The sequence below is a fragment of the Erinaceus europaeus genome, chromosome 11 (genome assembly GCF_950295315.1).
Source record: "Erinaceus europaeus chromosome 11, mEriEur2.1, whole genome shotgun sequence".
NCBI lineage: Eukaryota > Metazoa > Chordata > Mammalia > Eulipotyphla > Erinaceidae > Erinaceus > Erinaceus europaeus.
In genome coordinates, this window is record NC_080172.1 from 56,220,975 (window position 1) to 56,342,870 (window position 121,896).

Sequence of the window (121,896 nt, forward strand, 5' to 3'; positions counted from 1 at the left end):
AGAATAAAGCAGATGATATTTGGGGTCTACATTTTGGAAAAAGCTACTAGGACTATTTTAGGTACATTCCAAGGAGACCACGACTTTACCAATTTTTGCCTGAGCCTGACAGCTAACATGCAGGTGGGCTAACGGTATTGTCAGGGGAAGTGGTGCCAGAGTTGGAAATAGGACTAGGAAGCAGGATCATGGAAGAGAGCAGCTCCCAAATATGGGGAAAGTATATAAATACTGTTAACTGTAAATCCCATTGATCTGATCTGGGGCCTATATTCAACACAGGAGCCTGTGTAACCTTTGCATCCCTGTAGGTCTGAGCTTGCATTCCATTGTCATAGCTAGGAACATTCTAGGCTGCACTCATTTCAGGACCAGTCTTCCTCGTGTGGCAGAGTATGTTGACCTAGCCTCCCTTTGGAGATTGGTGCAGTCCCTATCAAAGTTGACCCAGATTGAGGGCAAGGTCCTCTAGAGGCCCATAGGAGGGTCCATGGTGCTGTTCCTGATGGAGATGAGCAGTGATGGTGGAGAGAGGGATCTGTTAGAGGTCTAGGTCCATCATATCTATGTGGGAATCCCAGGATTCCCTGACATCATTCCCTGGATGATGGGGGACCGTAAAAGCCATCATTAAAGTATGCCAGTCTCTTGCTCTTATCCAGCTTTTGTAGTCCTTACTTTCTCTGACAAGGTTAGCCTTAGAGTAATTGAGGGAAGTGAAGTAGGGGGTAGGAGAGGAGAGTATCTAGGTCTAAATAGAAATGATTTCATTAAATCTTTATGCTGTCTGTTTTTAGGCCTTTCTATTTGCTTGGTCCACTAATTGACTCAGTACAAACTATTGTGCACTTTTGCTTTAAGGCTTATATTTTCCTCCTACCTTATGGATATATGTGCACATGTGCTCTGTCTCATGGGCCCTGGTATAGGTTCTGTGGCTTTGTTAGGAAATGCACCACCCAAGATGGAATTAAGGAGTCCTATGAGCTAGGCAAGTTCTCACCAGAGTAATGGAGCTGAAGGGTTGATATCCCACACCTGGAATCTCTGGACACCATCCAACATGAAACATGTTGAGATGGTACTGGTTGCATTGATTTGGTTGAAACAAGTAGATGCAGTATCAAATGGTATGGGTCAAGGGAGGCATGCAGGAAAATGAGCCATGCCCCCAGAGGATCCAGGATTGGGAGAAATGTGGTCTTTATAGAGAATGGTTGTCTTAGAGTTTAAGAAGGCAGTAGATAGTTATAGTTATAACCAAGTTATTTAGGAATTTGGTTTACTTTGAAAATATCATTATTAGGATTTACTGTACCATACAAGACCTTACCATGATTTATGTCATTTAATACTATTTACAAGTAACAGCATCATTTTTTTTCCTCCAGGGTTATCACTGGGGCTCAGTGCCTGCACTATGAATCCACTGCTCCTAGAGGCCACTTTTTCTCTTTTGTTTCCTCTTTTGTTTATCATTGTTGTTGTTATTGCTGTCCTTGTTGGATAGGACAGAGAGAAACTAAGAGAGGAAGGGAAGAAAGAGAGAGAGAGAGAGAGAAAGACACCTGCAGACCTGCTTCACCGCTTATGAAGTGAAACCCCTGCAGGTGGGGAGGTTGGAGGGGGGCTCAAACCAGTATCCTTCCACAGGTGCACTTAAGCCCCCTGTGCTACCACCTAACCCCCAAAAATAACTGTATCTTATATACTGACAAGACCAGTTGCTTCTGGTCTCCCTGGTCTGAGATTATAGGTGATTCAGTATTTCAAAGAAAAATATTAGAAATGTATTAACAAATAAAATTTGTTATTTTATAGCAAAAGAAGAGAGAATGGATATTTGGTGGGATTTTTTTTTGTAACAGCTGGACAGAATTAGAGCGATAGCCAACTAATAATTATATTATTAGCTTATATTATTATATTATATTATTTTATTATATATTATATATTATATATATTATATATTATTATATTATATTATTATATTATATTATATTAGCTTATATTATCAGCTTAAAAAATTAATTTAGTGGGCCTGGCAGTGGCGCACCTGGCTAAGCGCACATGTTACAGCATGCAAGGACCCGGGTTCTAGCCCGTCCCCACCTGCAGAGGGAAAACTTCGTGAGTGGTGAAGCAGGGCTGCAGGTGTCTCTCTGTCTCTCTCCTTCTTCCTATCACTCCTTTCCTTCTCGATTTCTGGCTGTCTCTATCTAATAAGTAAATAAAGACAATTTTTGAAAAATCAATTTAGTGTCTATTTCCTTTTGGTTATACCCCAAAAGTGATACTAATTTGTTACAATTGGTTCCTGGCTATGCCATGGGGTATTAAAGAAAGGATCTACATTCACTCTTGGGCAAAGGAGAGAGAAGCACCCTAAGGCAGGGTGGGACACACTGCAGCGGTCTCAGACCTGCAAGGAACCATGGAGAACTTTCTGTAGCTGCAGCAGTCACTTCAGCCTCACAAAAAAATGCATCAGTCATGGGGGGGGGGGGGAAGAAGAAACAATGGAAGATAGAAGGAAACCGCCTACTGGAGAACCTCTGAGAAGCCTAAGAGGGTGAGAATGCCTAAGAAGTGGGCTGAGGCTATGCCGTCCCATATCTGAGAGCTTTGCACAGAGTTACATAGGTGATCTTATTTTAATCATAAGTGGAATTGGACTCTAAGGTATCTGAAGGAAATAAAGGATACATTTCAAATTCTATGACTTGACAGAAAGAATTGCTTAAGAAAATACAGGTGCATGCATCTTAGAGTAAGTTCCAGCAGTTGAAAGGGAGCACTAGGCAGGACTCATCTTGGTTAAGACCAGTGATTCTCAAAGTGTGTTTCATAGAACTCTCTGGTTTCATGGAGCTGCTCAGAGAATAGAAGGAGGTCAAAAAAAAAAAAAAAAAAAGACTAGGCTTTGGAATCCAGCTCCCATTGCTTACACAATATTCATATCTTCCACTACATATAACATTCATCTGAGAAGTTATTTCTATCATAGAAAAACTTGGCGATTACTAGCTTAGGTATTGAGTTTACTACTGGTGATTGAATGAAGCTGATCTCATTCTCTCAAACTCAGAAGTGTTTCAGAAAACCTGAAGAAAAGGACATAAATATGTTCTATCTACTCTTCTAAACAATCTCAGCCTCTGTCAACATAAACTGAGATATGAATTAGTAGTTATCATGATTTAAGTTCCAAAGAATTATCAAATATCAGCACCTACAACATTTAGGGAAGGAATAGATTCTGTATGAAAACAAGTTGAAAATTACTATTTATTTACTTATCTGGAAAGTTGAGGGCAGGGGTAGATAGCATAAGGGTTATGCAAAAGAGATTCTCATGCCTGAGGCTCCAAAGTCCCAATTTCTTTTTTTTTTTTCCTCCAGGGTTATTGCTGGGCTCAGTGCCTGCACCATGAATCCACCGCTCCTGGAGGCCATTTTTTCCCCTTTTTGTTGCCCTAGTTGTTGCAGCCTCGTTGTGGTCATTATTGCCATTGTTGACGTTGCTTTGTTGTTGGATAGGACAGAGAGAAATGGAGAGAGGAGGGGAAGACAGAGAGGAGGAGAGAAAGATAGACACCTGCAGAACCTGCTTCACCGCCCGTGAAGCGACTCCCCTGCAGGTGGGGAGCCGGGGGCTCGAACCGGGATCCTTACGCCTGTCCCTGTGCTTTGCGCCACATGCGCTTAACCCACTGCGCCACCGCCCGACTCCCTAAAGTCCCAATTTCTATCCCATACACCACCATAAACCAGAGCTGATAAGTGCTCTGAAGGGGGCCGGGAGGTGGCCCACCAGGTTAAGCACACACAGTAGCAGCACATGTGTGCTTACCTAGGTGAGCCACTGCCTGGCCCATATGCTCCACTATTTCTATATTTCTATATACTATTTCTATATCCTCAATAGCTTGGAAAATATTAATTAGATTTTTATTGCATATTTATCCATCTACTCATTTCTTTGAATTATCACTTTGAAGTCATTTTTTTTTACCAGACCATTTATCTCCCCACCCCACACCTTTTATTTTTCTCCAGGTTCTCTGAGTTGGGGCTTGGTGCCAGCACTATGAATCTACTACTCCTGATGGCCATTTTTTCTATTTTATTGGATAGGACAGAGAAAAATTGAGAGGGGAGGGGAAGATGGAGATGAGCAGGTCCTTGTGCTGCTACTATGTGTAAATAAATGGAGTTACATAAAACTAAAAAGCTTCTACACATAGAAAAAAAAAAACGACATAAGGATAACTACGCAACCAAGTAAATGGGAGAAGATATTTGCGTATCACACATCAGACAAATGGCTGATATCAAACATCTATATAGAATTGGTACAGATCTATAAAAGAAGCAAAAACAGCCCAATAAATAGGTGGGCCAAAAAACTAAACAGATTTCTAAAGAGATACATATGGCCCACAGACACATGAAGAAATACTCCATTTCACTTGTCATTAGGTAAATGCATATTAAAACCACACTGAAATATCATCTCATATCTGAGAGAATGGCTTACATCAACAAAGCAGGAAATGACAGGTGTTGGAGAGATTGTGGAGAAAAAGGAACTCTGCTACATTGCTGGTGAGAATGCAAGCAGGTAAAGCCCCTTTGCAATACTGTATGGAGAGATTTTTTTTAATTTAAAATTACCATTATTTATTTTATTTATTTCTTATTAATAGTATGTTATAAAACTGTAAGATTACAATGCCAGAGTTTCATATCCCCAACCTTACGTCGATAGTTCTTTAAACAAATAAAAATGGAATTGGTTTATGATCCAGCAATACCACTCTTGAGCATTTATTTATCCAGTGAACACTCAAACTAATTTGAAGGGACATATGGTGAGAGGGGAGGGGGAGATAGAGAGGGAAAGAGACAGACAGACATCTGCAGCTCTGCCTCACCACTTGTGAAGCTTTTCCGCTGTTTGTGAGGACCGGGGGCTTGAACCTAGGACCTTGAACACTGTTATGTGTGCACTTAACCAGGTGCACCACTGCCTGTCCCCGGTATCTTTTTTCTTTACTCTTTTCTTTTCTTTCCTTTTCTTCTCCTTCATTCCTCCCTCCCTTCCTTCTTCCCTCCCTTCCTTCCTTCCTTCCTTCCTTCCTTTCTTCTTTCTTTTCTTTTTTCTTTTTATTTGCAGAAAAAGGGTGAAATAGAGACCACAGCACCAAAGCTTCCTTCAGTGAGGTACAGGCCTGACCAGAACCTGAGTCACATGCAATGGCAAGGCAGCCCACTATACAAGTGAGCTATTTTGTGACCCCATGACTACTGGATTTTTATTAAAACTACCTCTGTTGCTGAAATTCTAATTGGAAAAAAAAATCAATTTGGTTACTTAAATCCAAAGCCTCTACCTCTGAAACATTACAGGGATGGGGGGGTGATGCATGGGGTGCTTAAGAATGTAATTATTTCACTACAACTACTTGCCTGCAATCAGGAGCTCTGAGTAAGTAGCATATCCTAATGGGAAACAGGAGATATGAGTCATTAAAGAAAGATGGGGGCGGGTAATTCAGGTTACTCAGGAGAGACACGTGTAATCGAGTAATCATCTTAGTCAGATCTGCTCCCACCCTAAGAAATGTGGCCTTCCACAGACAAGAAAGGAATTGCTACTAAAGTGAAGATTGACATTGCTGCAGTGACCTTCCCAGGTCATCCAGTTCATCCCCTCTAGGCAGGACACCATAGAAGTCACAGTAATTGGATGATAAGGAAGCCTGAGAGGGCCAGCACACATTCCAGAATTGCTCTCCAGTATTAAGAACTCCACTGCCAAGAAGTCTCCATCAGTCTGTATATGGTTCCTCACATGTGGCAATTGTGCATTTGTGTTTTTGTTTTCTATTTTCTTCTCCCAGGAGGCAAATAAACAAATTAGATTGACCAAGGAACCAGAGCAGAACAACCTGCCTAGAATTGGTGAATTCTAAGCTAGAAAACTCATTTTGTATCAATCCTTTCCCCAAGGCCTTAAGAATAGCAAGTGCTTTTCTTGGCAGCCAAAGGCAGCTGGTCTACCTGTTTTCAGATAACTAAAATTCTTTAAGGCTCAGGGTACAGCTCACCAGGAGAACATTTGCTAGTGCCAAAAAATAATGAATAAAGAGGCAGGGAAAAGGGGAAGGAGAGCTGCAATTTAAAAGTCTATAAAAATACTGAGCAATGTGGGTCTGAGGCTAGGGCTTGGGCATGAGGGTGAGCAGAGGGTCTCTTTTTCACCCAGGTAATGGTTGTATGAGCCTCATAAGGAGATGGTTAAAGCAAACACTGAGATGACTGCTCTTAGGAGGGGGAAATGTGTCAATCACACTTTGCCTTTGACACAAGGAAATTCCTTGAAACTGAGAATGGAGGGGAGAAGGGAGGGAGAATGTCTCCTGATGTGGGTGGCCAGGAAACCAGGGGGCAGAAAAGCATCAGAGGAGAGAGGGAGAAAGAGACAGAGAGAGAAAAAAAACACAAGATTGAATTCTAATCAAAATGCTATGAGGCGTTCACACCAGGCCTTGAGAGAATATTAACAAGGTTACCCAAGAGGGGGGGTCTTTAGCCCCAGGAATTATTAGTGAATATGGAATTATATTTGCACAGACATTACCAGATGCAAGGAGCTAAATGTCCTGCAGATGTGGAAAGAGCCAGCGTATGTTCCAAATAGGCAGCAGCTTTATTTGTTTTACCCTTCTTATAACAGCCTGGGCAGCACATTTCTGAGAGGTTACATTTTTGGAATGACCAACACACCTCGAGGTCCCTGTTTCCCTACTGCTATTTGCACCAACCTCAAAACTATCTCTGCCCAGGCCCATGTGAAGTAACCCTGGGTCAGGCTTGACAAACCTACCAGCTCACTTCTGCCACCTCCAGTATCAATGCACCAAAGGGATCGTGGTACTCCAAAAAGAGAATTTCAGAAAGATGAATCAGTTCAGAGTTAAGTCAACTGCAGCGATTTCAAAGAGAAGTTTTGAACTCAGATGTAGCCAGCTGGTATTGGAAAGAAAACAACAAAATACAAAAGGAGTAGAGAGTCCTTCTCAAGACTTAAACTCAGACTGCTGAAAAAAACACATCTCATCTTTGCAGCTAGAAAAAAATGGTTTCTTCAGAAAACCTCCTGAATGCATAACCACAATTTCTATACTAACATCTTGCACACTTCAAATAAGTCTTCCAGTATGGTGGGATAGAACTGTTCACCGTATTCATATATAAAATTCACCAGGTTGATAGGTAAGTAGAGGCAGTTGTGAAGTTCATGGCATGAGCCCCTTCAATTTCCTGGTAGGGACTCTGTCATTGTGTAGGCATAATTATATATAAAAATAAGGTATTTAAAAATTGACTTCCCCTCTGCCACATTTCTGTTTGTGTAGTTTGGCACTGAAGTTGAGTTAAAGACACATTTAACTTGAATTTGGGCTGGGGGCTGGGGTGTATTATGTGGTTCACATCACTCCTTGTGTAGATGATTGTTAGCCACCTGGTTGCAGGAATGGATTCCAGAAACACTCCCACCCACAAAGTAGGTCCTTTTCCACCATTATACACTGGGACCTCAATGCCCACTTCATCACCCCACCCTCCCATTCTCCCCTAGAGTCTTTTGCTTTGATATAATACACTGCATCCAATCCAAGCTTTCTTTTGTGTATTTTTTTTATTTTCGTGTTTCTTAAATCCCACCTATAAGTGAGGTCATCTGGTATTCATGGTTCTCCTTTTGGCTTATCTCACTTAACGTGACTCTTTCAGAGATCCATCCAGGATGAGGCAAAGGAGATGAATTCTTTTTTTTTTTTCCATAGAACATTGCTGATTTTCTCACATATGCTTCTTCTACTTTTCTCTTCTGAGGAATTTTCTTATTGGGGGAATTAATAGTTTACAATAGAGTTTTTGGTTCATGTGCACAATCACTCAGTTTTCTGTAAAACACTCTCACCCTCAGCTTAGCTGTTCCTCTATCATCATGCACCAAGACCTGAAAGCCCCTTCACCCTCTAGAGTCCTTACTTTGCAATACACCAAACCCAGTCCAAGTTCTATTACGTATTTCCCCTTTCTGTTCTTGTTTCACAACATCTTTCCATGACTGAGATCATCCCATACTCATCCTCCTTTTTTCTGGATTATCTCACTTAACATGACTTCCTTCAAGCTCCATCTATGATAAGGTGAATTCATCATTCTTAATAGCTCAATAGTATTCTGTGTATATATAACTTTCTCAGCCACTTACCTGTTGTATATCTTGGTTGCTTCCAGATTTTGGCTATTACAAATTGTGCTGTTATGAACACAGATATGCACAAATCTTTTTGGATGGTTGTATTTGATTCCTTAGGATGTATCCCCAGGAGAGGAATTGCAGGGTCATAGGGTAGGTTCACTTCTAGTCTTCTGAGAGTTTTCTAGACTGCTTTCCATAGGGGTTGGACCAATTTACATTCCCACCAGCAGTGCAGGAGGGTTCCTTTGCCCCCACAATCTCTCCAGCATTTGTTGTTGCTATCCTTTCTGATGTATGACATTCTCACAGAAGTGCAGTGGTATCTCACTGTTGTCTTTATTTGCATATCTCTGACAATCAATGACTTGAAGCATTTTTTTCATATGTTTGTTGGCCTTTTGGATACCTTCTTTGGTGAATAGTCTGTTCAGATCCTCTCCCTATTTTTAGATGGGGCCATTTTTTTTGTTTTGTTTTGTCTTTTGTTGCTGTTTGGTGAGCTCTTTATATATTTTCTTTATTATCCTTTTGTCTGTTGTATGGCATGTAAAGTTCTCCTATTCTCTTTGTTTGGGTGGTAGTCTCTTTGTTTGGGTGGTAGTTTCTTTTGCTGTGCAGAACCTTTTCAATTTAATATAGTCCCATTGGTTTATTTTTGTTTTAGTCTTCCTTGCAATTGGACTTATTTCTGGTGAAATATAGTGGTTCAGTTTCATTCTTCTGCACACTTCAATCTAATTTTTCCAACCCCACTTGTTTTTTTTTAAATTTTTTTTATTTAAGAAAGATTAATTAACAAAACCATAGGGTAGGAGGGGTACAACTCCACACAATTCCCACCACCCAATCTCCATATCCCACCCCCTCCCCCGATAGCTTTCCCATTCTCTATCCCTCTGGGAGCATGGACCCAGGGTCATTGTGGGTTGCAGAAGGTAGAAGGTCTGGCTTCTGTAATTGCTTCCCCGCTGAACATGGGCGTTGACTGGTTGGTCCATGCTCCCAGTCTGCCTCTCTCTTTCCCTAGTAGGGTGTGTCTCTGGGGAAGCTGAGCTCCAGGACACATTGGTGGGTCAACCCCACTTGTTTAAGAGACTCTCCTTTCAACATTTAACAGTTTGGGGCCCCATGTCAAAATTAGATTTTCATTGGTGTGGGGGGAGTTCATCATCTTTTTTAAAGTGAATTTCCTCAAAGTAGGATTCTTTATTTATAAATGGAATATTTTTGTAGAGCATAGAAAACCCACTTGTGACCTTCTAAATATGGTTCTTAACATTATTAGAACCCTCTAGACATGAAATAACATCCCTTTAGCTTTGCTTCCTTGTTGAAAGAGACAGTAGCTGTTGCATGGATGTTCTTTTCTTCAAGGATGGAGTCTGCTTCTTCTAAGCCTTCTGATGATAAAACTAAGCACCAGAGGAAGATGCCTACCATCCAGGAAAAGGTGAAACTCTTGTATATGATCAAAGATGGCAAGAAAATTGTGGAGGGTGCCTCCATAATGACTTGAATGAGTTCATCATTTTTAACAGCTTACTTTCTAGCCACTCATCTGTCATTGGGTATCTGGGTGGCTTCCAAATTTGTGCTATTGCAAATAGAACTGCATGAACACAGTTGAACACAACTCTCTTTGGAGATATGTTTTTGCTTTCTTTGGATAGACCCAGAGTCAAAAATCTTACTCATAGAGTAGGTATATTTCTAGTGTTCTAAGAACTCCCCAGAGTGTTTTTCTAGAGGGATTGTACCACTTTGGATTCCCACCTGCAATGTAAAATGGTTCCTTTTCCTATACATCTTCACCAACACTTTTGTTTCTCTCCTTTCTTATGTATGACGTTATCACAGGTGTAAAGTGATATCTCATTGTCTTTATGGTAATCAGTGATTTTGAGCACTTTTTCATATTTCCATTGGCCATCTGGGTCTCTTCTTTGGTGAATATTCTGTATATGTGTCCCCTATTTTCTATGTTTTTTTTATTGCTAAGTTTAGTGAATAAAAAAATAATAATACATAGGATTTATATACCTATATATAGATCTGTATATACACTGTACACACATATATATGTGTGTATGTTATGTATATGTGTGTATTAATAAAGGAATTTCAAATAGTCAATAAATAAAAGCACCATGGTATTTTTCTAATTTTTTAATGTTAGTGGTATTTCTCTTTTTTGATTTTGCTTTAACAGTGATTTATTGTTTCTTTTTTATCAGTCTAAATATTTACTATCCAATTTTGTAACTATCATTGCATATTCTTCTTCTTAAAAATATTTTTATCTTATTTATTTATTGGTGGACAAAGACAGAAAGAAATAAAGAAAGGAGGGGGAGCTAGAGAGGAAAAGAGACAAAGAGATACTTGCATCCCTTCCTTACTGCTTATGAAGCTTTCCCTCTATAAGTGGGTACCAGTGGCTTGAACCTGGGTCCTTGTGCACTGTAATGTGTGTGCTTAAACAGGTGTGCCACCACCTGGCCCCCAAATATTTATTTATTTATTTATTTATTTATTTATTTATATATGACAAACCATCACTCTGGCACATGCAATGCTGGGGATTCAACTAGGGACCTCATGTTTGCCAGTGCCATGCTTAGCCACTGTGTCAGTGACCGAGGTGTGTGTGTGTGTTTCTTTCTTTCTTTTTTTTTTTTTCCTCCTCCAGGGTTATTGCTGGGCTCGGTGCCTGCACCATGAATCCACCACTCCTGGAGGCCATTTTCCCCCCTTTTGTTGCCCTTGTTGTAGCTTCGTTGTGGTTATTATTATTGCCCTTGTTGACGCAATTCGTTGTTAGATAGGACAGAGAGAAATGGAGAGAGGAGGGGAAGACAGAGAAGGGGAGAGAAAGATAGACACCTGCAGACCTGTGAAGCAACTCCCCTGCAGGTGGGGAGCCGGGGGCTCGAACCGGGATCCTCACACCGGTCCCTGCGCTTTGTGCCACATGCGCTTAACCCACTGCGCCACCGCCCGACCCCCGTGTGTGTGTTTCTTAAACAATGAAACAATGAGTCTTGTGCTGCAAAAGCTTCAGAGGCCCAATACCACTGAAATTTTCTTCCAGTGCCATACATCAAATAAATACTTTTCACTATCAAAGACTTATCAATTTATAATGCAATCTTTTTAAATTTATTTTATTTATTTATTCCCTTTTGTTGCCCTTGTTTTATTGTTGTAGTTATTATTGTTGTTGTCGTTGTTGGATAGGACAGAGAGAAATGGAGAGAGGAGGGGAAGACAGAGAGGAGGAGAGAAAGATAGACACCTGCAGACCTGCTTCACCGCCTGTGAAGCGAGTCCTGCAGGTGGGGATCCTTATGCTGGTCCTTGTGCTTTGCGCCACCCGCGCTTAACCCACTGCGCTACAGCCCGACTCCCTATAATGCAATCTTTAATTGCACCATTTTTAAGGGGAGTCAAAAGCTTTTGGTCACATCATTTCCAGTGGGTTTTGAATTCAAAATGTCTTACACCAAAGGAAGTGATTAATATTAGCCCTAATTGTAGTGCCTGTTCCCCTCAGAGGAAGCACTGATTCCTGCAGTGATCTATCAGTGCTTTATCTAGTCGAATTTAACTGACTTTACTGACATCTCTCTCCCCAACCACTTTGCCACATCTGCCACCACAATTGCCTCATCATTAATAGTCTGAGGGAGCTCAGTGTCAGAAAACTTTTCATTCTCTCTCCATTATTCTAATATGTGACCTTGTGGATAGCTCAGGTAATTCTTCCTTCTTCTGATATTTGAAGATTTTTTGTTTGATGCTTACACTTCATAGGAGGAAAAAAAAGAGGAATGACATTATCAAAGCATCTGAGTTGCAGGATATACTGTCTTTGAAATATATTTTTTAGAAAATTGAAATTCAAATACCTCCTCCAGGAAACCTGCCAGATTAATTCCAGCAGTATGATCCCAGTAACCCTTTATAACAGCCTCTTGGCTATAGTATTCATAACCATGCTGGATTTGTTTGCTTATTTTTGTTCTTATTAAAAAAAAAAAAAAAAAACCTCTGACTTAGTAAAGTCTTAACACTATGTAAATTTTGCTATATAATTTTAAATGCTTACTGTATTCCAAAAACTTTGTGTGAACTCAGCAAAATTTTCACACTATGTAAGTATAAGTCTATTTTTTTTTATTCAATACACCTCAGTATGAATCATGTTTCTTTCAAAATGAAAAATAACCAAGTCAATTTTGTGTGGGAACAAACATTCATTTCTGTGGTACAGCAAAATATTATCAAAACACCCAATTCTTCTCAAACGCTAGTGTGTGGCTTCAGTGTTCTATATGTGTAACAGTGGCAAACAAACAAACAAAAAAATGCTTCAGTTTCCTCTACCTGTAAAATAGGAATTATGTTCTTTCTTTTCTCCCATTTATTTCATAGAAGTCTCAGAGGGAACAAGAGTTTAATGATTAATGACTGAAAGTCCCTGGACAAACACAAAGTTCTCAACAAAAATAACCTTTCTTTGCTATAGCTATGGGTGCCAAGGACCTGGTGCTAACCCTTGACTGAGATGGGAGGCAATTCAGATAAACAGTGGGCCTTGTCTGTGAATCTGGACTTCCTTTTCCCTTGTAAGCACAACCTGGGCACATGCTCCTTGACTTCCTCCAGAGACAGGAAGCTTCATGGTCCTTCCAGCCTCAGCTCAAATCCCTAATAAAAGGAAATCATTTTTCCTGTTTACAAAGGAGCAATGAGTGGGAAACAGTAAAACACACCATTGTAGGGTCAATATGATTTTACTCTCCCCTTCCCACAGATCACGTCTGCTCAGACTGTACCACAATGTTATTAAGAAAGCTATTTGAGATCAAAACTCAATTTTTCATCTAGCTTGAGTCTTTCCTAAGAGAAATCCCTGTACAGCTCTGGAGTCTCTGAGTGCTATATATTTTATTTCCTGTCATGACTGAAAGAACAGGGTGTGCTTGAAGAGTAAATACATCTCCCCTGGTAGAAACTGTAAAGGTTATTTTAAAAGGAAATGACGAATCCCGGCATACTTTTAGTTTACTAAGTTTATTTTAAGCAAATTTTACTGATGTGTTTATAGCATTATATAGGTTCCAGATACCTATTGCAATTCACTATCTTTTCTATATTTCATGATCACTATCAAAAGCTTACGTTTCTTCTCCCTTCATAAATATAATCTACCTCAGTCTTTACATTTAAGAGCATCATGTGAAACTGTCTTGCACTCAGATTGGACCCCTGAGTAAATTTATGAAACTCAAGTTGTAAATGTACTCAGCCAACTTTACACACATCAGATTGCCTTGTCCAAAACAATTTTCTACTTATACCTTTCTTCCCAGAAGGAATGAAAATAAGGGCATTCGTGTTATAAAGATGAGAATAAGGAGAAGGAAAAGATCATTAATTTCATCATGTCCCATGAAAAAAAATATACTGTGGATGGAGCAGTTTAGAGGTGCTTGGATTTGGAGTCACAGACCAAAGATGACAATGCCAGTCATCCTGGTTATTAGCTGTGGAATCGTGAATCCTTCAGTATAGTACAGGCCAGGCTTGACTCTGACAACACAAACATACTAGCCAGGTGAACTCTCTTGCCGATCAAAGAATAGTTTGTAATATTTATTTTTATTTTTATTCATTTGGTAGGACAAAAAGAAAATGAGAGAGAGGTGGGGGAGATAATGAAAGAGAAAGAGACAGACAGACAGACCTATAGCACTGTCTCACTGTTTGTGAACCATTCCCCCTGTAGGTGGGGACTAAGTGCTTAAACCTAGGTCCTTGTACATAGTCATAGAATATTTTTAATAATCACCAAAATATATAAAGAGCTCAGCAAACTTAGCACCAAAACAGCAAATGACCCCATCGAAAAATGGGCAGAGGATATGAACAAAATATTCACCTCAGAGGAGATCCAAAAGGCTAACAAACATATGAAAAATTGCGCTAGGTCACTGATTGTCAGAGAAATGCAAATTAAGACAACACTAAGATACCACCTCACTCCTGTAAGAATGGCATACATCAAAAAGGACAGCAGCAACAAATGCTGGAGAGGTTGTGGGGACAGAGGAACCCTTTTATATCGCATGTGGGAATGTAAATTGGTCCAGTCTCTGTGGAGAGCAGTCTGGAAAACTCTCAGAAGGCTAGACATGGACCTTCCATATGATCCAGTAATTCCTCTCCTGGGGTTATACCCCAAGGACTCCATAACACACAACCAAAAAGAGGTGTGTACTCCTATGTTCATAGCAGCACAATTCATAATAGCTAAAACCTGTAAGCAACCCAGGTGCCCAACAACAGATGAGTGGCTGAGAAAGCTGTGGTATATATACACAATGGAATACTATGCAGCTATCAAGAACAATGAACCCACCTTCGCTGACCCATCTTGGACAGAGCTATAAGGAATTATGTTAAGTGAGCTAAGTCAGAAAGACAAAGATGAGTATGGGATGATCCCACTCATCAACAGAAGTTGAGTAAGAAGATCTGAAAGGGAAACTAAAAGCAGGACCTGACCAAATTGTAAGTAGGGCACCAAAATAAAAACCCTGTGGTGAGGAGTAGACATGCAGCTTCCTGGGACAGTGGGGGGTGGGAGTGGGTGGGAGGGATGGGTCACAGTCTTTTGGTGGTGGGAATGGTGTTTATGTACACTCCTAGTAAAATGTAGTCATATAAATCACTAGTTAATTAATACGAGAGGGGGAAAATTAATTGTATGTCTCGAAGTTTTTCAAAACACAAACTGAATCTTTTAAATATATAGGCTGTGTAATTGATATGCAGACTCTCTCAAAAGCCTAGACCAAGTAGATCAGAAGCAACCGATAGCACAGCTATATACAAGATACTGGGTACTGTACAGCAAACCCTAACAAAAGGACTTTTCAAAGCTAACCCAATTACCAAATAATGTGATGATAACATTAACTATCGATTGTCTTTTTGAACCCTAAGACAGCAGGAACCTCACATCTCCACTATAGAGCCTCTACTTTCCCCAGTCCTGGAACCCTTGGATAGGGTCCACTTTCCCTTATACCTCTCCCAATCCATATCAAATAATATTGCATCTGCCGATCACAACTTAACCAATGCAACAATTGCCACCTCAACATGCTTCACTTCAGACTGTGTCCAGAGACTTCACGTGTGGAATGACAACCCTTCAGCTTCATTACTCAGGTGAGACTTTTCCTTTCATAGTATACTCTAATTTCATCTCAGGTGGTTCACTTTCTAACAAAGTCCCAAAACCTAGATATACACCAGTTTCTGTGAGAGAGAGCATATGTTCACAAGTATCCATAAACTAGTGCAAAATATGTGCCTGAAAGCAGAAATGCACTAGAGTTTGCAGTGAGTACCCCCCTAACATTTCCTCTCCACTATTCCAAGCTTTGGGTCCATGATTGCTCAACAATTTGTTTGGCTTCGTATGTTAACTCTCTTTTCAGTCACCAGGTTCCAGATGTCATCAGGATGCCAGCCAGGCTTCCCTAGACTGAAGACCCCACCAAGGTGTCCTGGAGCTCTGCTTCCCCAGAGACCCACCCTACTAGGGAAAGAGAGAGGCAGACTGGGAGTATGGACCGACCAGTCAACGCCCATGTTCAGCGGGGAAGCAATTACAGAAGCCAGATCTTCCACCTTCTGCAACCCACAATGACCCTGGGTCCATGCTCCCAGAGGGATAGAGAATGGGAAAGCTTTCAGGGGAGGGGGTGGGAAATGGAGATTGGATGGTGGGAATTGTGTGCAATTGTACCCCTCCTACCCTATGGTTTTGTTAATTAATCCTTTCTTAAATAAAAAATAAAAAAAGAATATTTTAATAGCATAAAAATGCCTAACCTGACACAAGATAAAACTCATCACGCTAGATGTCACTAAGGAATGATAAGACATGCAAAGAATCAGAAAAAGAAAAGCACAATGAGAATGGAAATGTTAATAAAATTCACTTTAAATACTTTACTAAATAACCTTACTAAAAGGGGAGAGTGTTAAAAAATTAGATGAACATTAAGTAAAGACAAGGATGATCTTTTTTTGCTTTGCTAAGGAATGAAACAAGGTCCCTTGTGCATGTGGATACAGTTGACATGACTCCCCATCCAATCTTCTACTCTACACTTTTAGACAAAGAGGAGTGGGTACACCTAGCATAGCTCCTCCATTCATGGAGTTCTACCCCATTTTGTCCTTGGTGCTAAGGTGGTCATATTTGATGGTAAACATCAAACCCAGAGTCTCATACCAGCAAGACACCAAGTCACCTCCTGGTTCACACTAGAACATCAACAGATGAAAATTAAAGTTTCTAAAATGAAAACTACATTGACTGGGATCAACAATAAATATCACAGAATACCAGATAGATCACAGAAGAAAAGATAAATGAATCTGGAGACATAGCAATTGCAACTGTGCAAAATGAAATGGATTTTTCTCAAGACCATTTTATGAAGGAAATGCTGATTTACAGGATTATTGTTGTCCACATTTCCCCAAGATAGATATCAGTATATATATCTTATCCTCCACAAACTGCCTTCCTCCCCCACCATAGACAGAGGGTCCCCAAATACCCCCTCTCAACTACCCCTCCATGTTCCCCCTTTCTGAGCCCCTGGATCAGCTGTATAAAACCACCATGCATTGAGGTTTCACCCTATATTATGCCTTGTTTTGTTTCTTAGGTCTCCCATGAGTGAGATCATCTAGTACTCATCTTTCTCTTTCTGGTTTATGATTCCCTCCCCAGCCCCACCAATGTTGTAACAAAAGAGGATTCATCACTGCATTCATCATTACAACTAAGTAGTATTTATTGTGTATATATGCACATCATAATTTCATTAACGACTCATCTGTTGTTGAATATTTGGATATAAATGAGGCTAATGTGTATGGCACTGCCATGAACACAAGCATGCATAGACCTCTTCAGATATGTGCGTTCCTGTTCTTTGTATAGTCACATTGGAAAGGAATTGTTGGCTCACATGGTAGGTCCATTTTTAATGTTTTCAAGGCACTTCAGACAGTTTTCCACAAGGGTTGGACCACTTGGCATTCCCACTCATGGAAGATTTTTTAAGACAATAAAATGAAATGTTGTTGAATTATGGAATAACTTCAAGCAGTTAACTATGTGTGAAATTGGAATGAACAAAGGGGACAAGACAAAAGGAAAAAATAAATACTTGAGAAAGTAGTGTCTGAACTATTTCCAAGATTGATGAAATACTTTAACACATAGATCCAATAAATAAATAAATAAATAAACTCCAAAGAAACACAGAGAAAACCAAGGCAGATTATAATTAAATTGCTTAAAACTGACAATAATATAAAAATATGTTATAAAAGATCTGAGGGAAATGACACTTTATACAGAAACTGTAACAAGGCTGACGTAAGATATATAATCATTCTAAGGAAGCAAGAGCTAGTACAATTTTTTAAAGTACTCAAAGTAAAAAAGTATGACACTAGTTCTGTCATCACAAAAATGCCTTTCAATGAATAAGCAAAATACTTTTGCAGGTATGTTTAAATATATCGTAATAGAAATCATTTAATAAAACTCAATATCCTTGATTTTAAAAAAGTCTCAGAAAACTAGAAATAAAGAAATTTTTCACAGTTTCATAAACAACTTAAAAGCCTACAGCTAAACAAACTCAATGGGGATGATAAGAGTTTTTTTTTTTTAACTAATTCTAACAGTAAGTCAGAGATTTACTTCCCCACTTTTATTTACAGTTTGAGTTGGGCAATAGAAAAGAAAAAGACGGGGAGTCGGGTGGTGGCACAGCGGGTTAAGCGCACGTGGTGCAAAGCACAAGGACCGGCGTGAGGATCCCGGTTCGAGCCCCGGCTCCCCACCTGCAGGGGAGTCGCTTCACAAGTGGTGAAGCAGGTCTGCAGGTGTCTGTCTTTCTCTCCCCCTCTCTGTCTTCCCCTTCTTCCTCCATTTCTCTCTGTCCTATCCAACAACAGCAACATCAATAACTACAACAACAAAACAATAAGGGCAACAAAAGGTAATAAATAAATTTTTTTTAAAAAAAGAAAAGAAAAAGACATAAATGGCATTTGATTGAAAAAGCAGAGTAGTCTACGGCCATACCATCCTGAACACACCTGATCTTGTAAAAAAGCAGAGTAAAACTGTAGAGAGGCGCCCATGTCCAGGGGTCCAAGTCATAAATTCCAGAGGTCAGGAGGGACCTGCCATATCTCAACCTGCAGAGGGGAGGGATATGCAGGTCGACCTGCTCAGACTCTCATGGAAACAATGGCCTGGACTTCCGGGGCAGTGGGCCTAGTCCCCAACATAAAACTATTCACAGATAACATGACAATTTACGTTAAATTTAGTTTAAATCTATGGGGCCCACATGAATGCTGCTAGATCCATGAATGAACTTAAGAAAGTTCAAAGATATTGGACCAATATATATAAATTGTACTCCTATGTACAAAGACTAATTGTCTAATTAAAATTTGCAAATATAATTTATAATAACAACAAAACATTAACTTTTTAGGGATAAACATGATAAGTAATTAATACTTGTATTCTAAAAGCTATAAAATAATTATAAGAGAAGAATTAAATTGATGAAGCAATACACTACATTTATAGATCAGAAGATTCTGTGTTGTCAAGATGTTAATGATTCCCAAATTTATCTAAAGTTGCTTAGTTCAATAATTCTCCAAACAAAATAACAAAGACATTTTTTTAAGAAGCTGGTATTGATTCTAAAATTTATGTAAAAATGACAAGGACTTAAACTACTTAAAAACATTCTGAGAAAACAGGACAAAGCTGAAGAATTTACACTGACTTTAATACAAATAGTTGTAGGGAAGACAGCTTTCTAGGTAAGGCATGTCCGTTGCCATGTGCCCAATCCAGATTCAAGCCATTACACCTTACTGGTGCGTGCCATGGCACCAGGGGAAGTTCTGGTGCTGTAATGTCTCTCCCTCTATCTCTTTCTTTTTTTTGAAATTTTTTATTTAAGAAAGGATTAATGCACAAAAACATAAGGTAGGAGGGGTACAACTCCACACAATTCCCACCACCCAATCTCCATAACCCACCCCCTCCCATGATAGCTTTCCCATTCTCTAGCCCTCTGGGAGCATGGACCCAGGGTCGTTGAGGGTTGCAGTAGGTAGAAGGTCTGGCTTCTGTAATTGCTTCCCTGCTGAACATGGGCATTGACTGGTCGGTCCATACTCCCAGTCTGCCTCTCTCTTTCCCTAGTAAGGTGTGTCTCTGGGGAAGCTGAGCTCCAGGACACATTGGTGGGGTCTTCAATCCAGGGAAGCCTGGCCGGCATCCTGGTGGCATCTGGAACCGTTTCCAGGAGATATGGCCGGAGCTCAGCCACTAGCAGCTTCTCAGTCTGCCATCTTCTCATTTTCCCTCTATCTCTTTCTACCTGAATACAAATAATAAATAAGTCAGCCCAGGATAAGTACAATTATACACATTAAGATGCCTCAGCTTGAAAAAACCACACATATACACACACACACACACATATATATATATATTCATATTACTAAAACTGACATTATGGAAGATAAATAACACTATGTGACAAAATCAAGAGGCCTACAACATATAGTCAACTGATTTCTGATTAAGAAGCAAAGATAACTAAATAGAACAATGACAGTCTATCATGAAATGATGTTGACACAAGTCATATAAACCAGTGAACTTTATTCCATATATCACCCCATATATAAAAAAAGTGAACATGGATTGGACAACTGTGAAAGTATGAATTAGAAGGGAGGCTTCCAGGTCTTAATACATCATTATGGAAAAGGACCTCTGTTGGGGGCGAGAGAGTTTTCTAGACACCAGTAATAGCAACATGAGAAACTGAACCCATGTGCTAACATCTATAATATAAACCATTAATCTCCCAGTGAAAATAAATATCAAGGATAAGAAAATCTTCGAATTATAAAACTTTAAGTAGTGCATGTTTATTTGCCAAACCAGTCAGTATAAGTCAACCTTATGATGTCAACCCTAAGAATATGGTCAAATAACTGAAAAGTTCTATTTCCTTGTTACTACTGTCACATCAGTATAGTTAACAGATACAAATATACAGTTCATATTCAAATCTCCTTAATTCACCCAGTAGTGTTCTTTTTCTTTTCAAACATAAATCATATTAAAGGTATCTTAACACTGTATCTAGTGTTCATGTCTTTTTATCTGTTATAATAAAAAATAACCCACTTCCCAGTCTTTAAACATTTATGATATTAACCTTTCTCGAAAAGTCTTAAGTCAGATGAATAACAATCTGGATTTGTTTTTGTCATGTAAACTATTTAGGTGATGCTGTATACTTCCATTACACACAAGACACATACATAAATGAAGTTTGCCCTGTTGGTGACTTTTAAAAATATTTACTTATTAGATAGAGACTAACAGAAATCAAGAGGGTAGAGGGTGATACAGAGAGAGAAGGAGAGACACCCACAGCACTGCTTCATCACTTACAAAGTTTTCTCCCTGCAATAGGGTGTGTCTCGGGAGGGGGACTTGAACCTGGCTCTTTGAGTGTCCATGTGCTCAAACAGGTGCACCCCTAAGTGCCCCCAGTGACAACTTAACTGTCATCTGCTGACTTTTCTCCATTACAAAGATGTGGGTCTAATGCGTGTTTGAGCACAGATGGTTGACCACCGGAAGCTCGTCTATCAGACTCCCCTTGGCATGCCAGCCTTGTGGTGGAACGAGATGTGGCCACAGAGTACACTGGGGAATTCCAACCTTCCTATCAGCCTCGCGGCATCACGCCACCCCTCCTCCCTTTGGTGGCCTTCGCCCTCCTTAATTTTCTATTTCCCCATTCCTGCATCACCATCCATACCTTCTCATTGCCTTGCTCTCTTTTCCCTTATAAGGAGATACTGGTTTCATTGGCTAGCTTTTCTACTTCCCCTGTACAGCTACCCCTTTATAAACTTGTAACTGCAACAATAAAAGGTCCCGTCCTCCACCACCATCCGAGGAGGTTTGTTGTATTGTCCGCTGCCATGGTATGCTGGAAGACACTCAGCGAACTCGCTCCTGTTTCTGCTAGCCCCAGGTTACCTGCTCTCACTCTGTCTCCTGGTGGCCAACAGACCAGACGGAGAAGTGGGATCCGGGCTGGCTGGCCCCTCCCCAACCCGACACAAAGACATATTTTCTATTTTAAATAAACAATCTGTGATTTAGTACTTTAAGGATTTTTGGGTTTGTTTTGTTGCCTCCAGGGTTATTGCTGGGGCTGGGTGCCTGCACTCTGAATCCCCACTTCTTTCATTTTTCATTTTTCCCCATTTTTGTTGCCCTTGTTATTATTGTTATTGCTGTTGTTCTTGGATAGAACAGAGAGAAATGGAGAGAGGAGGGGGAGACAGAGAGGAGGAGAGAAAGACACCTACAGACCCGTTTCATCATTTGTAAAGTGACACCCCTGCAGGTGGGGAACTGGGGGCTCCAACCTGGATCCTTATGAGGGTCCTTGCTTCACACCATGTGCACTTAACCCACTGCGCTACCACCCGGCTACAGGTTTTTGTTTGTTTTGTTTTTTGGTATATTTATATAAATGCTTTGCTCGCTGCTATTAAGTTTACTTCCATTTATCTTTACTTGATTCATTTTTGTGTCAATGGTTGCAAAATAGAAAATTTATAAAGTCTGTATTCCTTCTTCACATACAGTCCCAAGTTAAAGGACAACTAAAACACAATTTTTGACATGTGCTAAACCTGTCCCCCCTACCTCAAATGCAAATATTTGACAGAAATGTGGGAACAATTGGATGCTTTATTGGAAATAATCCACTAAGTGGCTGAGAAAATAGTTTAATAAACGGAAAACTGAATTTATATGCCTGAGAGTCCCAGTTTGAAACCTGGTTATGCATATGCCAGTGTAGGGCTCTGGTTTGTGTCTGTCTCATGTAAAACCCTGTCTCTTTGTAATAAATCTTTTTTAAAAATAAATAACCAATTAAAACAGAAAACAACTTTTCCAGCCTTCCAAAATGAAAGCTTTATCTTAGATGCTTCAAAATTGAGCAAGTTAGCACATACATTGTTTTTCCCTATTCACTTCAATCAAGTGGTTATTTATTACGCATGTTCTGCATGCACATGATGTCCCCTACTACCTTAAGCAGAACTGGTTGCTGCTCTAGAATCATCTTAATGATCCAGGAAGAACACAGTCAAGAGATGGGAGAAAGAATAAGAGACCCTATTGAAACAGGGGAGTACCCAATGGAAGTACTATGTTAGAAGAACACATCTCATGTAGCTATACAAAAGTCTTTACATGTTAATGAAAGACATACTTTTTGAGTTATAGAAAATGGTTTGAGTGCATTCTACGTGGGGAAAACAAATGATAGAATGCATATCTCCCCCACTCCCCAGTTGGCTTTGTCCATATTCATCCATGTTTTCTTCCAAGTTCTTCCCTTAACTCATCATGGCCTGGGCCTCCTCATGAGTGACACAGGATGCCAGCTCTAAATAGACTCCTGGGAAAGGCCCTGTGTTATGCCAGGGGGTGGGAGGCAGTAGGTAAATGGGGCATGACCAGGACACACCAAAACAGGAGGCATAGGCACCTGCAAGACCTTTGGCTCTGCTAACAAAACACCAGGCCAAGCAGAGGTAAGGTCAAAGTTCCCAAAGCTTGATGGCTATGAGAGCACTCAACCCACATGTTACACTGGGACTCCCCATCCACTACTACTTCACCTTGAAGACTGTCCTCCCAGTTAGATGCTGCCCCTGAGCTTCTGCTGGCTGAATCTCTGTTGCCTTCTCTAGTGACACCTGCTTTAGGTTCAAGTGTTCACTCTGTTCACTCAACACACTTATCAAGCTGACACTGTGTGCGGCTGAAGAAATTTCTTTCTCCTCTAGTGTCTATCATAATGCCTGGCTCATAATATTTCCCAGAAGATATGCGGTTATGTTTTTAAAGTTAAAACACTGGAAATGCCCAAACCAAATTAAAACATGCATCAGTACTTAATTCTACTACTTTCTAAAAATTTACATAAAGCTGTCCATGTCCTTCATTTCCTTCCTTTTACTTTTGCAAAAACATATATATTAATATATACCATAAACAGCAGTTGGGTGAACTAATAAATGGAAGAATAAAATCTAATAGAGTTGAAGAAGAGAAAGAATGCCAGCAGTTGATTCAACAATCAAAGGGATCATCACCTCACTCAAGATCTTTCAAATACATCATATCTGTATGATGCAAGGGCCAGGAAATGGTGTATCCACACCCAGGTGAGCACACACATTACCATGCACAAGAGCCTGTGTTCAAGCCCTCTGTCCCCAGTGTAAGGGGGGTGGGGGTGGGGGTGGGGACAAAGCTTCACAAGCAATAAAGCAATGCTGCAGGTATTTCTCTCACTGTCTCCCTCACTAACTCCCCATCCCCTCTACATTTCTCTCCATACTAAAAAAAAAAAAAAAAATCTCTCCATCCTATCAAAGAAGGGAAGAGGAGGAGGAGAAGGAAGTGGGGGGGAGCGGAGGGGAAGATGGTGGCAGCGACAACAAAATGAGCTTCAGGAATAGAGGGTTCATCATGGAGGCACTGAGTCTCAGTGATAACCCTTCTTGGAGGGAAAAAGCCTTATACTATGTTTCTGGATATCAGACTGTATGTATTTCTGAAGTCCACTATTCTGCCCATCATAGAGCCCTTAAGAGATAAAGCGGCCCAGGAGGTGATGCAGCAGATCAAGTGTTGAACTCTCAAGCATGATATCCTGAGTTTAGATCTGACAGCACATGTGCCAGAATGATGCTCTGGTTTTCTATCTGCCCCTTAAACAAATCGAGAGTGGGGCGGGGGGGAGAGGGAGAAGAGAGAGAGAGAGAGACTAAGTACATATTAGGCCCTATTCTCCTATTCTTTTTTTTTTAATTGCCACCAGGGTTATCACTAGGGCTCTGTGCCTGCATGACAAATTCACCACTCCTTGCAATCTTTTTCCTTTACTTCCTTTTTTGATAGAAAAAAAATGAATTGAGGAGAGAGAGAGATATATATATATATACCCGCAGCACTACTTCATTGCTCATGAAGCTTCCAGATCCTTATGCATGGTAATGTCTGTGCACTCAACCAGATATGCCACTGCCTGGCATTCAGACTCCTTTTTTCATGCTTTTTTATTTTATTTTATTTATTTATAAAAAGGAAACACTGGTAAAACCATAGGATAAGAGGGGTACAACTCCACACAATTCCTACCACCAGAACTCTGTATCCCATCTCCTCCCTTGAACTCAGGCTTTTTTTTTGTCTCTAGGGTTATTACTGGGGTTCTGTGCTAGCACTAGGAATTCACTGCTCCTAGAGGCTATTTTTTTCCCCATTTTGTTGCTCTTGTTGTGGTTGTTATTACTATTGTTGTTATAGCTGTTGTTGGATAAGACACAGAGAAATCAAGGAGGGAAGACAGAGAGGAGGAGAGAAAGACACCTGTAGACCTGCATCACTGCTTCGGAAGTGACTGCCCAGCAGGTGGACAAGGGGGTGGTGATGGCTCAAACTAGGATCCTTAAGCCTGTCCATGTGCTTTGTGCCACTTGCTCTTAACCCGCTGTGCTACTGCCCAACTCCCACTCAGACTCTTTTTTTTTTTTCTATCCAGGGTTATTGCTGGGCTCAGTGCCTGCACCATGAATCCACCGCTCCTGGAGGCCATTTTTCCCCCTTTTTGTTGCCCTAGTTGTTGTAGCCTCGTTGTGGTTATTATTATTGCCATTGTTGATGTTGTTCGTTGTTGGATAGGACAGAGAGAAATGGAGAGAGGAGGGGAAGACAGAGAGAGAGAGAGAGAGAGAGAGAGAAAGATAGACATCTGCAGACCTGCTTCACCGCCTGTGAAGCGACTCCTCTGCAGGAGGGAGCTGGGGGCTCGAACCGGGATCCTTACGCCGGTCCCTGCGCTTTGCGCCACATGCGCTTAACCCACTGAGCCACCGCCTGACCCCCACTCAGACTCTTTTTAAGGAGCACTTTTCACCATTCACTCTTCTTTCCCTGCATCTTAGTTTCTTTTTCTGTTAGCTAAGGAAATTTCATTCAACAAATATATTATTAGGCCACATACATTCTACTTAAGGAATACAGAATAAGATAGTCATTGCTCTCAACTTAGTCTGTAGGTCTATTTCCAAAGCAGCAAGAAATCCTTGGTTTAAAAGTGTAACATCTTAAGTTCAAGCCTAGTCCTTACTGCACTAAAGAAACCTTCGATGCTGTAATGTCTTTCTATCTGGTCTATTTGGAGCAGTGTAACCCCATTGATTAAAAAAAAAAAAAGTAAAAAAAAAAAATCATTAAATTTTTAAAAACAGTAACACCTGTATGAGCATAAATGTATATAGTTAAGAGCTGGAAGGAATTTCAAATCTTGAAAATCAGCTGTTTGAGTACTACGCTCCTCCCCAACCCCTAAAAAAGCAAGCAAGCTACAAGGCTAAAGGTTTTCCAGTTTCATTTTGCTACTTATAGTCCAATCAGGATTGGAAATAGAGTCCCTTTTCAGTGCAAACACTGCCTCCTGGAACACAGTCTCTTCACTCTTGCTTCCCATTGCTTCAATCCTCTTCCTAGATGTTAACCTCTTAGATGTAAAACTGACAGGGACTGATCCTTAAAAGGCGATGCTGGCAGAGAGGACTTCAAGTTAACTGGGAGGTGATGCAAGCACAAGGACTGGATCCAGAAATCAATCATATCTTCACACAGTGTTTACAGAAACTGGGCTTTGAATAATTTCCATAGAAATTATTTTACCCACCACAGGAATGTTACATCCTTCCACAGGGATTTGACCAAACAGAAAGAGGAGTGGAATACAGGAAAAGCAGCACTTTAAATATATATATATATATATAACATTAGTTGGAAGCTAAGTAATAACCCTAAACTAATCAGGATATTTTATGCATTCTTCTTTTCAGTGCAAAGAGCAAACCACAAGAAAGCAAGCATGTATCAGAGACTTTTCAAAAAATGCTTCCAGGGCCTATCCTATGCCTTAGAATTTTTGCTCCCAATTCCCTGAACTATCTTTAAAATATCTTACTGCACACCTCCCTCCTTCCCCTCACATGTGTTCATCTGTTCATTGAACCAATCTGCCAATGTTTACTGAGCTCTCCCATGATTTCCCAAGTGTTCTGCTATGCCAAAGATGAAAACATGGACTTGTCTTCAAGTTTAATGCCTGATTAGAAAGCTAATACTTAAGATTCTTGTCACTTCTTTTTAAAGCTGTATCTCTTGTTCTGTAAGTGGATAGTATAGTAGTTCCATAGTGAATATTTTCATTCGAACTCCAGCCCCACTGTCTACCATTTTACATGCTGATCTGTGTTTCTGGTGGGGGAGGGAGGATGAGGAGGGCTGACCTCTATGAACCACATAAATCACATTCCTTTGCCCCGCAGTTCAGTGAATAGGAGGAAACAAAAGATCAGAAGAGAGGTAGGGTTACCCATCCCCCACCTCCCCAACCCGCCACCCTGCCCCCACTCTTATTTCCCTCCCCACACTCCCCTTCATCACACCAGCCACTCTGAGTGGACAGAAGGTATCTGTTAGATGACCTCCTAGAACTCTCTTCAGTTAACAGTTACAATAAAAGTTATTGTAATCACCAATTACAAAATGGGGGGCATATTCATTATGCAAAAAGACTGTCATGCTTAAGGTCTCAGGTTCAATCCCCAGGACCATGAACCAGAGTTGACAAGTGTTCTGGTTAAATAAAATAAAATAAAATGCCTATTTCTAAGCCCCACCCCCAAAAAAAAGTAAAAAGAGAAAATAAGAACATTTGGAAATTAAAGGAACTACCACCTAAAGTAGCAAAAAAAACAAAACTGAAAGCAAATCAAGACCCTCTTCCAAAATACCCTTTGGGGGAGGCAGAACCAGCCCAGGGGCAGCACACCCTCCTACCAAAACACCCTTTGAATTGAAATGGAAGATTACTTCTGCCCAGTGTTGGGTTAAAAAAAAATTCATATTTTTGTCATGCTAGGATGGCAAAGTGGACTTATATTTGGCTCTCTGAGAACAGCATCATGGGGCACAGACTTGAGAAAAAATATTGATGCTCCCTCTTGATATCTACATCTCAGTACCTGCCACGAACATGGAGCCAGAGAAAAGCTCTGAAATGGGGGTTGTGGCATCCACGTCTTGTTATAACAACCTCCACACCTCTAAATGATCTACCTTGGGGTAACAAAGTGTCCATCCTGATCCCAGAGCCACAAGTTGTTAGACCTACTCTCATTTTCAGAAAAGTGAGTCACTTTTGAAGGCTGACTGGTTCAGTGAGACCACTAGAGAGGCTAGCATATAGATCTCTGAATTCATGTTTAGTTCTACCTTAGGAAGACAAAAAGGTGAAGAAAAACATTGCTAGTTAAGCATGGAATTTGGCTAGGACATTGGCATTGACAGCCTTTTGGTTTTTAGAATGATCAAAAGTCTTTTGATGTTGTGCTTGGAAAGATCTAACCAGTGGTCACAGTTTAGATTTTAGCACTCTATTAGATAGGTGAGGGGAAATAATTAATATAGTTTGATTATACAGACAATTTGTAAAAGGCACTCCAGAAACCTTTATGGAGACCTTGCTATCTTTTAGGTAAAATATAAACTCAGAAGTGGGAAGGACCACTCCAGTGACGAAGTAGCTGGAACCAAAGGATGATGATTTTAAAAGAATCTGCACATAACATATAGATCTCGTCTTTAGGATCATAAACCTGGAAAAGATGGGGCGTGAAGAAAGACAAGGCATTACTTTTGTGGGGTCACGTGGTAGGTAGCTTATCCAGTATGGTACATGCACAAAGCCCCAAGTTTGATGCTGGGACCACATGCATCAGGGGTAGCTCCACAAATGGTGGTGTAGTTCTGTGGTATGTGATGTCTGTTTCTCTCTTTCCCTGTCTCTTTTATATATTTCATATATTTCAGTTTAAAAGTGGGAAATAGGAAGTCTGGAGGAGTCACACCACTCTAGGCCTGGCATCAAAAGGAAAACATAACCCTTTAACCTGCTGTTAACTTTCATTTCCTGCATATCAGCATATAATTTGTTTCTTGAACAAAACTGAGGATGAACAATGAACATGGGAATAATGAGAATGTCTTTCACATTTCTCTACAATTGTTCTCTCCATTCTAGAAATACCATACTTAACATAGTAATTCTGTCTTCTCTGAAGAGTTGAACTCTCATGCTTGAACAGCAATTTCAAAGAGTAATGAAGGAAAATATGAAATTTGAACAGAATTTAAAGAGTCTATAATATGCCCCATATAATCCATTCTCCTAGTACTACATATTAAGGCCTTTAAATGTAGTCAGTTCTCTGAAAATCAACAAATGCAAAATAATAAGTCTTTTCCTCTCCAACCCCAATCAAACTGTCTTCACAATTTGAAAGAATCATTAAGGTAAGTTGAATTTACAAAACACACACACACACACACACACACACACACACACACACACACATGCAGGAAACTATAATCTTGACCTTAAAATTAAGGATAAGGTGCTCTAAGAAAAATTCCATTTAATTATCTTCAGCATTCAGTCTCTTCCCTGATTTTCTGGATGGACCTTTCAGGAAAACTGTTAACACCTCCTCTAAAGACCTTGATTTAGAAAAGGGAAAAAGAAAAAGAAAAAAAGAAAGGCTGGGGAGATAGCATAATGACTATAAAAAAATCTTTATTTTAATAAGAAGTACAATAGAAGAGACAGACAGACAGACCAGAGTACTAGTCTGCTCTTGCTTATGGTGGTTTAGGAGATCAAACCTGGGACTTCAAAGCATTAGATATGAAAGTCTTTTGCATAGTCATTATGCAATCTCCCTTGCCCACAAAAACACTTTCATGCCTGAAGCACAAAGAGTCTCAGGTTCAATCCCCAGGGCCACCATGAGTCATAGCTAAGCAGTACTCTGGTAAAATAATAATTTCAAAACAAAAAGGAGAAATTCCCTCAGATCAGATAATCCTTCTGATTATAAACCTTACACAAAGAACTGCTTTATTTGCACTTTCCAGAAAGCAACTGTTTAATGTTATGGACAGAGATATGAATGTGCTATTTAAAAACTAGCCATTTAATTACTTACAATGATGTTGAAATATGGTACCAGGATAGTTTCACTTTAGGTAAAACCTTTCCTTGGACCAGTTCTTGCCTTAACTGCTTCAGCTTTACAGTGATTTCCCTTTTAATAGTATCTAGAAATCCAAGTTTTTTTCTGTTCTTGCTTTTATTGTGTGGTGTTTGTCAAAGAACTTAACATCTTTGTGCCAGTTCCATCAACTATGGCATGGGTGGTAGAACTACAATTGAACTACAGGTAGAAAAAAGAACCAGCTCCAAATTATTTTGGTTCCCTGCATACTTTATGACTCCTGGAAGTCATCTAACTCAAGAGTAGACTCTGCCTTACTTTAAGATGCTTATAATAAACACAGCATTAGATTGGATAGCCAAAGAACTGCAGCTGTACCCCAAGTTATGAAGGGAGATTTGCCTTTATTGTGGAATCTCTTCCTTTATATTTGAAAAATCTATTCAATAGGAATGAAAGGTCATAGGTGAATGAATTGTGCGTTGAGTAAGTTTTGAACATAGATGCCATCTAATCTTTGCATTCTGCAAAGTTTTTCTTTAAGTGGATAAATGTGTAGGGTAACTCTCCATTACCTTGATCAACATTTAATACCAACCTGACACTTAGAATTAAATTAAAGAAACAAAATTGGATACTTTTGAGACTTGAGGGGTCATTATACTAGTAGAGCTAAAAGTGGATTTAAACTTTCTCCTTATCCCATTTAAATCTAACTAGATATAGACTCTCCATTACTAAGGAATAGAGGTGTGTCTGCAGAAGTGGAGGCTCCCCTTGATGTTGTTGGACATGGAAACCTAATCCTTTCTTCGGACACACATGGTTGCAATAGAAAGCATTCCCCCAACTGCCAGTCTGGTTTTAATCTATTGTTTCAAGTAAGATGGGATTTGCAAGGAATGTTAAGGAAAGAGTGAAATTACCAGAACTTACTATATAAAAGTATTGATGAGAAATCAAATTTTAAACATGTATTTAAAATTATAAGCATGAATATATGTGGACATAAAGTGTGTTATAAGTATATGATTATAAGAATTTTTAATCCTAAAGTGTATCTAAGTCTGCTTTCAATACAATACTTATATATCATTTTGCTAAAGGTCTCTGACTTACCAAATGATAACAGTAGTAAAATATTGCCAATAAATACAGTGGTGTTTTACAAAACATAATACAAATGTTTAGCATGTTCTAATCATTCCGTACAGAAACAAATAAAAAATATTCTGTTTTTCTCTAAGAGAGTCACTAACATATCCTGAAAATTAGGGATTAACATAAAGACTAATTAAATATGCAAAATATATTTCTTTTTGTAGAAAAGTTCATGATATATAGCTTCAACAGTAGCAAGCTACTTGATGAAACATTGTTGAACATCAAAAGATTTTGGTTGTCCAGAAAACAGCTCAACTGGTAGATTGTATTTCAGTTCTGATTATATATTCTTTTAGTCTAAGCATTTCATGTTTCAAATCTGTAAACTGAATGAATTCTAACACTTGGCTTAAATTGTTAAAACATTTTTAATAACTTTTTTGAAATATTAAATCACCTATAATCTTAGATCAGGAAGACCAGAAGCAACTTGTCTTGTCAGTATATAATACCTAGTTATTTGTAAATAGTACTAAATGTCATAAATCATGGTAAGGTCTCATATGGTATAGCAAATCCTAACCATGGGATTTCAAAGTAAACCAAGGTTCCAAATAACTTGGTTGTAATAATAATTATATATCATCTTCTTAAATTCTAAGACAGCAGGGAACCCTACTCATTCTCTTTAAAATGTGTGTATCTCCCAGTTCTGGAACCTCTGGACTTTGCTTTTATTTCCTCATGCTTCTCACCTTGAGCCCCCTACCATGTAATACTGCTTCTGTGCACCTCAGCTAAATCAATGCAAGCAGTGTTACCATGCCATGTTTTACTTTGGACTATATAGAGACATCTGAGACTTCTATAATGAGGTTTCTTCCTAGTTTGTCCCTGCCACTGCCTGCACTGGAGGGGTACTCTAGCTTCTCTCTTCTCTCATATAAATAAAACACAATTTTTAAAAAAGATTTCAGAATGCTATTTTAAAAAATTACAGATGCAGACAGTACTAGCTCTTAATAGATTTAGTATCTTTGCTGCTGGCAGCTGGCCCCTCTGGCTGTAAAGAGTAACTTTTCCAAAACAAAATTTACATTCAAAAGATACATGTCTACTCTGTACAAGGCATAAGGTGGTAGGGGAAATGTAAGAAATGTAAAATAGCGTTCTTGTTCTAAATGCAATCTTTCTGGATGAGTGACATTCAAGTGTTACCATGTTAGCACTGTGATGAGAAACTGCTTATTGGTACTTTGTTTAAAAATAACTTACTTAAGGGAGTCGGGCTATAGCGCAGCGGGTTAAGCGCAGGTGGTACAAAGCACAAGGACCGGCGAAAGGATCAGGGTTTGAGCCCTGACTCCCTACCTTCAGGGGAGTCGCTTCACAGGTGGTGAAGCAGGTCTGCAGGTGTCTTATCTTTCTCTCCCCCTCTCTGTCTTCCCCCTCCTCTCTCCATTTCTCTCTGTCCTATTCAACAATGACGACAACAATAATAACTACAACAAGGTCAACAAAAGGGAATAAATAAATATTAAAAAAAATAACTTACTTAAAAAAAAAGACAATGAAATGATTCCACTTGGGTTCTGATATGCCTTCTTCATGGTAACATGTCTTAGAAATATTTACCATGATAATATCAATCATGTAAATTTTAGTTGAACATATAATAATTACTGTTTGCATAAAATAGGACCTTTGAAAGCTCTCTGCTGTGGCCTGCCACTCATTGCAGGCCTATCTTGTGATTCCTATGACTGAGAAAGTGAGAAGTCTAGTTTTGCAAGTTTTTCTGGTCACCCAAAGTTATTTAATAACTTATCTGTTAAAAATATTATAAAATCTCATGTTTAAAAGATACTATCTTAGATATTCAATAATTATTTATATGGACAAGGTCTCTCTCCTGGGTTTCACTGAACATTTGTTCACTTTTTTTGTTTTTGTTTGTTTTGTTTTTGCTGATGCTTTACTACTCCTAGTAGATTTTTTTTCCACATAAAGACAGATAGACTTGGAAAGAGACACAGCACCAAAATTTCATTCAGTGCACAAGCCCAGTCCCCAGGCTTGTGTGCAACCTGGTAAACTTCTTGCCAGCTCACTTTAGTCATTTCTGAGGTAATACTGCTCCAGGCTGACATTTCCAGATAGAGAAGGAAAGATACTATAGTACAGCTTTTGACAAAGCAGTGGGGGCTTGAACCAGGGTCACAGCACAAAGCAAAGCAGGTACACTTGCCAGTTGAGCTATTTAGACAGCTTCTTCCCTTTTTTTTAAGGTCTTAAAGCTATACCTTTAAACTTCATCATCTAATCACTTTCATACCACAGACTCTACCTAGTAATCTCAAAGATTTCCTTGATTTCAACTACCATCTGTTTTTATAATACAGCTCTCTTTTTAGTACCAGATTCATTATCTACCTCATGGCATAACATTTGGAAGCACTACACCACCTCAAATTTGAGACAAATTCAAATTGATTAGTTTGGTTGAAGAATGAGATTTGTCTTAACTCCCCCCCCCCCCCCCCCCCCCCGCGCCTCCTTTTTTGGGCAGGGATGGAGGGTAGTGGTGGTAGCCTTCATCCCTACAACTCCTTTCCTGCTTATATAACACAAATCATGCTTTGAATTTCACTAGTACTTTGTACGACTCTCATGAGATTTTTTTAATGTTTCTAACTTTTTTTCTTACCCTGTGTTGGATTTCGGTTTCTTTAAAAAAAAAAAAAAAGCATTAGCATCTCTTATTCCACTCATCTCCATCCTTTCCCTATAGAAATGTGGTAAATACAACACAGGAAATGTGGTAAATACAACACAGGAAAATTTTTTGACAAATCTCTTTTAGTTATCTTTTACTGAGAGATTTTTAACTGGGCAGTGCTCCTGGGGGGGTGCATTATCAGAAGTAGGAGTACCAAATTAACTTTTCTCACAATTTAACCCCCAACACAAAATAATTTATTCAATTATCTACTTCCTGAAGCCTACCCTGGAGCCAAATTAAGGAACACTGCTTAACACAAGGGTCTTCCCAATCTCAGTGCTTGCTTTAAGAGCTAAAACATTGAATTACTTTTTTGTTTTAATCTGCTGCTCCACTAAGTCGTACACGTTTTTTCAAAGCAAGATGTCTTTGTGTCTTCAGAACAGGGCAGACAGTAAGGCTCAATAAACATTTGCAAAATGAAATAAGACTACATAATCTCCAAAAATCTTTCTGTCCTTTGAGAGGATTGGAAAGGTCCCCATGCAGAAAAACTTTTGAAAAGCTGCCTCTGGTTGGCCCAGATCCCAGGTGTTGCTGTTAACATTCCCGAAGAAGATTCAACTTCAGAGAAGGCTGCGCAGTAACTAGGTCTCCCCAAAACCGCACAAAATGTTAGGACGCGCTTCCCTCTAAGTCACCTGCTCCTAAAGGAAGCGACTACCTCCGCACTATTACAAAGCCCAACCCTCCAGGTTATACGCATGCTCAGCAAGCACCGGGGTGGGGGGTGGAGGGGAATGGAACTAGCTCTCAAGGCAGACGTCATTCTAACCAGGACGGCCCCGCCCTCTCAAGATGGCGCTGCGCTCAATGCGGAAGGCGCGTGGATGCTGGAGCTTCATCCGGGCACTTCATGAAGGACCCAAAACTGTCCCCGCTCCCCAGGTAATCGCCCTTCTTCCGCAGGCTTCCTAAGCCGCTAGGTCCTTCTCGTTCTCCTTCCCACCCTCCCAGTTTCTTCTCTGTCTCAGTCTCCTCTCTAGATGTTTCTCTGAAAGGTCACTTAAGACTGCCTTCCTATACGGGGCGTGCCCACGGAACTAGCGTGCGCCGAGACGTCATGCATCATTGGTGGGCAGGGCGTACTGCCCGGGTCCGATCTCTGTGACGTCACAGCTGTTGCCGTGCAACACGAAAAGCCAAATCCTGAGCAGAATTAAAGACCCTAGGGTGGGTCTTCCTAACTGCTTTCACTCTGTGCAAAGACTTTTGTCCTCTTTTGTCCGACAACAAGTTGTAATTGGACAAAAAGTCTTGTCAGGCATTGGACAGTTTAAATCGGTGCAGCTGTTTGACGTCTCACTCTGGCAGTAAGGTATTTGAACAAATGTCAGTGCTTCCACTCTGGTTCATCATTGCCCCAAAGTAGACCCCTATAGCATCTTCTGTGAAGGCATGAAAGCAAGCTGCCAAAGTGCTTCCTGTTGTCTTGCATCTGACAGCGCTTCTGTTACCATTACTCTTGTGAGGAAAGATGACATGACCTTCAACCCATCGTTTTTGGAATTTTACTCTCATAGAAAAAAAAGTACACACACACACACACACATACACACAGGTCTCATGTAACATATATAGCCACATAAATGTTTTGTATATATGCTTTCGTTCTTTTATCTGCTAAATGTCTTCCAAATGCAATTTCAATGTGATAGGCACTTTGACACACACCTTTTGGAAAATTACTGTCTGCAAACTAGAAAGAAACTTGTGTGAGAGAGAGTATTAGGTTGTTTCCTGGCATTCTTGTATATTCATTGTCATAATGTCTAAGTTTGAGGACTTTCGATCATAATTGGTGTATTGAAAGGCATAGTAGATAGACGTTAAGAAATCAAAGGTCACAGGCAAGGGTGAGGTAGCATAATGGTTATGCGGGAGACTCTCATGCCTGACTCTCATGCAAGTCCCAGGTTCAACCCCATGCACCACCATAAACCATAGCTAAGCAGTGCTCTGTTTAAAGAAAAAAAAGTCAAAGAATTTGCCGCTTGCTAACATTATGGCATTCCAAGACACTTAGTTTGTCTGGATTTATTTCCTTTTAGTGAAATGGGTGAAGGGGAGGTTAGGCTTTTTCTACACATTAATGTTCCTCCAAGCTTTGGAAAATCATGATTATGAAGCAAATGTAAAGCAAATTAAATTATGAAATCTAAGATTTAAGTTCCACTTATTTTTCTAATTGTTCCATAAATTAACACTTTTATTTTACTTCATTGATATGGGTCTCATAAGAGTCTTGTAAGGATAAAAGGAATATACCAGAAAACTGTCAGTAAAGCATCCATTTAAATATTTCAAATTTCAGACAGTAGTGCTAGGTAAGAGTTGATTTTTTAAAAACCCTATCAAATATTTGAAGTTTGAGAGGTTGATTCTGCAGAACCACAATTGGTTGATTGCTATGTTTACAGCTAATGGAACTTTAAAAACTAGGCAAACAGAGTAACCAAGCCTTAACCAAACTTCCTCATTTCAAACTCAAGAATTGAGGATATCATGAAAAATAGAGAATCAAAGAGTGAAATGAAAGAATATGGAGACCACAGAAAATTTCCCAGAGAATTTTTAAGCCACTAAATCATTATAAATGTTAGAGAAAAATTTCTTAAGCCTTTATTAGGGTTTCAGTAGTATTTCAGTGGCATTTATGCACCCGGTTATCTTAAAAGTTAAACAAGTGTTAATCTAGATTGTTTCAAGATGTCAAATTTCCAGAGCAAATAGTGTCTCCAAATCTTTTAGCTCTGAATAGAATAAAAAAAATGTGAATGAAAGCACTTTAGGAGAAGTATAGTTCAAAAGCACTTTAAAAAGAAATATTAATTAGGAGCCAGGAATGTGACTTACTGGTTTAATGTAGTACCTGCATGTTTGAGTTGGATTCCTGTCTCCACTTATGCTTTCTTTCCTCTCTCAGTAATAGATCTAGCATTTTAAAAGTATATATTAAGAAGTATAAATCTACCAGTTTTTCATGGATTGAAGATGATGGTTTGAAAAACCCATGCAGTATTTTGAAAGATCAGTTGAAAAAAAATTTACGAAATCATATTTATAGTGTGATTATTATATTTGTAAATACACACTTATATTAAATATATGCACAGGTGGGGAAAGCCTAGAAGTAAACCATGGTTTTCATTTTGCTTTGGTCTTCTACTAGATGAAAGTTACTTTTCTTCTTTAACTTTTCTGTATTTTTCACATGTTCTAAATTGAAAGTATATCACTTCTAGATCCAGAATAAAAATTTTAAAACATGAATCTCCATATGAATGCATAGTTGTTAATATCATCTGTGATATTTTAGGTCTGTGAGAGAGATACTTTCCCATAGTGCTATTATTAAAATAGACTAAGAAAAGGACTACTAAAAATTTATGGCCACTTTTTCTTGTATGTATCCCCTTCTTCTCTTGAGAAGCTCCCTTTGAAGTCAGAGATTTTGTGAACAGATGCAGAAATATGTGAAGGAAGAATTGGATTCTTAAACCAGATGCATTAGACATTTTTATGATATCTCATAACCTTTGTAGAAAACAAAAATTATTTTTCAAGGGTGTACTATAATAAAAAGAAATATATATTTATCAGATGGGTGATTCTATCAAAAGCCAAGAGATAGCCAAGTTGCTTGTGATTAGTTTTGACCATGCAGTTACTCCGTAAGGTGAGAAGTAAAAGTGGATGAACCATGGCAGTGCTTTGATGAAAACCAGTTTCTAAAGTATACTGATTGCTCAGTGATATTAAGTTTTCTTTAAAAAAGCAAAATCTTATTCAATAAGCTTGGTATTCAGGAAGCTTTAGTTATCTGAGAGGCAGGCTTTTGCTCTGCAAAGCTGGAAATAGGCTCAAGTTCAAAATAAAACAATAATAGGGAGAAAACAGGAGTAACAGTGTATCAAGCTGTACTTATTATGAATGTCCATAGTTTATGTGGACCCAGTTTATTTTGCCAGGTGTGGCCTGACAAAAAACTGTTGAAGTCTGACAAGATGAAACCAGTAAGAGTCAGAGAGACGAAATCTGACAGTTGTGTTTAAATGCTGGTGGCGTTAGGTAAATTTAAGCCTGTCATCATTTGCCAAACTTACATAGTCCACATTGTGCTGACTACTCTCATATAGATTGTATTGTGTAAATAGTGAAATATTGATGGCTAGTGGACTTTTGCAAGAATTTGTAATCATTCAGCAGAAGTATAAAAGGTCCACATTTTTATCACAGTAGAGCAACACACTTCACTATTAACTGTATCCAACCTGATTTTGGCCAATATTAAAATGCTGTTCCTACTGTTAATGGCTAATAAGTATGTAGGGATTATATTTGATTCTCACAGGTTTTTAAAAGATATATTTATTAACATAAGTGAGAAAAACAGAGCATTGCACTGGCATATGCTGGGGCTCAAACTGAGAACCTCATGTTTATAAGTTCATCAATCTAGCCATTGTGCCAACTCCCAGGCCACACGATTAGGCTACTTTTTTTAAAACAATGTTCTTTTTTTACCATTTTATTTATTTAAACATTTTTTAATCTAGTTTCCCATTTTTTGCCCTTGTTGTTTTTTAATTTTTATTGTTATTACAGTTATTATTGTTGTTATTGATGTTGTTGTTAGATAGGACAGAGAGAAATGGAGAGAGGAGGGGAAGACAGAGAAGGGGAAGAGAAAGACACCTGCAGATCTGCTTCACCGCCTGTGAAGGGACTCCCCTGCAGGTGAGGAGCCGGGCCTTGAACCCGGATCCTTACGCCGGTCCTTGTGTTTTGCGCCACATGCGCTTAACCCGCTGTGCTACCGCCTGACTTCCACCATTTTATTTTTAAATAATTTTAGATTTGCAAAGTCAGTGCAGAGTATTCCTATTTATTCTTCAATAAATTAGCTAGATGGTACTTTTTTATTTATTACTAAACTAACTTATTACTAAAGAAATTTAATTTAGCTGTAATTTTTTTTTTAATTTCACCAATTTTTCTTTTTGGTACAGAATCAAACCCAGTACCTCATGTTGTATTTAGTTACTTGTCATGTCTCCTTCAGTCTTTGGCACTTTCTGAATATATATTTGTTGGAAAGGCAGTGCCTTTTCTTTTAGTTTTTTATTTTATTAGTGATTTAATAATGATCTACAAGATTATAGGATAAAAGGGGTCCGATTCCATACAATTTCCACCACCAGAGATCCACATGCCTTCCCCTCCACTGGAAAGTTCCCTTTTTTTTTTTTTTTAACCCCTGGGAGTATGGACCAATGATCATTATGAAGAGCAAAAGGTGGAAGGCCTAGCTTCTTTAATTGCTTCTCCACTGGACTTGGGTGTTGACAGGTCGATCCATACCCCCAGCCTGTTTTCATCTTTCCATAGTGGGGGTGGGCTCTGGGAAGGTGGGGTTCCAGGACACATTGGTGAGGTCGTGTGCCCAGGGAAATCTGGTTGGCATCATGATAACATCTACAATTTGGTGGCTGAAAAGCATTAAGATATAAAGCAGAACAATTTGTTTTGATAATCAGGAACCTAAAGGTAAGAATAGAGCAGATGAGATCTTCATGTTAGAAGATGTTCAGAAGTCTATTTTAGGTGTATTCTAAGGGGTCCATGACTACTAATTTTTGCCTGAGTCCAACAGCTAGCATGTAGGTAGGCTAAAGGTATTGTCTGGGAAGATGATGCTAGAGTTGAGAATAGGACTAGGGAAGAGAATAGTTCCTGAATATGAGAAAAGTATATAAATAACTGTTAACTGTAAACCTCGTCTATCTGACCTAGGGCCCATGACTACTCATATTTAGCATAGGAGCCTTTGTAACTTTTGCATCCCTGTCAGTCTGTTCTCCCATTCCATGGTCACAGCTAGGAACATTCTAGGCTGCACTCATTTTGGGACCATTCTTCCACATGTGGCAGAGTAGGCTGACATAGTCTCCCCTCAGAGAGTGGGGTATATTCTACCATTGTTGTTCTATATTGAGGGCGAGGTCCTGTAGAGGCCCACAAGAGGGTTTATGAGGATGTTCCTGATGGAGATGACCAATGATGGTGGAGGTGGGGGAACTGTTAGAGATTTAAGCCCATCATATCTATGTGTAAGGCTCAGATCTGGGTCTGTGTTGTTGTTTATTTACTTACCGTTTTTTAATTCTGTTTTTAGTGATTTAATATTGATTTTAAAATTATGAGATAATGGGTGTAATTCCTCACCATTCCCATCACTGGATTTCTTTGTCCCCATTTTCTCCATTGGGACAAAGTTCTCCCAAGGTTACAAATATGGGTTGACTATTATTTCTGTAACTATTTATTTATATTTATATATATTTTCCCTCTTTTTTTTTTTAGGGTCTTGCCTTCTCTTCCTTTCTAAGTCAAAACTACACCTACTTCTGAATGTACTTCCTTATTTACTTATTTTTATTGCTACTAGGATTATTGCTGGGACTCCATGCCAGACTATCCACCACTCCCGGTGGCTATTTTTTTCCTTTTCCTTTTTTATTTCTTTTTCTCCCCCACCCCCATATTATACTTGATAGGACAGAGAAAAGTTGAGAGGGGGAGGAAAGATAGAGAGAGAGAGAAAGAGAGAGAGAAAGATAGACACCTGCACACCTGATTCACTGCTTATGAAGCACCCCTGCAGGTGGGAAGCAGGGGCACAAACTGGAGTCCTTGTGCATTTAACCATGTACACCACCACTTGACCCCCTGTTTATTTATTTCTGAAAGATTTATTTATCTCATGAGAGAAGAGAATGGAGCACTGATGTGATATGTGAAGTGCTGGGATTAAACACATGCCCTCATCATATGTGCCAGGCCCGAGCTCTAAGTGCTAAACCACTTCCCAGCTGAAATTTCTCTTACAGAGATTGCAGTATAAGATCTAAGGTTTCATCCTGGATTTTCACAGGTGAAATTTACTTATCTGGAATAAAGTTGTTCTACTATTTTGAGACACTAGGTGCACAGAGATCATTTATAGGCTAAGAGGTTATACACTGACTCCAGCTTAACTTAATCTAACTCTACTTTGGCATGTGTAGTTTTCTCTATATATCATTTCTTAATAATAGTCTGTCTTTGATTCCCAGTCAAAAGCTTATTGCTTTTTTCTTGACTTCCTGGCTTACTGAGCAAAGCAAGGGCATATCTATGCCTTTGCACTGCCCCATCAATCTGAATTCTATTGGTCCTGTAATCATTTATCAAAATTCAACTGCTGGCATATAGTCTCTCTTGAAATGAACCTACTTTAGCTAAGCTAAGGAACTTTTTGTTTTAATAGTTTATGTATTTTAATGAATGGGGACACCCCAGAGAACTGCTCAGTTCTAATTTATGGTAGTGCTAGGGATTGAACCTGGAACCTCCGATTGGGGTTATTGCTGAGGCTTGGTGATAGCACTGTGAATCCACTGCTCCTGGTCACCATTTTTTCTTTTTTATTTGAGAGGACAAAGAGAAATTGAAGGGGGCAGGGAGGAAAGATAGTGAGGTCAAGAGAAAAATAGACACCTACAGACCTGCTTCACCCCTCCTGAAGCTTCTGCTTTGCAGGTAGGGAGTGGGGCTTCAAACCCAGGTCCTTGCACACACAGTAATGTGTGTTCTCAACTGAGTGTGTCATCACCCTGCCCCATGAAAATCTTTTTGCATAACCACTATGCTATCTCTGGAAGCCCTGACTAAGTATTTTTAAACTGCATCTTTGTCTTCTCTAAAGTAGTAGAGCTACCCTTGTCATCCACACTAGGTTCTTGGGTTCGAAAGCAATAGAAATTGACAAAAAGTTAGGATTTTCCAAGACAAGGTTTATTGGGAGTTTTACTGGATGATAAAGGAGACAGCAATGGAAGTTAAACCCACAGACTGACATTTGAGATGGTAGTGCTGGTGTAGTCATTGATTCAATACATAAAGAGCCTTTGCTTAAGCCACCAGTTGGGACTGTTATATCAGGAACTAACAGCTACAGGGGTCTCTGTTATTTTGCACTTGGCCTGTACACTTCCTGCTGTGTTGAGAGTGCTCTCTAGAGCCCATTTCAGAATGTAGGATTATTTTCTGCTGCCACCTCAGCACAGTCATGTAGTGGTCACTGGCAATAATGATGTGAACGCATGTCCTGTAGGGAAGTCTCTCACTCCACTTAAAGGCAACTTTGAGTCAGAGGTTCCCTTATCCTGGCACACGGGGCACTTTATTGGATCATATTTCAGGTAGCGACAGGAGGGAGGATGCTAAATTCAGTTTCTCTGCTATCTCATCTTGACTTTTAACCCATAGAGATTCTCTTAACTTCCACTTCTCCACCCTTTACTCTCCACAGTGGCAGCCTGCAGGAGTGTTGCTGTGTTCACCTTCTTGTCTTAATGTCCTATGTCTCCTTGCTGTGCCAGGCAAGCTCACTGTGGATAGAGCCCTGACTGACCTTGACCATGCTGCTTCATGTCCCAGGTCCTTGGGGAGATCATTGTAGATTTTTCATCAAGATATTTGATAGCATAAAATGAAATAACAAATCTCACATTGTAAAATATTTTAAATGGAATGTTTTTTTTAATCCATTTGTAATGATGATGAATCTAAGTAGGTAAATAGTAGCATTCTTTAAAGTTCAATTTTAGTGGTTTTTTTTTTTTTTTTGGAGGCCCTGTTTTGATAGAACTATGATACTTTCAGTTACAAACATGATGGTGGTTATGGAAGGGAGGTAATTAGTTAATTTATTATTGCTCTAATAATATCTCACAAGATTTTAAGATTATAGGGATGTAGTTCCACACTGTACCCACCACCAAAGGGGGAGATAATTTAATGACTGTGTATCCTATACAAGCCTGGTTTAAGCATTTGACATGCATTAGCTCATTTAATCCTAAAATCCAGTGAGGTCAGTGATGATACTGGCCCCTTTTATAACTAAGGATATTGAGCACATTGTCACATAGCTAATAAGTTAGAGCCAAGATGTGAATTCAGGTACTCTGATTCTAAGGTGTGTCTAAAAACTAATAAAATGAAATTAAATTCTTAGGCAAAGAGGTTCCAGGTTCAATCCCTGGAACAATCATAAGGCACAGCTGAGCAGTGCTATCATTAGAAGTACATAAAGAAAAGAAGATAAACATAAATTCTGAGCAAATTATCTATGTTAACAAAGTGATAACTGCCTTGCAACTTTTAAATATGTTCCACAAAAGTCACTTAAGTATTTTACCACAGTGACATGCAACATAGAAATTATAAATCATCCTTCTTTGTGACTCATCCTATAGTCTTGTTTGGCTCAATGAATTATGAGAGAAAGAAGCAAAGCCATCTTGTAAATTTATCTACATGTCTCTATTTGGTTAGTAGGATTACTGTCTCTGTACATAAGGACTTTTAACACAATGAGTCCCAAGGTACATGTAGGAAGTTCCGTTTATACACAACTGTACGCTATAGCTAAAAGGTCAACCTGTGCTTAGCCCTGTGGCAGAGAGGAGGCGGTGAGTGCCTAAGCTGATGGATGACCTGGGACCACTGTCTTGGGTCTAGTTGGCTAGAGTATTTCTTCAAGAAATAGCAGAGGAGCAACAAAGCAGGAAGATGGAAGAAGGAAAGTCATAAATACCTGCAGGGCATAAAGGTTTTCCTCTTATTCCAATAAGTTCTTAAAGAGGCCTAAGCAATAATTGTATTAAAGGGAATTAGTACCATTAGTACATCGATAAGGACGCTGTTGTAGCTTCAAAATTAACATAAAACACAGTTGGTTTTTTTATACACCAAAGAGCTTCTCATGAACTTTTCCTTATATTCCTCCTTGAACTTCACACAGACCATTCTATCAAATATTCCTTTGACACAACTCTTTACTCATAGAGGCATGATAAGGAAGCGGAAAAGGTAATGAGTGAAGGGAATTGAAGTGAACTCAAATCCCTGAAGTCCTTATCTCCATGTGGAGAATGGTCTAAACAGCCAGTTCATGAATTTGCTGGAGGAGAGAAGAGGTCCTTTGGGTTAGGGATGTGCAGTATGAAGAAGTGCTACGGGATTGGTTATGGACTTTATGGAGCCCTCCCTTACCCCGTCTGGCCCTGTGTGCACCTTAGTTACCAGGCTATCTAGATTGTGAAGGAAACTCCTTCACAAACAACTTTGGGTTCTCCAATGATTAGCAATTTTCCAGTCATCCCATGCCACCCAGCAGTGAAACATAGTAACCTAGAAGAGCAAGTGTCTGGAGTAAACATTCATTGAACCTCTGATGTAATCTCACAACTGAATGGCACTTCTATAAGAGGAAATGTGGTAAAGCAAATGTCACCTGACTATTTGGGTCAGTTCCACCACTGACTAACTGATGCTAGGCAGTACACCTGACCTCATTAAATCTCAGTTGTGAGATTTAATCTCATTAAACTAAATTGTATAACTTAGATTCTAGATCTTAAAATGTATATAAATTCCTTTGGCTAGTGCACAGATCCCTGCCTGATGCTGATGATTTCTTCAACAACAGAAAATTCTGCTCCTCTACCCTTCTTCTCCTTTTACCGGTCTTAATATTTCTTTCATTCTCTCCAGTCTCTAAACTATTCTCCCTCTCCTATACTATATTTTTTGAAGGTGGGAGAGAGTTTTATTGTCTAGGATGCTCAGGAGCTAGCTCTTGGTGGGTCAGGTGCTTTTCCTCTTGACCATCACAGGCTTCTGACTGCACAGGATGGCACTGGCCCTGCGGATGGCGCCCATTCGCAGGTCAGGCCAGTACTTGTTCTTGCAGATAATGTGGCGGATGCTGCTCAGGGTGGCCCGGGGGTTTGTGTTGATGGTGCTCACATAGGAGGTGGCTGGCTTCCACTGGTGAGTCCTGTGCTTCATAATGACCACCATGCCTTTGCCATCAGCAGCCGGCTCCACGCCCACCGTCTTGCAGTGGATCAGAACACTGTAGCGGAAGGAGTTGGGGCCCTTCAAGTTGTTGAGCTCCATGCTATAGGTCTGCTTGTTCCTCTTGATGAGGAAGCACGAACAGTTCCTCTTGACTGTCCACTGCAGGTGCGCCGACATGGTGGCAGCTCCTCTCAATGCAGCTGCCGGAGACGAAGAGGCTGCAGAGTTTAACTGGAGGTAGTGGAGATCGAACTCAGGGCCTTGTGCATGCTAAGCACACACTCTACCACTGAGCTATACCCTCATCTATTCTCCCTCTCCTAAACTATATTCCCTCTAAACTGTTCTCTCTCTGCTAAGAAACAGCACTGCAATTGTGTTATTTCCCTGCCCAGAAATCGTTGTGGGCTTCTCATAAAACTTAAACACCTTATTGCTCAGCTTTCTAGACCTTTACAGACTAGATATCCAATGTATATTTTAGGTCATTACTATCACATGTCCATCTTTTGCCCTAGAGAATTTTCACATATACTCAGAGCTATTCCCTTTTATTCATTTATTAGTGTCACTGTCTCTCCTTGGAAATGACTTTGTTTATTGGTAGAGATAGAGGCAGAGTGGCAGAGTAAAAGAGACCACAGCATTAGAGCTTCCTTAAATGTAATGGGGGTTGGGCTCTAACCTGGGATGCACACATGGCAAAGCAGCACACTATCCAAGTGAGCTATTTTGCTGGCCCTTCTTCCTGTTCTTATGTGCCTGTATTCTACCACTCTTTAAAAAGCAAACCAATAACAACAACAAAACACCAAAATTTGTAGCTATATGCACTTTAGAAAACTTTGTCCGAAGCTGGAAATAATTGCTTCCATTTTGAAATTTTATAGGACTATGCACCTTTCCTATAAAAACTAACCCATCCTTCCTTAATATTCTATCTCTGGGAGTTGGGCGGTAGCGCAGCAGGTTAAGCAAACGTGGCACAAAGCACAAGGACTGGCTGGATCCCGGTTCAAGGCCCCGGCTCCCCACCTGCAGGAGAGTCGGGTCTCTTCACGGGCGGTGAAGCAGGTCTGCAGGTGTCCCTCTGTCTCTCTTCCTCTCTATCTCCCCCTTCTCTCTCAATTTTGTTATTGGATAGACCAATAACAAATAAAAAAATATTCTGTCTCTGCCTGTTGACATTTATTTGCTTTAAGACAGATGGAGAGCACCCTCTCTAATATTTATGAACTTTGTGACTGCTATAGAAGAAAAAGGTTTATAATAAATACCTTGTTCCTCATGTACAGACTTAATAGGCAGCTATTCAATAGGCAGACTTGACTAGGAATGTGTTGTTCCTGGAAGCATCTTCCTATTGTGAAAGGCAGGGTGGGAAGGATTCTTTCTGTTGTTCCTGTCTTATGATAATTACATATATGAGAAAAATTATGATCTACAATTATCTACTACAGTTATGATCCCTGTATGAGAAAGAGTTCAATACATATTCAGTGAAAATGAAAGTAACATTGATAAGATTTAAGAAAGTGCCGCCATAGACTGCTTCTTGACTTCAAACTATTTGTGTATTTTTGTATTTAATTATAGAAGATATAATGTTTTTTAATAATATTGCAGTCATCTTACATTTTATTCCTTGAAAATAGCTAGTGGCAACTGAGTAGTTGGTAAAGGGAATTTTATTTATTACTTGCTTATCACCTGATTGTCTAGATGTTTAACAAAACCCAAATCAACCTAGCATAATCACAGAACTATCACAAAAAGCTGTGCCTGTTTGGTGGTACTGCGGGGGAAGTGACTGCACATCTTCTTGATTTGTCTTTGACTATTGTGGCCAAACATTTTGTTAAGCCCAGAACCAGTTGTACCCATAAATCTTAAAAATGTCTTAGAAATACCAGCTTTTCACCATTCACATTGTTTTTCACATTCTAAAATGGAACAGAAATTCTTTTGCAGACCATGTGGCCTTAATTTTGATTGGGAATATATTAACATATCTATAACTTACATAGAGAAAGAGTTTATTCTTCTGTATAAATAGCAAACTTTTGGGTTAGACTTCTATAATGCCTATCTCTTGGAAAGTCAGTGAGTACCTTTACAGTAACAGCCACCTTCTCCTTGGATCACTCATTGGAAGGGATGGAGAAAAGAACGAGTGGCTCTTCAAACAAAACAGGAGCCGTGACCACTGCTTGGATTACTGGCAACTGAATAGCATGCAGATGTGTGTTTAATTTAGGGATTTTTTTTTTAAGTCATGTAAAGTGGGGAAAATACTTTAGAAAAATCAGAACTTTTGAACCTTCTCTAAGTCAAGTTCTGGAGAAGTGGCCAGCATCGATGCATGATGCCCTTGGGTCAGTCCCAACGCTGGTTAGACTGGTGCTTTGGTTTCTCTTTCTCATTACAAATAAGTAAATAACAAAGTAAATAATAAAATGATTTTGAACTCTGTAGCCAGAGTTTAGTGCAAGTAATTCCACCACTTACTATTGTTATGTCCTTGATAAGTCACTTAACTTCTCAGGGCCTTAATTTCTTCATAAAGTGAGACAATAATTATATCTATATACCTTTGAGAACTAAACAAGTTAATATTTGTCAGAGTCTAGAATAGTACCAGAAAGCCAGGCCAGTGGCCCAGTGGGAAAGATGTTGCCTAGCAAGCTAGAATGATACTAGAAACTTTAGATGTTAGCATTAAATGATTAAAAAAAAAATATCTATTTATTCATTCCCTTTTGTTGCCCTTGTTGTTTTATTGTTGTTGTTATTGATGTCATTGTTGGATAGGACAGAGAGAAATGGAGAGAGGAGGGGAAGACGGGGGAGAGAAAGACAGACACCTGCAGACCTGCTTCACCACTTGTGACGTGACTCCCCTGCAGGTGGGGAGCCGGGGGCTTGAACTGGGATCCTTATACCCGTCCTTGCTCTTCATGCTACCTGTGCTTAACCCACTGCACTACCGCCTTACTCCTGCATTAAATGATTTTTAAAAGTAAACTCTTATTTTATTGCCATCAAGGTTATCACTAGGGTTCAGTGTTGGCACTATGAATCCAATGCCCCCAGTGGCCATTTTTCCCCCTAATTTTTATTAAGACAGAAATTGAGAGGAGAGGGTGAAATAGAGAGGGAGAGAAAGATAAGACACCTGCAGACCTGCTCATGAAGCAACTCAGGGGCTTGAACTCAGGTCCTTGCACTTAGTAATATGTGTGTTCAACCAGGTGTGCCACTTTCTGGACACTCATTAGATGACTTTTAAGGGATTGATAGGATGTATTGTAGGGCTTTTTTGCCTGAGTCTCTGAAGTCCCAGGTTCAGTCCATAAACCAGAGCAGAGCAGTGCTCTGGTAAACCCCCCCCCCTCTGTTTTTCTCTGTATCTCTCTCACTAAGATAAATAAAATTTAAAAATACCTAATTTTTCCTTCTTTTTTTAAAAATGGATGTGATGATAGTTGAGGGCCTGAAATTAGAAACTACAGTTTAGGGGTCAGGTGGGGTGGTGGTACTCCCAGTTGAAAACACATTGCCATGTATGAGGATCTGGGCTCAAGTTCTGATTCCCCACTTTCAAGGAAAAGCTTCACAAGCAGTGAAAGAAGTCTACAAGAATCTTTCTTTCTCTTTCCCTTTCTGTCTCCCTCCCCTCTCAATTTCTGTCCTATCAAAATTAAAAAAAAAAAAAAAAAAAGGAAAAGTAGCTGTCAGGAGTGGTGTATTCATTGTGTAGGCACTTCTTCTTCTAGCGTTTGCCCTTCTTTCATAGCCAGTCAACAGCGTCAGGTTGAGCCTGATGTAAAGTTTCGAGACCTCCTTTGAATCTGGAGAGGTGGCAGTCGTTGACTATGTGGGTCATAGTCTGTCTGTAGCCGCAGGGGCAGTTCGGGTCATCTCTGGCTCCCCAGCGATGGTACATAGCGGCGCACCGGCCATGGCCTGTTCGATAGCGATTGAGGGCCCAATCATAACGTGCTAGGTCAAAGCCGGGTTGACGCTTGCAGGGGTCTGTGATGAGGTGTTTGTTCTTTACCTCAGCTGACTGCCAACTCTGTTTCCAAGAGACTGGAACAGAGAAGTTCAGTGTAGGCGTAGGGGACCAGATTGGGTGACGAGACGTCAAGCATTGGACAGGGTGGGCGAAGATATCCGCATATATTGGCAGGTCCGGTCGAGCATAGACGTGGGAAATGAACTTAGATGATGCCGCATCCCGACGAATATCTGGCGGGGTGATGTTGCTAAGAACTGGCAGCCATGGAACCGGGGTGGAACGGATGGTTCCAGAAATTATCCTCATGGAGGAATATAATTTGGAATCGACCAAGTGGACATGGGGGCTACGGAACCATACTGGGGCACAGTATTCTGCAGTGGAATAGCATAATGCCAGAGATGATGATCGTAGTGTGGAAGCGCTCACGCCCCATGAGGAGCTGGCCAGTCTTGCAATGATGTTATTCCTCGCGCCCACCTTTGCTGCAGTTTTTATGAGATGTTTGTGAAATGACAGAGTGCGATCGAGAGTAACGCCAAGATAGACTGACTGGGCTTCATGCCGGATTCTCGTACCGCCAAGCTGCACATTAAGCTCACGCGAAGCCGAGGCATGGTGTAGATGGAAAACAGATGATACCGTTTTTGCAGTGCTAGGGATTAGTCGCCATTTTTTACAGTAATCAGATATCAGAGACATGTCTTTCGTGTTTCCTCGAGGATGTTGAACTTGGATGCCTGAGTTGCACAGCAGATGTCATCGGCGTAGATGAACTTCCTTGAAGAAGTTTCTGGGAGGTCATTGATGTAAATATTAAATAGTGTAGGAGCCAGAACAGAGCCCTGGGGGAGGCCACTTGAGACAGGTCTCCATCTGCTAGACTTGTCACCCAGATGCACCCGGAATCTTCTGTTTTGGAGAAGAAACAATATAGTGTTGGCCACCCATGGAGGCAGGCATCTTGAGATCTTGACTAGGAGACCACGGTGCCAGACCGTGTCATAGGCTGCTGTGGGATCAACAAAGACAGCACCCATCTTTAAATTCTTCTGGAATCCATTTTCAATGTAAGTTGAGAGGGCCAGGGCTTGTTCGCAGGTAGATCTTCCTGGGCGGAAACCAGCTTGGGTGGGTGATAGGAATTTCTCTGTAAGATGAGAAATTCGTGACAGAAGCAGCCTCTCATGGAGTTTGTAACACACAGAGAGGAGAGAAATTGCTCTATAGCTGGCGGCCAGTGTTGGGTCTTTCTTTGGTTTCAAAACCGCTATAAACTTCGCACGACGCCAAACTTTGGGCATAGACTCAGATTCCAAGATGTGGGACAGGAATGAAGAGAGCCACTTCTTTGCCGCGGGACCCAGGTTAAGAATGAGTTCTGGGGTGATGTTATCATAGCCAGCAGCTGTTCCTGGTTTAACCAGTGTAGGCACTGACCCCCAGCAAAAAAACAAACAAAAAAAGAAAATCCATAGAGCAGAGCAGTGTTCTCTCTCTCTCCTTCTCTCTTCTCTGTTTCTCTCTCACTAAGATAAGTAAAATTAAAAATACCTAATTTTTGCTTTTTTTTTTTAAATGGATACGAAAAAGAAAGAAAGAAGAAAAGAAACTCCAATTTAGATTTATGGATTCTATATGCTTTAAAGTTGGAAACAAAGATCTTCAGTTACTGGGGTGTGGAAGTGAAGAATAAACTCTACAGCCTTGATTTGGGATTGAAGATTTTGCATGGCTATTGAGATATACTTGAGCTCAGGCTAAATTGAGCATTAGGATGAAAGAGATTAAAAGTTCTGATTTCTAAATAAGCTTAGAGAACAGGTATAGTGTGAACAAAAGTATGAAAGGGGAAAGTAGAAGATGGCAGACTGGGGACAGTATTAATATTTATGATTTCAAAAACTGAACAATTCTGGGTCTCAAGTGTGGCATGAAAGTAAATGGTTGAAGCTGAAGTGGACAAACAAATGTATTGAATGCTAGTGCATTGGATGGGTAGTCTTCCTGATAACTGAGATCTCCTGAATACTGGATGTTAAGGTAGAATCAGCTTCCTAAGCCATGAACAGCTGAGGAGAGTATTTGAGAGGTTGAAAGATACCAAAGGCTTGGACTGAATAACTGTAAGCATCTGCTCTTCTAACAGTTGTGTAGTCAAGTAAGACATTAGACCATTTGTGCCCACCATATCCTAAAGACTGTTTTAAAAAAAGACTGTCCAGTAGAGTATTGTTTAAATATGTGTCCTCATGAGCTTTGTCTTCATCACTAATCCAGGAGAGTAATATGGTCATAAATACTTTGGAGCTGAGGAGATAGCTCAATGGTAGAACAAAGGACTTGGAAGCATGAGACCTCGAGTTCCTGCCTACATTGCATATGCCAGAACTGATTAGTGCTGTGATGTCTCCTTTATTTTTTTTCTCTCTCTCTCTCCCTTTCATATGAATAAGTAAATCTTTAGAAATTATGTGTATTGATGCAGTCATCAAATATTGAAAATGTAAGGGTTGGAGATACAGCAATAAAGAGTACCCCATAATGATCCTAGGTCCATACTCCCAGAGGGATAAAGAATAGGAAATCTATCAAGAGCACCAACAAAAATCTTACATTCCAGAGGGAGAGGCAAATACTAAATGTGTAATTAAAATAGTATATTTAGTGACGAGAAGTGATATGAAGAGAAAATAAGTCAGGGACAGATGTTCACTGCCAGGGGGTGATAATATACCTATTTAAATTGGGTGAGTGGTGGAGGCCTTCAAGAAGATGACATTGGAGGAAAGAACTAAAAGGGAGGAGCATATGTAGTAGGTGGATCTCCAGGGAAATACTGGGCAAATACAGAGGCAACAAGAATTGAAAGTTGGGACCAGGCGGTGGCCCACCTGGTTAAGCACACACACTACAGTGCGCAAGGACCCGGGTTCAAGCCCCTGGTCCCCACCTGCAGGGGGAAAGCTTCACGAGTGGTGAAGCAGGGCTGCAGATGTCTCTCTGCCTCTCTCCATCTCTATCTTCCTTTCCCCTCAATTTCTCTCTGTCTCTATCCAATAAAAAATAAATAAAGTTAAAAAAAAAAAGAATTGAAAGTCATTGTTGAAGATCAGCAAAAAGGCCAACATGGTTAAAGAAGGCTGAGCACTTTATTAAGCTACTGTTGATAATCTTTTCGGCACCGGATGCTTTTCTAAGCATTTTGTGAATATTAAGTTACTTAATTCTCATAAAAACCTTCTAGATCAATGGTTTTTGTGAATAGCAGGGTAGGATGGCCCAGCCCCCCTTCAGAGCATGAGGTAGTCCTTAAGTAGTTTATAGTGAGGTATGGTCTTAAAGTAGCCCACAGGAGGGCTCATAATGATATTCCTGATGGAAGTGACCAGTGATGGTGGAGAGAGGGAACTACAGATTGGAGGTGTAGACCCATTGAATGTATGGGAGAATCAAAGAATTTCCTGACTAGGGCCCCAGGTGATGGGGTGGCTTGGTAGTGACCAGGAAAGCCATCATTAAGTGAGCCGGTGTCTTGCCCTTTTCCATTTTTGTAGTCTTTTCTTTACCTGACAAGCTTAGGCTTTCTCCCAGTTGTTAATGAGTGTCATTTCTTATATCCAAACTGGTATTAGGATTATGGGGTCTGGCCTCAAGTTAGGGAGGAAATACACCTAGGATTTTAGTGGGGTCTAAGCTAACCTAGAATTTTACTGCATTTATTTGGTAATTCTAGTAAAGGTTGCCATAGATACAGTAGATGTCCTTTAGTTGATATTTTTTGCTAGTATATCTCTTGGCTAACTGTAGACAGTGTTTCTTCTAAAGATTATCAGGAGGTGATCATCATGTTGGTGCTGTCAAGAAATCAAAAGATGTATCTTACTTTCTCTTGTGTAAATAGTTAAGTAGATAAAGTGATTGAGGGAAGTGAAGTAGGGGGTAGGAAAAGAGGATTCTAAGGCTAAGTAATAAATATCACATAAAAAATTTACGGTGCTTTCTTTAGGTCTTTCTACTAGATTGCGGAGATAAATAGTTCTTAATCTAATCACAGAGCGCACAGCAGTTTATGCAACAGACTCTCATGCTTGAGGCTCATAGGATCCACCTAGGTTCAGCACTGGCACCACCATAAGACAGAGCTGATCAGAGGAGATCGGGCCTGGTCAGGGTGGTATGGCCGTAGACGGGCGGGGGGCGGGGGGATACGGAATTCTAGTGGTGGGAATTGTGTGGAGTTGTACCCCTCTTATGCTATGGTTTTTGTCAGTGTTTCCTTTTTATAAATAAAAATTTTTTTAAAAAGGGCTGAGCAGTGCTAGGGGGGAAAAAGAGAGGTCTGTCTGGATATAGAAAAGGATGTGTTTTGTCTTTGATAGAGCTCTGACACTGGTCTTCTAGACAGTGTTTTTAAAGAAGAGCTCCAAGTGCTGAGCCTGTCAAGTATTCTAATATTAAGTGATTAGAGTGATGGTAAGGACTAGTCAAGTCAGTAGTAACCGGATATGTAAAAGGAAAAAAATAGAACATGACATCCTGGAAGTCAAGTGAGGGAAATGTTTTATAGACCTGTTTTCAAGCACATGGTAGTACAAGCACACACACACACACACACACACACGCACAAACACGCACCCCTACCTGTACACTGCATATTGCATATTTCATATGAAAACAGAATGATTAGGAATATGAGATTTTCATCACTTATTATCATAGTCTATACTTGCAGGCAAGTTAATTAGGAAGTCTAATTATTAAATAAGGTAGCTTGATGGGTGTGGAATCAGAGACAAGTGGAGTTCATTGGATCACCTCACTGGCTAATATAACCAATGATAACTTGAATTCTCTGCTCCGCTGTGGGACATATCTTCCCCTTGGATAACATATTCTTGTTCCAAGTTATAGCACAATCTCCCTCAGACTGCCCTTTCAAATATTCAGGTTTTTCTTGAGCTCCTTTTTTTTTTAAAAAAATTATTTATTTATTATCTTTATTTATTGGATAGAGACAGCCAGAAATCAAGAGGGAGGGGGGTGATAGAGAGGGAGAGAGACAGAGACACCTGCAGCCCTGCTTCACCACTCGTAAAGCTTTCCCCCTGCAGGTGGGGACCGGGGGCTCGAACCTGGGTCCTTGCACATTGTATACATGTGTTCAACCAGGTGCGCCACCACCCGGCCCCTTGAGCTCCTTTTTCTAAGCTTCCACTCCTCAAGGGAACATATTATCCTTTTAGATATGTTAATATACCTCATCTTGTTTCCATTAAATCTTGTCCTCAGAGTTCTTTTACTTGTGTGGGCAGGGGGAGGGGTAATATTTCTTTTGATTAAAATATGCCCCTTTGCCTAGAAAAAAAAAAATATATATATACTTAAACTCCCAAAAGTTTGTGTGCAATTTCACAAGTAAGTAAGCCCAGATTTAGATGGTTTAACTTTCATTTGACCTGTGTTTTTGTTGACTAACAAAATAGGCCAACTGTTCCCTTCTTTCTCTTCATCACTGCCTCCTCTACTACTTGATAATTACAAAATTGAACTTACCATATACATCTTAGAACTATATGTGAAATTGTTTCATAACAAGACATTTCTGATACCTCAACAAGTAAAACTTCTTTTCTGGAGTGAAGTTGATCTTTAGATCTTAGCCCTTGGCCGTTCCTATACATAAGGCTTTAGTGAAGTTCCAGTGCATTCCTGTACTATACAGTAACAAACATGTAAGACTCATGCTGGTCAGTGGTAAAAATCAGCCTTAGTGGGGGTAGGAGGCTTTTACTATGACATAATATGCTTGAACATTCATGAATATATTTTATCAGTTTTGGAGGAAATAGCGAAAGATTAGGAATATTGTTCAAAGAGCAACAAAAGAAAAAGCTATCCAAAATGTTAAGAGTAACACATATCTGAACTTCACAGAGAATGTCATGAGAGTATCAATAATTAGAATTGATCAGATATTTGACTGTCATTTTCAACCAGAAGGTGGATTTGAACCAGATTACCACATCCAAGGTTTAGTTTTTGTGGGGTGGGAGAGAAGCCAATTATTTGTCTCTTTGTTCAAAGGCTTTTTTTTTTTTAAGTTGTATTTGTAGAACTCCTGAAAAACTGGTAGAGAAGTCAGCCTTTCATATCCATTAAGGTTATTTCTGAAACTGTTGAATTTGATCTCTTCCATTTGCCATCTGGATACAGTAGAGAGAAAAAGCTATTCTGCGTGGGTTGCTGGACACCATCCAGAAAATAATCTGTCAGGGGCATCAAAGGCTTGAGGCACTTGGTCCAGTCTGTCTAATGATCACAGGCAGGGTCTGCTCTCCAGTTTAGTAGGATGTTTTATTTTTGCAGTGACAATATATATCCCAGTAAAATAGATCACAAGGATTACTGCCAACTTGTCAGAGCTAGGATTCTTCCATCACTGACTTCAAACAAGGCCCACATTTTAATTGAGCAAAGCTTGATTTCCAACACTGAGGAAGCTCAAGCTCATCCCAATCTATCCCTTTTCTTGTGGACAGCACTTAATGCAAAAAGGAATTTTTTTTTTTTTTTTTACTCATAGATTGTTTTATCCCACACCCAAATGCCGAATTTAAAAATCTCCTTTAAATTGACTTCATTTAAAATGGTATTCCTTAGCCTCTTTATAAGTGGGCCTAGTGTCTGGCCACTAATGATCATGTTGGCATTTTTCCAGGAATCTGACAGCCATGTCTCTTTATTCACACCAACTGGAGCCAACTGTGGCTAGGTTTTTTTTTTTTTTTTTTTGTCTCCTTCTTCTTCTTCTCCTCCTTCTCCTTCTCCCTCTCCCTCTCCCTCTCCCTCTCCCTCTTCTTCTTCTCCTCCTCCTCCTCCTCCTCCTCCTCCTCCTCCTCCTCGTTCTTCTTCTTTCTTCTTATTCTTTCTTGTTAAAAGTTCTGTTATTTCAAATGTGGATGGGAAGCAACTATAAGCAATGGCATGCCATTTTGTCCTCTAGCATCTGGGAGGAACCTTGTCTAATAGGACCTGCACTATGAAGGCACATCTGGCTGTGTTTTAAAGTAGCTGGAGGCCATCTAATTCTAAGTACAGATAAAGCTTGGGTCTTTGTAGAATGTATTTACGAATGACTAATACCTTCTAAAATAGGGAGTATTGTAGGGCAGTTGTCATTTTTTCCTCTTATGCAAGGAAGGAAATTTGCCAGACTCTAACCATGAATACTTCCCCTTGTAAGCAGAGGTACCCAAGATACACCTTGAATACAAATATAACTCCCAAGATACTTCACATAAACCCAGACCCAAATACTAGGATGTGACTTACTAACTGCCTAACATAAAGCATATAAGAGATCGACTGATCTCTTGCATGAGGGAAGAGAACCTGAAGGTCATGCCTCTGTTCCAGGTTGCCTTACAGGTATGACAGAAAGGGCAACATTCATCAGGTTACAAACATGGTCCTGTCACAGGCCTTGAAGCTAGTCAACCCAATGAGAAATTCTTTGAAACAAGTGGAAAACAAGAATGGGGAGAAAGGAGACTTTTCAATGGCCACTACTTATCAGAGCAGGAAAAAAGTTTGAAATGCTACTATTGGGTAAGACCCCATTTAGCAGACGATAATAGAAGGCTTAGAACCCACAGAGACAAAATTGGAGAAACCAGAGAAACTAAAATACCAACAGTGCATTTCAGCTTCAAGAAAATCCGAGGAGAGTATTTTAGAGAATTGTAATAAACAATGTCAGTTGGTATATATAGAGATGTTTGAAGAGCAATAAGACAAAGGGGGCTATTAAATGATTAGGGAGTCACTATTGATTCTTAATCAGCTTTGAAACTTAGGTAAGAAATCAAATTATAGGGAAAATTAAAGTGGGAAGTAAATTATGGGGAAAATTACGGAGGTAGTGTCATGTGTAGGGTTATCCCACTATATTTGGGAAGAGTAAAAAAGAAAGAAATAACCCCATACAGGGATTGACCTTATATTTCTTTTTTTTTTTTTTTTTTTTACCTTATATTTCTTTCCTCCTTCCTCTCTCTCTCTTTCTTTCTTTCTTTCCCACCAAGGTTACTTCTGAAGCTCAGTGCCAGCACTATGAATCCACTGCTCCCTGTAACCATTTTTTTTTCTTTCTTTTGGGGCTAGATAGAGCCTCAAGAATGTGTGATTTCACTGCTCCCAGGCTGTTTGTTTGTTTCTTTTGCCTCCAGGGTTATCTCTGGGACTTGGTGTCAGCCAGCACTATGAATCCACTATTTCTAATGGCCATTTTTTCCCCATTGTGTTGAATAGGACAGAGAAAAATTGAGGAGGGGTTAAAAGAGAGTGAGAAAGATAGACACTTGCAGATCTATTTGGCTGCTTACAAAACGTCCTCCCTGCAGGTGGGAGCCAGGGGCTCCAACCTGGATCTTTGTATGGGTCTTGCTTCTAGAACTATGTGCACTTAACCTGTTGTGCCACTGCCCAGCCTTTTAAAAAATCTTTCTTTCTTATTAGATAGGACAGAAAGAAACTAAGAAGGTAGGAAAAGATAGAGAGGGAGCTCTCTAGACACATGCAGGGGACTGAGCAGGTAGTGCACCCAGTTAAGTGCACACATTATGTTCAAGGACCCAAGTTCAAGCCCCCTGCTCCCCCTACACATACCTGCAGGGAGATGCTTCACAATCGGTGAAGCAGTACCACGGATGTCTTTCTCTGTCTCTCTTCTTTGCTATCTCCCCTCCCCTCTTAATTTCTCTCTGTCCTATCAAATAAAACAGAAAAATGAAAAAAAAGGAAAAAAATGGCCACTCAGAGCTGTGGATTTGTAGTGTGGCACTAAGCCCCAGTGACAACTCTAGTGGCAATAAAACTTTTAAAAATAAAATACATTTTTTAAATATTTATTTATTTCCTTTTGTTGCCCTTGTTTTATTGTTGTAGCTATTATTGTTATTGATGTCATCATTGTTGGATAGGACAGAGAGAAATGGAGAGAGGAGGGGAAGACAGAGGGGGATAGAAAGGTGAGGAGCCTGCAGGTAGGGAGCTGGGGCCGAACCAGGATCCTTATGCCAGTCCTTGCGCTTTGCGCCACGTTCGCTTAACCCCAGCCCAATGTACCAGTTTATTAACTGTTCATTATATAGTCCTTATTAGACAATAAAGTTGTCAAAGGCAGAAGGCCAGGAGGTGTGGCACACATATCACAACGGACAAGGACCCAGGTTCAAGCCCATGTGCTCCCCACCTAAAGGAGAAGATTTGCGAGCAGTGAAGCACTGCTACAGATACCTTTTTCCCTCTCTGTCGTCATCTCCCCTCCCCATTTTTCTGTCTTTAGTAAATATGTATAAATTTAAAATTATAAAATAAAACTACATTTTAAAGAAGATCAAAGGCAGAAACTGTGTTATGTTAATGGTATCCCCACTGCCCAGTAGTGTTTAGCTCATGATTAGTGCTCAGTAAATACTTGAATGTAGGTGATTGCATGGACAGATGGTTAGGTGGATGGACATCTCATATCTAGTATATTATTATTAAAATCTTGTCTTAAAGTAAACTACTTGTGACTTATAATTAAGGCATAAATGACATTAAACATTATTACTAACCTATATGCCCTTAACTACATGCAATTTGGAAGTAAAACTTACAAGAGTGTTTGGTCCTTTTGTTATAAGGCCCATATTTCCTCCTGGTTTTTCTTACAATGAAGGAGAGCCAATGCTATATTTTGTTATGACATTGCTAAGTGAAGGGTTAGCTGTTAGGTCTGGCACATGTTATTCTGCTGGTTTTACCTCCAGAATCTGGTCCAAGTTCAGATTCAAAGGAAAGTGATGATAAAACTTTGATTCATTCAACAGTTATATATTGAGCAATCTTAAAATGAAGCTAATAAAATGCTACTCTTATGCTAGGGAGTTTTTTTTTCTTATCCTTCATAAAAAAATTTAAAAATGAAAAACAGCATGGACTGTTTTGCTTTTAAATTAGTGAACTAACATTGCAAATTGATTATTTCCTAACAAAGAGAAGTTGAAATTATTCTGGTACTAAAACATACATTTCCACTTGATTCACAGATAACTCTAGGAGTTTGCCATTTTTTTTTCTTCAGTTCTACCAGGGACCCTAGAAGGACAAAGCATATTTCTTAGTGCTAATTTTGGTTCATAGGAACTGTCCCAGTGGAAGCCAAGGCCCTTCACAGCAGCAGGTGAAAGGAGGAGGAACTGGATTTCAAAATATTTTGTTTCAAGGGGTTATTTGTTGTGTTGAAGTCCATACACAGCATCTGATCTTGATTTTGAGGATCTCAATATATGTTTTTGAAAAGAGTCAGAATAAAAAAACATAAACATTTCTACTTGGTTTTACCATAAACCACATCCCTTTGCTGAACTCAAAACATCCTGATCCTGTGGTGTTCTGCTGTGTCTGCCTCTTCTAGATCAGACGTGTTCCTCTGTCCCTGGTGGGCTGCACACAGCACTTGTCTGGCAGAAAAGAGGAAAAGATACTGTATTGTTGGGTAGACACACTCTCTACAAGGGCAGCCCTAGTCAGAAATCAAGCTGATTCTTGCCAAGAGCTTTCTGTAGACTTATGAGTGTCTCTTTAACAGAACATCATTAAACCAAAACATCAGGAATCACGTAAGATTCACTCGAGACTGAAAATTTCTTGCATTTCAGTGCTGCAGCCTCCTAAAGGACTCAGGAAAAAAAAATCAGGACATTCTACTGAGAGGATTTTAGCATCCAACTAAAGCTATACAACATTAAGTGGGGAAGTATTCTGACAGTTGGAAATCTTTCTGACTTAATAGATATTTGCATTGGCACAAGTAACCTAGAGAGGAATAACCTGAAAATGCCTTACTAGATTTGGTTTAGGTCCTTTCTTCATCCTCCTCTTTGTAGGGGCTACTGACTGCCATGGAGATGAGGGCCAGGCTCACCTCCTGCATTCTGTAAGCTTCATATAGTTAGAATTCATTTCCTCTTTACCCACAAACATATACTGGATTGAACCCCCACCTAATTGATGTGTGAAATCAAAACATTTACCTTGAGGGTTTCATGAGCTGATGAGAGTAGTACACCTACAAGAAAATTATTTACAATAGTCAAGTATTCTGCTGGTGTGGAGTAAGAGCAAAGCAGTATAGGTGCTTATCTCCTTGTATTTAATCTTTAAATAATGTGTCTTGCTTTGGGAGGTTGGAGAAGAATTCACAAAAGTGATAATATCTAAAATGGGCCCTAAAATACTGAACCCTGAACAAAGGCACTCCAGCCAGAGTTGGAGATCAGAGAGAGTATAGCTTCAGAGAACTGAGGGCAGTATACAGTTTATGGAGTGGAGCAGTGAAAGAAGGCTGAAACAATCCTAGCCTTGATACTTTTTAAAGATTTTATTAATTTACTAATGAGAATAATAGCTAAACATCACTCTGGTACATGGGCTATCAGAGATCAAATGTGAGAACTCATGCTTGAGAGTACAACACTGTCCACTATGCCACCTCCCAGATCACTAAAAATTCACTTTTTATAGGAAGAGATAAAAAAGAATGGAAAGATATCCCATGATCATAGATTGGATGAATTAACATTGTCAAAATGACCATCCAACCCAGAGCCATATACTGATTTAATGCCATACTCATCAAGATACCACCAACTTTTTAAAAAAGGAATAAAAACAAAAGTTACAAAAAATTGTCTGGAACTAGAAAAGGCCTAGGATTGCCAAAGCAATCTTGAGAAAAAGGAATAAGATCGGAGGCATCACATTTTCTGACCCCAAACTATCCTACAGAGTTCTAGTTCAAAACTGCCTGGTACTAGAACCTAAGTAGACACATAGATCAGTGGAATAAAATTGAGGGACCAGAAACAAGTCACACTTATGGATAAGTCATTTTTTTGACAAGGGAGCCCAAAAAATTAAATAGAGAAAGGAGAATCTCTATAACAAGTTTTTAGGAAAGTTGAGTTGAAGCATGCAAACAAATGAAATGGAACCACCACATGTCACCAAGCACAAAAGTCAATTCTAGGTGGGTCAAAGACAAGGACATTAGTTCAGAAACTATCAAATACGTAGAAGAAAACATTGGCAGAACATTTCATTATGCTACAGAAATATCTTCAAAGACTTACATCTAACAGCAAAATAAATAAACTAATGGGACTATATCAAGCTGAAAAGCTGCTGCACAGCAAGAGCTACCATCACCCTAACAAAGACTTTTACAGAGTGGGAGAAGATCTTTATGCAACATACTTCAGATAAAGAATTCAGTAAACTTAAAAAAAAGAAAAACACTCCGGGTTGGAGTGTCCAGCTCCCCACCTACAGGGGAGTCCCTTCACAAACGGTGAGGTAAATCCGCAGGTGTCTATCTTTCTCTCCCTCTCTGTTGGTATGCTTCTAGACCTCTCTGTCTTCCCCTCCTCTCTCAATTTCTGTCTGTCCTATCCAACAACGACGACAGCATAAACAACAATGATAAACAACAAGGGCAACAAAAGGAGAAAAAGAAAAAAAAAAAGCCTCCAGGAGCAGTGGATTTGTAGTGCAGGCACTGAGCCCCAGAGGTAACCTGGAGGGGGGAAAAAAAAAAACATATACATATATATATATATCCAAAGTACTGATTGAATGCACATCAATAAATAACTGCATCAAGAAAGTGTGGTATAGGGAGTCCGGAGGTAGTGCAGCTGGTTAAGCGCAGGTGGTGCTAAGTGCCATGGACCGGCTTAAGGATCCCGGTTCAAGCCCCCGGCTCCCCACCTGCAGGGGAGTCACTTCACAAGCGGTGAAGCAGGTCTACAGGTGTCTTTCTCTCCCCCTCTGTCTTCCCTTCCTCTCTCCATTTCTCTCTGTCCTATCCAACAACAACATCAATAATAACTACAACAATAAAACAACAAGGGCAACAAAAGGAAATAAGGAAAGAAAGAAAGAAAAATCCCCCCCCCCAAAAAAAAAGTGTGGTATAGAGACTAGCTGATTGTATGAGGTAAAAAAACAAAAACAAAAAACACAATAACCAGATTTCATTTACATCTGGAATAGAAACAAAACAAATGCATTTGCAAAAAATAGTAGCAAAGGTGACTTTTAGACTGAAAACTCTGATAGTTATTGAATAGAACTGGGAAGATAAGTAGATAAAAGTAGGGAGTCAGGCGGTAGCTTAGCGGGTTAAGTGCTCGTGGTGCAAAGTTCAAGGATCGGAGTAAGGATCTGGGTTCTAGTCCCTGGCTTCCCACCTGCAGGGGAGGTGCTTCACAGGTGGTGAAGCAGATCTGCAGATGTCTTTCTCTCTCCCTCTCTGTCTTCCCCTCCTCTTTCCATTTCTCTCTCTCCTATGTAACAACGACGAGATCAATAACAACTGCAACAAAAGGGGAAATAAATTTTAAAAAAAGTAAAAGTAGGTAAAAGGGTCTCTTTGATATAAATACACTGGAACTTCCGTGGTGTGTGTGACATACACATGTAAAGGCATATATAGGTATGAAACTGTACTCTTAAAATTTCATAATATATAAAACCCACATTACATCACTTAAAAGAGGATGTGGTAAATATTCATTGATGAGACAAGGTAGGTTTTTAGAGTTGTTAGAAATCAAACTAAAGAGAGTCGGGTGCAGCAGGTTAAGCGCAGGTGGTGCAAAGCTCAAGGATCGGCGTAAGGATCCCAGTTGGAGCCCCCATCTCCCCACTTGTAGGGGAGCCGCTTCACAGGCGGTGAAGCAGATCAGTAGGTGTCTATCTTTCTCTCCCCCTCTCTGTCTTCCCCTCCTCTCTCCATTTCTCTCTGTCCTATCCAACAACGACGACATCAATAACAAAAGCAATAATAACTACAACAATAAAAAACAAGGGCAACAAAAGGGAATAAATAAATATTAAAAAATTAAAGAAAATGTTTAAAAAATAAAACTAAAATGTTTTTATTTCTTTAATTTTTGGTTGTTACACTGACTATTTGAATAGTTTTAGGAATATACAAATTTTATAAAATTATGGCACTACATTTCTCTACAAATGAGAACATTGTTTTTCTCAGCTTACTCAACAATGTGCAATGTCAAAATTTAATAGAATTTTTAAAATGCCAATTTGTATCAGCAATCAGAAAAGGAAAGACTATATTTTATTAACAGCAGAACTAATGTGGAGTTATTTTACACACACACACACACACACACACACACACACACACACACCACAGTTAATGCAAGTCAGAATCATAATGCTGCCATTCAACATGAACAGAAATTTAATGTGCTGGTGAGGTATTAGAAAAAGATCTGAGTATTTGACTGTGCAAAATTAAGATTCATTAAAAAAAAAAAACCTTAAAAAGTCTTAAGATGACACTATTGGTGAACCTTTGACAACACGCTTTCTGCATCTAAGTCCTAATTGCCAGTTTTTTTTTTTTTTCAGAAGTTGGACAAGAAGTCCAAAGATGTGACATGCAGGAAGCTACGTGGCATATCACAAAGATGTTGGACTATTTGTTCTCTAGCGGTGTAGGCTGTCATCCGGACCTTTTTGGATGCCAAGATGATCTCTCAAACATAAGTAGGAAAATTAAATTAATTGTTGGCTGCCACTGGTTTCCAAATGAGAATTTTTCTTCTTTACCCTCAAGTGTATTTCTTATATGCAGAGGTTATAAGAATTCTTTTAAAAGAACTTTTTATTAAAAAATACACAGTTGGGAGTCGGGGCAGTAGCGCAGCAGGTTAAGCGCACATGGCGCGAATCAAGGACTAGTGTAAGGATCCCAGTTTGAGCTCCCCGACTCCCCACCTGCATGGGAGTCGCTTCACAAGTGGTGAAGCAGGTCTGCAGGTGTCTATCTTTCTCTCCCCCTCTCTGTCTTCCCCTCCTTTCTCCATGTCTCTCTGTCCTATCCAACAACAATATCACTAACAACAATAATTACAACAATAAAACAAGGGCAACAAAAGGGAATAAATAAAAAAATTAAAAATTACACACTTAACTGATTTTTAAAAGCAATAATAATAATATAATAATAATAATATAATAATAATAATATAATAATAATAATTTCCTGTTTGTTTTTTACATATTTATTTACTCCCTTTTGTTGCCCTTGTTTTTATTGTTGTAGTTATTATTGTCTTCATTGTTAGATAGGACAGAGAGAAATGGAGAAAGGAGGGGAGAGAAAGACACCTGCAGACCTGCTTCACCCCTTTGAAGCAACTCCCCTGCAGGTGGGGAGGCAGGAGCACCAATTGGGACCTTACTGGTCCTTGTGCTTTATGCCACGTGCACTTTACCCGCTGCGCTACTGCCCAACTTCCTCCTGTTTATTTTTTTTAAGAAAGGCTTTAATCTCAAAACCATTTGGACTGTAGTAATTACACTCCCCCCAAAAAAATCCTTTAAGGTTTCCAAAAAGAAAAATAAAAACCCAAAAGACCTTTCAGAGGAGAGCAATTCAGTAGTGCATGATGTCCTGCTTCATCAGAAGAATGATACATAATCATTTCTTATCAAAGAAAATGTGTTCAGTTTAAATTTCTATTTTACTCAGTGATTACATCTTGTGTGTATGGTAAAATGTTCACCCTATCAGATGAGCTATCTCCCAACCCCTATAGCCCCTATCAGCTCCTCACAATTATATTTTGTGTGTAGTTAGGACACTTTGAGCTCTAGCATAGGTAATATTTACTGAGCCATATGCCAAATAGTGAACATTCCAGTCACCTTTAAACAGACAAGTGGAACAAAGCCAGCCATGTGTAATGTGTAATATTTTTATGGACCAATGCAACTGTGAACTTAGGACTTTGGTTTCCCCAGAACAAAATAACAACTATACCTATGAGTACAGTTTATTAGTTGATCTTGGCTATTTGTTTACTTGATGTGATTTAGCCACTACTTCTGAATCTCAACACCATTAACTACTTAAGGTGGAGGCTTGCTGAACAAATTTTCAATGTAGAAAACCTGTATTCTCTGTGTGTGCGCGCGCGCGCGCACACACACACACACACACACACACACACACACACACACACACACACACCTACCTGCCACCACCTCTGCACGAGCATGTGTTACTCTAGAGAAGAATTTCAGTGTCCTGGCAGATTGTAGATTCTGAAAGATTCATTCTATAATTTTCTGCCTGCATTAGCCAAGTGTATGAGTTCCTGAGGCTTCTATTACAAAGCATCTCAAACAGGACCAATTTATCCTTTCATATTTCTGGTGGCTTAGAATCTGAAACCAAGGTGTGTCAGTGAGTCATGCTCACTCCAAGGCTCTAGAGAAAGCTCTGCTTCCTTGACTCTTCCTCCTTTCTTAATTTCCAGTGGCTTCTGACCATCCTTGGCATTCCTTGAATTGTAACTGCATCACTTTAATTTTTGATCCATAGCCTTTTCCCTTTGTGTTTCTGTGCCTCCTTTCTTTATAAGAACACCAGTCACTGGATTTAGAATCCACTCTATGCCTACGTGATTTCATTTTGACTGATTACATCTGTTAAACATGGCTATTTTCTAGTAAGGCCAAATACTGAGATTCCCCATATTTAACCTACCACAACAAGCAATGGAAATGCTGTAAATATAATCTGACCTAGAATAATATTAATAGTTATATATATAAACATTTTTCTACATTTTGAACACTAATTATGAAACTTATTCATGTGGTTTTAGTTGAATATGATAGTGACACCTCTGCTAGGATGATTAATGAAAAGTACTATGTTTTAAAATGTTAAATGTAAAACATTAACCCCAAATTTCTCATCAGACTTCTCACTTGTTTAATTAGGGTTTATTCATGGAGGTACTTGCTGCACGTATCTAAGTAATCTGTATGTATATGAAGTTAGAATATGAAAGATTCACACACTAAACTGAGGGGTTTGTACTTGACCCTGTGTGAAAGGAAGAATTTACCTTTAAAAAAAGATAGTTCAAGGAATGGGGAGATAGCATAATGATTATGCAAAAAGTTGTTCATTCCTAAGGTACCAAAGGTCCCAGGTGCAGTCTCCAGTACCGCCATAAGCCAGAGGTAAGTGGTGCTCTGGCTAAAAAATAAATTGAATATATAAAGTTTTTCTTTTATTTTTATTTATAAAAAGGAAACACTGACAAAAAACATAGGATAAGAGGGATACAACTCCACACAATTCCCACCACCAGAACTCCATATCCCATCCCCTCCCCTGATAGCTTTCCTATTCTTTACCCCTCTGGGAGTATGGACCCAGGGTCATTATGGGGTATAAGAAGGTGGAAGGTCTGGCCTCTGTAATTGTTTCCCCACTAAACATGGGCATTGGCAGGTCGATCCATATCTGTCTATCTGGTTCCCTAGTGGGGCGGGGTAGTTCACGTAGTGATATAGAGGACTCAGGTGAGACAGGTGCTACTGAAATAGTTCAGGTGTGTTGAATGGAGTTTAGATTATATTGATGGAGATGGAGAAATTAGTGATTCGCTAATAATGTGATGACCAATTAGATCATATTAATAGTAATAAATGATACTTTTCCAGATTTACTGAGATACAATTTATATGAAACGGTTTTTAATAGTATATATAGTTACCACAGTGAGCTTAGTACCTTAATACCTTACCTCACATGAGAGGAAGAGTTTAGAACACTTGAGTTAGCATAGCTAATATTTACTCACCCCTTCCATATGTACTAGAAACTTTTAATATACTAGTTTCTTTCATTCTTATAATAATTCTGTGAAGTGGTACAACACAAATTTTGACTTTGGGTGGGGTGAGCATGGGAGATAGCTCACCTGATGATAACAGTGCACACCTTACAATAACAAGGATCTGCATTTGATCCCCTGGCGGCTACTTCAGAGCAAGTAAGAAGAAGTGGGGGGTGGGGCAGGAAAGGGAGATTCAGGTGAGGAAACTGAAGCAAAATAGTTGCAAAAGATCATATATCAGATTCTTAGTTCTTTTTGACCAGGCTACTGCTCAGCTCTGGCTTCTGGTGGTGTCAGGGATTGAATTTAAGACCTCTGGCATCTCAGGCATGAGAGTCTTTTGCATAATACTACCTCCCTGATTGCAATCAGGATTTCTTTTTTTTCTTTTTTTTTTTTTTTTGCCTCCAGTGTTATAGCTGGGGCTCAGTTCCTGCACTAGAATCCACTGCTCCTGGAGACTATTTTCCCCCTTTTGTTGCCCTTGTTGTTTATCGTTGTTGTTATTATTATTGTCATTGCTATGGTTGTTGTTGGATAGGACAGAGAGAAATCAAGAGAGGGGAAGATAGGATGAGAGAAAGACACCTGCAGACCTGCTTCACCGCTTGTGAAGCGACCCCCCCGCCGGTGGGGAGCCGGGGGCTCCTACTGGGATCCTTATGTGGGTCCTTGCGCTTTGCACCACATGCGCTTAACCCACTGCGCTATGATGACCCTGAACCAGGATTTTAACCCTTAAAATCTTGTGGAGGGAGTGCTCTGGGAGGTGGAGCAGTGATAAAGCTTTGGACGCTCAAGCTTGAGGTTCTGAGTTTGATCCCCGGCAGCACATGTGCCAGAGTGCTGTCTGGTTCTCTCTCTCCTATCTTTCACGGAAAGTGTAAGGACTAGCTAATGATTCTGGTTTGAGCTGCCACCCCCACCTCCCCGCTCCCCACCTGCACCTGCAAGGGGGGTTGCTTCATAAGCAGTGAAGCACCTCTGCAGGTGTCTGTGAGAGAGGTCTCCCCTTCTCTGTCTTCCTTTCTTCTCTCAATTTCTCTGTGTCCTATCCAACAGCAAGGGCAACAAATGGGGGAAATGGCCTCCAGGAGCTGTGGATTCATAGTGCAGGCAGTGAGCCCCAGTGATAACCTTGGAGGGAAAAAAATATCTTTTGGATGAAATAGGCAGACTTAACATTGGGAGATCAAGTGAGTAAATGTGTCACTAGCAAGAGTTGAAAAAATAGCAGGTATGAAGTGAATCGATGAAGGCCATTCTTACAGGTGTGAGGTGGTATCTCAATATGGTTTTAATTGACATTTCCCTAGTGATGAGTGAATTAGAGCATTTGTGCATATGTCTGTGGGCCATGCATATCTCTTCTTTGAAGAACTGTCTATGCATGTCTTCTGCCCACTTTTTTTTATTGGGTTGTTCTTTTTCTTTTTGTTGAGCTGTGAGTTCTTTATAGATGTTTGATATCAACCACTTGTCTGAAGTACCATGTGCGAATATATCCTCCCATTTGCTGGGTTTCCTATTTATCTTATGGAGTATTCTTTTGATGTATAGAAGCTTTTTAAGTTGATACAGTCCCATTTGTTCAATTTTTTTGTTTGGTTCCCTTGCCCATGGGGTGAAGTCTCTAAATATGTCTTAAGTGTTAATGTTATGAAATGTTTCACCAACATGTTTTTCTATGTATTTTATACCTTCAGGTCTGCTATTCAGATCTTTGATCCATTTTGAGTTCCTTTGGTGTTTGGTGTTAATTGGTGGTCTAGTTCCATTTTTCTACAATTCTGCCAACACCATTTGTTAGAAAGACTTTCTTTTCCCCAATGGGCAGTTTTGGCCCCTTTGTCAGATATGAGGTGTCTGTACATGTGTGGATTGAGTTCTGGACTCTCCTATTCCATTGGTCCATATGACCATTTTTGTTCCAACACCACACTATTTTAATTACTACTGCTTGGTAATACAACCTAAAGTCAAGTATTAGGATGCTTCCATTTGTATTCTTTTTCCTTTGGAGTGCTTTTGCTATTCATGTTTTTTTTAAGTTTCACACAAATTTTTGAATAATCTGTTCAATGTTCTTGAAATATGTCATTGGGATTTTAATAGGGATTGCATTCAATCTATAGACTTCTTTTGGCAGAATTGCCATTTTAATGATAGTCTTCCAATCCATGAACAGCGGGTGTTCTTACATTTCTTTGTGTTTTCCTCTATTTCTTTTAACAGTGTCTTATAGTTTTCCTCGAAAAGGTCCTTTATATCCTTTTTTAGATTTATTCCTAAATATTTGATCTTTTTGGATTCAATTGTAATTGACTAGAGGGTTGTGAGTCAGTAGAATTAGTTGGGTATAATATTAAGTTTGAAATGCTACTGGTGGGAAATCCAAATGAATTTGTTAAAAGAGATAGTGGGCAGGAAGCACTGGAAATTATATGTGATATTGCAATCCATCTTTTCTCAAAATGAAAACACTTTTAGTGTATCCACTATGCAACTGTGGATGCAGTAAAAAGAATGAAGAGAAGGAGGGAAGAAAAAGGAGTAAGACTATCTCCTAAAAAAGCAAAAGTTTTTTTGTTTTTTTTTTTTAGCAAAGCAGAATTCTTTGTGGTCATGTATTCTGATCTTAACACTTGACTGAGTAAATAACTATCTTACCTGGACCTTTGTGGCATTTTTCGGGCAAGCAGAGAAAGGAGAGGCATACGTGATGAATTGATACCACCTCGATCATAACTGAATTTGCATCATTGTAAAGTCCCCTCACACCCTCGCCCTTTGCTCTTCACATTCCAACAAATATACCCCTGCTTTGCTCTAACCACAGGGTATTTCACTTCAACCCAGCAGTTTATGGGAACTGCTTTTGTTGAAGTCATTAAAGAAAGAGAGGCCTGTGAATTCTCTTTCCAAAGCACTGGCTGTTTTCTGTGTCATTTCAGTCTCATTAATCAGCATTGCAGCAAGGTAGACAGTATTCTGTGTGTTTTACTGTCCCCAGCACAGCAGCTCCTGCGTCTCTGCCCCCAGGCCGATGCATTGGGGAAAAAAGAGAGAGGGAAACCATCAATCTTCCTGGTTGCACATGTCAACAGTAAGTCCTTCCCCCTTCCTGTTGGCTGTCTCTCTCACCACCTGTGTTTAGAATTAGCACTGAAGCTGCTACCCAGATGATTAAGAACCACTGTCCCTGTCACCTGCCCCAGTATGGACCATCACTTCTGTATGAAAACAAGACATACACAGAGCAACTCTCTTTATTGTGGGAAGTACAAGAGACAGGATCACACACTCCCTTAGAAGTTCACTGTAACATTACATTAGAGCACATCTCAGCCCATACTTTCCAGAAGAGAGCATTATTGTTTGGATCAGAAAGGCAAAAGCAAATAATTTCTTAAGTGTTTTACTATATCCTTATAGTCTCCTTCTGAATTATATAGGTAGGTTCACATTCACTTGTTTTAACTGTGCCTCCTTTACTTGACTCCACCAAGCTTCAGTTTCCTCATTTGTATAAAACTGCTCATAGTAATTATGGTACTCATAGTACTTTCTAAAGTCAGCATTGAATGAGTTAATATACTTACAACTCTTGTGTAGTACTTTACACATAACAGCCACTAAGCCCACAGTATTAATGAATTAATAAGTAAATTTATTTATAAGTATTATTAACAATAACCACACCAAAGTAGTATTAATTATCATTACTAGTATTGATGATAAGCCATAAGCCATGGCTATCATTATTGTTATTGTTAATCTTTTCATTATTGTTATTTTATTAACATCATTGTTCAAATAGTAAAACTGAAGTTCAGAAAGGTTAAACAGTTTAGGTAAGGTACTAAGAGATATCTGACCCTCCAAACTAATACCTTTTCATCATACTTTATTTCCTTTCTAGTTGCTTCTTACAGATAACTTCATGTGTGAATTTACTAAGTCATTTCATTTGTTTTTATTTTCTGTTATGTAAAATCAAAATGGTAATACCTGACATTCACACGAGCATAAGATTATAATTACATACTGACTAACAGAATCAAAATCAGAAACAGAATCAGACCAGCTAACTATATTTTTAAAACTGGGTTACAGATAATGTTGATGTCTTCATAGACAAACAATAGATAAATGTCAGAAAAGTGATCACTCCCATTCTTTGAGGTAACCACTCTTAAATACATATTCTCTTTCCTTGTCAGTATTTATTTAACATGTTTATAGAGAACCACTGGGGGCTACACATTGCTCTTGGATCTTTTTTTAAATATTTTTATTTATTATTGGATAGAGACAGAGAAATTGTGAGAAGAGGGAGAGGTAGAGAGGGAAAGAGACAGAGAGACACCTGACCCAGGGCTTGAACCTGGGTCCTTGAGCACTGTGATATGAGTGCTTAACCAGGTGCACCACTGCCTGGCCCCCCTCCTCTTGGATCTTGAAGAGAGTACAGTGAGGGCTTCTGTTACTTGCACAAGGAAGCCCAGCTAATACACAACAGAGCTGATAATGGATTTGTTATTCATCTTCTGAGTTAGGCTCCTTTATCTCTACTCAGAACCATAGGCATGAAAGTCTTTTACAGTCCCATTCTTACATTCTTTATATCTGTTTCATAGAATTCCACTATATAATTTTAAAGCGTCATTTATTTAATATTTCTCCAACTAATTGGCATTTAGCTGCCTGTAGTTCTTGAGAGCTTGTTTGGAGGTTCTAGCAGGGGAGCGCAGCTACTCGTATACCCTCGACTGAAGACCAGTCTGTCTATTCGGGGAAGGCCGTCGTCCTCCTTGACTGAGCGTGCAGCTTTGGGAAGGACACACATGGAGCGGTGAGGGAGGAAGGAGACACCTGCCTAGCCAGCCAGACCAGCCCAATCAACTCTGGCGATCAATGGGGTGACAGATGTTGCAGCCAGATCGCCCTCACATCCACCTGTAGTTCTTTTATTATGCGATAAGGATATAGGGACCAAATAGCCTTTCATTGCTTTATGAGTGTTTGTGTAGAACTGATTTTGATGCACTAATGCTTGGGTCAAAAGATAGAAACATAAGCACAAACTAACCTCCATTACTGGACATATATATAACTTATGGAAAATTTCCTCTGTGCTAGTTATTAAGCTCTTTAAACTAACAGGCTCATCACAATCTCCCAGCCACTCAGTGTGATAGGTATAGTACTGTTCACATTCTATTGATGATTGGGGTTGTCTAGGTAATAAAGGTAGACTTCAATCCAGGAAGACTAGTGCTAGAGCCTGCCTCTCAGTCATGGTTAATACCTGTACAAGTTTTCACAATCACATTTTACTGTTTGACTTCATCTTTTCTGACACTGTTGAGAACAGAAAAGAAGGTCTACCTTGATGAAGATGTTTTGTTCAAAGGACTGAATGGGTCTGCAAGCTGAGTGAGAAAGGGAATCAGGGTGACTGGAAAGTAAGACTTATTTTTCCTGGAAATAGTCAGGACAGCTGAGGGAGGGAGAAAGGGAGGGAGGGAGGGAGGGAGGGAGAGAGAGAGGAAGGGAGAGAGAGAGAGAGAGATAGAGAGAGAGAGAGAGAGAGAGAGAGAGTCTATCTGTGTGAAATCTTTATACCAGGAAAATAGTTTTAGACATTTTTCCCCCTAAAACCTATAGTGTGAGTTCCTTGTATGAAACTCACACTATAGCTCTCTCAAAGGCTCAAACACCTACAATTGTCATGGAATTATTCTATATGGGTCAAATATCATAATTTTTTTTTTTTTTGTCACTAGGGTTATCACTGGGGTTTGAGGCCTATACAGTGAATCTGCCACTCCCTAAGGCTATTTCCCCTCCCCCTTTTTAAATAACTTCTTTTTATTTCTTCTTTTTTTTCCATTTTATTCAATACGACAGAGAAATTGAGAGGGGAAGGGGTAAATGGGGGGGGGGGGATAAAGAGAGATACCTACAGACATGCCTGACCACTTGTGAAGCATCCCCAGATCCTTGTATCAGTCCTTGCACATAGTACTATGTGCATAGTACTATGTGCATAGTACTGGGTGCACCATCGCCCAGCCCCCATAATTTCTTTTTTTTTTTCTAGAGACAGAAGTTGAGAGAAAGGAGGAATAGAGAGGAAAAAAAGAGATATACCTGCAGCAATGCTTCACTGCTCATGAAGCTTACGCCCTGGGGGTGTATGCAGTCTGGCAGCTTGAACTTTGCATAAGGCAAGGTGTGTGTTCTACCCAGTATGTCTCTGCCTGGCCCTCAAATAGCAGAATTTCTTACATCATGGAAGGGTGGACATGGTAGAAAACACATATTGCTACATGCTAGGGCCTGGGTTTAAGCCCTCAGTCCCCACCTGCAGGGAGGAAGCTTCAAAATCAGTGGAACAGGGAGTTGGGTAGTAGCACAGTGGGTTACGCGCAGGTGGCACAAAGCACAAGGACCAGCATAAATATCCCAGTTCGAGCCCCCTGGCTCTTCACCTGTAGGGGAGTCACTTCACAAGCAGTGAAACAGGCCTGCAGGTGTCTTATCTTTCTCTCCCTCTCTCTGTCTTCCCCTCCTCTCCATTTCTTTCTGTTCTATCCAACAATGATGACAATAATAGTAACTACAACAATAAAAAACAATAGGGGCAACAAAAGGGAATAAATAAATACAAAAAAATAGTGGAATAATAATGTTGTTTTCATTCTCCTACTTTCTTCCTCTCTCTTCCTCTTTGTCTCTTAAGGAGAAGGAAGGAAGGAAGGAAGGAAGGAAGGAAGGAAGGAAGGAAGGAAGGAAGGAAGGGAGGGAGGGAGGAATGGCTTTTTATAACTCAGTTTCACTTAATGGAGGCCACTTGTTGGTTCAGGATTCAGTCAACCAACAGTGTTAATAACCACGAAACATACCTCTAGCTGCTTGAATGCTAAACTTATGCTATCTGGTAGACATCAGAGGGAGTTAGAAAGTTTTGGGTAGAAAGGAATATTCTTGCAGAGATAAACTTGTTTTGTTTCTTTGCTTGTTTTGTTTTGTCATGACAGGCTAACTTTTTTTTTCAGATAGAGAGACAGAGCAATCAATACCTCAGCCCCAGAACTTCTAACCTGGGTTGTACACATGGCAGAGGCCTGCTCCATTACAATTCTGATAGTTTCTTGGTGAAGTACAGACTCCATGACTCCTAAATTTCTGAGTCATAAGGACACAAGAAACTGGATATTGTCCAATGAGTCTACCAATATTGGAAGATAGTGTGCACCTTTTCTCACCAGTGTAGGTGCTATCACCACACATGCATAATTTGCAGGTCTCTGTGGTTGCTAAATGTGATGTCAGAACTTGTGTTGCCCAAGGAACCTCTGGCCATGCATGACTCACTAATAATCTCAGGGACCCAGCAATCTTGAAATGTCCACTAGACACAAATAAACTTACTTCCCACATTTGTAACAGTCTTTTGGTGTGGGTGTGTGTATGTTTGTGAGTGTTTGTATTTCTGTTTCTTAGCAGGTTGGCGGTTTGGGAGAATAATTATGAAGCAGTTGGCTTACCATCGTGGTTTCTCAATCTTGGCTGCACATTAGAATCAGCTGGGGACCTCTTAAGATTCCCAGCTCCCAGGCCAGATCCCAGACTGATTAAATCAAAACCTCTGAGGATGGGGCCTGGGCACTGATTTTTTTTTTTTTTAAAGCTCCCAAGTGTTCACTGTGCAGCCAAGATTGAGAACTGTTGGCTTAGATAATAATAGCTTCTTTTTTTTTGTTCACATTGTTTTCATCTGAGCCTCATTGATTATAGTTGAAGTAAATTTTTAGAATAGGTGTAGATGCCCACAAACCCTCTTGGACTTGAGTCTGCATCAGAATTATCTGGAAGTAAATGCATAACCCATTTCATTTCCTCTTCTGGGATAACACACCCTTGACATTTCTAACTTACTACTAGGTCTAGCATGGGGCTCAGGAATATACATTTCTGATGTCTTGGCAAGTTAATTTCTAATATCTTGGCAAGTTGTGGTGATGTTGCAGGCACAGGGAAAGCAGAACCTCTGTCCCTTTCCTACCAGCTTCCTTCTGTTCTCTACTTTCCACTATTAGTAGCCAGGCTAGTCCTCATGACACTCAAAATATCTGTGCTGGGAAAGGTTCATGGATGGTAGAGGAAATGCTCCAGGTAATCACACAACTTAACTATCAAAAGTCTGCTCTGTGCACAAAGATAGCCTCTTCTTCTTACCAGATTATTCCTCTTCAGTCTTTTCTGCTTCATAAATGGAACTATCACTAAGGTTTCTGGTCTACCAAGTAGAGCTTGGAACTTATTTTACAACAGAAACAATTTTATGAATGATGTTTACATATACTTGTAATGATCCTATTAAAATAGGATCTCAGGAATACTATGGGCTCGCCATTTAAAGACTTGAATTTCAGAATAAATATAAATACATATCCGAGTTTCAGAAAATCTGTTTTCATTCAAACTCTCAGAATGTAAATTCTCTAGGGATAGCATGCATATAACTGTAATTTTTTATTTGTTTTCTATGTAGTTATTTTGCTGTTTACATTTGAAACCAAAGTGTATGTGTTAGATGGGGCTTGTATGTGTTAGATGGGGCTTATCATTTGTTTTGTTAATATATACATAGTAGGTAGCCACAGTGTACCTGGTACTTTCTACTGGTGGTATAAAGATGAAAAAGACAGCCCTTCCCCTATGGGAAACAGAGAGCAGGGGTGGGGGCTAACCCTTGCTGATTTTGTTGGACAGTGTTACCACTGGGAATTACAAGGATTTCACTACCCATCATGTTATAATTATACCATGTTTAAATAATATTTAAAGGGGCTTTCCAGTTTATTCTATACTTATATATAACCTTCACTTTTAAACATAGCTTAGCTGCCATTGAGAGACAATGCAATCTTTCTTGGAAGACAGTATCCCCCTCATTTAGATGTTCTTACCTGAGAGATTCAGAATTGCTGACTGACATGTTAGAAAGAATGCAGAAGAAATATATTTTAGAGCTCTGAAAGAACACAAGCCCAAGAGTTTCTGAAATACCAAAGAAATAGCTAGAGGATTAGTAAAGAAATGTACAAGCCAGAGAAAGGACATGCTCTCATTTGGAAACAGACCCTTGTGTGCAGGAAGAAGCATAGAACTTGGAGTCTGGAGTCTGTGAGAGCTGAGCCCCCAGGTCTGACCCATCTGCCTAACATTTGGGACATGTTATGTAACCTTGTGGTTTCCTTCCTTAGAGAGTAAATCTCGATGGAAGAATCCCGACTCCCATCAAATGAGGTGAGAAGTATGTGCACATACCAGAGGATGCTTCTGGTAGTTCAAGTTCATCACAAAAAAGAAACTACAGCTTCCAAGCCATTCTACTTCCTGGTGGAAGGGCAGCATGGTGTTCACAGAGAAAATAGGTGAACAGCTTAGATAAGTCTATGGGTAGCTTTTTATTTTCTTCAAATCAAGTCTACCCCCTTTAAGTTTTTTGACCAGCTTAAGATCTCACAATCTAATAGCTAATCATTCCTTTTTCTAGTTCCCTTTTCTCTTCTTTCCTTTCTTTCTTTTATCTATTTTTTTTTTCCTGTCAGGATTTTCTCTGGTGCTCTGTACCTGCATAATTTCACCATTCCAGTAGGACTCTATCTTTTCTTAATAGAGAGTACAAGACACAGAAAGAAAAGGAGATACCATAGCAGTGCCTCACTGCTTATGACACTTCACCTGCACAGGTGTTCCCAGGTGGTAGCCATGGACTAAAACCTAGGTTCTCACATGATTAAGTGTGCTCCACTGGGTGAACCATTTCCCATCTGTTCTGTTTTTCCTTTTTGAAAAATAATTTTTTCCCTTCAGTTTTAATTGTTGACCTACATAGTTTTCCCTGTTTGGAGGAAGGGTTGATATAGGGCCTGCTTTCTCTACTATTGAATTAATATTTGCTATATTGATTTCCAGGTGTGAACATCTGGTTTGATTTCTAAGAAGAAATGAACCCATTTTTTTCTTAGAGCTGAGTCAGCATTTTCTCACCAGACCCAGAGCTTCCCATATTTTCTGGAAGAAAGAGCTGCCTGTGGTAGAACAATGTGAGCCAGGGCCAAAGAAAGCTCTAGAGAAGCACCTGGCTCCTCTCTGCCAGGGCTAAAGTTCTATTTCTGTATCGCAGTTCTGCTCTGAAAGCACCATCTCATAGTAATCTTCAGGACATGTTGAAGATACATCTAAGGAGCTTGTGGTTAAAATAGCTGTGTGACATAAATAATAAACTAGGGAGCACTAACAAAGATAAAGGAGCCAGTATCTTAAGTTGTATTTTTGATTTATGTACAATTAGAAGAGTAGACCTACAGAAAGAGATTCTCATCACAATTAGTTGATAAGGCTGTCTGTTACATTTTTTACATCAGTCTATAATAACATGATATTCATGGAACCAATTAGACACAGTGGTTCCTCAGCCAAGTTTTTGGTTTACCTTTGACTACAGTTAAAACGGGTGTGATGAATGAGCAATTGATGTTACAGCTGGATACAAGCAGGACTTTGTAACAAGAGTCTTGAAATCTTTAGTTGAAGTCTTTGGTTTCCACTACCATACCAAAGTTGAAAGTATTTAAAGCTAGTAAGCAGCTTTCTTTTGATGTATTTTATTCACTTAGGATTAAAGACAGAAGTTCTCTTTAGTTGACCAGAAGATTATCTTTTGTCATAATTAGCAACATGGGATTTTACAGTTGCTCTTGGATGTGATAATTAAAATGAAGATGACTATAAATTTTGCATATGCCCTGTACCTTAGCGTAAGGATAGCTCTACCTGTCAGATTGATCAGTCTGTTGGTCTTCCTTTAATTCAAACACCCATGCTGTCTTCTGGAACATATCAAAGCTCACTGATAATGTGGATTCTATTAAAGAAATGAGCCAGCAATTCCACTGATTGGAGGTGACATCTGTGAAGAAAATACACCTGAAGTGAAAAGGAAGCCCCAGTGTTTAAAATGCTCCCTTAGTCCTCTATACCCTGCATTGGCATTCTAGGTTGTACTGCAGACTTCTCCACAAATGCCTCTGGGCTATTCTTAAAGCTATCTTCTTTTGTCGTTTGCCTCCTATTCACTGGGAAGACCCTGTGCCTTTCATTTTCATTCTTTTCTAGCTCAAGTGCTTTGGAACACAGAACCCCCATACTCTAGCCACCCAAACTCCACATTCCAGCCTCATGATTTCATGGTACCAGGCATATCTCCCCTGCCATGCCGGCTGGCTGCCTGCTGACTCTTGCGGGAGGGAACAGACATGAACGTAAACTCACTGCCAAAGGGCAGGATGCTCTTTGTATATTTTTAAGGCCAGGAATCCAGTTCTCCTTTAATGACTGTATTTTTTTAATAGTTCCTTGAAAATTGAACAAAACATTTCTTGTTGCTCTTATTGATGATAACATCATTCCCTCTGCATGGATATACGGAATAACAGAAACGGTGATGGAAAAAGAATGGGAAGGGTGTATTAGATCATGTCTACCTTTTTCCCACTGCTCACAAGTCTCAACACCCCCCGCCCCCCGGCCACACAGACATAATTTATCCACTAGTGCTTTCCCTTTCTAGTTTTATCAGGAATTTGTTTTTGTTTTTTTTCTTTTTCTTTTTGTAGCTTGGTATTCCTAGACTTCATAATTATTTCTGCGACTTTAAAGAAGCTCTCTTCATCCTCCATCAAGTATTTCTGGATGTTTTATCTTCTTTATCTAACATTTATTCAGTTCAGAGCTTATTTTCCTACTTTGTTTTCTTTCTTCATCAGTCAGGCCCTAAAGCCCATTAATCATTTGCTACCTCACTGAAAGCTCTGAGGCTTATTCCCACATCAGGAGCCTAAAGCTGGTTAAAGTCCCAAGTAGTGAAGGAAGTCTCACTTGATACATACTTATTATGGGATAACTTCTCTCATTCTCTCTCTTTCAACCTCAGTGCTCAACTACAAAATATTTTGATCATTTGAAGGCTGAAGTGGGAAGATTGTATTTGTGCTCACTTACTTAAAGGATATCCTTCATGTCCTCAGAGTCACAGATCTCTTAAGTCTCCTGCTTGGAATAAGTATAATTCTGGACTATGGAACTATGAAGTGTGTAGCCTTCTGTTGTAAAGCTGTCATCTTAAGAGTTGAGAGGAGGGAGCTGAGCAGTAGCACAGTGGGTTAATTACACATGGCTCAAAGCTCACGGACTGGCCTAAGGATCCTGGTTCAAGCCCTTGGCTCCCCACCTGTAGAGGGGTTCACTTCACAAGTGGTGAAGCAGGTCTGCAGTTGTCTATCGTTCTCTCCTCCTCTCTCCATTTCTTTCTGTCCTATCCAACAGCAATAACAACAACAACAATAATAATAGCAACAATGATAAACAACAAGGGCAATAAAGGGGGGGGGCTCCAGGAGCAGTGGATTCCTAGTATAGGCATCGAGCCCCAGTGATAACCCTGGAGACAGAGAGGAGAGAGAGAGAGAGAGAGAGAGAGAGAGAGAGGAGGCCAGGTGGTGGCATACCTGGTTAAGCACACAGATTACAGTGCGCAAGGACCCAGTACAGTGCGCAAGGACCCAGGTTCAAGCCCCTGGCCCCATCTGCAAGGGGATAGCTTCACGAATGGTAAAGCAGGGCTGTAGGTGTCTCTCTATCTCCCTCCCTCTCTATGTCCCCCTTCTATCTCAATTTCTGTCTATACAATAATAATAAATAAATAAAACATTTAAAGAAGAGTTGAGAGGAAACAAAGCAGATATGGGGGTATGGAGGGGGAGACTACAGGATATATAATTTGGAGAAAAAGAAGGAAAAATGTTTAAGTAGCCTTGGCACTCACATATCTAATATAAATTGGCTCTTATTTTTGTAATATTTTTATCTTTAATTATTTATTGAATAGAGACAATCAGAAATCAAGAGGGAAGGGGATGATAGAGAGTGAGAGAGACAGACACCTGCAGCCCTGCATCACCACTCGTGAAGCTTTCCCCCTGCAGGTGGGGACTGGAGGCTTGAACTTGGGTCCTTGAGCATTGGAACATGTGCGCTCAACCAGGTGCACCACCACCTGGTCCATAAATTGGCTCTTATTAGCTAGTTTTAGGTATAAAGATTTTTGTTGTGTCTCATTTTAAATGATTTCAGCTTTATTATATTGACAAATAAAATTGGAAACTATCTTCTTTCTCATTAGGGATTTAATGGTGGTTTAGTTTACAAGATGATAAGGTTACAGGACTATAGTTTCACACTAAACTCCCAGCACCAAAGTTCTGTGCCACCCCCACTCCCCACCCCACCAGTCAGTCACCATCATAGTTATCACAGTTTGGTAGCTCTATTTTTATTTATTTATTTATTTTACAAGTTTGTTTCATTTCTCTATATTCCACATATAAGGAAAACCACCCAGTAGTTGTTTTTCAACACCTTATTAAATTATAAGGCTTTTAAAGCATAAAACATGGTGATCTGATGTTCATATGCCTTGTCAAAGGATTCCTGCCATCTAATTAATTAACTAACATAGCCATCACCTCACATATTTATCAGTGTGTGTGAGAACATACAGGTTCTATTGTCTTTGTACATTTTAAATACATAACAGTGCTATCAACTACAATCACTATATATTTTTTCCTAGAGCTTTCATAAGCTGTATGATTTCCTGAATGAGAGAACTCAATTTTGTAAAGATTCAGGTCTCTCAAATATAATTTGTAAGCTCAGTATAATCCTATTTTAAAAAGAATATTTTGTTTGGTTCTTGTAGCTTAAATGATTCTAAAATATATGTATAAAGGGCCAATATGAGTAAGTTACTATAGAAGAAGAAGGTGGAAAGATTTGTTCCATCAGGTCCATGATTTATTAAAAGGGAAGTTATGAGACTGGGATATTGGTAAACAGTGAACTCTGAAGACAGAATAGGAAAATCAGGTATAGACCCAAACATCTAGAGAGATTTGATTTATGTCAGATCTGACATTTCAGAACAGTGAGGACAGCCTTCAGTAAATAGTACTAGAGCAATTTAGTATTCGCATTGGGGAGGTGAAAGAGACATTGTCTTCCTCACACCATATGTAAAAAAGTCCAAATGAATACAGGCTTAAATGTGAAAAATAGAATTTTAAAGCATGCACACACATGTGCATGCATATGTTTTATAAGTGTACATATTTTTATCTTCATGAGCTCAGGGTATTGAAAGTATCCTTCTATGACATAAAAATCCGTAGTGAAAAGTGACACATTTGGCAAAATTAAGAGCACCTCTTCATCAAAAATGGTACAAAAAAGACAAATAGCCATACAAGGAGAAGATACATCCACTCATGTAAATAACAAAAATATTAGCATCTTGATTATATAAGAATTCTTAAATTAAAAAAAAGATTATCCAGACTGAGAAAAACAGGAAAAATAGCTTGAATAAGCTTTCCATAGACGACATAAAAATCACCAATAAGTATAAGAGTTCTTGACTTATGGGCTGGGGAAACAGCATAATAGCTATACTAAAGACTTTCATGTCTAAAGCTCTGCGGTCTCTATTTCAATCCCTAGCATCAGCCAGAGTTGAACAGTGCTCTTATCTCTCTGTTCCTTTCTCTCCTCCTCTCTCTCAGTAAAAAAGTAAAAAGAAAAAAGTTTCTTAACTTGTTTAATAACCAAAGAAATATAATCAAACCATAACAAGACTCTACTTCATCTCCACCAGGTCAACATAAAATAAAATTGCTGCCAAAATGTTGGTGAGGATGTGGAACAACAGGAACTGGTGATAGAAACTACAAGTTGTCACACTTAGAGATATTTAGCACATAAAATACAGATGATGGTTCATTTGTCTACCTTATGACCCAATGCGTCTACCCTGGCAAATATACTACAGAAACTTGGCACATAATATACAAAGATACATGTACAAAATTGTTCATTCCTATTCACCCTTTTTAAATTTTTTTTTTTTGCAAATTTTCAAAGCTACAGAAAAGTTGCAAAATTAATTCAATGAATATAATAAGATCATAATATATGTTGTCAAAGCAAAAGGTGGTAGTTAATAAAAAGATCCCTATATGAACTTTGAAGTTACTAATAACCTGGCTAGGAATGCCAGTTCTACCATTTACTAGTCATATAACCATGTATAATCTGTTAATATATGTAAGATTCAGCTAGCTGCAGCTTACTCATTGGTAATCTGAAGATAATAATATGCCCTGTTATATGTATATTATGAAGATTCAGTACATTAATGCATACAAGTAATTGAGCACAAATACCTACAACCTTCCTTGTAGGTATCAAGAAAATTATGAATACAATTAATATTTACTATTACTGTTAAAAATTATGATACAGGAGCCGGATGGTGGTGTACTTTGGTTGAGCGCACATGTTGCAGTGCGCAAGGACCCAGGTTTGAACCCCTAGCCCCCACCTGCAGGGGTAAAGCTTTGCAAGTAGTTGAAGCAGTGCTGCAGGTGTCACTTTGTCTCTCTTCCTCTATCTCCTCTGTCCCTCTTGATTTCTGACTCTCCAATAAACAAAGATAATAAAAAAAAATTAAATGATGATACATTTCAGTTTTTCAGATCCTAATAATTATAGCAGTACACACACACACACACACACACACACATACACACACACACACACACTTCCATATATATAGTCATTTGTGTTTCTTCATTATAAAACACAAAATCATTCTAGGGAAAAAAATATCTTTGCTAGCTGGGTTTGAACCTGGGCCATGCACATGGCAAAGCAGCACACTATCCTAGTGAGTTATTTTACCAGCCCAAAATAGCATTTCTGGCTCTGTGACACATTTTCATTTCTCTCTCTCTCTCTCTCTTTAATATTTATTTATTCCCTTTTGTTGCCCTTGTTTTCTTGTTGTAGTTGTTGTTGTTACTGATGTTGTCGTTGTTGGATAGGATAGAGAAAAATGGAGAGAGGAGGGGAAGACAGAGATGGGGAGAGAAAGATAGACACCTGCAAACCTGCTTCACCACCTGTGAAGTAACTCCCCTGCAGGTGGGTAGCAGGGGGCTTGAACCGGGACCTTTTTGCCAATCCTTGGCTTTGTGCCAGGTGCGCTTAGCCCTCTGGCTACTGCCCGACTCACTTTCCTCTTTTTTTTTTTCTGTTTTAACTTTAGTATTAAAAATTATAAACTAGCAGAAAATTTTGAATATAACAAAAATATTTCATAATTTACAAATTGTACAGAATTAAAAATAAGAGCCTCTTGAAGAATTGATTAAAACAAAACAAAAAAAAAGCCAGGATAATTTTACCAAAAGTAAAAGGAAACTGAATAGTGAAAAAGTTAGGAAATTTATCAAAGGGAGTAATATTAAAGACAATGTAGATTTCCTAACTTCTAGTCCAAGATGTTGCATACTAAGTATCAGTAATCGTTTTTTAAAAGAAAACTGAACTAAGTACATAGCAGCTTATTCAGCTCTAATTTTCTGAACCTTCATTGCCGTACCTACAGTATGAGTGAAATCACAGAGCAACTCTTAGGACCCCTTTCATTTCCACTGACATTTGATTCTATAAAGACTTTATCAGTATCCATAAGAACAACAGCCATCTGGTCCTCTCCTGCCTGTATCCATCTTTTCAAACTGATTATGACCATACTGCCACATTCTAGTGCTACTTATTTTGTCATAAATATATCATCTGTCTCACCTAGATAGTGTATTCTTGGAAGTGCAGACCTCTTCATAGGTGATTTTCTATTTTCAAGTTAAAAAAAGCAAAACAATATTTTCTGTCTCTAATAGCATAGAATATAGGGCCAAGGAGTGTGGCTGTCAGATCAGACTATTTTGCAAATATTAGACTGGGCATCATAGCTAAGGTTAACATGGACATGTGGTGAATGTGTTCTGCTTCAAAAGTCAGTAAATTTGCTTTCCTTTGTTTCAGAAAGATGCTGTGCATCGAGTGTTTTCTGGCATTCAGCCTACAGGAGTCCCCCACCTAGGTAATTACCTGGGAGCCATTGAAAGCTGGGTGAGATTACAGGACCAGCATGACTCTGTGCTGTACAGCATTGTGGACCTGCACTCCATCACTGTTCCCCAAGACCCAGCTGCCCTTCAGCAGAGCATCTTGGATATGACAGCTGCTCTTCTTGCCTGTGGCATCAACCCAGAGAAGAGCATCCTCTTCCAGCAATCTCAGGTCAGCTTCTCAGATCAGAACTGAGACAGCTTTTATTTTTAGATTACTTAAGATAATTTCATTTCTGTAAATACATGGAGGACTATTTGTTTATGAAAGGGACAGAGAAAGACAAACTGCAGAACATTGCTCAGCTCTGGCTCATGTTGGTATGGGGGAGTTGAACTTGAGACCTCATAGCCTCAGGCATGAAAATCATTTTCATAGCTATTATGATGTCTCCCTAGCGGTGAAGATAATTTTAAATGGTTTATAGCACTGCATGCTTAAAAAGAAAATGTTTCAGAATGATTCATCAAATAGAATCATTTTATTTTCTCAATACTCATTAAGAGTCATTACAGTATATTGGTATGCTTGAGAAAGTGACTGAAAAATTTATAGTGCTTCATACACTGGGAAAGTTTTATCTCATTAGCACTTCTCACTGTGGAGTTGCTGTTCTTTACTGGGATATAGAATAGTGCAACTTCTTTTTTTTAATTAATTAATTAATTTAAAAAGGGAGACATTAACAACTGTAGGATAGGAGGGGTACAACTCCACACCATTCCCACCACCAGATTTCTATATCCCATCCCCTCACCTGATAGCTTTCCCATTCTTTATCCCTCTGGGAGTATGGACCCAAGGTTATTATGGGTTGCAGAAGGTGGAAGGTCTGGCTTCTGTAATTGCTTTCCCGCTGAACATGGGCGTTGACTGGTCGGTTCATACTCCCAGTCTGCCTCTCTCTTCAATAGGGCAACTTCTAATGGAGGGGATAGGATACAGAGCTCTGGTGGTGGTAATTGTATTGAATTGCACCCCTCTTAACCCACAGTCTTGTTGATTATTATTAAATAACTAATAAAAATTAATTCTAATACTAAATATGTATTATATTTTTAAAGAAATATAAAATTTTAATATGATTAAAATTTTAACTTTGCTAGGGAGTCTCTTAAATGCCCTTTCATTCAAGTCTCTGCTGGTCCAAGAGTAAACTGATTCATTAATAGTAAATATATGAGTCAAATATTTGGCTTTGTTTTGAAGCCTTTCTTGGCTTGGATTCAAGAAACTGGAGATTTACTTCCAATTTCCCAGTTCTCTCAGATCTTTTTAAAAGCTATTATAAAAGAATGAACAATCAGAATGATCCAATAGACCTTCCAAATGCAATATGCAGTAAAGCAATATTGGGACCATGTAAAACCACTGGTTACTAAATTCTATCCTTCATTGCCAAATCAGTTGGCAGCACAAATTAATCTCTTTGAATGCAACCTCTCTCTCTCTTTCTCTCTCCATTTCTTCTCCATTTCATTAAATAAATAAATAAATCTTTTACAAATCAGCATAGTATTGTATTGCAAATTCAGCTTAGTTGTTGGCTGGAAATAATTTGAGAAAATAATACTACCTAATCATTAAAGTGACCATAAAAACAATTCACCTTAATTTCTTTCCTTACAGTTAGTCAAGATGCTTTTACTTATGCAAGGCCTTTACAATCCAATCGTGGAAAGATCTAACTGCTCTAAAAATACTTATATTGAGCAAGTATCTGCCTATTCACAAAGTCTATTCATTCATTAACTTCTGCTCTTTTAAAATTACACAATAAATCAGTTCTATCTTCCACATGATGGTTCTTCAAGTACTTGGTTACATATATAGTATATTTAAATATTTATTTATTCCCTTTTGTTGTCCTTGTTGTTTTATTGTTGTAGTTATTATTAATGTCATTGTTGTTGGTTAGGACAGAGAGAAATGGAGAGAAGAGGGGAAAACAGAGAGGGGGAGAGAAAGATAGATACCTGCAGACCTGCTTCACCGCCTGTGAAGCAACTCCCCTGCAGGTGGGGAGCTGGGGTTCCAACCAGGATCCTTACGCGGGTCCTTGCTCTTTGCACCACGTGCGCTTAACCCACTGCACTACCCCCAACTCCATTCCCCCCTCTTTTTTTATTCCCTTTTGTTGTCCTTGTTTTCCTTATTGTTATAGATGTCATCATTGTAGGATAGTACAGAGAGAAATGGACAGAAGAGGGGAAAACAGAGAAGACAAGAGAAAGATAGACACCTGCAGACCTGCTTCACCGCCTGTGAAGTGTCTCCCCTATAGGTGGAAGCCTGGGACTTGAACCGGGATCCTTATTCCAGTCCTTACTCTAGTCCTTGTGCTTTGCACCACGTGCGCTTAACCCACTGCGATACCACCCAACTCCCACTTGGATACATATATTATATAACATGCTTACTCTGTAACTCCTCAGTCTCTGTGCTTGGCCTTCTTCAAACCACTTGCCCCACTCTCTTATCCCTCCACTCTTAATTTTCTACATCAGAAGTAGTCCTCAGACCTGCAAAGCAACTGCCCTGTGCCACCTCTCTGAAGAAGACTACACCTCTCATATTTCATGAAACAATTTATTCAGACTGTACACCTTTGTCTCCAATGCTGTGATGCTGGTCATCATTATAGCTATTTTTTTGGAGTCCCTGGATGGAGTGCCCAAAGCAAGTCATGATCTTCACTTCATCTAAAATATTTCTTTTTATTGCCACCAGGGTTTTCCCTGGGGGTCAGTATCAGCACTATGAACTTACCACTTTTGGTAGCCATTTCTTTCTTTTCTTTTTTAAATTTTCTATTTTATTTGATAGGAGAAAGAAATTGAGAGGTGAAGGGAAGATCAAGAGGGAGAGAGAAAGACATATATCTGCAGACTGGCTTTACCAGTTGTTGGCTTTACCGGTTGTGAAGCATCCCTCCTGAAGGTGAGGAGCAGGGGACTGGGAACCTGGTCCTTGAGCATGGTAACGTGTGTGCAAATGGGTGCACACCCAGCCCCCCCCATTTTTGATGCACATTTATTTGATCCTGTAATTGTTTTTGAACACTGCATTTCCAGTGCCTGTTTCCAAATCTCTTGTATAGAAATTTCTTTTTTTTTTAATTGTTTTTTGTCATCATGGGGGCTTCACTACTCTGAGCCCACTCTCCCTTCCTTCCTTCCTTCCTTCCTTCCTTCCTTCCTTCCTTCCTTCCTTCTTTCTTTTTCTTTCTTTCTTTCTTTCTTTCTTTCTTTCTTTCTTTCTTTCTTTCTTTCTTTCTTTTTTCTCCAAATAGAAAGAGAGACAGTAAGATTCACAGAGGGAGAGGGAAAGACACCACATTACTGAAGCTTCTTCCAGTGCAGTAGGGGCCAGGCTTAAACCTGTGATCACATACACGACAAACTAGACTCCTTCCCAAGTGAGCTATCTGGCTAACCTTTGCATTTCTATCCATTCAGATGAGATTCCTGTGAGCATCAGACCAGTGTTTCTTCTACTTGATTACATAGAGTTCTTAATGTCACTTCATTTTGTGCTCAGACAATACAATGAACACTTAGCAAAAACTCAAGCAGAAAATGCAGTGCTTTTTCCCCCCAGGTTTTGTTTTGAAAAAAAAAAAAAAAAAGATTTTTAATGTTTAAATTGCTCTTGTATTGACTAAATATGTAACCAAGACCAGAAGATGACCAGATAGGTTTAGTGCCTTGCTATGTGTATAGCCCAGGTTAGTTCTCCATCAAGTGTGAGGTACTAGCCCAGATGCTATAGAGTCTCTTCCATTCTCTTTCTCTCTCTGTTTCTCTGTCCCCCACTCTCTTTTTTCTAATAAATGAAGAACCAGATAAGGTGTAGCACATGCAGGAGAACCAGTTCCAATAAACAAACAAGCAAATTTAACCTCTTTAGATATGTAACCTAGAAGACAGAAATTTAAGAAAACAGTTAAGCTTTGGGGAGACAGTGTCAGTTAAGATTTTACAAAAAAAAAAAAAAAAAAAAAAAAACTCTAGGGAAGGAAGGGGGGGAAGGGAAGAGGTAAAGAAAACCTTGGGGCCTATTGCATGATGATAGAAAAGGACCTAAATTGTTGGGGAGAGTGTTCTGCAAGGAGCTTTCACAGGAAGATGAGAATCTGTACCCATGTGTCAACTGCATGGTACACTATTAACCTCCCGATATAATGTTTAAACAATTAGTTATTACTGTATCTTCCTATGCCCACAGACAGATTATTTACAAGTAAAATGTAAAACGTTTGAAATTACGGATTAGAGGGAAGAACTTTCTGTTGTGTAATATGCTCTTTTCACATGTGTCTATTGTGTTAAGTGAAGCATTTAGAGCTAAATATAAAAATTGGTCCCCCAGCTGCTATTACTGCATGTCAGAATAAGGTCTAGCAATCATTTGAAGTAGAGAAAGAATTTGGTTATGTTATAATGCTGATTTTACCAATAATTCTCCTCTCCAGTCCTTCACATTCTTTCTCAGCAGTCTGACTGGAACAATTTTGACTTACTGAAGACTTTTCTCATTATTTTCTTTTGCTTTCTCTCCCACTGGCCTCTAGTCATGGTGTTTCCCCTCAAATATGTTTGCCATATGTGGGGAGCCTCCCCTCTCAAAAAAAGAAAATGTCTCTGTGTGTGTGTGTGTGTGTGTGTGTGTGTGTGTGTGTGTGTGTGTGTATGTGTGTGTGTGTGTGTGTGTGTGTGTGTGTGTGTGTGTGTGTGTGTGTGTGTGTGTGTGAGAGAGAGAGAGAGAGAGAGAGAGAGAGAGAGAGAGAGAGAGAGAGATTGGGGAGAGCCTTCCTATGTGTGCTTTTGGCAGAAGATCTCATCCCAATGCCAAAGTCAATGGTCTTTGATTTCCAGCAAGTCTGAATGCAGATCCAATCATACTGCAGCTGTCTCTGAGGTGCAATTGTTAACTCTACTTGAGCTCTAATCACCCTGCAGTGAAAGGGTAAAAGCCAGAGTTCATAGCTTTAGGTATTGGCTTTCTGCCAAGCCTAGGAGAAGAGAACAGTTGAGACCATCAGACAGCTCATTATGGAGGGTCCAGAACAGGCAGAAAAGGCAAGGGAGGAGAATGGAATCTACAGCTTTGGAACATGACCTCATCCTCTAATTAGCATTATGTTTTGTTTCCCAAGAAACTAAGATCAATAATAATAATGATAAAGGAAAATTGCTCAGGGAGAACCCTTATCCAGATCTGATCCTAATTTTCTTGCTTTCCTCCTTCCTTCTTTTCTTTCCTTCCTTCCTTCCTTCCTTCCTTCCTTCCTTCCTTCCTTCCTTCCTTTCTTTCTTTCTTTCTTCTTTCTTTCTTTCTTTTCACCACCAGGGTTATTGCTAGGGCTCGGTGCTTACACAAAAAACCCACCACTTCTCTTTTTTTTTTTTTTAAGAGAGAGAGACAGGGAAATTGAAAAGTTGGTGGGGGGAGGGCAGAGAGACACCTGCAGTATGGATGAAACTCCTCACCTGCAAGTGGGGTCTAGGAGCTTGTCGCCAGTACAGTATACATGATGACCATGTGTGGTCTACTAGGTGTGCCACTGTCTGGCTCCAAGGATCTCAACTTTTTTATTCTATATTTTGAAAGAGGGAGAGAAAGAAAGGAAAGGGGGCCAGGCAGTGGCACACCTAGTAGACCACACATGTCACCATGTATAATGTACTGGGGACAAGTTTAAACCATTGGTCCCCACCTGCAGGGGGAAAGCTTCATGAATGGTGAAGTAGAGCTTCATGTCTCTGTCTGTCTCCCTCTCTGTCTCATTCTCCCATCTTAGTTTCTTACTTTCTCTGTGCAATAATAAATAAATAAAATTGTAAATGAAAGAGAGAGAAAGGAAAGGGAAGCTCACTTCCCTACTACCTGTGGAATTCCCTTGGTAGATCCATGCTGCTACCACATGGTGCCAGGGGTTAAACTCAGGACCCCGTGCATGGTTAGACATGCTCTCTACTTGCTCAGTCCCTGGCTTTTGTTGTTTGTTTGTTCTTTTAGGAATCACTATACTGTTTTCCATAAAAGATAGACTATTTTACATTCCAGTCAACACTGCATAGTGGTTATCATTTCCTCATTCTATCACTATGTTCTGTTTCATTTTATAATAACCATCTCTTACTTGTCTTTTTTTAAACTTTATTTTAATAGAACTGAGAAAAATTAAGATGTAGGAGGAAATGGGGGGAGAAGAGAGAGAGAAACATAGGGAGACAGAGAAGACACCTGCAGCGCTGCTTCATCATTCGTGAAGCTTTATCCCCTGTACGTGGGGACCAGGGACTTGCACCTGAGTCCTTGTGCATGGTAATGCATGTACTTAACCAGCTATACCACTACCCAGTCTCACCACCTCTTCTTTGAAAAGGGCTGGGTGGTGGTGCACTTGATGCAAGGACCCAGATTCAAGCCCCCAGTCCTTACCTACAGGAGGGAAGCTTCATAAGCACTTAATCAGGTCTGCAGGTATCTCTCTGTCTCTCTCCTCTTTCCCCCTCCCCTCTCTATTTCTGTCTTTCCTATCAAATATAAGAAAATTAAGAAAAAATATTTATAGAAAAGGGATAGATAATAAATATTTAAGGCTTCCTTCAGAGGCTACAAGTATTCTAAGTCACCACTACCACTACAACTGTATCTTGTCCTTCTCCTCCCTTTGTTTTTCTCCTCTTTCTCCTATTACTACTCCTTCTCTTTATTTCTATCTTAATACCCTTCAAAAACATTACAACGCAGGGGTAGATAGCATAGCAGGGGTAGATAGCATAATGGTTATGCAAAGAGACTCTGATGCCTGAGGCTTTAAAAACATAAAAGCTATTTTAAGCCCAAGGACTGAACTCCCCCTCCCCACCCACCCCACATATGTTTGGCCTGTGAGCTGCAGTTTGCTAACCTCTGTCTGTATATAAAGATTATGTGTCCTTTATACACTGCCTTGTGGCTGACAGGACATCCAATAGAAAAGTGTTAGCTCCTACCACTTAGTGTTGAACTTCTCTGTGTGACTTGAAAAATGAACATGAACATGAACATGAACATAAACATGAACAGTGGACATCAGACCCAGCAAGAATCTTGAAAAGCCATTCCATGTGTCTTTTAACTCGGTTCCTCTTTTTTTCGTTCTCATTTGAAAATGTTGTTTTCCACAGGGGCTAGTCTTCCAACTTGGGTTACTGAATGCAAAGTACAGCCAGTGTACAGCTACCAGTTTATAATGGGAGTAAGAAAGGAGCCACTGTTGTAAGTCACTTATAACTGTCTTTGTTTGTTACCCAGCATGACCTAACATATAAGTTGTCTAGAAAAAGGTCATTGTGAAATAAGTACACATGTGCCAGCAAAATAGCTCACTTAGATAGTGTACTACTTTGCTGTGTGCAAGAGCCAGGCTTCACTCTCTTTTTGTGTCTGTTTCTCTGTCTCTATTTAAAAAAAGTAAAATAAAGTACCTAGGCATGACATTTTAAAAATAGGTAAATAGAGAGATATGTAGAAATACATAGATATATACACACAAAGAGCATCAGAGGGCAGAGATAGCACACAAGATTTGCATGTGAGAGGTTTTTGGCTTAATCCTGGCCACACTGAGGAAAGTGACACTATGTGAGGATCTGTCTGTATTCATTATAGATCATCTTGGTTAAAGTCATATGTTCCAAGAACCTGTTGACAGGACTAAATGAGGACTTAATGTACATACACATATATACATTCATGCACAAAAAAATGATAGAATTTAGCTGGAGATAACTTTTAAATCAGCAACTACTTATTTAGCTTTGTTGTATATTTTTGTATACTATTAAAACTATAGGAAAACCCCAAGTGTGTACAAATACATGTTTGTTGGCACATATGAATACCTATAGGAGGCAGGTCAGTTGAAGTGAGAGAGTGAGAGTGTATCATTGATAACAGAGTTCTTTTAATTAAATCAGATCCCCCAAGCAAGGTTCCTGTTAAGAGGATTTGCCATGGGGATGATAAGAGTCTAATAAAAATAACTCAGCATGAAATTGCTTGTTTCTGAGAGGAAGTGATAAATGGGAATTTGTAAGTCTGAAGTCTTCCAAGTATCCCAACCAAAACTTAATGTGACCTGATTCCTGGGAAGACAACATTTGTATGAAAAATAGTTTTGTTTTGTTTTTTAAATCAGAGTATTTCTCAGCTCTGGCTTATGGTGGTGTGGGGAATTAAACCTGGGTCTTTGGAGCCTCAGGCATGAGAGTCTCTTTGCATAACCATTATTCTATCTACCCTCCCCACCTCCAAATAGTAAAATTCTAAGGGCCATAGAGGGCATTGGGACATTCTATCCAGGTTTTACTGAACTGGCTAATTGCCTGAATAGGTTTGATTAATGGCTAGCAACTATGTCTTTTGGAATCATGCATTTTTCTCCTTTGTTAAATAGTTTTAGAAAAATAATATGGAAAATTATAGAGAATAATAGAGCAGAAACATTTATGTCCCCAACACAAAGAATGAATATTGTAAACATTTGCTTTGATATTCTTATAGTCTTAAATATAATATTAACCCTTGCTTCTACTCCATGACAACCAGAATCTTGAATTTGATATATATCAGACTAGCCAATCGTTCATGTCTCTTTTCATATCTAATTTCACAAATTATCTATAACATCTTTACTTCTGTGTTTTAAAATTTTACATAAGTGGTGCCATGTTGTAAAGATATTCTGCAATTTTCTTTTTTTTTTACACAGCAATGTGTCTTTGTGATTTTTCTTATGCTCATATACATGAATTCAGATAATTTCTGTTGTTGTTGTATAGAATGACATGTATATTTCCTACATTTAGGCATTTCCCCCTTTTAACAACCTTTAATTTCCTTCATATATTCATGTAACAAAATCTATTAATCATTTATTGTTTTACCGTGTGCTAGCCTCTCTCGTGTTATATAAGTGAATAAAATGGATATAAATCTTTGCGGGGTACTTATGTTCTATTAAGGTAACAGACACACACACACATGCACACGCAATAGCTATAAAGCATAAACTAAACATAAAGTATATCATTAAGGAATGGATTCTACAGAAAAAGATCAGGAAGAATTTGAGTGGCACAGATTGATATACTTAGATTTAATATTTTATTGGGAGGTTAATGGTTTACAGTACAGTTGCTGACATATGAGTACAGTCTCTCATCTCCTCATGATAGGTGTCTGCAAAACACTTTCAACCCCAACTTAGATTCATTTCCACCATCATGCACCAAAGCCACCACCACCTACCACCACTCCTCCACCGCCTCCTCTTCACCATTGTGCCCTATTTTGGTGCAATAAACCAAACTTAGTCCAAGTTTTTCCCTTCCTGTCCTTGGTTCTTAAGTTCTGCTTGTGAGTTGTATAAAAGCAGTGTGATCTGGATAAGCTCTCTTGATATGAAAATTGAGTTAACAACTTCAAGTGAAGGAATTGGCCTAGTAAGTACCTGGCTGAAGAGAATTCCTATCAAAGAAAAGAGCCAGTGCAAAGCCCTTAAGGTAGCAGCATGCTTGGTGTAATTAAGGAACACAAGGAAGCCAGCAACACTAGAGAAGAGGGAGCAAAGGGGGAGAGGTAGAGCATTCAAATCATAGAAAGAGTTGATGGGAAGAAATGTCTGGTCTGGTAAGCCAGGAAGGGTGTTTACTCTGAGGAAAGGGAAACTCCAGTCTTTTAAGCAGAGAGATGACATGATCTCTGCTTTAAAAGGATCACTTTAAGACCAGAGAGAAACTTAGTAGTAGAACACTCCCTTCCCACCCACTTTCCCCAAGGTAGAGCATGTGCCTTGCATGTGTGGGTTTTGTCCAGATCACTGCATAAAATAATGAAGTGGGGAGTCGGGCGGTAGCGCAGCAGGTTAAGCACGGGTGGTGCAAAGCACAAGGACTGGCATTAAGGATCCCGGTTCGAGCCCCCGGCTCCCCACCTGCAGGGGCGTTGCTTCACAAGTGGTGAAGCAGGTCTGCAGGTGTCTATCTTTCTCTCCCCGTCTTTCCCTCCTCTTTCCATTTCTCTTTGTCCTATCTAATGACATAAATAACAACAATAATAACTACAACAAAAATAAAAAACAACAAGGGCAACAAAAGGGAAAATAAATAAGTATTTTAAAAAATGATGAAGTGGTGCTCTGGCCTGTTCTGTCTCTTTCTCTCTCTTTCCCTCCCTCCATCCCCCCTACCCCCTTTCTCAATAAATTAATAAAATAAAAATTTCCCTAGGATTCAGTGTCCTTATCTGCAAATAAAACCCAGTGGTTAAAATTACAAAGAATTTCCCCCCTGATTCCTACTAGTTATTCCCATTGCTGTCCTTCCTTAAAAAGGAATATTTTGAACACATGATAAAATTTCAAAGAACTAAATGCACTCATCCAATGCATGCTCACATTGTTAACGTCATTCTTATAAATAACAAAACTGATTTAAGTGATTTACATAGAGTCAGCCAGCTATTAAGTGAACGAACTAGCATTTAGATTCAGGTAACTTCATTCCAAGAACCTTAACCTTTCTGTTATTCTTATCTATTTGTCTTCATACCCTGCTTCCTACTCCACTACGATTTTGCTTCTATCTCAGCTTACTGAAACTGCCTTTGCCTGGATTACCAATAAATCATTGCTAAATAACTGGCTATTTTTAAAAAATATATTTATTTATTGGGTAGAGATAGAAACTGAGAGGATAGAGGGACATAGAAAGAGAAAGGAAGAGAGAAACCTGCAGCACTACTTCACCACTAGAGAAGCTTTTCCCCAGCAGGTGGGGTCTGGGGACATGAACCTAGATCCTTGTGCATACTTTACCAGGTGAGCCACTACCTGGCCCTGAGATCAACTCCTAAGCTTGTGGTAGCACAGAGTAAGTCAGAATATACTAGATTCAGTTACCATTTTCACTAAATTCTCCCCAACACCCTAGTAATCTGAATCTTCCCAAGCACTTGTCATGACTATAAGTCAAATAAGAGAGCCAAATCCTTAATTATACTACCGTCATGTATAATGGTTTAATGATAACTTGTGAAAATCAAACACCTTTTGACTTTTCCCAGCTTTTTTCTGTGTATGGATGACTTAATGTAATTTTATGCCTCCATATTTGGAAACACCAGGGAGCTCTCTGCAGTATATTAAATGCTTCATTTTTATATGTCCAAATAAAAGACTATTCCAAGGAAAATATTTGAATTCATGGAGACATAGTGGTAGCATTTTGCATGACACCAAAACAGAGTGATTGAGCCAGAATTCAAAGAAAGGAGTCATCTTGTCTCATTCCTTGTGCTTGTGGTTATTTTCTGTATTTTTATGCCTTTCTCCAATTCAGTAAAGAGTAAAAAAGAAATTCTTTCCTCCATGCCAAAAAAATAGCTCTTGTTTTATTAGTTCTAATGGGAATGTTTTGCTTGATGATTGGAAGCAACTATAATCCTCTTGATTCCAGCCAGGATTACTGTTTATGTCTGATAGCTGTTTGTTGGAAGCAGCAGTTAGCAATTTGCAAGGACGGTACTGTCAGAGCTGCTGCCCTCAATGAGACCCAAATGCCTATTGAAAAAAAAAAAAAATTCAACATAGTGACTTGTAAAACTTTTAAAACGATTCCTTGTCAAACATGTGAAAAACAACTCTTCCTTCTCTGTGACTTGAGGAAAACAATGAGAAACTATCTTACACCAGATGATAATGCCTTGCAAATAAAATAGTCCTAGGCTGATTCAGCGCCATTTCTTTCTGTTCCTTTTGTAAAACCCACAAAGAGCACATTTGGGGCCACTTTTCAGAGTTGGCAACAGTGTGTGTTTTTTAAGGAAATCATATGGACTTTAAAAAAAAAAAAAAACGCAGTAGATGAAGGACCAGGAGAAGTCCCTTGGGTTAAAATGGGATGCTTAGCCTTTAAATTCTAGTTCAGCAGATAGAGCATGGCCAGAATCCAAAAATCATCCTGATTGTTGCCAGGTTTGGTTATTTGATTAGATTTGGTTAATGAAAAACAAATTGGGAAAAGGTTATATTTTCTTGTTAACCCGATCTCTACTACTTTAAAAACAGAAACAAAGGAGTGGAGAAATGACTCACCCAATGGAATGGACACTTTGCTATGTGCAAGGAAGGACCAGAGTTTAAGCTACCAGCCATGACAAGGGATTGATTACTTGGATAGGAGAGGCTACAGGAGTGATGAAGTGGTATAACGATGTCTCTCATCTCTCTTATCTCTGTATCTCATCCTCTACCTCTAAAACATTGGGAAGGGGAGAGACCATAGAGAGTGGTGGAATCTTACAGACATGGAGCCTCAGCAGTAACCCTGTTGACAAAAACAGGTCATTATGTAAATAAAAAATTAATTAATTTTTAATTGCAAAGAGAAAATAGAGAGATGGACCTAGAAACTATAAAAACACCTTTTTAAATTTTTAATGTCATAAAGTGATTCCTAAATTTCAGTAATGGTAGAGTGAAAGGATTTACTGTTTAATTTTAAGTCTAGAACCATTTTTTGCAATTTATATGTAAGTCATGATAGCTGTTTTTATCTATTTAGAAGTCATTTAAGAGGATTTGAACCTATGTATGTGTGCCAGTGCATACATGTCTATCTTTTTTTTATAGATTTTTATTTATAAAAGGGAAACAGTGACAAAAAACATAGGATAAGAGGGGTACAACTCCACACAACTCCCACCACAAGAACTCTGTGCCCCATCCCCACCCCCCTACCCCCATAGCTTTCCTATTCTTTATCCCTCTGGGAATATGGACCCAGGGTCATTATGGGGTGAAGAAGGTGGAAGGTCTGATTTCTGTAATTACTTCCCTGCTGAACATGGGCGTTGATAGGTTGATCCATACTCCCAGCCTGCCTCTCTCTTTCCATAGTGGGGCAGGGTTCTGGGGAATCGGAGCTCCAGAACACATTGGTGGGGTTGTCTGTCCAGGGAAGTCTGGTTGGCATCATGGTAGCATCTTGAACCTGATGGCTGAAAAGATAGTTAACATATAAAGCCAAACAAATTGTTGACTAATCATGAATCGAAAGGCTGGAGTAATGCAGATGAAGAGTTGGCAGGGTCTCCATTCTATAGATAGCTAGCAGGCATATTTTAGTTATATTCCAAAGGGCTTGTGACTATACTAGTTTTTTTTTTCTTTTCTTTTCTTTTTTTCCTTGAGCTTGAAATTTGACATGCAGGTGGATCTAAGTAATTGTCTGGGGAGATGATGTCATGACTGGAAAAAGGACCAGAAAGCTGGATCAGGGAAGAGAGTAGCTCCCAAATATGGGAAAGGTGTATAAATATTGTTGAGTGTAGACCCCATTGATTTGATCTGATCTGGGGCCCATATTCAGCTTAGGAGCCTATGTGACCTCTGTATCCCTATAGATCTGAGCTCACATTCTGTGGTCATGAGTAGGAACATTCCAAGCTGCCCCAACATGTATATCTTCTTAATAATCTTGATTTTGTAAGAATGAGATAGATGATCACAACATAAGGAAATCTCTGAGTCTAGCTGGACACTTGCTAGGGATACTGTGAAGAGGATTTAAACAATAGTGATCAGATTTTTCTTGGCAATTTCTTCACTAAAGATACTACGCATTCTGAATTGATAACCTTCACCTTATCATCATTATTATCTTTATCTGGGGTATTTTTAGCATTTGAAGTAATACCCATTTGCTGTTTAGCTTTTGTCTTATCTGCAAGATGTTGGCCTTTTAAATTTTGTATTTGCTTTCTTTAGGTGTCTGAACACACACAATTAAATTGGATCCTTACCTGCATGATCAAAATACCCCGATTACAACATTTACACCAGTGGAAGGTAAATTTCAGTGATCTGATTCATAATTGAAAAGTGTTCAAGATCCCCACCACTCTAATTATTTCTTTCCTCTGTTATTTTTGTATTAGGCTCTGGGAATCCCGAGTTTACTGGCATCACTAGTGGTTGGAACAACATCTTTTATCTTTGTGCCTTAGATTATTAAACAAAAAATTTAAGGGTTCTCCAAGATTCCTTCCAATTTTGAAACTGGATTATATATCCTGTTTGTTAATTATTTGATCTTATCCATGTATGACTAAATCAGAGTGGCCTGTGGATAGACTTGGTTATGAGTTTGTGGCTACTACATTTCAATTAACAAACAGTCACAATTACTGGTCTCTGGATTCAAGTTGCCTCACTTCTCCACTAGAACTAACTGGCAGCGAGGCAATGTTTTCAGTGTGGGGAGAAGAGACAACATATTTTATTCAACATTTAAACAAATTGAGTCCAGGCAACAGTTCAAACCCACCAAAAAAAATAATAATAATTAAACCTGTACTTTTCTAAGAAGTTCAATTGAGAAAGATAAATTGGGTAATTCATAGTACTTTACTTCCATTTATTTTTGCAATTGGATAACCCGAGGGTAGGTAGGCCCTGGCCATGTCAACACTAATTTCAGTTTCTAGCTTCCTTCCAGCATATTTTTAGGGTCATTGGTTTCCTCAAAAGCTGGTTCAGAAACCTTTGCAAATAAGTAGCAGAAAAAACAGACTAAGCCTTAAAGTGACAGTGCCTAATAGAGAGGTGGAGAATACCTCTGAATTAGTCATTTACCTGCCAGGAATTAGAAACTGTATTGTGTGATGTTTTCTGTTTTATTTTTACTTTAGTCAAGACTTTCCTACTTCATCATAATACTAAGTTGAGTGCTGGAATTCTTTTCATAAGTACTAAATACTAATATAATGGAAGATGTTCCCACTCTCAAATAATGTCTGAGGACCTGGTAACACATAACTTGTGGTAAGGTCTTACTACAACCAGCTCATACTTCCTTTGCGAAAAAAGCATGGGTCACAAATGCCAGCATTACTTACTGCCTTCTGTGACTCTTCATTAATAAGTACTGGTGATGGCTTACCCAGGTGGTGGTGCAGTTGTTAGAATACTGAACTCTCAAGCATTAGGTCCTGAGTTTGATCACTGATACCACATGTGCCAAAGTGGTTCTCTCTCTCTTTCCTCTCATGTTAATGAATAATTTTTTTAAAAAAATATACTGGAAAAAATATGCTAGAAATGTTTTCTGCAAGCCTTATATCACACTGGGACTGGAGATAGAGCAGTCAATAAGATGGATAGGCACAGCCCCTTCATGAGGCTAGTGGCCTGTTAGAAATGGGACAAATAAGTCATCAGAAAGTGTCTCCAGAGGGAAGGGCTCCAGTGCTATGGGATACCTAACAATGCCTTAAAAAATTCTCACTGGGAAGTAGAGAGTTGGAAACATGGGGTAAAAGGGTGAATCAGGGCTGCTGAGGCCAACGTTACTGGAGGATTAATGAGATAACACAGATGTGAGACATCTGGACCACATAACACGGACTCAATAAATATTCATGTTCTCCACATTGCTCCCCCCTCTGTAATTTCAAGAAACTAGTATTATATAAAAAGATTATAAATATAATCAAAAGCAGCAAGATTCTTTTACTAACTAAGTACTTTTCCCATTTTGCTCATTCCCAAATTAAACTTTCATTATCTTTTTTTTTTTTTAATGTGGCTCCAGAGTTCAGACCCAAGGTCTCACTCCTACAGGGCATGTGCTGTCCTATTATGCCACCTTCCCAGCCCAATTTTTTCTTACTTTTATGAAAGTAAAGGGAGTGATCAAAGCACCACTACTTTCTTATATGGTGCCCAGGGATTGAACCCAAAGCCTCACATGTGTAAGTCATGTGTTCCACTGCTGAACCACCTGCTAGGTCCCAAACTATCTTTATCCAGTGATCATGGCAAATTGACCTTCATGATGGACATTGTAATAGGGGGTCTGTGTTCAAACAGATGCCCTTGAATAGTATCTAGCAGTGTTGCCGAAGACTGGAAACTACTTGCAGGGCCCAGGCAGTGGCATACCTCATTGAGTGTACACATTACCATGTGTGAGGACCCATGTTCAAACACTCTGTTACCACCTGTAGGAGGAAAGCTTCACAAGTGGTAAAGTAGTGCTGTAGGTGTCTCTCTTTCTCCCTGTATCCTCCTCCTCTCTCAAATTTTCTGTCTTATCAAATAAAAAAAGAAAGGTGGGAGGGAAGAAACTATTTCCAACCATCAGAAAAGTCAGAATTGTAGTCAAGTTATGAAACACGGACATTAAGATAAAGAGAGAAGCTTCTGTTTTTCTAATTCATGCCTCCTTGGCATATGTGCCTTTGGTGTGGAGTATCCAGTTGGAGCAGTTGGAGGTCTGATCTTAGTCCTGGAATCAGGCAATCTTATAAGCTCAGTGGTTTAATCCATTCAGAAACAGTGGCAGTTTAGGGAAATAATTCCTACTAACTGAACAAATAAAATTTATGTGCCCAAGAAAAACATCTATTTATCATTTCACATGAATGACATACCTAGGTCTTGTAAGCAGTTACCAGTTCTGCAGGCTCACACTAGTAATTTATAGTCAGTGCCCACTGCTTGCCAGGTATTAAATACTTGAAATATCTCCTCTGGCATTTTAATCAGCTTTCCCATTAAAGAAATATTTGGAAGCCAGAAAGATATATCACTGGGTAATAAGGCATGTGCCTTGTGCACATGGCCTACGTTCCAGTACCAGCACCCCATCTCGGGGAGATTCTATGGGACCAGAGGAATTTCTGGTGCTGTGATGTATCCCAAGCTCCCCACACCCTGTCTGAATCAAGGGGGAAAAAAGAAAACTGCCTAGAACAGTGAAATTATACATGTATGAGGCCCAGGTTTGGGGAAGAGAGAGAGAAAAAAAGAAATCTTCCTACAAACTGTTTTGCTCATTGGAATCAATATCCCTTCTCTAAAGACTAAGCACATCAAACACCTAAAGAGGAAGATTGATTGCATGTTTGATTGATTGATTGACTGATTTTGGGTGAGGTAAAGCCAGGGCACCACATACCTTTTCTATTAACAAAGACAGATTTAAAATTGTTTAGATTGGGACTGGGCAGTGACACATTTAGTTAAACACACACATTATCATGAGCAGTGAAGCAAGTCTGCAGGTTCTTTCTCTCTCCCTCTCTATCTTCTTGCCCCATCTCAATTTCTTTTTGTCCTGTCAAATAAAAAAAGAAAAGAAAAATGGCTTCCAGAAGCCATGGATTCCTCATGTAAGCTCTGAGCTCCTGCAATAACCCTGGTGGTGATAATAATAATTATTATTATTATGTTTTTGTTAGATTGCAAACATTACTGAGTATTATTTTTAAATGTCTTGATTTTTTCAAAATATGAGATTTTAAAAAATATTTATTTATTCCCTTTTGTTGCCCTTGTTGTTTTATTGTTGTAGTTATTATTGCTGCTATTATTGTATAGAACAGATAGAAATGGAGAGAGATGGGAAAGACAGAGAGGGGAGAGAAAGACAGCCACGTGCAGACATGCTTCACTGCTTGTGAAGCGACTCCCCTGCAGGTGGGGAGCCGGGAGCTCAAACTGGATTCCTTACACCAGTCCTTGCACTTTGCACCACCTGCGCTTACCCGCTGTACTACCACCTGACTCCCTAAAATATGAGATTTTAAGAGAATATTCCAACTTGTCAGTTGCGCAGTATCTGAGACTCTCTGAGAAGTTTCTAAATATAAAAATGATAGGGCATTTGATGTTTCCTCGTGTTAATTTGCTGAAATTTAATTCCATGATATTTTTTCCCCTGGCCTGTGAAATCTGGAATTTATCTAACTTGGAAGCTAGAAAACTCTTGTGCCCTTACTGGCATTAAAAAAAGGATAAAGGTAGTATAAGATCCTCTAAAAAGTGAAATGGCTTCACCTTACCTTACTTGAGCCTGAAGCATAAGTCACACTATCCTGGAGATAGCTAGAACTGCTCAAAGAAGTTGACACCTTGTGTTATTCCAGGTGCTTCAGCTTACCCTTTGTTTGCATTTATGATTTCTTAAATTAATTTCTTAAATTAAATTATGCCAGATCTCTCCCTGCACCTCTTTGCACCCCCACAGGTGAAGACTGCCCAGCAGAAGCAGGAAGGAACTGCAGGCCTGCTCATGTACCCAGTTCTCCAGGCAGCTGACATCTTGTTATACAAGTAAGCAGCAGAGGTTACCCCTCAGCTGAAACACGTTCATGCTGACAAAAGAATGTTTTACCTGTTCTAGAAAGATCTGGCTCCTGTTGATTTCTCATCTATCTAGATGCTCAAGTAATGCTACTTGGTAAAATCTACTGAAATTATAGAACTGTTCTATACCTGCACTTGTCCAAAACCTGAGAACATTTGAAGTACTTACAGATGGACAGAATTTAATTGTAATCAATATAGGGTTTTTTTTTTTGTGTGTGTGTGTGTGTGTTTGTGTGTTTTTCCCGCCAAGGGTATCTGTCCCTGGGGCTCTGTGCCAGCATTGTGAATCCTCTGCTCCCAAGGGCCATTTTTTTCCCCTTTATATTTTATTTGATAGGACGGAGAGAAATTGAGAGAAGAGAGGGAGAAAGAGAGGAAGAGAGAAACATAGACACCTGCAGACCTGCTTCACCACTCATTAAGCATCCCCACTTGTTTGTTTTTTTGTTTGTTTGTTTTTGACCAAAGCCCTGTTCAGTTCTGGCTTATAGTGGTGTGGGAATTGAACCTAGACTTTGGAGCCTCAGGTATGAGAGTCTCTGCATTACCATTATGCTGTCTACCCCAGACCAGGGTTATGTATCTGTTATACTAACCTGAATGTTGAAGTCCTAGTAGTATTTCTTATTTAAAAGAAGTGACTTCTGATTTACCCTGTGAAGCCCAGAACACTTTATTCCAGGATGTAGCAAATGTAAGTCAAATAGATTCTAATTTATTTCCTAGTAGCATGGAGTATTTCTTATTTCTTCTGCCCCCTTCCTTCGAATTGTCCCCATGGATACTGTTGCCATGCCACACATTTTCCATATTTTCTGGCTGCGTTTGACATTTCTACCAGAACAATGCATGCAGACACAGGCAATAAAGCTCTGCTTCACTGCCATGTTTATTCTGTTATCCTACAGTTTTCACATATCTTGTTAGGATTTTTCCACAGGTTTAGATGATTCTAATTGCTTGATCATAAATAGCAAAGGACTCAAACCTAGGACTGATTTTTTTTTTTTTTTTTTTTTTTTAGTCTAGACTATTGTTTTCCCTATAACAGAACTCAAACAGGGATTTCTTTGCTTGCTTGGCTGGTTGGCTGCTTTTTATTTTGGGGAGTATTTCTGAAATTTGAAAAAGGTCATAGGCAGAATGTCTATGTATAGTCATGTCAATATAGATGAGTATATGTAGGCTGATTGGAGAGTCTGTGGTAGGGGGATTATATTTGTCCCCACCAGCAAATCTAACTCTGACCTCCTAAAATGTTGGTGCAGGTCAAGTATAAATTTTGTGTTTGCCTTTGTCAAAATTAGCACTTGAATGAGTCGTATTTGGTAAGCTGGAGAACAAACAGGAAGGAAAAGAGTGGGAGAGAACTCTTCCAAATGGGTGTTAGAAAAAAAAAGAAGGATGGGGGTCAGGCAGTAACACAGTGGGTTAAGCAGACATTGCATGAAGCACAAGGACCAGTGTAAGGATCCCGGTTTGAACTCCCAGCTCCCCACCTACTGGGGAGTTGCCTCACAGGCGGTGAAGCAAATCTGCAGGTATCTATCTTTCTCTCCCCCTCTGTCTTCCCTTCCTCTCTCCATTTCTTTCTGTCCTATCCAATAACAGTGACATCAATAACAACAATACTAACCACAACAATGATAAAAAAACAACAAGGGCAATAAAAGGGGAAAAAATAGCCTCTAAGAGCAGTGGATTCGTGATGCAGGCACTGAGCCCCAGTGATAACCCTGGAAAAAAAAAAACGATTTATGAAACTGCTTTGGCAGAATTTGGTAGGGACCACAGAAATGGAGAGTCAATGCCATCTGAAGCTTGAGGGTGTAGTAAAATAACAGCTGTTTGGATGCACAGTATTCAGTAATCACAAGTGTTTATATTTTTAGTTTTGCCTCGACATTATTTATTTATTTATTTATTTACTATTGGATAGGGACAGAGAGAAATTGAGAGGGTAGTGAGAGATCAGGAGAGAGACAGAGAGACACCTGCAGCCCTGCTTCACCATTTGTGAGGCTTTCCCCCTGCAGGTGGGGATCAGGGGCTTGAACCCAGGTCCTTGCACACTATAATGTATGCACTCTATCGGGTGTACCACCACCTGGACCCCCTCCACATAATTTTTTTTCAAATATCTAATATCATATAGCAGGCTATATATTAAGAATAATTAATTTTTTATGTTTTCAAATTTCTTTATTGGGAGATTAATGGTTTACAGATGACAAAATACAATAGTTTGCACATGCATAACATTTCCATATAACAATACAACCCCCATTAGGTCCTCCTCTGCCATCATGTTCCAGGACCTTAAACCTCCCCATTCCCAACCCCAGAGTCTTTTACTTTGGTGCAAAACACCAACTCCATTCCAACTTCTTCTTTGTGTTTTCCCTTCTGATTTTGTTTTTTAACTTCTGACTATGAGTGAGATCATCCCATGTTCATCCTTCTGTTTCTGACTTATCTCACTTAACATGATTCCTTCAAGTTCCATCCATGATGTGGTAAAGAAAGTGAATTCACCATTTTTAATAGCTAAGTAGTATTCTGTTTATATTACTCAGCCACTCATCTGTTTTGGGATACATGGGTTGCTTCCAGGTTTTGGCTATTACAAATTGTGCTGCTGTGAACATAGGTATACACACATCTTTTTTGGATGGATGTATTTGGTTCCTTAGGATATATCCCCAGGAGAGGAATTGCAGGGTCATAAGGTAGGCCAACTTCTATCCTTCTGAGAGTTCTCCAGATTGGTCTCCACAGGAGTTGGACCAATTAACATTCTTACCAGCAGTGCAAGAGGGTCCCTTTGTCCCCACAATCTCTCCAGCATTTGTAGCTGCTACCTTTCTTTTCTTTTTTTTTTTAATTTTTATTTATAAAATGGAAATATTGACAAGACCATAGGGTAAAAGGGGTACAATTCCACACAATTCCCACCACCATAACTCCATATCCTATCCTCTCACTTGAAAACTTTCCTGTTCTTTATCCCTCTGGGAGTATGGACCCAGGATCATTATGGGGTACAGAAGGTAGAAGGTCTGGCTTCTGTAATTGCCTTCTCCACTGAGCAAGGGCATTGGCAGGTTGATCCATACTACTAGCCTGTCTCTCTTTCCCTAGTGGGGCTGCTACCTTTTCTTATGTATGACATTCTCACAGGAGTGAAGTAGTATCTCGTTATCTTTATTTGCATTTCTCTGACAGTCAATGACTTGGAGCATTTTTTTCATATGTTTGTTGGCCTTTTGGATCTCTTCTGTGGTGAATATTCTGTTCATATCATCTCCCCATTTTTGGATGGGGTCATTTATTTTCTTATTACCAAGTTTGGTGAGCTTTTTATATATTTATATATAAAGACTGATATATGTCATGTAAAGATCTTCTCCCGCTCTGTGGGAGTTCTCTTTATTTGGGTAGTGGTTTCTTTTGCTGGGCAAAAGCTTTTTAATTTGATGTAGTCCCATTAGTTTCTTTGTTTTAGTCTTCTTCATAATTGGATTCATATTATTGAAGATGCCTTTAAAGTTTAGATATAAAAGAGTTCTGCCAATATTTTCCTCTAAGTATTTTATAGTTTCTGGTCTAACATCCAAGTCCTTGATCCATTTGGAATTTACTTTTGTGTTTGGTGAAATATGGTGATTCAGTTTCATTCTTCTGCATGTTTCAAACCATTTTTTCCAACATCATTTGTTGAAGAGATTCCATTTTCCCCATTTAATAGGCTGGGCACCTTTGTGCAAGATTAGATATCCATAGATGGAGGTGGGGACTGGCATTTTTCTTGGTAGGTAGGTAGACAGACAGACATCTTTCTGACTGGGTCCTGCTGTGTTTGCAGATGAAATGTGTATGAGCAATGCTTTTATCATCAATATGCAAACAGACCGAGCCAGTCCAACCCTATGCATGAACTTGGAGGAAAGGGAAAGACATGTTGAGTGAACATGATTTGTTAGTTAATACATCATTTATTTAAATTCTCACTGAAGCACTGTAAACTTGGCTGTGTTGTGTTATTCCCATTTCATAGATAATGGAATGAAGTCTTAAGAGAAATTCATCTAAGTCTTCAGTTGAAAGAGAAATATTTACATGGTTATGCAAAAAGACTTTAATACCTGAGGCTCTGTGGTTCCCGGGTTCAATCCCCAGCCCGATTATAAACTAGAGCTGAGCAGTGCTTTACTTTGGGGTGGGGTGTGAGGGGGGAGTGAGAGAGGAGACAGAGAGACTTAGAAGTTAGTGAAAGCAAAAGCTGTAATGACATAGGAAAATTAGAGCATAGTGTCTCCTCTCACCTCAAGAGACTATGAGTAAGCAGGACCAAAAGCAAACTGTCCAGAGAGTAAAAGGAGTAATTGAAATCTCTAGGTCTGGGTACTCCAGAGAGGAGCTGAGTTGCCGTACTGTCTGGGAATCAGATGATTGCTACTGAGGAACACTGAGCTCATCCATTTCTAAAACAACATTGGAGATGTGCAGTTCTTAAACTGTACCCTTTCTCTGCAAGGAAAGTCCAGTCTGTCCTAGAATTTTATGAGATTATGAGAGCTCCTGAGCAAACCTAACTTCAGCAGGCTGCTTCTGGCATTCACATACTCATCCTCAACTGTCTGAGCAATAGTTCCCCATTTTACAGGAATGTGCCCACATTGAACTGGAACCCTACTGGAAGGTAGTCTAAGAAATTAGCTTCTAGGCTGCTAGTCCAGAAAAACGAAGAGATAGCAACCAGAGAAAATAGCAGTTTATGCAACAGATCTTCATGCCCAAGGCACTAAAGACCTCAGATTCAAACCCTGGCACTACCATAAACCAGAGCTGGACAGTGCTCTGGTGAAGGAAAAAAAGAAAACCAAATAATAACAACAACAATAATAAAATCAAGAGTGGGGCATGCAGTCTCACACTGGGTTAAGCACACATAGTATAAAGCACAAGGACCATTCTAAGATCCTGGTTTGAGCCCCTGGCTCCCCACCTGCAGGAGGGTCACTTCACAAGTACTGAAGCAGGTCTTCAGGTGTCTATCTTTCTCTCTCCCTCTCTGTCTTCTCCTCCTCTCTCAGTTTCTCTCTGACCTATCTTGTAAAAAAAGGAAATGGAAAAAAATGTCCTCAAGGAGCAGTGGATTCATACTGCCAGCACCAAGCCCCAGCAATAACCCTGGAGGCCAAAATAAAATAAAATAAATAAATCAAGAGACAGCATAAATGTGAAAGAATGGTGCTAAGATAGCAATCGAATATTTTGTCCTAAAAGCAATAAAAAGCTGTGTGTGCATTCTAAATATGGAACAAAATAATCCAATTTGTATTTTTAAAAGACAGTAGTGAACTGTAGAAGGACTACAGTAGCTGGGAAATCTGTTCAGAGTCTCTTTTCCTAGTCTGTTTGGACCATGATTATGGCAGTGAAGTTGAAGAGTGGTAGGCAGGGGTGGAGAGATAGCTCACCCAGTAGAATGCATACTTTACCATGTATGAGGACCTCAGATCAGTCAGTGTTCTTTCTCTTTCTGGATGCTTTAACTCCCTAGAAAGCCATCATTGTTAATCTCTCCGAATACTCAGCACTAGGTCTTACATATCATAGGCCTTCAGTAAGTAATACCTAAGTTGATGTATCATTACAACACATCCAACCTACCAGTAATAGTGAAATAATCCTTAGCAAAGATAAAACAAAAACAAAAAGGTACCAGCCAGGTCTGGCTTGTTAAGGAAAATAGTACTGAAAATGTTAAACACAACCCCCAAAATGGGGGTGGGGTGGGGCAGGAGAAGAGAAGGAGAAAAGGGGGGAGAGAACAAATCTCTGAGCAGATCTATGAAAGCAACGATTATTCATCTGGACACTAATTCTGCCAAAAGGGTGGGGTGGAACCCAAGTAAATGTACAAGTAACAAGGAACTAAGCAAAAGAAAAATTGTTTTAGTCACCAAAGAGGAAGATCAGACGCATTATTATGTGACAGAAGTTATAACAATCAAAATTATGAAAGACTTTTGTTTTATGTTGTGTCTGAGAATGCACAGTCAGGGCAAGTAAAAAAAAAAAGTGGAGAAAAAAGCATTAGTATGGATATCATTATGCAGGGTATAAATTTTAAAAGAACAGCACTAAATTATTTGAAGTGAAAGGAAGACCATGAGATGGGAGGTTGAAAATGTGAAGAGAATAAGCCCCATAAGTGGGCAGAATCAAAGACAGGCTGAATTAATGTAAAGTGTAAACTCAGTGGATGAGAAGTGAGGGCTAAGATGAATTATAAGAGGTGAAGGAGCCACAGGAGCAGAGAGAGGAAAGACGAGAAACAAACAAACTAAAATCAGATGAAAAAGCCAAGTGGAACAATGGAGCCAGGTGAAAAAAATTAAAATTGTTTTAATCCTTGTCTTAAAAAGCAAAACCTCACAGAACTATAAGAAAAGAGGCAAGGATCTGACATAAGGCCAAGATGCTTGCAGAGTCATTATGAAAACTAAATGTGTTTTCTGTTTAGTTTGGTTGCTCTGTGAATCTGGAACCATTTTGACATGTGGAAATATTCATTTTGATGTGCTTAAAGGGTATTGATTATGGTAATTGTTTTTTCTGTGTTAGTCGCAGTCCATTGTGATTTCCTATGGGCTACTGTAATTGCTTTTTAACTTGCCCTGTTGGCTAATTTGATTTGGAGGATTCAAGGTGACCTCTGCTTGTCAACCTCACTATAATTACAAGACAGAAATAGCCAAGTCCAGTCAAAGAAGAGAAGTTTACAAAGGTGGAGTGTGTGCATGTACACCATAGTGAGGAGCACACCTCCAGAGGGTTTGAGGCACTGGGGGAAATATATAAAGAGACATTCTTAGGCTTTCACCGCTCATTGAGCCAGTGACTTCCTGTCCAGGCACTGGAAAGAGCAATGGAAATGATACTAACAATCATTTTTAGAACTTTTTTCCTTCCTTCCTAACCTCCTTCTTTCCTTCCTACCTGCCTGCCTGCCTTCTTGCCTTCCTCCACATTCCATTGGGGAAATGTTAATTTACAAGACAGCTGTCTCATAGGTGTTAGCATATACCCTACCAGTTTACCATCTTCCCCATAGGACCTTGCCAGTTCCTTTTTAGCCTCTTCCTAACTCTAGAGTCCTTGCTACAATAGACTGAAGTTAAAGTTTCACCCTGTGTTTTCCCTTTCTTTGTTTTGAAGCCTCACCTATAAGTGAGATCATGCAGAATTCATCCTTCTCCTTCTGGTTTATCTCACTTATCAAGATTCCTCAGGTCCCATCAAAAGGAGTCACAAAAGGAGTATTTCATCATTTCGTACACTTGGGTAGTATTCCATTGTGTATGTATACCACATCTTCCTTAACTACTCATCTGTCAATTTATTCATCTGAAAAGAAAAGAAACTACTTCCTGATCTATTGCCATTATTCCTGCATTTTTGCCTTTGCATTCACTGTTGTTTTCCTATTTTCCTTAAGTTAAGAGTTCTCAGAGTTCCTATAATACACCACTTGCTTTTTGATCAGATATATGATCAATTTCAAACATGTTTTCTACCTATCTCAGGATTGTTGCCCCGACTTGTGACTGTCTCTGGGATTATATGCTGATGCTTATATCTTTAGTGTGAGTCAGTTATCACAAAAAGAAAACAATTCTGGTTTGAAAATAGTCATAAAGTGCCTTACGACAACATCCCTAACAATATATTTCTTTTTACCATTTGTCTTCACTGCCAGTTACCAATAAAGAAAAATCAGCTGTTAGTGTTTAATGAACTCTTGCCAAACTACTTTTGCTTAGTTAGCTGATTTAATCATTGTAACAACTATATATGTGGCATAAGCACCATCAGCATCCATGTGTTATAGAGGAAATGCAGGTTTAAGGAACCTAAGAGATTTGGCTGTGACAACTCTAGAAGCTAGTGGAGTTGTGACTTAAACCCGGATGGCCACAACTTCTGAGTTCATACTTTCATCCTTTGTTTCTTATCACAAACTGTTATCATTATATTTTCCCTTAGCATAAAAATCTATAAACAACATAGATTATAGCAACTTACTTTTTTTCCCTCTCTTTTTAAAATGTATTTGCTTTCAAAATAACGTGGGTTTATAAGACTATAAATGTTTCAGAAGTACAGTTTCAGGGGGCCAGGAGGTGGTGCATCCAGTTGAATGCACACATTAGTGTGCAGGACCCAGGTTCAAGCCCTCTGTCCCCACTTACAGGGGAGAAGCTTTCAGAAGCAGTGAAACAGTGCTTCAAATGTTACTCTATATTCCTCTCTATCTCTCCCTTCCGTCTCAACTTCTATTTCTATCCAAAATAAATAAATAAAAATTAAATAACTAGTACAGTTTCAAGCCTCTTCAAAATATGTTGGCACATCACACCCACTGCTAAAGTACCAGTATCCACTCCGCCTTGGCAGCCAATGCCCTTGCCCCATCCTTTTCAAATTATTATTGCAGACTCAAAACTGCAGTAGCTTCCTCTTAAGATCATTCCTTTTTTTTTTGTTTGTTTTGTTTTGTTTTTTAAACTAAAGTGTATGGGGGGAGAGAGAGAGGGAGAGGGGGAGGAGGGGGAGGGGAGAGGAGAGGGAGAGGGGGAGAGAGAGAGAGAGAGAGAGCAAAACTGAAGCTTCCTTTAATGTAATGGGGACTGGGCTTGAACCTGGGACAAGCACATGACAAAGCAGCATATTATCCAAGTGAACTATTTTGCCAATCCTTTTCATTTATTCATTAGAATTTATTGAGTTCCCTGTTAAGTGTTAGGTAAGACTACTAGATTGAACCTGAGACCTCAGAGTCTTGGGCATGTAAATCTTTTGCATCACGATTATGCTGTCTCCCCAGCCCTTTTAGCTTAGATCTGTGTCTTTATTTTACTAGCTAGGCACTTACTAAACTGTGGGCTTCGCATGTATATTTTGACAAGAACAACCCCATGAGCTGGAATTATTGCTTTTTTAAAAAACATTCCAAACTAGTGCCATTAATTAATTAATTAATTAGGTAATTAGCTAATTAATTAATAGGGCAAAGAGAAACTGAGAGGGGAGGGGAAATAGACACAACTGAAGCCCTTCACCATTGGTGAAGCTTCTGCCATGAAGGTGGGAGTAGGGGCTTGAGCTAGGGGTATGGGTAGTTAATGAAACAGAATAATAATAAAGTCTTGGGAGTTGGGCGATAGTGCAGTGGGTTAAGTGCACATAGCACAAAGTGCAAGGACCAGCTTACGGATCTGGGTTTGATCCCCCAGCTCCCCATCTGCAGGGGAGTTGCTTCACAGGCAATGAAGCAGGTCTGCAGGTGTCTATCTTTCTCTCCCCCTCTCTGTCTTCCCCTCCTCTCTCCATTTCTCTCTGTCCTATCCAACAACAACAACTAACTACAACAATAAAACAACAATGGCAACAAAAGGGGATAAATAAATATAAAAAAAAATTTTTTAAAAACTTAGGCTAAATAGCTTACCCTGGAAGACCCAACTGTTAGTGGAAGAACAGGAGTCTGTCCCCAAACTGCCTGTCCCCAGAGTGGCTACTCCTCTGCATAGATGTATTTTCCATAAAAAAGTGCCACATACTGTTTGGTTTTTGTTTCTTTGTTTGTTTGCTTTTAGGTCTTATACTTCCCACATTATTGTTTTCATTTTTTCATAATTTCTTGTTTTCTATCTCTTTCCTACATAGATTGTACTTTGTTTGCTTTTAGCTATCCCAGTAATTCAAGAAGATCTTCCTTTTTTTTTTTCATGCCAATAATGATTGTATTTAATCAGACACCACCCAAATGAGGAGCAACAGCAGCTACTTATTACAAGCTTGCTGCATCAAGGAATCAGACACCAGCAGTGGTGTTTGGCAGGTCCAGAATGAAGACTGACAACCAAAAATAGTTTGGGCAAGCTCTTGTTTAGAGGTAGTTGCCACAGAGAAGCCACTAGAATGGCTTACTAGAAATGGGACATCTTAACCCACCGCACTAATGCCTGACCCCCTAAATGGGACATCTTATATGATTGGTTTGGAGAGCGTAACTGACTTTCTCTGTTTCCTGAGTTAGACATACTGAGAACAAAAAGTGGGGACAGTAGCAGTCATTGGGCATATCTGGGTCATCCTGGTCTAGTCTTTGCAAGTATGGTTTGGCTTCCTAGGCTATTTGCTCCAGAGGTTTGGGCACAGAGGTGTTTGTCATATATTGGGTGGTCATTTTCCACTGGTATATAAATCTCTTCAAAATATATGCTCTGAGGGTTTTTCCCATTTTTAAAATGATATTAGATGCAAGCTGTTGGTTATTAATCACATTTTGTATACTCTGTTTTGTCTCTGTTTTAATCTGAAATTTTTCAGCAAATGTCATTGTAACGAATGAATTTGCACTACATTGTCTTCTATGCCACATTATACCCAAAATTTAGACTTTTATATTTTCAGTGCTTATAGCCAGTCTTTAGCTCAGCATCATCTTCTTTTCTGATTTCTTCCATCGTTAGGTTTAATTCAAAAAAATTCTCAGTCCACTACATGCCTGAGAATTTATTCTTCTGGTCAACCTTCCTTATATATAAAATGGGATTCAGTGCAATAACAATAGTACATTAAAAGTACTTAGCAAAGTGTATAGCCTATATAGAAAGTGTCCAATGGCAGTTAGCTCTTTTTATTGTCATCTTAATTACTATTATAATCTACATATATAAGACAACTTTGTTAGGTTTTTAATATCTTTTTCTCTAATTCCTGTAAGTATTATCTATCTGATGCTTTCTTACCTATATTTCTATTTATCCCTATGATTTTTTCCTTTTAACTCTCTAGGCCAGTTTATCTTTATTTATTTTTGTTTGTTTTGTTGTCATTGCTGAGTTTTTTTGTTTTCTGGGTTGTACTTAGCTTTAAGTGGTTTTTCCTGAAACTTATTGAGCCCTTCCTGTATTCATACTGTTTCACTGGCTTGCTCGTGCTTTTATTTATTTGATTTTGTTCGATGAAGTCTTTGATTCTACATTATTGTTCCTGTTCAGATGGCTCTGCTGACTGTAACCCTTGGGAGCGTGAACCTCCAGCTTTCATTTGCCTCATGCTTCTCTCTTCCTTCTTGCTTTGTTGAAGGGCTTCAAGCACTTCATCCTAGCCTCTGGTAAGAGCTGTCTTTAGGATTTTCCTTTTTACTGATCCACAATCTTTGATTACATATTTGAATTTCTTTATTTCCTTTCAGTTTCTCTTCATTTTGTTGCTTTATGTCATCACCTGTATTTTTATTCTGTTGTGGTTTTTTACTCTTGTCTTATAATAGCCATGTCTTTTTGAACCCTATCGAAGTTACTTAGCCTTTTGTTTTTATTGTAAAAGAAAACTGTTTCTTATGAGAAGTCCATTTAAAATGTGTGATCTTCCTAGTGCTTGCCAGAGAAGTAGTGAAAGTCTACTGCCCACACTCAGGTTTTTTCCAAAGATTTAGGAAAGATTCCAAAGAGAAGGAAAAGGAGGAGAAAAGGAAAGAAGATAAGAGTGAAGAGGAGGAAGAGGTCAAGGAGGATAAGGAAGAGGAGAGTCACCAGAGCATCACTCTAGTACATATGATGCCAAGGGTCAGGGATTGAACTCAGAAACTCCTGTTATTAAGTCCATTGCTCTAGCTTCTGTGCCACCTCCTGAGCCATCCTCACTCAAGTCCAATTTATTTTTTCTCCTCAGAACCATCAGCATTTCCCAGGAAAAGCATGTCATCAGACAAATGGACATTGTTTAGATCTCTGTATTCCTCAGAAGACTGTGAACTTGATCACAGTGATTTTTACTTTGTATTTATATGAATGAGTGGATGCATCAATGAAATATCACAGTCAAAAACGAAAAATGATGTGGTCTGCTCCAGGACCTAAAGGGAATGTTCCCTCTCCCTTATTCCACAGTATGTTTCATAGGTCCTGTATTGGGGTCTTTTGCATGTTTTATGTGATTTTTATATGTTGGGTTTTTTAAATTCATATCAGAACCCTGAGGTACCACAGAGGACAAAGCAGACAATTTTCTGCTTTCATGGGGATTGTAGTTTCATTCTTATGGGGATAAACACACTATGACCAATTCCAGCTGCTTGTGTACTCCATTCTGAGAGCTGTTGTCAGGAATGAATGTAGAAGGAATCAGGCTGGTAGAGATAAAAGGACTGATTTTATTCTAGCAGCAGTGAAAGAGATGTCTGCTCTCATGTCTGACAGTGGTAGATTTCTAGCAATAGAAAACTTTTCTCTCATTAGATCACACACACACACACACACACACACACACACACACACACACACACACACACTCTTCTCTTTTTAGTTTAGTTCTTTTGATCTTCCTAGTGAAAGAAAAATCTCCACAACTGCGGTCTCTAGCTTTAATTCTTCGTGCTAGTTTGCAGTTGGTCTTCATGTGTATTTTACCTCCCCCCCCGCCGCCCGGGTTGTCACTGAGGCTTATACCTTCACTATGAATCACTGTTACTGGAAGTCATCTTTTTCTTTGTTGTTTGTTTGTTTGTTTCTGTTTTTCTTCCTATTTCTATTCTATAGGACAAAGAGAAATTGAGAGGGGCAGGGGGAGGGAGAGAGAAAGATAGACAGCTACAGACCTGCTTCACCAGTCTCAAAGCTTCCCCCTACAGGTGGGGAGGCAGGGGCTGGATTCCTGCCTGGTGCTTGCACATGGTAATGTGTGCACTCAACCGAGTGCACCACCACCTGGCCCCCATGAGTATTTCACTAAGAAACTGAGATACTTTACTTTGGACTAAAATGCTGATTTACAGATTTGGAATGGTGATTCTTTAATGTTGAGTTTGGAAGTAAAGGTGGATTATTTAGTGCCAATATCTAGTAAGAAGGTAAACACAGATCCCTCACCTTATAGATAGTTGAGTTATAAAGAACCCTAGAAATCATCAGAAGAGAAGGAATATGGGGATCCTGATGTGAAAGTTGAAAAGCTATCCAATGATGGGAAAGAACACAAGATCCGAAACCATGTTTTTAGAAATGTCACCATCAAGAAGACAAAAGAACAACAACAAAATGGTCATTATTATTTTCTGCTGATTCTATTTTCTTTTCTCTATTCTGTGAGAATTTACATTTAAATAAAATACTCCATCAGATCTTGATTATCCACTTTGCCAAATATGCATGATGACCCTGACTTTTATCCTTCACTAACTGTCCCTTTTACTTGCTAATCTAGAGAGAAGTTGGAATCAGAGATCATAGATGAGTAACTAGCTGTATACAGAGTTTCTGTTGAAAAACTTCCTGAAATGCAATAGACTTTTAGAAATTTCTCTCCTATAGCTGCCATGATTTAAAGCTTTACCAAATTTCAGTCACTGTGCTAAATACTTTACATGCACTGCACCACTTAATCTCTATACTAATAGTATGAGATAGATACTCTTACCCCATTTTACAGTAAGAAGGCTGCCTACCGGTCAAAATTTTATGATATTCCCAATGTCACACAAAATGAGAGGGGATGGCAGAGTCAGAATTGAACTGACCTGACCCCATAGCCTATGCTCTTCAGTGAATTCTATTCTGTATCTCACAAGTATATATATATATATATATAGCAACTGCAGAATGTATGAGCGGCTAGTGGAAAGCATGACCAATGTTCCCAGATGTCTTAATAAATATAATGTACAACTTCCGTGCTGAAGAAGTGTCAGAGTTGTCTGGAAAACTGTGGATTATTCAGTATCTAAAACATCCAACAGACCTGCTTTTGTAAATATATGCAAAATTATTTTACAAGATAAACAGATATTACTTTCAATAGCTGACCATTAGACCTTGTTTTTGAACAGAAAGTGTTGAATATTCATTCGCCAGATTTGACTTCAGTGAGTATAGGGTTATTGTAAAAAAATCTTTTTTTTTTTTATCAAACCAAAAATTTTAATATGAATATTTAAAAGAACCTGCCACAAACAAGATAAGTTCCTCACAGTTTTGAGACTATGGTATAGGAAGAATGTTGGACATCTGTTAAAATTTGATTAGTGGGGAGGTACACTGTGGCTGCATGCCAGATTTTCATGCCTTAGGCCCTGGCATGACAGGTTTAATCTCTGACACCACCATAAGCCAAAGCTGAGCAGTGCTCTGGTCATAAGAATAAATGAATAACTACCTTCTGTAGAAGTTTTCTAATCCCAAATTTCTTGATATTTCTTGTTAGCAGAAATTCTATTGAATTTTTTTACCTAAAGCCTCCATGTTTATAAAACATGTCTGTTGATTGTTAACGGGTGCCCAGTAAGTAAGGCTTCATGCACCCCTTTTTGTCATAACTCCTTCCCCCTTTAGGCAGAAGTAGGAAGATTGTCAGAGAAGTTAAAATGGTAGCCCACAGGCCTTGAGATTATGCAAAATGCATATCTGTAACTTCAACCTCTGACTACTTTCCTGAAGGGTTTGGGATTTGTGCACAATAGAATGACCTGAATATTTCTTGAGGCATCCGAAAATTGCACCTGACTAATGACATTCATACCAATACTATTGTAATCAAGGTATAACACATTCTTGGTGTTTCCCATACCTTGAAAGTAATTTGTGTTTTGACAGCTATTCCTATTGTGTTTACCTATAAGCATAGTTGATCTTCCTGTTCCTTTTGATGTGTTTATCAATAAATATTCCTGCCTTGAGTTCTGATCACCTAACATTCTCCCATCTGGAGGTGTCTAGGTGTTGTCCCTCCAGACTCTTGAGATAAACTGTAAAGTGACTGAAGTTATTTTTTCTCAACCCTGAGAGTGGTGGATCTCAGGGTCCTGACATCTGGCTAAGGTTTTCCTAACCAAGGATTAACCATAACCTTCACCTCCCACCCCCTCAACCCCCTCCTTTTTGTCTGTCTTTATTACCAACAGTGTTACCAGTGGGGCTTGGTGCCTGCATGAGGAATTCACCACTCCTGGCAACCATTTTTCTTTTTTATTTTAATTTGATAGGATAGGAATGAAGAGAAGAAGGGGGTAGCGTGGCTGAGTGGTCTAAGGAGTTGAGAGGGGAGGGGGAGATAGACATGAAGAGAGAGAGACATCTGCAGGTCTGCTTCATACTCATGAAGCTTCTCCCATGCAGTTGAGGAGTGGGGCTCAAACCTAGTCCTTACATATGACAATGTGTGTGCTTTACCTGATATACCATCACCCGGCCCTTCTCCCTCATTCTCTGTAGAGGCAGTTACAATCATTAATTTGTAGAACATATTCCAGTATGTTTTATATGTATGTATCTATAAACAATGTTTAATGTGTTCATATGTAGTTTTAAGATTAATATCAATGGCAGTGTAACAAGGTCTGAGTCCAGCCCCCACTGCACTAGGGGCAGTTTAGGTGCTATGCTGTCTTTCTCTCTCCTATCTCCCTCTTTGTATCTGAAAAAGTAGTCCTGGTACAATGAAGCCCTGGCAAAGACAAAAAAATAATAAATCACATTATAGTCTGCATGTCTTCTGCAACTTTCCTTTTTTGTTCAGCATTGTTTTGGGGATCCTAATACATTGTCTTCTTCTTTTTCTTAATAGATTCTGTTCATTTAAGTTTCCTGCATTTTATTGTCTCATGATTGCAATTTACTTGAAAAATGAAGAAGCACATTCCAAAAAAATCTTGACTCATTCCCTATGTGAAAAGGAAACAAACTCTTCCCAAAAAGCTGTCTGCCATCTCTGATTGGAAGAGTGGGGTGTAATTTCTTTTAAGTGTGAGCACAGGCTCTGAAGTCAAAAGCATCTGGTCGAGGCTAATATGTGCTGACTGGCTGAAGGAATAAGAAGAGGTTTGAAAATACAATTATGCTGAGAGCATATGCTATTTAAGATGCCATTCCTCCCTCCCAGCAAGGTCCTGTCACATTGGTGTTGATGGCTGTATTCTTCTGCTATGGAAGAAACAGAACGAGAATAGACAAACGGGTCTACTTGGCATTTGTCTGATACACAGATAAAAACTCGGGTCTCCACATTCCCTCTGTAGTTGGTGAACATTTGTTGAACACCAACAGTGAAACAGACACAGGAAATGCAGCTGCTTGCAATCTCATTTCAGCATAAGCAGGAGCCTTGCTGAGTTCTTCTGTCTTTTATTAAAGGTCCACATACGTTCCTGTTGGGGAGGATCAAGTCCAGCACATGGAGCTAGTGCAGGACTTAGCACGAGGGTTCAACAAGAAGTATGGGGAATTCTTCCCAGTGCCCACGTCCATTCTCAGTAAGTAGCAACTTGTTATTGTTGAATCAGGATGACTTTTGAGGAAAGAATTGGATAATGAACTGAGATTTGGAACTTCCTTAGGACTTAACTTGGCTTTCTCATGGGCAGGCTTTAGGACTTGTAACTAGATCCCCTGTCTTTTTCTATAATGGAGGACTAGAAAACTTCATTGGATTGTTGAATTAAATTAACCACCCCCTCCCCAAAGTGTTAAAAGTTTAGGCAAGACAAAAATATAATATTTCCCCTTTTTTTTAATTGCCACCAGTGTTATCATTATGGTTCAGTGCCGGCATAATAACTCTACCACTTCCTACAGCCATTTTTAAACAAAGAAATTCAGAGAGAAGAGGAGATAGAGAAAGGGACAGAGGAAGAGAGACACTTGCAGCACTGCTTCACCACTCATGAAACTTATCCTCTGCAAGTAGGAAACAGGGGTTTAAACCTTGTGCATGATAAACTTATGCAGTTAACCAGATGTTCCACCACTCAGCCCCCTAAAATAATAACTTTTACTTAGAAAGTACTGTATGGGGAGTCGGGCGGTAACACAGCCAGTTAAGCGCACGTGGTGCAAAGCTCAAGGACTGGCTTAAGGATACCGGTTCGAGCCCCCAGCTCCCCACCTGCAGGGGAGTCACTTCACAAGTGGTGAAGCAGGTCTGCAGGCGTCTTTCTCTCCCCCTCTCTGTCTTCTCCTCCTCTCTCCATTTCTCTCTGTCCTGTCCAACAACAACAACAAGAAGAATAACTACAACAATAAAACAAGGGCAACAAAAGGGAATAAATAAATAAATATTTTTAAAAATAAAGTACTGTATGATTTACTTAGGAAACTAAGTCCTGGAAAAGCAGATGTAGTGTTCTGGTCATATGTCTAATTATTGGCAAAGCGGGGCTCTATATTGAGCCCTTTTAATTAAGACCCAGTTTCCCTTGCTTTCCCCACTTATAAGAACTACTAAATAATCAGGAAGGGAATTGAGAACCCCACATTCCACCCCCTTGATTACACAACAAATATGAAGTGGAGAATCCTGGATGAATCTGAAATGTCACCTGCGGTTTGTGAAGCTATAGTAATCTGGAATTTTCTTGAAGAGAGAAACATTGTGGTAGCCAGATTTAGGCAGGGTCTGAAATCCCTAAGCCTAAGCTCTGTCTGTCTTTATTAAGCAGACAGCTTCATAAAGTGCTCTCTATAACACATGCCTCAAATCAACTTAGAAATATAAGGCAGGTATAAAGGTGTAAGTTGTTCCAGTAGTTCACACAAATAAATCTAAGGCACCCCATGCATTGCTATCAACCTTCTCCTAGCAGTAAGTAATAGTTTAATGTTGTGGCCTATTATTATTTTACCTATTTCAATTTTATATGGTCTGTAATAATTTTTTTAAAAGGCAATTATTAATAATGCTGGTTTATAGGGCACAACTTAACATCTTGATTCTATCAAAAGCAATAAACAAGTCAGTGTGTGTGTGTGTGTGTGTGTGTGTGTGTGTGTGTGTGTATAACCACTCATAAAGAAATAAAAAGGTTGCCACAAATCACTAAAATTGGTTTGGGGGAGGAGGGACAGTGGCTGTGGGTAGGGGCTAATTAGTTATTAGAAAGTGGAGAAGAAAAAGAAGGAGAAGAAATAGGCAATACTTCTCAAAATATTTGTCTGACCAAAAAAGTAGTATCGATAGGTTTTTACTTGTGCAAGATCATACATTTTATGATTAAAAGATGCATTAAAAGGTATATGAAAATATAATAAAATATAGTATTTCAGACCACCTTACTCTCACACTTTATAAATTGTTTGAAATTTCATAGTATTTGCTATTTCTACAGCAATTAAATTAATAAAGTCACTTAACGTCTTGGGTATTTTGTCAGAGCTGCACAGAGGGATCTCTAGTGATTGGTTTCAATTTTGTTCCTGTTTATGTGTTTTATTTTATTTGGTCACTGTTGTACGTGTTTTGGCATCTTTCCCTAGCACCCATGAAGAAGGTAAAATCCCTCCGTGATCCTTCTGCCAAAATGTCAAAGTCAGACCCCAACAAGATGGCCACCATCAGCATCACAGACAGCCCGGAGGAGATTGTGAAGAAGTTCCGCAAGGCCGTGACAGACTTCACCTCAGAAGTCACCTATGACCCTGTTGGTCGGCCGGGGGTCTCCAACATGCTGGCCATTCATGCGGCAGTCACTGGCCTCACCGTGGAAGAAGTGGTCCGCCGCAGCGTGGGCATTGACACCGCTCACTATAAGTTGCTCGTGGCAGAGGCTGTGATCGAGAAACTGGCCCCAATTAAGAGGGAACTTGAAAAGCTGAAGCAGAACAAAGACTACTTGGAGAAGGTTTTACAAGCTGGGTCAGCTAAAGCCAAAGAGTTAGCATATCCCGTGTGCCAGGAGGTGAAGAAACTGGTGGGGTTTCTATAGGAATTGTCTACTCAACACAAAAAAGGACTTCAAACACTTGTGGCCAGTGCACCCTGAAGACAGCTTTCCTCACAAGCAAAATTATGTAATTTGTGGACATTTAATTTTGTTTGTTTCTGATTTTTTTTTTCCTTTTCGGGTATTTCTTCCCCTTTTTGACAAACAGAAAAGAGGGTGGGGAGAGAGAGCTCTGCTTCACTGCTTGTGAAGTTCCCTCCCTACAGGTCGCGGGGTGGGGTCTTAAATATAATCCTGTATCTGGGTCCATGTCCACTGTAATGTGTATACTCTACACAGTACACTGCAACCTTTTTTAATAGTGTGTTTTGACCTTTCAGTAGAGTAGTCTCCTAAATCCCATCAACAAAATGTGACAAAAATAAAAAGAGAGAGAGAGTGAAAAGGAGAAGAAAAGGCACAGATAAGTCCCCTGTTGTGTGAGACAAACTCTCTGGCTTGAATTTATCTACATGACTATGACTGGAGTGAACAGTAATTTGGCAAATGAAAATATCATCTGTGTCTCTCTAGAGTACATACTATTAAAGCTGGTGGTGATGCACCTGTTAGCACACATGTTACAATGTGCAAAAACCTGAGTTCAAGCTTGTGGGGGGACAGCTTTGCAAGTGGTGAAGCAGGACTGCAAGTGTCTCTTTTTCTCTCTCTCACTATCTCCCCTTCCCTCTCAATTTCTGGCTATCTCTATAAATGAGTAAATAAATGTTTTTAAAAAAATTTAGATTACATACTATCACAGATTCTCTTCATCTGTCTCAACTCTTCTAAAAAGTAATACTAGGGCTGGGGAGACAGCATAGTGGTTATACAAAAGACTTATTAGTGATTTACAAAATTACAAGATAACAGGGGTACAACTCCACACTGTTCCCACCACCAGAGTTCTGGGTCCCCAATCCTTCCATACAAAAGATTTTTATATTTGAGGTGCTAAAACTCCAGGTTCAATGCCTAGCACCATCATCTGCCAGAGCTGATGTTCTAGGATCTCTCTTCTCATATCTTTTATTAAAAAATAAAACAGTGGAAGTCGGGTGGTAGCACAGTGGGTTAAGTGCAGGTGGCTCAAAGCACAAGGACGGTTTGAGCCCTGGCTCCCTACCTGCAGGGGAGGGAGTTGCTTCACAAGCAGTGAAGCAGGTCTGCAGGTGTCTGTCTTTCTCTCCCCCTCTCTGTCTTCCCCTCCTCTCTCCATTTCTCTCTGTCCTATTCAACAGTGATGACATCAATAACAACAACAGTAACAACTACAACAATTAAAAAACAAGGGCAACAAAAGGTAATAAATAATTTTTTTTAAAAAAAAGATTGCTAAAAAAATGAAACATAGCCATACTAAACTTGTAATATTGGGAATACTATCTGGGCCAATTTGTATTCTGATTTCATAAAGCCAAGTTGATAGTTACTATTCATTACTTAGATAGTACCTGCCTTAATATATTTATTCTGGGGAGTCGGGCGTAGCGCAGAGGTTAAGCACACGTGGCGCAAAGTGCAAGGACCAGCAGAAGGATCCCAGTTTGAGCCCCCAGCTCCCCACCTGCAGGGGAGTTACT

General features: G+C 39.4%; 2 protein-coding genes and 1 long non-coding RNA gene across 6 annotated transcripts; 1 reads left to right on the top strand and 2 right to left on the bottom strand.

The window, feature by feature from the left end:
• Positions 1-33,467: 33,467 nt before the first annotated feature.
• Positions 33,468-34,153, bottom strand: LOC132541226 (uncharacterized). Its single transcript, XR_009552394.1, has 2 exons — positions 33,816-34,153; positions 33,468-33,509 (listed from the first exon to the last, which is right to left on the bottom strand). It is a non-coding gene; the product is annotated as an uncharacterized LOC132541226 (long non-coding RNA).
• Positions 34,154-34,287: 134 nt separating this feature from the next.
• Positions 34,288-121,627, top strand: WARS2 (tryptophanyl tRNA synthetase 2, mitochondrial). Of its 4 annotated transcripts, XM_007534685.3 has the most exons (6): positions 34,288-34,394; positions 83,250-83,507; positions 97,159-97,239; positions 101,423-101,508; positions 117,750-117,868; positions 119,868-121,627. In XM_007534685.3, exons 1-6 carry the CDS (start codon positions 34,305-34,307, stop codon positions 120,314-120,316), a joined length of 1,083 nt encoding a protein of 360 aa, XP_007534747.1. In that variant the 5' UTR covers positions 34,288-34,304; the 3' UTR covers positions 120,317-121,627. The 4 variants fall into 4 exon arrangements, with proteins under 4 accessions (XP_007534747.1, XP_060057780.1, XP_060057782.1 ...); XM_060201797.1 differs by lacking the exon at positions 97,159-97,239; XM_060201799.1 differs by lacking the exon at positions 101,423-101,508 and having other exon boundaries at positions 119,868-120,036.
• On the bottom strand, positions 44,205-44,612 carry LOC103124000 (large ribosomal subunit protein eL28-like). The gene has a single exon (XM_060200986.1). It carries the CDS (start codon positions 44,595-44,597, stop codon positions 44,205-44,207), a length of 393 nt encoding a protein of 130 aa, XP_060056969.1. The 5' UTR covers positions 44,598-44,612.
• Positions 121,628-121,896: the final 269 nt, after the last annotated feature.

Excerpts from the sequence above, each read along its gene's own strand:
- WARS2 (XM_007534685.3), top strand. The coding sequence starts at position 34,305 with ATGGCGCTGCGCTCAATGCGGAAGGCGCGTGGATGCTGGAGCTTCATC. Across the intron at positions 83,508-97,158 it reads TCCTCTTCCAGCAATCTCAG|GTGTCTGAACACACACAATT; the intron begins GTCAGCTTCTCA and ends TGCTTTCTTTAG. Across the intron at positions 117,869-119,867 it reads AGTGCCCACGTCCATTCTCA|CACCCATGAAGAAGGTAAAA; the intron begins GTAAGTAGCAAC and ends ATCTTTCCCTAG.
- LOC103124000 (XM_060200986.1), bottom strand. The coding sequence starts at position 44,597 with ATGTCGGCGCACCTGCAGTGGACAGTCAAGAGGAACTGTTCGTGCTTC.